Raw genomic sequence first — 144,179 nt, forward strand, 5'->3', positions numbered from 1 at the left:
AGAAGCATATAATTGGGTGTCATCAGCATAGAGATGGTACTGGAAACCAAACCTACTGATTGTTTAACCAATAGGGGCAGTGTACAAAGAGGAGAGGGCCTAGAACCGATTCTTGAGGAACCCCAACAGTAAGTGGAAGATGTGGGGAGGAGGAGCCAGCAAAAGATGCAGTAAAGGAGCTGTCAGAGAGATAGGAGGAAAACTAGGAGAGAAGGGTGTCCTTGATGCCGATGGAGCGGAGCATAGTGAGGAGGAGTTGGTGATCCACAGTGTCGAATGCTGCAGAGAGATCCAAGAGAATTAGCATGGAGTAATGACCATTAGATTTAGCTGTTAGTAGATCGTTAGAGACTTTAGTGAGGGCAGTTTCAGTAGAGTGTAAAGAGCGGAAACCGGATTGGAGAGGGTCGAGAAGAGATATATCAGAGAGATAGCGGATAAGACAAGAGTGGACCAGGCTTTCCAGGAGTTTAGAGATGAAGGGAAGATTAGAGACAGGTCTATAGTTAGCGGCACAGTTTTGGTCGAGGGATGGTTTTTTAAGTAGTGTATGCATGATGGCATGCTTAAATGAGGAGGGAAATATACCAGAAGAGAGAGAGAGGTTAAATATTTTTGTCAGGTGGGCGGTGACAGCAGGGGAAAGGGGATAGAGGAGATGTGACGGAATTGGGTCACTGGTGCAAGTGGTTGGGCGAGAAGATGCAAGAAGCCTGCTTACTTCTTCTGTGACAGGTTCAAAATCAGAGAGTAAGCTAGATGCAGTGGAGGAGGAAGGATAATGCATGGTATGAGGTGATTGGGAGATAATTTCCTGTCGGATATGGTCAATTTTTTCTTTGAAGTAATTGGCCAGATCGTCAGCTCGAAGCTCCATGGTTGGGGCCTGCACTCTTGGGTTGAGTAGAGAATGAAAAGTATCAAAGAGACGTTTCGGGTTATTGGACAGTGAGGAGATGAGGGTATTGAAATAGTGTGAGGCTCTGAGCCATGTTCCTGTTCTGTTTGACTTTGCCCTTATCAAAGTTGGAGTAAGTAGCTTCACAAGGGGCCATCTTGTTCCTGTTTGACTTTTCCTGTTTCCTGCCTGCTGTGTACTAAAGGGACTCAGCACATTATACCTGTGCTTGTGTATCTGGATCTTCACCTGCTGCCAAGCTTGGAGAACTCGCATTGTGCCTGCTTCTTCTATACCTCGGGATTCCCCGTTTGTTACCTACCTGCCGTCCTGCCTGACCGCCTCTCCTGTCCGGATCTGCTCTGCTTCATTCATCTCTGCGGCCTGCTCTCCGCTTGAAGCCCGGTCCAGGCTCAGGACTTTAGGACGGTGTGCTCCCGGACCTCAGACTCTTGCCAGTTGGTTCGTACAGACTCTACCTGTTGCCAGAACTTATATCTGCTTACTGTGTAATACTGAAGCCTGCTTCCTGCAATACCCCTGAACTATCTTTGCATAGTACTGTGACCTGTTGCTACAATACAATACTGAACCTTTGAACATATACTGTGTCTGTCTTTGACCCATGCTACCGAGTTCCATAGAACCTATAGTACCAATTTGACAGGATACACAAGCCAGTATGAGGTTTATGGAGTGGAGCCAGGTATGTACAAGGTGTACAGAGCGTGGCCACGTGTGTATAAAGTGTAAGGAGCAGACCTGCATGTGTACGAGGTTTACGGAGTGGAGCCATGTGGGTACTGAGTGGAGCCGTGTGTTCGCGAGGTGTACGGAGTGGAGCCGTGTGTGTACGAGGCATACAAAGCGGAACCGTGTGTGTGTGAGGTGTGTGGAGCCATATGTGTACAAGGTGTATGGTGGGGAGCATTCATACCTCCCAACCATCCTGGATCCAGCGGGATAGTCCCGATTTTGAGAGTCTGCCTCACTGTCCCGGCCAGGAGCTTACTTTTCCCGTGGACACAGGAGTACATGGCGGAGCCCTGAGGAGCACTTTAAAATTCACATGTGACGTTCCACCGGAAGTGATGTGCTAGAAGCCGACCAGAAATGAGGTAATTTCGGGAGGAGATTGTGACGGAACCATGGAGTCACTTCAGGGAATGCTTCAGATCCATCACCATGACCTCCTCCGACAGCGCGGACAGCGGAATCACCTTGGACTCGGGGATGTCGGCCATGTGAGTGGATCATGATATGTCCTGCATCGGGAGGCTCAGGTGGGTACTACAATGGGAGCCGGGCTGCTATAGTATCTTTATAGAATCTTTCTTTCTTTCTCTCTCATCTTTCTTCTTTCTCTCTCTGTTCTTTCTTTCCTCTCTATCTGTCTCTCTCTTTGTTTTTTCTTTCTTTCTCTCTCTAGTCTTTCTTTCTTTCCCCTCTTCCTTTCTCTCTCTGTTCTTTCGCTCTGTTCTTTCTTTCCCTCTCTAATCTTTCTCTCTCTAATCTTTCTTTCTTTCTTTGTTCTTTCTTTCTCTCTCTGTTTTTTCTCTCTCTGTTCTCTTTCTTTCCCCTCCTTCTTTCTTTTTTTCTCTCTGTTCTTTCTTTCTTTCTCTCTGTGTTCTTTCTTTCCCCTCTTTCTTTCTCCCTCTCTGTTCTTTCTTTCTCTCTCTGTTCTTTCTTTCCCTTCTTTCTTTCTCTCTCCCTCTCTGTTCTTTCCCCTTTCTTTTTTTCTCTCTCTGTTCTTTTTTCTGTCCCCTCTTTCTTTCTCTCTCTGTTCTTTCTCTCTTTGTTTATTTCTTTCTCTCTCTGTTCTTTCCCATCTTTCTCTCTCTTCCTCTGCTCTCTTTCTTTCCCTTTTTGCTTTTTTCTCTCTCTCTCTGTTCTTTTTTTCTGTCCCCTCTTTCTTTCCCTCTCTGTTCTTTCTTTCTCTCTCTCTCTGTTCTTTCTTTCTCTCTCTGTTTCTTACTTTCTCCTCTTTCTTTCTTTCTTTTTCTTTCTTTCTTTCTCCTCTTTCTTTCTTTTTCTTTCTTTCTTTCTTTCTCCTCTTTCTTTCTTTCTCTTTCTTTCTTTCTTTCTCTCCTTTATTTCTTTCCCCTCTTTGTCTCTCTGTTCTTTCTTTCTTTCTCTCTCCTTTCTTTCTTTCTCTCTCTTTGTTTGCTTTTATCTCTCTCTGTTCTTTCTTTCTGTTCCTCAGTAGCAGTCAGTGTGCCCATAGTACCAGCCACTGTGCACATAATGCCAGCCATTGTGCCTTCAATATCAGTCAGTGTGATCAGCAGTGCAAAATGGGTGTGGTTGGGGAATGGAAATGGGTGTGGCTAGTTGTGAAATGGGTGTGACAGGGGGTATGGCCTAAAATTTGCTGCGTATTTATGTCCTTCCACAGCCCCTCAGTTCTTTCTATATCCACCCACAGTGCCCCTATTCTTTCTATGTCCTCTCACATAGCCCCCGTTCTTTCTATGCCTCCTCACAATTCACTCATTCTTTCTTTGTCCTCCCACAGTGATCCCATTCTTTGTATGTCCTTTCACATTTCCCCCATTCTTTCTACGGCCTCCCAAAACACCTCCGTACTTTCTATGTCCTCCAAATTGCCCCCATTCTGTGTGCGTATCTGCTCTCACAGTGCCCCATTCTTTCTATTTCCTCATATATATATATATATATAGATATATGTCATATTCAAGCATGTGATGACTAAGAGTTAGACAGGGAAGTGTTTTTCGGACCTGAAATAATGATTGCCCACACCATTTTTAGAAAAAAAATGGATTAATGGGAAGCTGGAATATAGTAAGGGACTATTTGAAAACTACAGTGGTATAAAGACAGTGATGTGTCAACTGAGCCAACGAAGGAGAGGGAGCTGTGGTCATATGGGTCTTCTTTGAATCCCTCCCACAATCTCTTCTGTTTACTATGACATGAAAAGTCCACAAGCGAATCAGAGAACATACAGTATAGTATTTTTTTAATCAAGTTATCTACTTTATACATTTTTTCTGTGAATATTTATGCCTGATTAGGAGCACCTCCTAACAAATATGACCTAATTCAGACTGCAGTATTATTAGTCTGGCACATTGACCCTATAATGATCAAGTATCTTGTCTAATAAATTAAAGATTACATCTACATTAATAAATCATCAGAACCACTGTCAGTACATAAATACTTCACCAGAACCACTATCAGTACATGAGTGCATCACCAAAACCATTGTCAGTACATGAGTACATTACAAAAACCATTGTCAGCACATGAATACATAATCAGAACCATCATTTGTACATAATAATTAATAATAATAATTTTATTTCTATAGCACCGACATATTTTGCAGCACTTTACATTTCAGAGGGGACTTGTACAAATGATAGACATTACAGCATAACAATAATCACATAGATCATAACAGATACCAAGAGGAATGAGGGCCCTGCTCGTCAGCTTTTTTCTACGAAGAAAAAAGGTAGACACGAAAGGTGGGTATTAACAGTTGCCTTCATTGTTCGGACCAGCCATAATGTTAAGTGTGTAACTACAGACACAGAGGGCTAATAGATGCATAAAGCATGTGGGAACATGATGCGGGGAACCTGGTTATGGTAAAACTTTTGACTGTGCCACACAGGGATAGTTAGGTTAATGCGTTGAGGCGGTAGGTCAGTCTGAATAAATGCATTTTTAGGGCACGCTTAAAATTGTAGGGATTGGGGACTAATCGCATTGACCTGGAAAGTGCATTCCAAAGAATTGGCGCAGCACATGTATAGTCATGGTGACGGGAGTGGGAGGTTCTGATTATTGAGGATGCTAACCTCAGGTCATCAGCAAAACGGAGGGCACGGGTAGGGTGGTAGACTGAAACGGGGGAGGAGATATAGGGTGGTGCTGAGCCGTGGAGTTCTTTGTGGGTGAGGGTAATAAGTTTGTACTGGATTCTGGAGTGGATGGGTAGCCAGTGTAATGACTGGCACAAGGTAGAGGCATCGGTGTAACGACTGGCGAGGAATATGATCCTGGATGCAGCATTCAAGACAGATTGGGGGGGGGAGTTTGGTAAGAGGGAGACCGATTAGAAGAGAGTTACAATAGTCCAGACGAGAATGACTAAGAGAAACAGTAAGAGTTTTTGCGGAGTCAAAAGTAAGAAAAGGTCAAATTCTAGAAATGTTTTTGAGGTGCAGATAACAAGAGAGAGCCAGTGATTGGATGTGGGGGGCGAATGAAAGCTCGGAGTCAAGTATGACCCCAAGACAGCGGGCATGTTGTTGGGGAGTAATAATGGAACCACACACGGAAATGGCAATGTCGGCCATAGGTGCATTAGAAGAGGGAGGAAACATAAGGAGTTCAGTCTTTGACAGGTTCAGTTTCAGATATAGTGAGGAAATGATGTTAGACACAGCGTTTAGACAATCGCTGGTGTTTTCTACGAAGGCAGGCGTGATGTCAGGAGAAGAAGCATATAATTGGGTGTCATCAGCATAGAGATGGTACTGGAAACCAAACCTACTGATTGTTTAACCAATAGGGGCAGTGTACAAAGAGGAGAGGGCCTAGAACCGATTCTTGAGGAACCCCAACAGTAAGTGGAAGATGTGGGGAGGAGGAGCCAGCAAAAGATGCAGTAAAGGAGCTGTCAGAGAGATAGGAGGAAAACTAGGAGAGAAGGGTGTCCTTGATGCCGATGGAGCGGAGCATAGTGAGGAGGAGTTGGTGATCCACAGTGTCGAATGCTGCAGAGAGATCCAAGAGAATTAGCATGGACTAATGACCATTAGATTTAGCTGTTAGTAGATCGTTAGAGACTTTAGTGAGGGCAGTTTCAGTAGAGTGTAAAGAGCGGAAACCGGATTGGAGAGGGTCGAGAAGAGATATATCAGAGAGATAGCGGATAAGACAAGAGTGGACCAGGCTTTCCAGGAGTTTAGAGATGAAGGGAAGATTAGAGACAGGTCTATAGTTAGCGGCACAGTTTTGGTCGAGGGATGGTTTTTTAAGTAGTGTATGCATGATGGCATGCTTAAATGAGGAGGGAAATATACCAGAAGAGAGAGAGAGGTTAAATATTTTTGTCAGGTGGGCGGTGACAGCAGGGGAAAGGGGCTAGAGGAGATGTGACGGAATTGGGTCACTGGTGCAAGTGGTTGGGCGAGAAGATGCAAGGAGCCTGCTTACTTCTTCTGTGACAGGTTCAAAATCAGAGAGTAAGCTAGATGCAGTGGAGGAGGAAGGATAATGCATGGTATGAGGTGATTGGGAGATAATTTCCTGTCGGATATGGTCAATTTTTTCTTTGAAGTAATTGGCCAGATCATCAGCTCGAAGCTCCATGGTTGGGGCCTGCACTCTTGGGTTGAGTAGAGAATGAAAAGTATCAAAGAGACGTTTCGGGTTATTGGACAGTGAGGAGATGAGGGTATTGAAATAGTGTGAGGCTCTGAGCCATGTTCCTGTTCTGTTTGACTTTGCCCTTATCAAAGATGGAGTAAGTAGCTTCACAAGGGGCCATCTTGTTCCTGTTTGACTTTTCCTGTTTCCTGCCTGCTGTGTACTAAAGGGACTCAGCACATTATACCTGTGCTTGTGTATCTGGATCTTCACCTGCTGCCAAGCTTGGAGAACTCGCATTGTGCCTGCTTCTTCTATACCTCGGGATTCCCCGTTTGTTACCTACCTGCCGTCCTGCCTGACCGCCTCTCCTGTCCGGATCTGCTCTGCTTCATTCATCTCTGCGGCCTGCTCTCCGCTTGAAGCCCGGTCCAGGCTCAGGACTTTAGGACGGTGTGCTCCCGGACCTCAGACTCTCGCCAGTTGGTTCGTACAGACTCTACCTGTTGCCAGAACTTATATCTGCTTACTGTGTAATACTGAAGCCTGCTTCCTGCAATACCCCTGAACTATCTTTGCATAGTACTGTGACCTGTTGCTACAATACAATACTGAACCTTTGAACATATACTGTGTCTGTCTTTGACCCATGCTACCGAGTTCCATAGAACCTATAGTACCAATTTGACAGGATACACATGCCAATAATATGGAGCTCGCTGGGTCAGATTCTGTGGAAGTACGCCTTAAAAAGATATGCACATATATCTCAGGACTTCAAGGGGAGCTTCAGGCTACCAAAACAAAATTGTCAGCACTAGAGACTCAAGCTAACCATAATGCTACCATAGCCGATACGTCCATTCAGGCGTTAGCTACTCGTCTCTCAAAACTAGAGACTACAGTTTCAGCCCCAGCCGCAACCCCACCTTCGATTCCAGCTTTCCCTAAACTCCCGCCATTCAGGTTCGGTGGTGAAAGAGAAAAGTTCCGAGGGTTCCTAAATCAGTGTCAGCTGTATTTTGCTGCGCATGCGGCTCAGTTTCCAACAGGACGAGACAAGGTGTTAGCTATGATAATGCTGTTAACCAACAAGTCTCTTGCTTGGGCAAATCCCCTGATTGAAACTAATGATGTCTGTTTGAATTCTTTAAATGACTTTATTTCCGCAATGTGTCAGATGTTCGATGACCCCAACCGAAGTGCCACAGCAGAAACCGCATTGCTGGCCCTCCATCAGGGAAAGCGTCCTGTCGTAGAATACGCGATGGAATTTCGGAGGTGGGTGTTGGATACCACATGGTGAGACTCAGCAAAATACGCAGTGTTTAGGAGGGCGTTATCTGCCGCAATTAAAGACGAATTGGCTAGAGGCGAGTCACCCACTGCCCTGGGAGACTTCATAAACCATTGCATTGGTATTGATATTCGTCTTGCAGAACGCCGGCAAGAGGGATGGGCAGATGCTAACCGCAGTAATTTTTTAACCTTACCGTCTCCCTCCAGGGAAGCTCAGAACAAGTCTTTCCTCCCGGTTGAGTCAGAACCTATGCAGGTCGATGCAGTCCGGAGAAGTCCTCCTGACCCACGCAAGGAGCACCGTTTTAGAGAAAATTTATGCTTCTATTGTGGAAAATCAGGTCACTATATTTCAAATTGTCCCGGTAAGAATCGCAAGACCATGGCTGCGGTAATCGAATGTGACTTTTCGGATGTATCTTCAGTAGTTTCCCACTCAAACCCTCCTAGGAAGGAAATAGTCGACTGGAATCACGACTTCTCCGACTGTACTTCAGAAATATTCTCACCGGTGAATGCAGCCATCTCATCAGTAAGTTCCACTACTTCGACCTTGGACGGCTCAAGGAAGGACTCGCACTGTTATATCCCCATCAAGATATGGACCCAGTCCCAGTGGATTACTAGTTTCGCTATGGTTGACTCAGGGGCCAGCAGCAATTTTATGGACATTACATTCGCTAAAGAACACAGTATATGTTCACAAAGGAGGATTTCTCCGGTATTGATGGAAACTGTGGATGGTTCCCCACTGGTATCCGGGCCCGTAGACCTTGAAACAATGTCACTGAAAGTCCGTATGGGGGCGGATCACTCAGAAAGACTGTCCTTCTTGTTAAATTCTTCCCCTCATTTTCCCATAATCCTAGGATTACCATGGCTACGACTGCAAAACCCTACTATCAATTGGGAGATGAAAGAAATACAGTTTCCAAGAAGACAGATATCATCTAAAGAACCAGCTTTAGTTGGGTCAGCATGCTCAGTTGACCTAAATCTACCAATAGAGTATCAGGATTTCATCGATGTACGTGACAAAAAAAATGCAGACAAATTACCTCCACATCGGCCGTACGATTGCCCCGTGGAACTGCTACCTGGTGCCGCGATTCCGTTCGGTAACATTTACCCTTTGGCTGGGCCAGAACTAAAAGCCCTCAAGGAGTATATCGATGAGAACCTAGCCAAGGGATTTATACGACCATCTTCCTCCCCAGCGGGTGCCCCGATCTTCTTAGTTAAAAAAAAGGATGGTTCACTCCGCCCATGTATTGATTACCGAGAATTCAACAAAATTACGATCAGGAACTCCTATCCACTTCCATTAATTCCCGAACTACTTGAAAGGGTGCGACACTCTAAAATCTTCACGAAATTAGATCTCCGTGGAGCATACAATCTAGTACGGATCCGCCCCGGTGACGAGTGGAAAACAGCCTTCCGGTCACGCTATGGGCATTTTGAGTACCTCGTCATGTCTTTTGGTCTCCGTAATGCGCCGGCTACATTTCAACACTTGGTGAATGACATTTTCAGAGACATACTCAATATTTTTGTTGTTGTTTATTTGGATGACATTTTGATCTTTTCCAGCAACATCGAGGAGCATCAGCAGCACGTGAGAGTAGTCTTGGATCGTCTACGGCAGAATCACTTGTATATCAAGTTGGAGAAATGCGAATTTCACAAGATGGAAATCCAATTCTTGGGGTATGTTATCTCTCCTCAGGGTCTCAGCATGGATGCCAGTAAAACTCAAGCCATTCAGGAGTGGCCAATTCCCAAGTCTGTGAAAGAAGTACAATGATTTATTGGATTCGCCAATTTTTACAGACGATTCATTAAAAATTTTTCGGAGATCGTCATACCCATCACCCAATTGACCCGGAAGAAGATACCATTTGTCTGGTCACCGCAAGCGCAGACAGCATTTTCCAAGTTAAAAGCTAAATTCACATCAGCACCGATCCTTGTACACCCTGATCCGATCGAGCTTTCATAATGGAAGTAGACGCTTCTGACTGTGCGATAGGGGCCATACTCTCGCAAAGAACAGGTGAGAAAGATCTTTTACACCCTTGTGCCTTTCTTTCGCAGAAATTGTCGCCCGCAGAGAGAAATTACGATGTCGGGAATAAAGAGCTATTGGCCATTATAACCGCATTCAAGGAATGGAGGCATCTACTACAGGGAGCATCTCACCAGATTGTTGTATTTACGGATCATCGGAACCTCGAATTCATGAGATCGGCAAGGTGTCTAAAACCTAGACAGGCCCGATGGACTTTATTTCTTAATCAGTTTGACTTCATTGTTTCCTACAGGCCAGGCTCTCGTAATGGGAAGGCCGATGCACTATCTAGGATTCACTCAGAAACGTAACTCCAGCATTACCTCCGAGGACTATACTCTCAGAAAGAAACTTCATAGGAGTGTTACACAATCAAGATCTATTAACAGGTATTAAGGAAGCCTACGCTGGAGACCCACTACTGATCCGACCCCCCAATCAGGTAAACCTAACCTTGAAAAACAGACTTTGGTTTCAGGGGCAACGCCTGTATATTCCGGAAACGGTCAGACTAAGTGTACTAAAATTAATGCATGACTCAAAGATCGCCGGTCATAGAGGAGTCCAGAAGACTCAGGAATTCTTGTCTCGCTTCTTTTGGTGGCCGACCTACCGGAGAGACGTTCAGCATTACGTCTCGTCATGTGAGGTATGTGCAAGATCAAAGGTTCCCCGCTCCTCACCTACGGGACTGTTACAACCCCTCCCTATTCCATCTCGCCCTTGGGGGTCTGTTTCAATGGATTTCATTGTAGAATTGCCTACTTCTAAGGGGAAAAACACTATCCTAGTAGTGATCGACCGTTTGACCAAGGCTGCCCATTTCATTCCCTGTATCGGTCTTCCGACAGCCAAACAGACAGCGGACCTCATCGTACAAAATGTTTTTCGGCTACATGGAGTTCCTGACGAAGTGATATCAGATCGAGGGGTCCAATTTACCTCAAAATTTTGGCAAGCTTCTGTGCCGCCTTGGACATCAAGGTAAATCTATCATCTGCTTTTCATCCGCAGTCTAACGGACAAACGGAACGGACTAAACAAACCTTGGAACAGTATTTACGTTGCTACGTATGCCACTTGCAAGATGATTGGGTAAACTTACTCCCGATGGCCGAATTCACATATAACAACTCGCAGAGTGCCTCCACCAAGCAGTCTCCTTTCTTCGCCAATAAGGGGTATCATCCCAGCATCCTCCCTCGACTCCCGATAGACACGTCTGTACCCGCAGCAGCTGACCGAATTACGTGTTTACAACAGAATTTAGAGTCTTTGAAACAAACGCTGGCTACAGCTCAAGCGAGATACAAGAGAGCTGCAGACAGGTTCCGTAAACCAGCACCAACATACAAAGTAGGAGACATGGTCTGGCTTTCGACAAGAAATTTGAAATTAAGGATTCCGACATCTAAGTTGGGACAGAAATATGTTGGCCCATACAAAATCGACAACATAGTGAGTCCTGTAGCCTGCCGTCTTAAGTTGCCTACATCTTTGAAAATACACCCTGTTTTTCATTTCTCCTTGCTTAAACTGGTAGTACCGAATCCTTTTCCTGGACGTACACCTGTTCCACCTGGTCCGGTTCTCATTGACGGGCAAGAAGAATTTATTGTGGAAGGGATCATCGACTCTCGGATCCATAGGGGGAAACTTCAGTACTTGGTGAAATGGCAGGGTTACCCATCGGAGGAGAATTCCTGGGAACCTCAGGAGAACATTCGAGCTCCCCGTCTGATCCAACGGTTCCACAGCCGATACCCCAATAAACCTGATCTAAGGTCGTCCGGAGGACATCCTTGAAGGAGGGAATGGTGTGAGGCTCTGAGCCATGTTCCTGTTCTGTTTGACTTTGCCCTTACTTTTGCCCTTATCAAAGATGGAGTAAGTAGCTTCACAAGGGGCCATCTTGTTCCTGTTTGACTTTTCCTGTTTCCTGCCTGCTGTGTACTAAAGGGACTCAGCACATTATACCTGTGCTTGTGTATCTGGATCTTCACCTGCTGCCAAGCTTGGAGAACTCGCATTGTGCCTGCTTCTTCTATACCTTGGGATTCCCCATTTGTTACTTACCTGCCGTCCTGCCTGACCGCCTCTCCTGTCCGTATCTGCTCTGCTTCATTCATCTCTGCGGCCTGCTCTCCGCTTGAAGCCCGGTCCAGGCTCAGGACTTTAGGACGGTGTGCTCCCGGACCTCAGACTCTCGCCAGTTGGTTCGTACAGACTCTACCTGTTGCCAGAACTTATATCTGCTTACTGTGTAATACTGAAGCCTGCTTCCTGCAATACCCCTGAACTATCTTTGCATAGTACTGTGACCTGTTGCTACAATACAATACTGAACCTTTGAACATATACTGTGTCTGTCTTCTCTGACCCATGCTACCGAGTTCCATAGAACCTATAGTACCAATTTGACAAATAGTTTTGTTTGGAGAGGTGAAGGGCAGTGTTGTATGTTCTAAGCATAAACTTATAATGGATGAAATCTTTGTGTAGCTTGGATTTTCTCCACAGACGTTCAGCGCACCTGGAGCACCGCTGCAGGAAACGTGTTTGCAGGGTGTGCCAGGGTTGTCACCATCTGTGTCGTGTTGTTCTATGTATAGTTGGTGAAATTTCATCCAGGGCACTTTGAAGTGTTTCATTGTAATGCTTCAGTGCAGAATCAGGACCTGAGAGGGAGGAGATAGGGGCCAATGATGACTGCAAGTTCTTCATAAGTTTCTGGGTGTTAATGGCCTGTATGTTTCTAAAAGTGTGGACAGTTGGGGTGACCTGGGTGAGATGGCAGTTCTTGATAGAGAATGAAAGAAGGTTGTGGTCAGAGAGTGGGAGAGGGGAGTTACATGAATACATTCACCAGAACCACCGACAGTATATGAATACATTTACCAGAACCACCGTCAGTACATGAACACATCACCAAAACCTTCATTAGTTTATGAATACATCACTGAAACAATCAACAATACAGAAATACATCACCACGACCACCATCAGTGCATGAACACATCACCAAGGTTACTACAGCGATCACTTGCAATGGCAGGTTAGCCTCAAGTATATACACTTGTATTACGTGAAACTGCAACTACCAATATGTCCTTAACAATGGTAAGGAGATGATGGGAGTGGTTGTTGCCAGCCATCATCAGACTGAGTACCATACAGGAACCACAGTACTAATTATTCGCAGGAAGTAGCACAAGTTACATTTAAAGAGTAACTTAACTTTTGGGAGATATCTTATATCTTTCATGTCCATTAAAGGGATTGTCCGGGCTCACTGTATAATTTGTATGTACGTAGGATGCAGAATGCTGACAGCTTGTAATATACTCCCTGTCCTTGTTTAGATTTTAGACAGATAAATAAGATTACTGTATACCTTTTATTCCTGATTTGTTTAACCCCTTTGTGATCTTGAAAGTACCCAGTATCTATCTATCTATCTATCTATCTATCTATCTATCTATCTATCTATCTATCTATCTATCTATCTATCTATCTATCTATCTATTATTTTTTTCACTTCATTTTTCAGGGTGCAGCTAAGCTCAGCGCTTCAGGCCTTTTAATCTATGGTGTCTGTTCTCATGGGATGCACTTAGATAGTGCTGGGCAGCCCGCCTCATCTAATAGTATGGTCGTCACTAATAGGCTGTAAGCCAGACATTGTGCATTACCTGTGTGTGACCAGCGCCCTATACAAGCTGCTTTTGTGCAATTTATTACTAAGCAAACATGACAACAAACCAAAACACAAGGCCAAGTCGACCTGTCATTGGCTACAGCAGAACAAAGTGAAGGTCCTGGAGTGGCCATCTCAGTCTCCTGAATATCATTGAGCCACACTGGGAAGATCTCAAGCGTGCAGTTCTTGCTAGATAGCCCAGGAATTTACAGGAACTGGAGGTTTTTTGCCAGGAAGAGTGGGCAGCAGGGTTTTTCTACCCTGCCTCTTTCTCTTCTTCTCATTTTATTGTGTAAAAGTGCCAAAACTTAAAAAAAATATATAATTGTGGAATCGCTGTAAATTTACTTACCCAAAGAATAAAGCTGCCCTATCAATTTTACTACAAGCAGAACGGCTTTAAAAAAAACTGTTCACTATGCCTCTCAAAAATTGGAATAGAAAGTGCCCAAAAATGGTACTAATAAAAACGTCAACTCGTCCCACAAAAAAACAAGCCCTCACCTGACTCTATCAGCCTATATATATGGAAAAATAAGAGCTCTCAAAATATGACAATGCAAAATGTAGTTTTTGTAATAAAAAGCATTTTTTTAGTGTGTGATAGCAGCCAAACATAAAAAATGCTATAAATGTGGTATTGCTGTAATATCACTGAGCCAAAGAATAAAATCACCTAATCACTTATACCGCACGAGAAATAGCATAAAAATAAAGAAAACCAATTGTTCACCTGTTATTGATTTGTTGGCTCTGCCTCCCAAAGATCTCAGTAAAGCTCGGCTCACATTTATACTGCGCTCTGCGTTGAGCACTTACACCAGGGTTTCCGTGTAAATCTCTGAAATACGTGATTCAGACAGAATCCCCTGTTGTAAGATTCCCTATAATAAGGCAGATGGAGACACTTTGGACTCTGTCTGGCTTATGATGCTTTGGTGTCCTTTTTTTAGACATGCATAAATGTGAGGTCCGCCACAGTTTTGTGCACTTCTGAAAAGAAGGACAATGGTGAACAGAGGCCAGATGGAGTCCAGATTAACTCTGCTGCCTCATTTTAGTAAATGGATGCCTCAGGGGTTTCATCTAAATCACGTTACTCAGAGATTTAGATGGAAACCCGAAAGTAAGTACTCAGCGTAGAGGGCTGTATAAATGTGATCAAAAATGTTATGTAAAATGTTCCTTATAACAGCTTCAAATCAATCCACAAAAAAGTAAGTCAACTCAAGTCCCCACTCAGATCTGTCATTTGTTAATGGAACTATAGGAGGCTTCCACGCTACTAATAGTACAAAGGCTCTGGAAAAGCTAAATGGCTCCTCACCCCCCCCAAAAGAATTTTGGCAAATTCTGCACTCCCAAATTCAAATGCATTTAGCATCCACATGTTTGGCATTTCTGTAGCAATGAAAGCCCACCTAATTTAGGGTGCATGTCTACAGAAGCATGAGCTAGGCTCTACAACATACTGGGAACTACAACGTACTAGGAAATACAATGTACGGGCACTACAATAGCAGTTTGCAATTTTCTCTCAGCAACATCCACTGCTGCTTGTTTCTGGAAAACTCCCATGGAGTCAAAATTATCACTACACCTGTAGATAAATTCTAAAAGTGGTATAATTTTCAAAATGGGATCACTTGAGAGGAAATTCTGCTTTTCTAGCACTTAAGTGCTTTGTAAATGCAATCCGCAAATTATTCTAAGAAACAACCAAAAAAGTACCAAAGAGGACCCGTGGACGAAAGAGAACCAGACAAGACATAATCATAAATGGATATCTTTATTAATAATACATAGATGGTGGTATAAATACCATAAAATTAATATATAAAACACACTAAGCACAATTGGGACACTTTTACATAATCTAAGAAAATTTATATAGCTTGGACCAATTATATGGTATTCACATATGCATATACATATATATGTTTCATTATTCCTAAGACAATTTTTTTGTGTTATTATGATAAAAAATAAATAAAAAATAATATATATAAAATATAGAAAATAGTGGTAAATTCCTTTTAATAAAAAATTATATAATACTGTGAAAAAAATGTGTATGAAACTCAATTAATGCTAAAAATTTTTTTAAAAAAAATAATAATAATAATAATATTCACATTGACAATGAGCAGTGTAAAGTGAGTCAATATCAAAAACCGCTATTAACTAAAGTGCAATGTGCCATTGTCAATGTGAATATTATTATTATTATTTTTTTAAAAATTTTTTTTAGCATTAATTGAGTTTCATACACATTTTTTTCACAGTATTATATAATTTCAAAGAGCTCACCACACATCTAGATACATTTCTTGAGGGGTCTAATTTCCAAAATGGTGTCACTTATGTGAATTTCCACTCTAAGCACATCAGGGTCTCTACAAACGTAACATTGCATGTGCTAATGATTCCAGCCAATTTTCAGTTCAAAAAGTCAAATGGTGGTCCTTCCCTTCCGAGCCCTGCCATGTGCCCTAACAGTAGTTTTCCCCAAGTTATGGGGTATGGGCATATTCAGGAGAATTTGCACAATAATTCTTGGGGTCCAATTTCCCTTGTTACTCTTGTGAAAATAAAAAAAATTGGGGCTAAGGAACATTTTGGTGGCAAAAATTAGATTTTTTATTTTTACAGCTCAACGTTATAAATTCTGTGAAGCACCTGGGGCTTCCAGGTGTTCACCACGCATCTAGATTTTGGGGTCCATTTTCTCCTATTACCCCTGTGAAAAAAAAAATTGGGTCTAAAGTAAAATTTTGGTAAAAAGTTTTTCTTTCCACTTTCAATTAATTCCTGTGAAGCTCCAGAAGGGTTAATAAACTTCTTGAATATGATTTTGAGTGGTACAGTTTTTAGAATGTTGTCAATTTTGGGTATTTTCTGTTATATAATTCACTCCTTAATTCACTCCACCAGCTTCTTCATGGACAAAACATGAGTAAAGATGAGCAAATTTGTTCAACAAACTCAAATTCGACATGAATATTGCACAGCTGGATGTGTGTTCGGATTCCCGAGTATTTTCCTCTGAATTGGCAAAATTCAGCCAAATTTCCACTAATGCTTTTGTTAGGACTTTGGCTAGGATAGGGGTGCTGTATGCTGAGCAGGGTGGACGTGTTGATGAGGGGACGGGGTGGGAAAGGGTTACAGTAGCGGTGAACTGTATTTTGTTTAATTAACTTAATGTGAGGAGATTCCGGCAGCCAATCAGGGTCACACAAATCATCCACAACATAGGCTGCTGAAGTCACTTGTCCCTCTCCATATATATAGCAGGCATGTTTTTTTTGTGCCATTTTGTCAGTGTAACAGTGCAGAGCTACTCCTGCTGCATGTAGTCAGACAATTCACATAGATAGTGTTAGGGACGGCGGAACGCACCAAATATAAATAATAGGAGGTGCGTTCGCCGCCCGGGGTCCACTGTGCGGTAGGTGACAAGACCGCTGCTGGACAATGGCAGACTCGCCAACTGGCGAAGTGCTGCATTCGGGTAAACGTCACCCGAGGCAAGTAAGGCAGACTCTGTTTAGGACACAGAGACGCCCTAAGGTACAAAGGAAAAGGAGCGCTGAACCTGTTAAGTCCACAGGCCAGCAAGAGTGTGGCGTCGCAGCCGCGAACGCCAACAGATGCTGCTACTGCAGCATGACAAAAACTGAAGTCGCTAAGCGGTGGTGCCAGGGCGCCGTACAGCGATGGGCGCTAGTGGGAGGTGCGGTAAGCACAGTGGCGTCTAGCTTGCCACTACCTGGAACTGACTATAATAACCAACACTCTGTCACCATTCGTAATATCAGAGGGAAGGGGGTTTCAAATAAGTCAGTCAGCAGACACATGCATCCATCACCTTTCACACACAGCATAATAGTCTACACTAGCGGATCGCCGAGCCGCCATGCGGGCTTTTTATAGCCATGTGCTTCCGGGACCTTCCAGTACTCTGGGAAGGACCAATCAGATCCGAGACAGGACCTGAGCATGTGACCCCTGCTCTCCACTGAGAGGTCATCTTGCGGGCATGCCCAGTAGCACGGCGAGAAGACTTATCCTCTGGAGCGATTCCCTGCAAAGCAGGTTGCGCTACCATTGGTGCACCAGAGGTGGCAGCAACATCCAGACTGACATAGCGAGTCTGAGCAGCACGCCTGGATCGCCGGGATTCCTGAGCAGGTCCCTGAGCGGTCGGAGGGGAATGGGAGACCGCTGGATGTATGGCTCTGGATTCCGCTGTGCAGTGTCAGGAATCCGACGCCAAACAGATAGGATTCTGTGTGACTTCGACCTTCCAGCATCTATATGGATTGTGCTAATAGTGTGGGCCACAGACCAGGCCATATTTCAGAATCTAAATTCTTTCTGCTAATAGTATGGGCCATACAACAGGCCACATTTCAGAATCTAAATCGTTTTTGGCAATAGTGTGGGCCAGACACCAGGTCACAATTCCGAATCTAAATCCTTTCTACTAATAGTGTGGTGCAGACACAGTATCTCAGGAAGTAAATACTGACTGTTAATTTGTGACAGGTGACTGACAAGTCTGACGATGCCATCATCAGCATCACTATTCAAGTGAATAGAGTATGATGTGGAAGGGATAACAATATCTCTAAGTTCCGACTGTCGTACAGGTGGGTGCCATGGGAGGGTGGACTACAGCGATAGAGGGGGATCATGGTACTAGACAAACTGTGAGTTAAGGTGCTGGAGACGAGGAGGATGAGGTAATGGGCAATCAACAGTCAGTTCATGAAGAGAACAATGATCTGCTCTCTGTTGTCTGTGGTTGGCGGGAGGAGACGGCGGAAGCAAGCGTGTTATCTCGCCACCAACACACCATGGACTTGGACCTCATGGAAGTGCCCAACACATGAGCACCTTATTGCTGCACTATCTGCATCATGATGCCTGTATTCTAGGGTTAGAAATAGTGGTCAATGCAAAAATATCAGCAGCAGTGTAGGTGGCACAAGCAATTTCTGTGAGTTGTTTCACACATTTGTTAGACCAACCCATCCAACCAGCAGAACAGAGTACAAGTCTGACACTTTGTGAACAACTGGAGAGGATGGTGCAGGAGTAGCTCAAGCTCAGTATCAATGCCATCAGGGGGATTTTGGATCCGTTTGCATTTTGGTCTTCAAAAATGGAAGCGAGGACTGAGCTTGCCTGTCACGTCTTGGAGGTTTTGTCATGCCTGGTAGCTAGCATTCTCTCAGAACGTGTATTCAGCGTTTTGGTGGAGTCCTGACTGATAAGCGCATCCAGCTGTCCCCTGAAAGTGTAGTCCTACCAACTTTCATCAGGCTGAACAAGTCAAGGATCTCCAGTGACTTTTGCACCCCAGTGGCAGACTGGGAAGACTAGGAGATGGCGTAGTTTTTAGTGTGCTGCATTGATCTTGCGTTATAGCAGTCTGACACCTTGGTTGTGGCTTCTGTGTCTGCTGCTGCTACTGCTGGTGATGTTACAAATAATTTTTTGAAATGTGGAGACTCCAAGTTGGGTGTCCACCCAGCAAAAAACACAAATATCTGTCCACCCAGCAAAAAACACAAATATCTGTCCCACAAGGGTTGCCGTGACGTGGCGGGATGGCTTGTACATTATTTTGATCAAAATTATGTTTACTAAATACCCTTATTATTATTATTACCTTTATGCATTATTTGCAGTATATTTTTTACTTTTAGTTCAGGATATTTGTGTTTTTTGCTTTTTGTTTTCTCTGGTTAATGGTCATGTGTTAATATGCACTTACATTGTGCATACACATTAACTTACTTTTCTCAGTTCAGATTTGTTTTTTATTAATTTCATTGTGCATTCAGTGCATATATGGGTGTGACCGCCCTCTTTCTGAGCTGGGAAAGCCATCCAGTCTGGCCTAAGCTGTTACAAGTGGTTCAGCCGCTCGACCCTTATTCACATTCACGCCACTTGGCAAGTGATAAGGTTTTAAATACTAGAGTAGGGACTGTCCCACAAGGGTTGCCGTGACGTGGCGGGATGGCTTGTACATTATTTTGATCAAAATTATGTTTACTAAATACCCTTATTATTATTATTACCTTTATGCATTATTTGCAGTATATTTTTTACTTTTAGTTCAGGATATTTGTGTATTTTGCTTTTTGTTTTCTCTGGTTAATGGTCATGTGTTAATATGCACTTACATTGTGCATACACATTAACTTACTTTTCTCAGTTCAGATTTGTTTTTTTTTTTTGTTTTTTTTATTTATTTCTACTATGGGAAAATTGATGTCATTTTAGTGGTTTGTGGCAATCATTTTTTTAAATGTTTGGACTCCAAGTTTGGTCTCCTTCATGTGTGTTGCCTGTAGCAGTAGGGTTTCTAGACCAGTAGGCCTGCACATACTTTCAGTCAACTACTGTTACTATCCTTAAGAGCTCTTTCACACGTCAGTATTTCCGGTAACTGTGGTGACAGTTTGCTCACGCACCGGAGACACTTAAAGATTTAGATCCATTCAAGTGAATGTCAGTCATGTCATTGTATTTCCACGGACAGTGTGTCCATGGGCAAAACATGCTGACATGTCCATTTTTCAACAGGAGCACTGGCCGTGTGTCATCAGAGTTACACGTATTGGCGAATAGTAATTAGCGGTAATGTCCACGCTGTTCCACTGCATTCAGCGCTAGCAGTGCACAATGTTGAGGGTTGTATTCAACAGATAACAGCGAGAGCAGGCGGCGGTTGATGGAAGTATTCATCACCTGCGCTATAAATAAATAAAAAAACACAGCCTCAGTGACCCGCAGTAATCTCGATGATGTCACCACTAGTCACTGATGCTGAGCTCGCAGTAACTCATTACTCAGTGGTTCTCAGCCTTGGTGGTCGCGTTTTGACATCATCCAGGTTGAAAACCTTTTATCCCAGACATGGATTGCTTCATGGATTACTTCATGGTAAAAAGCAATGGACAGGTGAGATATGTAGTTGTTTTTTTATTTTTGTTTTATTGCAGGAGATGAGGGCTTCAATGTAATCAGTGTTAGGTGAGTATAATTGTGTTTGTTATTTTTAAATAAAAAAGGAAAAGTGTGTTTTATTTCAAATAAAGGACTTTATACTTGCTATGTGTTTATTTATACAACTTGTAGGATTAGTAATGGATAGACATCTTATAGATGCTTCTTCATTACTAAGCTGAAGGCTTGGTGTCACTGGACATCAATCTAGTGTCACAGGTGACATCAATCTAAGACATATGAACCCCACTTGCCACCACCACAGGGCAAGTGGGAAGAGCCAGGCAAAGCGCCTGAATTGGCGAATCTAATAGATGTATCTTTTCTGGGGCTGCTATTTTAGGGTGTGGGGAGCAATATCAATGACCCCTTACCAGCCTGAGAATAACAGCCTCCAGCTGTCTGCATTAGCTTGGCTGGTTGTCAAAAGTGGGGGGGAGCCCATGCCATTTTTTTTAAAATTATTTAGTTAAATAATTTAAAAAAAAACAGCTTGTGCACCCCTCTGTTCTTGATAGCCAACCTTTCTGAAGCTGACAGCTGAGGGGTGCATTTTTTTTATTTATTTTTTATAGCGCAGGTGGCGACTGATGAATTCTCTCATCAGCCGCCACCTGATTTAGCTGTTAGCAGTTAAATACAACTCTCAATATTGTCCCCTGCTAGCACTGATACAGCAAGGGACAATGATGTGAGCTGTTTTCAGCACCCTAAGCTGGGTAACAGCGTGAACAGTACTGTTGATTTCCACGTGCCGGTACGTTTGTTACGGATGCGGCCTACTGGCGGCACACGGCTGCCATACATACATACACATACACGGACATGGATATCTCCAGTACTGGTTGTTCTAGTGCTGGAAATATCAGGATGTGTGAAAGAGCACTAAATGTTTCTAGCAATAGTAGTCTATGAAGCTGATGTTTGTTTCACCTGAGTGAGGCTGAGCAGAAAAGCAGTTTGAACTGTTGCATTAGGTATCAGGGCTCCCAGCACAGCAGGCTTACACTGGACCCTCACCCATCTCATCTTAATTTCAGCTTAAATTCAAAGCTCTAAGTGTTGGCCCAGATTCTGATACCTCATGCGTGGCCAATGGTTGACTGATGCTGTGCCATTATAAAATTTTTACTGTGGGTCTATTGATTTCACTTTTCCTGGTGTCTGCCCTAACTTTTGGAAATATTTGGACTCCAAGTTTGGTCTCCTTCATGTATGTGTTCAGAATTTGGCAGGGCTCTGAGTACCAGCCCTACACCTCACTCATCCACTGGTTACTGATCAATGTTTAAGCTAGAAATGCTGGTCCAAGCCCTGGCCCTGTCCTTGTCCCATGCATCCATGCTGCACAGTTATACTCTTTGCACTAATTTATACCACTTTTCCTGGTGTCTGCCCCTAATTTGAGTTGTTGTGGCAGCGTTTTGGCCCACCAGAAAGTGTTATCTATGAGTTCGGTTTTGCCTCCCATTGAATTCAATAGGATTTGGATACGCTTGGCGAACTGTGAGGCGCCAATCTGAACCTTGAAAAGTTCGCTCATCTCTGAACATGAGTACCTCACCAAAAAAGAGCCAGATCTCTAAATCCCTGTACAAGGGTGAAAGGTAATAGGGAAATATCAAAGTGCCTATGGAACCTGCTGAGTGGATTGATTGTGCCAAGTCTGTCCATGGTGCCGATTTGAGTTGACGGATTTGATTTACTGGAGTACCTCATATACTGTATGCTCATGACACATATTGATAAAATAAATTAACCATAATGCATGCTTCAACCCATTAGGAAGCCATAATCTTCACAATGATAAATTAGAATATTTAGTTTTTTTTTAGCTGTGGCCTAAATTTTCAAAAGTGGTTACTATTGCCTTTTATAATCTTTGCTATACGGAGTCTTTGTTAATCTCACAACCGTGCACATTCACTTGCAAAACCTTTGAAAAATAATGAACATTCTGGCATATATTGTGGTTTCAGTTGCATAATATTTTGTGGCATTACATGCTGCCATAGTCAAAATGCCAATAGATGGAATTCTCAGAAATTAATGCTATAGTTTGATAAGGTCTTTCTGATTTAATGAAGCTATAAATAACTGATCATCAATCCATTGTCAGAAGATAAGTGCTCCTTAGAGTTGCTTGTTCATCAATAACAGCACCATATGCCTCATATTATTGAAGAAATCACATCTTACAAGTAAATCAGCTGCGTGCACTTTATTTTCTCTGTAATAACAGAGCCGAGGTAACTTCTCATTGGTCATCAATAATTTAGGAGTTGCAGACACCAGAACAGCAATAAAGGAAAAAATATCCTCCATGCAGAAAGTCCAGGCTAAGTCAGTGTTTGCATTATATATGATGGCTTGGTGGCAGCTCATAAGTACAGAAATGTAAAATTATACATTGATTTATATAACTATTTGATTTCTGTAGCAATAGAGGTTTGTGTCCTGAAGAACAGCTACATTTAGATTTTTTGTCAGAAGTACATTGTAGTTTGGTAAGTAACATATGGTGACTGTTAGGCGTCGGATTCCTGCAGCTACAGAACAGGAATCCAGAGCCTCACATGCTGCTTTACAGCAAGACATTCCTGAGGCTAAGTTCCTCTGCCGCTCCACTGAGCGTGCTCATGAGACGATCTCCCATTGGAAGTCGGGAGTCACGTGCTCAGGTCCTTCACCAGATCTGATTGGTCCATCTCAGAGATCTGGAAGGTCCCGGCAGCGCACGGCTATAAAAGGCCCGCATGGCCGTTCGTCCATGCGCTAGTATAGACTCTTCTTGCTAGATGTGTGAATGGTGATGGATGTATGATTCTGGTGACTGACTTATTAAGATTCCCCTCCCTCTGATATTACCCATGTGGATAGGGACCTATAGCAAGAGTCAGCGCCAGTCCGTGGCAAGCCTTAGGCCACTGTGCACACCGTACTGCTACACTAGTGTCCGGTGGTGTCACATCTCTCACGGCACTATTGCATTGCGGCTGTATCTGCCGCCGCGCTGCATTCAACATCGCTTACCGGCGTCTGCAGTAGCGACGCCGCACGCATGGTAGGTCTAGACGGACACCGCTCCCTGTCTTGGACTCGTGTCCTGTGACCAGATACGAGGCGTGCAATTTCGCTGAGACCTGTGAGTCTAACAGGCTCGGTGTTTATGTTTATGTTACAGTGCCTCTGTGAGTTAACAGAGCCTGCTCTGTGCACCTTGGGTGAGTTTGAACCCGTGCGCATTATACCGCCATAGAGCGTGTCTGCCATTAATTAGCAGCAGTGTTAACACCTTCTGCATGGTGGACCCCGAGTGTCAAATGCACTTTATTATTTATTTATTTAGTGCGTTCCGCCATTCCTAACATTATACTAGCGCCAGGGTCTGGCTAATAATGGCGGACCAGCAGCAGCTACAGCGGTATATTCGGCAGCTGGAGGGCAGGTTGGCGGCCCTCGAGAGTTCCACTTCGGCTGCGGATGCTGCTGCGGTCGCTGCCCAGACACTTGCAGAAGTTGTCTCCCCGGCCTCCATGTCCACGCCCATGCCGACAATTTCCCGCATCCCGTTGCCAGATAAATTTTCTGGTGACAGCGCCACCTTAAGGGGTTTCGTTAGCCAGTGTACTAACCAGCTCGAGTTACTGGCCACGCGATTCCCTACAGAGCGGGCTAAGGTGGGGTTTATCGTCTCCCTCCTGTCGGGAAGGGAGTTGGAGTGGGCTACGCCACTATGTGAGCGTGATGACCCTGTGGTACTGAGCGCAACTCAGTTTCTAAAATCACTAAAGCAAGTGTTTTTGGGGCCCCGGGTCACTCACGATACCTCTCTCCAGTTACTTGCGTTAACGCAGGGATCCCTGTCGGTCAGTCAGTATGCCGTCCGTTTCCGGACACTGGCTTCCGAGCTCGAGTGGCCTGATAAAGCACTCATCCCTATGTTCTGGAGAGGGTTGGCTGAGCATGTCAAAGATGCTTTATCTACCAGGGAGGTCCCCACAAGCCTGGAAGAGTTGATAGCGATCTCCGCCCGTACTGACCTCCGTTTTACGGAGCACGGGCTGGAGCATACTCAATCCAGACAGAAGCCTAGGTCGACTCCTGACCTCTGAATTTCTGGAACCCCCTGATCTGGAGGTTTTACCTCCTGAGCCCATGGACGTGTCTTGTACCTGTCCGAAACCATGCCTGACACAGGACTCCACTTGCTGCTACCTGTGTTGACAGTCGGGCCACCTGGCTAACAGGTGTCCGCAGCGGTCGAAAAAATGTTCACCTCCAGTGGCAGTGGGTGGAGATCTATCTAATATGAAAACTTTCTCCTCCAAACCGGTATTCCGAGGGACGTTAGATAGCGTTGCTTTCACCTGGGAGGTAGAGGTCACAATGGACTTGGGGCAGAAGGAAACTTTATGTCCTCAGCCTTCACCCAAAAGCACGCCATTCCACTGGTGCCACTTCCTCATCCCGTGACCGTGAGAGTGGTCAACGGATTTACCTTATCGTCTCAGATTACCCACCAGACAGCACCCCTGGGGTTCTCAATCTCCCCGTCTCATCGCGAGACGTTGTCCCTGCTCATTATGCCTAAAGGCATCGACCAGGTGTTTCTCGGACTCCCCTGGCTACGTTGTCATTCCCCTCATATTGAGTGGTCCTCGGGGAGTATACTGGGCTGGAGCAAGGACTGTGTGGGAAGGTGCATGGGGGCAGTGTTCAAGTAGCCTCTGCGGAGGTGCCCGCGGATCATTCCGCGCCCCTCACTGGCAATCTGAAGTCCATGGTTCCAGCTGTCCCTGAGCCAGTGCCGCCGAGCAAGACCTTTGTCCCGACTCACCTGCTGTCCAAGGTTCTCGCGTGGGCAAACGCGTCCAGGATGGGTGGTCACTTTGGTTACAAGCGGACCACAAAACTCCTGGCTAGCCCTTATTGGTGGCCGCACAGGGCTCGGGATACTAAAAAGTATATTCAGGCATGCGCCTCTTGTGCTCGGAGTAGCTCCTCTAAACAGAGGCCGGCTGGGTTACTGTATCCCTTGCCGGTGGCAGACCGGGCAATGGAGGTCCGCGACAGTCTGGGTCGCACCCCGCATGTCACTCAAATCTCTAAAATGAGAATGAAGATGCCCGCCGACACTCTTTGGCGCCCCACTCCAACTTCGGCTCCTGGCAACTTAGGCACCCCTGACGCCTTCCACGTGTCCCTTCTCGGACCGATTCACATGTCCCGGTTTTTCAAGTCATCTACCGGGGCATCAGGCTGGTCTTCGGACGAGCCTGAGGCCTACGCCTCTGTGGGACATAAGCTGGTACGTGGCAAAAAACTTTGCTTGGTGGGTTGGAAGGCTCAGGAGGGAGGGGGCCCTAGGAGGGGGGTAATGTTAGACGTCGGATTCCTGCAGCTACACAACAGCAATCCAGAGCCTCACATGCTGCTTTACAGCAAGTCATTCCTGAGGCTAAGTTCCTCTGTCGCTTCACTGAGCATGCTCACGAGACGATCTCCCATTGGAGGTCAGGAATCACATGCTCAGGTCCTTCTCCAGATCTGATTGGTCCATCTCAGAGATCTGGAAGGTCCCGGCAGCGCACGGCTATAAAAGGCCCGCATGGCCGTTCGGCCATGCGCTAGTATAGACTCTTCTTGCTAGATGTGTGAATGGTGATGGTTGTATGATTCTGGTGACTGACTTATTAAGATTCCCCTCCCTCTGATATTACGCATGTGGATAGGGAACTATAGCAAGAGACAGCTCCAGTCCGTGGCAAGCCATAGGCCACTGTGCACACCGCACCGCTACACTAGCGTCTGGTGGTGTCACGTCTCTCACTGCACTATCGCATTGCGGCTGTGTCTGCCGCCGCGCTGCATTCAACAGTGCTTACCGGCGTCTGCAGTAGCGATGCCGCACGCACGGTAGGTCTAGACGGACACCGCTCCCTGTCTTGGACTCGTGTCCTGTGACCAGATATCAGGCGTGCAATTTCGCTGAGACCTGTGAGTCTAACAGGCTTGGTGTTTATGTTTATGTTACAGCACCTCTGTGAGTTAACAGAGCCCGCTCTGCGCACCTTGGGTGAATTTGAACCCGTGCGCATTATTCCACCATAGAGCGCGTCTGCCATTAATTAGCAGCAGTGTTAACATCTTCTGCACGGTGGACCCCTAGCGGCGAACGCACTTTATTATTTATTTATTTAGTGCATTCCGCCTTTCCTAACAGTGACAATCTGAACTCCTCCTTGGAACATTCATTTTGTACTTCCTCATCTGGTCCATTGATAGGTCCGAAGCTCATCTCTTTTGTGCTCTGAAACTATTTGTGTAAGCTACCATTTGTTTTAGACCTGTGTATGACCTTGTATTTATTATGCATATTTGTATTACAATGCTATTATTCTTATATTTCTATATTTGTAAACTGTCTTAAAGGAAATATGTCACCCCACAGGATGTACAGTGAGGCAAAAAAGTATTTAGTCAGTCAGCAATAGTGCAAGTTCCACCACTTAAAAAGATGAGAGGCGTCTGTAATTTACATCATAGGTAGACCTCAACTATGGGAGACAAACTGAGAAAAAAAAATCCAGAAAATCACATTGTTTTTTTTTCATTTTGTTTGCATATTATGGTGGAAAATAAGTATTTGGTCAGAAACAGAATTTCATCTCAATACTTTGTGATATATCCTTTGTTGACAATGACAGAGGTCAAACGTTTTCTGTAAGTCTTCACAAGGTTGCCACACACTGTTGTTGGTATGTTGGCCCATTCCTCCATGCAGATCTCCTCTAGAGCAGTGATGTTTTTGGCTTTTCGCTTGGCAACACGGACTTTCAACTCCCTCCAAAGGTTTTCTATAGGGTTGAGATCTGGAAACTGGCTAGGCCACTCCAGGACCTTGAAATGCTTCTTACGAAGCCACTCCTTCGTTGCCCTGGCGGTGTGCTTTGGATCATTGTCATGTTGAAAGACCCAGCCACGTTTCATCTTCAATGCCCTTGCTGATGGAAGGAGGTTTGCACTCAAAATCTCACAATACATGGCCCCATTCATTCTTTCATGTACCCGGATCAGTCGTCCTGGCCCCTTTGCAGAGAAACAGCCCCAAAGCATGATGTTTCCACCACCATGCTTTACAGTAGGTATGGTGTTTGATGGATGCAACTCAGCATTCTTTTTCCTCCAAACACAACAAGTTGTGTTTCTACCAAACAGTTCCAGTTTGGTTTCATCAGACCATAGGACATTCTCCCAAAACTCCTCTGGATCATCCAAATGCTCTCTAGCAAACTTCAGACGGGCCCGGACATGTACAGGCTTAAGCAGTGGGACACGTCTGGCACTGCAGGATCTGAGTCCATGGTGGCGTAGTGTGTTACTTATGGTAGGCCTTGTTACATTGGTCCCAGCTCCCTGCAGTTCATTCACTAGGTCCCCCCGCGTGGTTCTGGGATTTTTGCTCACCGTTCTTGTGATCATTCTGACCCCACGGGGTGGGATTTTGCGTGGAGCACCAGATCGAGGGAGATTATCAGTGGTCTTGTATGTCTTCCATTTTCTAATTATTGCTCCCACAGTTGATTTCTTCACTCCAAGCTGGTTGGCTATTGCAGATTCAGTCTTCCCAGCCTGGTGCAGGGCTACAATTTTGTTTCTGATGTCCTTTGACAGCTCTTTGGTCTTCACCATAGTGGAGTTTGGAGTCAGACTGTTTGAGGGTGTGCACAGGTGTCTTTTTATACTTATAACAAGTTTAAACAGGTGCCATTACTACAGGTAATGAGTGGAGGAAAGAGGAGACTCTTAAAGAAGAAGTTACAGGTCTGTGAGAGCCAGAAATCTTGATTGCTTGTTTCTGACCAAATACTTATTTTCCACCATAATATGCAAATAAAATGAAAAAAAAACAGACAATGTGATTTTCTGGATTTTTTTTCCTCAGTTTGTCTCCCATAGTTGAGGTCTACCTATGATGTAAATTACAGACGCCTCTCATCTTTTTAAGTGGTGGAACTTGCAGTATTGCTGACTGACTAAATACTTTTTTGCCCCACTGTATATGACCTATTAATATGGGCATACAGGTAATAGAAATGTTACACTAGTCCTACCTGTATGCCTCCTATTAATGGTCTTGTTGCTGAGAAATCTTATATTCTTTCTTTATGTTAATGATTTCTTCCAGGCTCCAGGGTGTGCAGTGCCTGGAAGATATCCCTGCTTCTATTCTTCATTGTTCTTCCTACCCCCTCTCATACCTGTTAGTTATGGCCCTGGAATCCTGCGCCTGCATATTATTCTGTACTGTTACACACTTAACATTATGGCTGGTCCATACAATCAGGGCAACTGTTACCACCCACCTTTCGTGTCTACCTCTTTCCTCATAGACTGTAAGCTTGCGAGCAGGGCCCTCACTCCTCTTGGTATTTGTTATAATCTACTGTATGTGATTATTGTTATGCTGTAATGTCTATTGTCTGTACAAATCCCCTCTGAAATGTAAAGTGCTGCGGAATATGTCGGCGCTATAAAAATAAAATTTATTATTATTATTATCCTGCACTCTCTCAGAAACAGATACCTCATCCTCCCTTCTTTGGGCACTGCATGCAGGGATCTTCTACGCAGGTGCCGGCGACTCACTGTTACCTCCGGTGTGCTCGCTGATAATATGCTCTCCCAACTTCCTCCCTGCACAGTCATTGCTAGGAGCCATGTGTACATGGCGATGACTATGTAGGGAGGAAGTGGGGAGAGCACCTTATCGCAGAGCACAGAAGATCCCTGAATACAGTGCACTCAGAAGGGATGATGAGCTACATATTTGTGAGGGAGTGCAGGGCACAAGCGCCGGATTTTGTGGCCGTAACTGATGCTGATAGGAGCAAGTAAGTATTACAATGAAAACAGGAGGCAGGGATTTCTTCCAGACATCGCGTGCCCCAGAGCCTGGAAGAAATCATTAAGATAAAGAAAGAATATAACATTTCTCAGCAACAATACCATTAATATGAGGCATACAGGTGACCTAGTCTCCTGGTACTTACCTACATGCAACCTCCGATCCTCACAAGATCTACTTCTCTACTCCCCTCTTATCTCCTCTTCCAACAGTCACATAAAAGATTTCGCCCGTGGATCCCAAATACTCTGGCACTCTCTACCACAACATATCAGACTCTTGCCTACCGTGGAAACCTTCAAAAGGAACCTGAAGACCCTCCTCTTGTGACAAGCCTACAGCCTGCAGTAACACTTGCTCCACTATACCGCTGCATGACCAACTCTGCCCTCACCTACTGTATTATCATTGTTCTGTCCTCACTAAATGAAGCAGACTTCAGGTAGCTATACAGGCAGCTAAACTGCTATACCGGGGTCCAATAAGGAGATTGTAGGTTGAATCTGTGCTTTATTGAACGTGGTGGTATATTGGCACGGTGAAGTTACAAACAAAAACATATATATTTACACTGAGTCAATACAGGGTACATCAGGGATACATATCATACATAATACATTATGAATCAACATTTGCAATACCAGCTGAGCAGGGGAAAACTAACTAGACAGGTTAATATGGTACAGAAATTAGATACAGGAAGCGTGATTATATACCAGCGATGCTGTCACAAGGGGAGAAGAGAAATGAGATGCTTCCAGGATGCTGACTGAGGGAAAATGGAGAACTTGAGGGAAAATGGGGGCTGGACTAACCATAATCCTTTGCAAAGCTTACCAGGGTGCCTTGCAACTTTACCAGAATGCATTGTGAATGGAGGGAAATGGGGAAAATGAAAGTAAAACACACAATAACACTGCGGTTCTGAATCTGGTCACTAGATGGAGCCAGAAAACACTGAAAAAATTCAACAAGCAGATAATCAGGGATTCTGAATTAAATGTCAGAGACAGAACAATCATTCATCCCTTGTAGACTGTGGGGCCTCAAGAGCAGGGTGCTCTCTCCTCCTGCACCAGTTGGTAACTTGCATTGATCATAATTATTGTACTTGTTTTTATTATGAATACCTCTTTTCACATGTAAAGTGCCATGGAATAAATGGTGCCATAATAATAAATATTAATAACAATACTTCACCATTTCCCCCACTGCTTCCATTTCAACTTTGCCACATTTCTCACCTGTTGCTATTTCCTTCTCCAGGAATGACATCCCAACACTGTGATTTGTGACTGTCATTGTCTGCCTGAGGTAAGTCACTACTGTGGCTGTTAACTGCATGAGCTATAATTTCCTGTGTTGCAAAACCAAGAAAAATGGAGTAAGCCATAAAAGACCGAAAATTGTATACTAGACAAGTTTTATTAATACAAAAATTACAGACATATTAAAACAGAAGACACATAACAAAATATATGAAGACATGTGGAGGAGACATGGAAGTAGGCAAGGAGAGGGAGGAGGTAGAAGTCAAAGTAAGACCAAGGGAAGCAGGACTGCAGAATCACTGTGGTGCATACCAGTGCAGAATCAGAGGTAGATAAGCTCAACAGTAAAGTGCATAGTGTGCATCAACAATATTGCCTGTCATAGAAGGTCATGTCTGCTTTCCCATAATAGGTGTGGACTACTGTTACCCTCCTTACAGCCCCTGACGTGTGTTTCGCGTACCTGCTTTATCGATAAAGCAGATACGCGAAATGAGCTACATTCATAGAGCAGGTGGGAGAGAGTCCCGCCATATCTCCCCCTACAGAGCTAGCACCACTGTATGCTGACAGGACCTGGGTGAGGTCACAGTCGTGATCAGTCACGTGGTTGAGGAGTCACAAGGTCTGGGCTTAAATGGCTGAAGGAAAGAACTTTCAGTGTGAATAGCCTGAGGAAGGAGCACTGCAGGAGAGTGCTGCATGGACTAAGTGAACCTGAACCGTATGCCATGAGCGGGAGGGACTCTGCTCACAGAAGGAATGTGTTTGTTCTGCCACCATTTTGTTTTGCTTTCCTGTTTTGCCTAGAGGGCTGTGCTTCCTTTACCACACCTGGGTTTATGCTACCTATAATAAACCCAAGGAAGTTCTTAACACTTGAAGTCCCAGAAATTTTGAGCTCCCCCTGAAGTCCCGAAATTTGCATGCAGCCTTTTGTGCTGTGGGGGATAAATAGGTGACTGCTTTACCTATTTTCTTCACCAGAAACAAAATGCAGAGAAGACTCACCACTCAACTGGCATTGGAACTGATCCTGAGCAACACCAACCCTTGTGACTCAGATGGAGATGACATAGTCCTTCAACCGGATTCGGACTCTGAGCTGTCTTCAGGTTAGATTTTTCAAATTACCTATTTTTATTTCCTGACTATCTTTTTTATTTATTATTATTATTATTATTATTATTTATTTATATAGCACCATTGGTTCCATGGTGCTGTACATGAGAAGGGGTTACATACAGATTACAGATATCACAGCAAACAAACTAACAATCACAGACTGATACAGAGGGGAGAGAGGACCCTTCCCTTCCGGGCTTACATGCTACAGGATGGTGGGGAAGGAGACAGTAGGTTGGGGGGTTACAGCAGTTCCAGTGATGGTGAGGCGGTAGCTCCAGTAGTGGTGAGGAGGCAGCGGGGATCACTGCAGGCTGTATGTTTTCCTGAAGAGGTGGGTTTTCAGGTTCCGTCTGTAGGATCCGAGTGTGGTTGATAGCCGGACGTGTGGGGGCAGGGAATTCCAGAGGATGGGGGCTATTCGGGAGAAGTCTTGGAGGCTGTTGGGTGAGGAACAGAGCCTTGGGGGACTCCAACAGAGAGAGGGTGGGATGAGGAGGTAGTGTGGGAGACGCTGAATGTGCGGTTTGAAAGGTATGAGGAGATCCAGGATAGGTCTTTGATGCCAAAGGAGGAGAGGATCTGTAGTAGGAGGCAGTGGTCAACTGTGTCGAAAGCAGAGGACAGGTCTAGAAGCTGGAGTATAGAATATTGTCCGTTTGCTTTGGCTGTAAGTAGATCATTAGTGATTTTGGTCAGGGCTGTCTCAGTAGAACCAAAACAAAATGTTAATTTGAAATTATTTATCTTGCAGATAATGAGACTCCTCCTCTACCAAAAAAGAGAGCTTGGTTGGCGAGTGAGCCGACAGAGACCGCAAAAGATGGCACAGTGTCGCGTGAAGTACAAGTGGGGAAACGTCTCCATTTCACCCCAATAGAACCATACCCTACAGATGGAGAGTCAAGTGCTAAGGCCAGACAAAGTGTCCGGAGTCGCCTTCAGAGCTTCCTCTGGTTTATCACTCTTGACATGCTTCGTCAAGAATGGGCTACTCAACATGCACGTCACACGGAGCAGGTGGATTGGTTCATGGGTCTCCCGAAACTAATGGCATTTATTTCAGTCATTATCTTGCGGGGGGTGACCAAGGTTCCATCACTACGTGACAGCTGGTCAGCAAACCTCGCAAACCCAAGGATCATTGCAACTATGGCCCGAAACCGCTTCCAAGACATCATGCAACACCTACGCTTTGATGACATGTTCACAGCGAGCGGAGACCGATAAGTTTGCTGCAATCTCCGATGTGTGGAGATAGTTTGTCACCAACTGCATCGCATCCTACAACCCTGGTCAACACATCACTATTGATGAACAACTTTTCCCGTCAAAGACTCGCTGCTGTTTTCTGCAATAAATTGCAACAAAACCAGACAAGTTTGGCCTCAAGTTTTGGGTGGCTTGCGACTTGAAATCAAAGTACATCTGTAATGTCCTCCCATATCTTGGCAAGGACCCCAGTCGTCCCAGCGGGGAGAGACTGTCCGAAACTGTAGTGATGTGGCTGATGGAACCTTTCATGGGCAAGGGCAGAACTGTAACCATGGACAATTTCTTTACATCATTGTCACTTGCACAACGACTGCTTAGCCGGAAAACCACTATCCTCGGCACAGTCAACAAGAGTCGCCAGGAAATTCCTCAATCTGCTAGACAGATGGAACGCACTGAATTCACCACTCAGGTGTTTTCAACCACTGGTGCCACACTGACAGTGTATGCACCCAAACGAAAGAAGGCCGTCTACATTCTCAGCAGCATGCACAGCGTGGTTGAGACTGAGGATACCAACAAAAGGAAGCCAAACACGGTCACACAATACAACCACACAAAGTGCGGTGTGGATGTAATGGACCAAATGGTGCGGGAGTACAGCGTGCGTGCAGGAACACGGAGATGGCCTGTCGCCGTGTTCTACAACATGATTGACATGGCAGCACTGAATGCGCATGTCCTTTATCAGGCATGCACTGGGGTGCAGGAGAGATGGGTGGACTTCCTGGTTGAGCTTGCAAAAGAGTTAGGTGGCTCTCATGTGAGTGAAAAGAAGGCACGCAAGGAGAAACTCCTTCGGCAACAACCTTCCACACCCAGCCCTGGCAAAAGGGCGATGTGTCAGGTCAACCATCGATGCACGAACAATTGTGCAACTGAGAGATGTGTTGACTGCTACAAATACATGTGTGGCAAATGTACGAGGGACATACCCAGGCAGTGCCAGGTATGTTCCGACAGTGCAGACAGACTACTCGGTGAGTGCTGAAATGCTAGTCACACAAGAAGGACATGCCACTCACACACACACATGCAGCCCCGCCACTGTAGGCTATTGTAAATATGTGTTGAATTGTTTTATTCCTTGTATATCAGGTTCCTGACAGCGCCGGCATGCAGCCTCCGCTGAGCAGGGACTCACCAGTGCTGTAGGGGTCCCGGGAACAGTAACAGCTGGAGAGTACAGACGCACAGGACCTGCACCCTGAAGTATTAGCAAGCAGGCACGGGACCTACGGTCATGTGACCACAAGGGGGCGGGGCTTAGCGTTCTGCTTACTGAAATGCAAGAACACTCAGAGTCGGGCAAACCAGAGATCATACACAATACAGGCGAACAAGGTACAGGAGGGACAAGCAGATGGGAGGTCAGATGAAGCCAAAGGTCATACACAAGAGGGCGGTGCGGTACAAAAGGGATGAGCAGAGAGCAGTCGAGTCACAAGCAGAGAGTCATACACGAGAGGACAGTGCGGTACAAGGGGGTCAGGCAGAACTTGTAACAGGGACAGAACCAGATCAACACCAAACAAGAAACAAGTTATCAGGCACAAGGCACATGTATACAAGAGGTCACTTAACTCAGCCGAGGGCAGGAGTATAACTGACACCGGATCTAGGTTCAGTGAGCATTAAATAGCCTCCTTCTGCCAGAGAGAGGCAGCACAATTAACCCATAGTCTAACCAGGACGGGCCAAAGCGAAATCCCGTCCTGGATCATTACATTGTATTTTTTTTATTATTTTTATATCAAAAATAAAAAGCATGGAGACAAATAACAGTTGTTCTTTTGTATATTTTTCACACTGAAATTTCAGTCCTCTTGACTTAGACACAAATGCTTCTGGTCATTACTCACAGCTGTACCTTGCTCTAAAATTTGTCATTCTCTATTTAAAATATATAAAAATTGATTCATTGTTTCAGTGCTTTTTTGCTAAAAAAACTAAACAAAATACAATTGTGTGACTGTGCACTATATGGTGCTACAGGCCCCTCATAGCAGTGTGACTGTGCACTATATGGTGGTACAGGCCACCCATAGCAGTGTGACTGTGCACTATATGGCGGTACAGACACCTTACAGCTGTGTGACTGTTCACTCTATGGTGCTACAGGCCCCTCATAGCAGTGTGACTGTGCACTATATGGCGGTACAGGCCACCCATAGCAGTGTGACTGTGCACTATATGGCGGTACAGGCACCCACCAGTGTGACTGTGCACTATATGGTGGTACGGCCCCTCATAGCTGTGTGACTGCACTATTTGGCGGTACAGGCCCCTCATAGCTGTGTGACTGTGCACTATATGGCGGTACAGGCCTCTCATAGCTCTGTGACTGTGCACTATATGGCAGTACAGACACCTTACAGCTGTGTGACTGTGCACTATATGGCGGTACAGTCCACCCATAGCAGTGTGACTGTGCACTATATGGCGGTACAGGCCACCCACCAGTGTGACTGTGCACTATATGGTGGTATGGCCCCTCATAGCTGTGTGACTGTGCACTATTTGGCAGTACAGGCCCCTTATAGCTCTGTGAAAATAAAAAGCACGGAGACAAATAACAGTTGTTCTTTTGTATATTTTTCACACTGAAATTTCAGTCCTCTTGACTTAGACACAAATGCTTCTGGTCATTACTCACAGCTGTACCTTGCTCTAAAATTTGTCATTCTCTATTTAAAATATATAAAAATTGATTCATTGTTTCAGTGCTTTTTTGCTAAAAAAACTAAACAAAATACAATTGTGTGACTGTGCACTATATGGTGCTACAGGCCCCTCATAGCAGTGTGACTGTGCACTATATGGTGGTACAGGCCACCCATAGCAGTGTGACTGTGCACTATATGGCGGTGCAGACATCTTACAGCTGTGTGACTGTGCACTCTATGGTGCTACAGGCCCCTCATAGCAGTGTGACTGTGCACTATATGGCGGTACAGGCCACCCATAGCAGTGTGACTGTGCACTATATGGCGGTACAGGCACCCACCAGTGTGACTGTGCACTATATGGTGGTACGGCCCCTCATAGCTGTGTGACTGCACTATTTGGCGGTACAGGCCCCTCATAGCTGTGTGACTGTGCACTATATGGCGGTACAGGCCTCTCATAGCTCTGTGACTGTGCACTATATGGCAGTACAGACACCTTACAGCTGTGTGACTGTGCACTATATGGCGGTACAGTCCACCCATAGCAGTGTGACTGTGCACTATATGGCGGTACAGGCCACCCACCAGTGTGACTGTGCACTATATGGTGGTATGGCCCCTCATAGCTGTGTGACTGTGCACTATTTGGCAGTACAGGCCCCTTATAGCTCTGTGAAAATAAAAAGCACGGAGACAAATAACAGTTGTTCTTTTGTATATTTTTCACACTGAAATTTCAGTCCTCTTGACTTAGACACAAATGCTTCTGGTCATTACTCACAGCTGTACCTTGCTCTAAAATTTCCAATTCTCTATTTAAAATATATAAAAATGATTCATTGTTTCAGTGCTTTTTTGCTCAAATAAAACTAAACTAAAAACAATATGTATAGTCTTTATATTATCAAATACAATAAACTGAATAGAACTAACTAGAAACTAAATGGTTAAACTCAATGGAAAACAACCTCCTGTGGTGCTACAGTAGTGGCCTTAATTACAGAACAAAAGTCAGTGATTATAGGATGTTAGATAAAATCCTTCAGGTCATTCGACTTGTCTCTGGGTTCCAAAGGTAGAAATGTTAAATGACCCCTCTCTGGGACTTCTAGTGTTAAAGCTGCAGTATACGCCTGTCTACCTCTGTGTGCAGCCGAGTGAGCCGATCTACCACAGGTGGGGTTAGAAATGCGGCCATTGTTTCCAATGAACACGTGGGACGGCCACAAAATCAGGAATCAGTGGCTCATAATTTTCTGGGGGCGAGGTTCATATGGGGTCTGTAATGGGGGGCACTGGCTCATCTTCTGGAATGGGGGGCACTGCTTCACCTTCTGTCCTTGGACTTCTGTGTGGCGGTTCAGCAGGACCTGAGGAGGAAGAGAACGAGGCGGACAAATTTGAAAAATAAAGAAATGTGGGATCCTCTCCCTCCCTATCAGTGTCGGAGGCAAGGAAAGCATATGCCTCCTCCACTATAGTGATTTTTGGATAAGCGGGACATTTTTTATGTAGTGATTGTGTCAGTACTTTATTTAACAGTTTGCGTGTATATGTGAGATAGTGCTTGGTGTAAACTTTTTTGTTTGAAAAGAAAAAGCTAAAAGAAAAAAAGCAGCAACCAGGGAGAAAAGCCAGTGAAAAGAGAAGTGTAATACAGCAGGTACGAGCTCTGATGAGTGAACTGCGTTACTAAGGCTGGTTTCACAATTGCATCTCTGTGCACAGCGTTTCATCCGCATAGATCCGCATGCGTCATCTGTACCTATCTTTAACATGGTGTACGCTGGTGCATGCGTCGTTTTTCGGTGTGCGGCGAGGTCCGGCGAACGCAACATGTTGCATTTTTGGAAGAGGCAAATATCCGTCAAATATGCACAATCATGCGCATGCGGATGAGTGCGTCAAAAAACACATTACTGTCTATGGGAACGCATGCGTATGCAAGGACATGCGTACGCATGCATTTGATATGCATGCGTTCTTCAAAATGTAAATAGAAATGCCATGAGTCACGACCATTTTTGTCTGATGTCATATCGAACATATGCGCATAAAAAGCGCAAACGCATGCATGCGCAGCTTTTTTGGCCTCATGCGTAAGATGATGCGGATAAAAAACGCTGCGTAAACAGGCGTTTGCATGCGCTTTTGCGGATGATACGCTGCGGACTCAAATGCTAATGTGAACCTAGCCTAATCAAAGCTTGGGGGCTGTTAGATGTGCACACGAGGGTGATGCAAAGGGGGGTGGAAAAAAAAAAGTGGGAAACAGCAGGCATACCCCTGAGCTGGATGAGGGAAATGAAGGGGAGGAATGTTGGAATGATTAGATGGTTTTTAGCACTGCAGGATTTATATTTTCATGTCGAGCTTAGGCCAGGGAAGCTGCATGGGAATTCAGATGCCCTGTCCAGACTCCGCTGCTTAGCCAGTGAAGGTGCCAAAACCCCCAGCTTTGGGCAGAGGGGGGAATATGTGAGTCCCTGGTAATGTAATAGAGGGGACATATGTTTCACTACAACTAATGGCATCAGTGTTATAAAATCCAGAGTGTTATTTCCTCCAGCACAGTAAGGCTGAGTTCACATGTGGCGTTTTTTTCGCGTTTCCGTGGCGGTTTTAACCGCGCGATTTTGCCGCGAAAAATAAGCATCCCATGCATTCCTATGGGATTCCGCAATGCTGTGCTAATGCTGCGGTTTTTACCGCGGCGGAATCGCTTCGCGGTAAAAACCGCAGCATGCTCATTAATTTGCGGAATCGCGGCGATCCCGCACCCATAGGAATGCATTGTTCCACTTACTTCCCGCATGTGGCTGTGTACACCATGCGGAAAGTAAGCAGAACAATTGCGGATGGTACCCACGGTCCGGAGGAGAGGAGACTGTCCTCCGGGCTTTGGGTACCATATCCCTGTAAAAAATAGAATTTAAAATAAAAAATATTGTTATTCTCACCTTCCGGCGTCCCACGCAGTCTTCCCGCCTCTCTCCACGCTCCCGGTCCCAGTAAGCCTTTGCGAAAATGCCCGCGATGGCGTCTGTTCTCGCGGGATCGCGAAGTCTCGCGGTCATTCGCGCGACGTCATCGCAAATTACCGCGAGACATCGCGATCCCGCGAGAATGGACGTCATCGCGGGCATTTTCGCAAAGGATTACTGGGAACGGCTGCGCGGGACGTCGGAAGGTAAGAATTAACACCATTTTTTATTTTTTTTTACATTCTATCTTTTACTACTGATGCTGCATAGGCGGCCTCAGTAGTAAAAAGTTGGTCACACTCGTCAAACACTATGTTTGACGAGTGTGAACAACCTGTCAATCAGTTCTCCAAGCGATGCTACAGATCGCTTGGAAAACGCTAGCATTTTGCAAGCTAAATACGCTTGCAAAATGCTAGTTTTTCCGCGGGAAAATCGCGGGAATTTAAAATGCGATTTTCCCGCGGAATGGAATTCCGGAATTCTCGCGGTAATTTCCGCGAGAGTTCCGGTACGTGTGCACTTAGCCGAAGTGTTGCGAGGGTTAAGTTATGTTATTGGCTGGTTTTTATGGTGGCATTCATAGAGTGGGTGGGAGAGTGTTCCTCCATATCTCCCCCTACAGAGCTTGCAGCACTGTGTGCTGACAGGACCTGTGATCAGCCTGAGGAATGACCACTGCAGGAGAATGCTGCATGGACTAAGTGAACCTGAACCGTGTGTGTTCTGCCAGCCGTGAGCAGGAGGGACTCTGCTCATAGAAGGACTGTGTTTGTTCTGCCATCATGTTTTGCTTTCCTATTTTGCCCACTGGGCTGTATTTCCTTTACCACACCTGGGTTTATGCTGCCTGCAATAAACCCAAGGAAGTTCTTAAAGCCGCAGTGTACCCGTGTCTATCTCCATGTGCGGCCGAATGAGCCGCTCTGCCACAGGTGGGGTTAGAAGTGCGGCCAGCATTTCCAGTGAACACGTGGGACGGTCACAAGCCTGCGTGCGATGTCAGGTAAGATGGAAGATCTGCTAAAACATATACTGTAAGCACAGCAGCAACAGCAATTGCAGCACCAACAACAATTACAGCATCAACAGATGCCTAAGCAAAAGACAAGCAAGCTGCTTTTACAGCAGATGCCATAGCAACATGAGCAGCACCAGAAGCAGATTGATTTGCTTGCAGAGGTGATTTGTGGAAGGCCGGTAGCCCCTACCCCAAGTCCAGGTGGCGACATGTACATCCGGAAAACGATAAGACGAGCTATGCAGAAAATGACCCCGAGTGATGATGTGAAGGCTTTTTTGAATGTGTTTGAGTGGATAGAGGAGCATGAGAAGCTCCCCAGCATGGGAGTGACTATGTCAGAGAGAGTGCAAAGGGTTCACCACTAGGCATATTGTGGGGATAAACCGCCTTGGTCCCAGATGTTTGACCTCCTGCATCTGGTGCAAAAATGGCTGCAGCCAGAATCCTCTACTGCAGCCCAGATGGTTGAGTGGGCGGCCATGGACAGATTTGTGCACTCCCTTCCTGGGTTGCCCAGGGGGATCCTCGAAATGCAGACAAACTATTGGGCCTAATGGAACAGTTCCAGGTGGTCGAGCGGTCACTAAGGAAACCAGGAGGTGGTGCATCCCCATACTGGGGTACACAGTGGGAACATGATCCCAAAAGAGGGGTAGTAGAGCCACCACTGGGGGGAGTCCTAGATCCAAAGGAGTTACTGAGGGGTTGTCAATGGCCACGGGGAGATACTTGCTTTTTTGGAGATGTGGCGTTCCAGGACATATTGACCCATTGTCCCATGTCCCCCGAAGAGATGGACTGCAGCCTAGGGAAGCGCTGCTCCTACTATACATATCTTGCCTGCAGTGAGGACTATCAGCCCAGAGAGGGGCCGCAGTCATGTCCTGATACCATAAATGGGGTGCTGGTATCAGGACTGTTAGACTCAGGGAGCTTGGTGACCCTGATAAGGGCCAAGCTCCCCCACCAGTTCGTCCCAGAGAAAAACATGGGTGTTCGCTGTATCCACAGGGATGCCATGGACTATCCCATTGCCAGAGTGACTATAAAAACTAACTGTGGGGTTGAGTCGCATGAGGTTGGGGTGGTTAAGGACTTGGTACACCGGTGATAATAGGGAAAGACTTTAGCCTAATTTGGGACTTGTGGGGGAAGTCAGGTATACCAAATGTCCCAGACAGGAGCCGGTCCAACCCCGAAGGAACTCCATCACAGTTTAAAGTTGATAAATTCCCGTTGTGTGTTCTGGCTGGTGATGAGGACGAGATGGTGACCAGTAAGGCCGAGATTCTGGAACTGGGGGTTTCTGGGGGAAATTTTGGGACTGCTCAAATGTGGGATGTTATCCTAAAAGGGGCATTGGAACATGTGACCATGATAAATGGGATTGCCCAAGAGACGGGGGCTGACACCAGGTAGCCACATTTTGCATTAAATGGAGATCTGCTATATCGGGTCACTAAGCTGAGAGACAAAGTGGTAGAACAGTTGTTAGTACCGGGCCCCTGTAGACATAGGGTCTCAGACTTAGCCCATTCCCATATCTTGGGCAGACATCTGGAACTAGACAAAACACAAGAATGATTCCTTGGGAGGTTCTACTGGATGCACTGAGGAAGGCAGGGTTTACCATAAACCCAAAGAAGTGCGCCCTCAAGGAAAGAAGAGGCAAAATACTTGGACTACATTGTCGGAAGGAGTGGAATAAAGCCACAAGTAGACAAAATGGAGGCAATCCATAAGTGGCTACAGCCGGTCTCCAAAAAGCAGGTCAGGGCATTCCTGGGCATTGTGCGATATTTCTGCCGGTTTATCCCAAACTTCGCCACGGTAGCCGCCTCTCTGATGGATCTCCTTTAAAAGAACAAAATCGACGATGGCCAAATAGTCCTCTGAAGCTGAGATGGCGTTCCAGGAGTTGAAGCTTGTCCTGTGCCGACAGCCAGTTTTGGTGGTACCGTAATTCACTAATGAGTTTGTGCTCCAAACGGATGCTTCCGCAGTCGGGCTAGGAGCTGTGCTGTCCCAGGTAATAGATGGAGATGAACACCCAGTTCCTGAGTAGGAAACGCTCCTCCTGTGAGAAGAACTACAGTGTGTCATCGTGGAGAAAGAGTGCTTGGTCATCCAATGGGCGATTGACACCCTGAGGTTCTACCTGCTAGGCCTTAAGTTCAGGCTAATATCAGATCATGCACCCCTGAGCTGGATGAGGGAAAGGAAGGGGAGGAATACTCGCATGACTAGATGGTTTTTAGCACTGCAGGATTTTAATTTTCATGTCGCGCATAGGCCAGGGAAGCTTCATGGGAACGCAGATGCCCTGTCCAGACTAAGCTGCTTAGCCAGTGAAGGTGCCAAAACCCCCATCTTTGGGCAGAGGGGGGAATATGTGAGTCCTAGTAATGTAAAGAGGGGAGATATATTTCACTACAACTAATGGCATCAGTGTTATAAAATCCAGAGTGTTATTTCCTCCAGCACAGTAAGTGTTGTAAGGGTTAAGTTATATTACTGGCTGGCTTTTATGGTGACATTCATAGAGCAGGTGGGAGAGTTTCCCTCCATATCTCCCCCTCCCCCTGCTGACAGGACCTGGGTGAGGTCACAGTCTTGTGATGAGTCCCGCGGATGAGGAGTTCCATGGTCTTGACTTAAATGGCTGAAGGAAAGAACTTTCTGTGTAATCAGCCTGAGGAAGGAACACTGCAGGAGAGTGCTGTAAGACTAAGTGAACCTGAACTGTATGTGTTCTGCCAGCCGTGAGCAGGAGGGAAGTTCTTAAAGCCACAGTGTACCCGTGTCTACCTTCGAGTGCAGTCGAGTGAGCGGCTCTACCACAGGGGTAAACCAGTGTTTGGGCGCACGGCAGAGCTCGGAAGAGAAGGCACGCCGTTTGACTTTTTCAAACCAAAATTGGCTGGAATTTGAGATTGGACGCCATGTCGCATTTGGAGAGCCCCTGATGTGCCTAAACAGTTTAAATGCCCCACATGTGACCCCATTTTGGAAACTTAACCCATTAATGAACTTATCTAGAGGTACCTAAACAGGGGCAATGCCCAGCAAGTGTCCCCTTTTTAGAACTAATTTACTGTTTCCTGGTATGTGAATTTTATAATGTAGCGCCATACGTGAGTTATATATTGTTTGTCAGGTTGTCATACAGTGCTGTGCAAATTAATTGGGACAAAGCATTTTTTTAAGTAAAATCGTAAGTTGGTTACCAGTCAGTGATTCAAACCAGTTTTAACTGTTTTGAACAGGTGTGAGTGTTGTTCATCAGGTTGTCATTCGTCAGTTGTTTAAGTCAGAAATGAATTTAGTAGTGCATAGAGGTCTGATACAGTCTGAAGCAAATTTTCAAACACAGGCCAGGTTTGTCGGGGCATGTGTCGCATTGATAAATGGAGTCCTTGCGTATTCCCCTTTTGTAACACACTCAGCACCTCTTTTACAACCTTCCCTTTTTTTCCAATTTGAGAGAACTACCCCTGGAAATGTTGACTTGGTATGATACGAGTACCTTCAGTTATGGAAGTACTGGGGCCTTTTCCTTCCTGATTTACAAACACTAAGGCCTTGATCACTACATCATGGAACTGAAGGTACGACATAGCGGTCTGGCCTGCACATCATGACAGCAGGAAAGCGTTCAGCATTGCCATCTGTACGATGTGCACGGCCAGCTTCTTGTACCACACCTTGGCCTTTCTCAAAGCACTGTACGGTTGGAGGACTTGATCAGAGAGATCAACGCCCCCCATGTTTTTGTTGTACCCCAGTACACAGTTCGGTTTTCAGACCTGTGCAGAGGTACCTTGTACAGTGCTGAGAGTTCTGCCGTCACCATGTATGGTGGTCAAGAATAAGACATCCCTCTTGTCCTTGTACTTGACCATCAGCAGGTGTTCACTACATTAGGCTCTGCTGTCACCCCTTCTGAGCATCTGCCCAATTAACATTTTTGGGAGGCCTCTCTGATTTTTGCGGACAGTACTGCAGGCTGCAGTACTTAGCGCAGAGAAGGTCTTAAAGAGTGGGATACTGGTATAAAAGTTGTCCAAATAAAGGTGATAACCTTTATCAAGCAGTGATAACCTTTATCCAGCAGTGGATGCACCAAATCCCACACAATTTTCCCACTCACTCCCAGGACAGGGGGGCATTCAGGGGGTTCAATCCGGATGTCCTTCCCTTCATAAACTCTAAACCTGTGGGTGTACCCTGAGGTACTCTCACACAGCTTATTGAGTTTAATTCTGCACCTGGCCTTCTTACTGGGCAGGTACTGATGGAATTTGAGCCTCCCCTTGAAATGAATTAGGGACTTATCCACGCAGATGTCCCTTTGGGGCACTTACACTTCAGCAAACTTTTTGTTGAAGCATTCTGTAATGTATAATAATTAGATATGTCTCTTTAAGCAAGCCAGACTTATGGGACTTGGGGGGTGGAGACAAGAGGGATGAGAAGGGAAGTTTCAGTTTCACTTGTGTGTAGCATGGGAATGCAACTGTTATGCTGTGTGCTGGAGGACGAAGAATAAAACATATCTAAAGTTTAATACCTTGAATTCTTCATAACGTGTGGATATTACAACTGGCGACGAGGATGGGATATAATCACCTACTGCTGTGAGTACAGACTATATTTTACCGCTTCACACGCCAGCACCACTGAGAGACTCTATCATGGCTGACTACTTGCACACATTCCCACAATTTGATATGACTGATGTCATTAATCTCTCCCATAACTGGAGAAAATGGCTAAACAGATTTGAGAATTTCCTAGAAGCCATGGACATAAAGGAGGAGAAAAGAAAGAGAGCTTTGCTCCTGCATTGTGCAGGCACAGGAGTCTATGACATATACAGTACGTTACCTGCAGCAGAAACAGACACATACAGCAACTGCACTAAAGCTCTCACTGGCTACTTCAACCCCAAACAGAACATCAGATATGAAAGATATAAATTCAGGATTGCCAAGCAGCTTCCAGAAGAGTCCATAGACACTTATGTCACACGGCTGAAAGAGTTAGCACATGGATGTGCCTTTACAGATGTAGATGATGAAATCCTAACTCAAATAATTGTCACCTGCTCGTCTAATAACCTAAGGCGTAAGGCTCTGCAGCAGGATATCTCTCTACATGATTTGCTCAAAATGGCCCGTGCTATAGAAATAGCAGATCATCAGGCTACCGTAATGGAGAATGGGGATAAATTACATGTGCATAATCTCAAACAGAAAAATTTACCAGACAAACAAGCCCAGAAACAGAAGAAATGTTATAGATGTGGACAGGATTTCCCTCACCACCAGAACAAATGTCCAGCTATGGGACAAACCTGCAGTAAATGTGGAAAAGGGAATCATTTTGCAGCTGTTTGCAAATCAGCGCACTACAAGCCTCCGCTGCCTATGACAAAATCTGCAAATGTAAAAGTGATAAATCAGGACACAGAAGAAATGTCTGCGACTGAGAACTATGTGTTCACTACCTCTGTCACTGGTTCAGTACAGTCTCCCTGTGTTACACTCTCAATCTGCAACACTGACATTACCTTTACAATAGATACAGGAGCTTCAGTGGATATCATAGATGGCACTACATATGAACAATTGAAAACAAGGCCAGTCTTACAACAAGTGCAGACTAAAATCTTTCCTTATGGATCTAAAACACCTCTAGCTATAATGGGACAATTTGATGCTGAAATTAGATATAAAGAAAACAGGCAGAAAACCACTTTCCACACATTACAAGGATCGGGAGGCTGTCTTCTCAGCTATCACACTGCCTTGGAGCTAGGGCTCATCCAGATTATTCATACCATAACTGACCCTGCGGATATGGATGTACAAACTATGGTGAACAGCTTTCCCTCCCTATTTAGTGGTTTGGGAAAACTAAAGGACTCTCAAGTACACCTTCATGTGGATGACAATGTTCGTCCAGTAGCCCAGCCTCACAGGCGTATTCCATTTCACCTGAGACAGAAGGTAGAAAAGGAACTCCAATTGCTCATGGATGAGGACGTTATTGAAACTGTTACTGGTCCCACTCCGTGGGTCTCTCCACTTGTGGTAGTTCCAAAACCAAAGACTCCTGATCAAGTGAGACTGTGTGTTGACATGCGCCTGCCCAACACCGCTATCCAGAGGGAAAGACATATCTCACCTACGATTGATGACATTATTTATTTATTAAATGGAGCCACTGTCTTCTCAAAGCTCGACCTCAATAAGGGATATCATCAATTAGAACTGAGTCCAGAGTCCCGATATTTGACCACATTTTCCACCCATGTGGGCCTCAGAAGATACAAAAGATTGACTTTTGGAGTCTGCTCAGCAGCAGAAATTTTTCAGGATGCAATAAGGAGTGTCATTCAACACATCCCAAATGCCTTTAATTACAGTGATGACATATTGGTTTTTGGTAAAACTCAAGCTGAGCATAATCGTGCTCTATATGCTATCTTCGAATGTCTGCTTTCTGCTGGACTCACTTTAAACAAAGAGAAGTGCGAGTTTGACAAGGGTTCATTAGAATTCTATGGTCACATCTTCTCGGCAAAAGGAGTACAACCAGACCCCAAGAAAGTGGAAGCTATCAGAACAGCCTCAATTCCACAGGATGCCAGTGAAGTGCGTTCTTTCCTTGGAATGGCAAGTTACTGTGCTAGATATATTCCGAATTTTTCAACAATCAGCAATCCACTACGGGAACTTACAAAACAAAGTTGTATTTTTCAATGGTCTCAAGACTGTCAGGCCTCTTTTGAAACAATTAAAAATGAACTCTGCTCGACAACCACTATGGCTTATTTTGATCCAGCTCTTCGAACTGAACTGATTGTGGACGCCAGTCCCGTGGGACTGGGTGCTATTCTAGCGCAGTACAAGGATAACAATCAAAATCCTCACATCATTTCTTATGCAAGTAAGAGTTTAACAAACACTGAAAGAAAATATTCTCAACCTGAAAAAGAAAGCTTGGCAGTTGTCTGGGGATGTGAACACTTTCACTTATTTCTCTATGGAGCTCCCTTCACCATTGTCACAGATCATCAAGCACTTCTTACAATTTTTGGAAATCCCAGAGCTAAAATGCCTGCAAGAATTGAACGATGGGGCCTACGTCTACAGGACTACAACTATAAAATTGTTCACAAACCTGGAAAATACAGCAATCCGGCTGATTATCTTTCAAGACATCCTACTAATGATGATATACCTGTGCATTCCTCCATTGAAGAATACCTACGTTTTGTTACAGATCATGCCGTGCCAAAAGCACTTTCTCTTGATCAATTTATAAATGAAACAACAAAAGACAAAACACTCTGTGCCCTAATACAAATCATCCAAAATCGAAGGTGGCATGAAATTCAAAAGGAAAAATTTCCTGATTCTGAGATTGATCTGAAGGAGTTAAAACTATTCTCAAACGTACGTGAGGAATTATCAGTCACTGAAGAACACCTCATTCTTCGAGGTACCAAACTAGTTGTACCTAAGACTTTGCGTAACTTAGTCATACAGATAGCACATGAAGGTCATTTAGGAATTGTTGGCACAAAGAAGTTACTCAGATAAAAAGTGTGGTTCCCAAATATGGATCACTTGGTGGAAGAAAAGATTAGACGCTGTTCTACTTGTCAATTAATCACTCCATCATCAACCTTAGAGCCATTACAAATGTCTCCGTTACCCACTGCTGTCTGGGAGGAAGTGGCAGTCGATATATATGGACCATTGCCAAATGGCCAATACATTCTCGTGACAATTGATGAATATTCTCGATACCCTGTCATTTCATTTATCTCTTCAACATCTGCTAATAATGTCATACCAGAGCTGGACGACATTTTCTCGGCATATGGTATTCCAAGAGTGGTCAAAACAGACAATGGACCTCCATTCAATGGACATGTGTTTACACAATTTTCTGAATACTTGGGATTCAATCACAGGAAAATCACACCTTGCTGGCCGCAAGCCAATGGAATTGTGGAATGTTTTATGCGCACTCTGGGGAAGCGTATCAAGGCAGCGAGTCTGGAGCACATCCCACTGAAACAGTCATTATACAAATTCATGCGTAATTACCGCAATACGCCACACTCCACTACTAATGCTGCTCCAGCTCATTTAATGTTCAGCAGAACCCTGCGTATACGTCTCCCTGATGTGACCAGCCATCCCCGACCGAGTGACTCCTCAGTGAGATCCACAGATTTCTCCAACAAACAAGCCATGAAACGTTATGCAGACAGAAGGCGAAGGACACAGTCTAGTGCCATTGAAAGAGGGGATGTCGTGGTGGTACGTCAAAGACCAACCAACAAGACCTCACCTGTATATGGTCCTGCAAAATATTATGTTACTAAAAGGAAAGGCAGCATGATCACAGCTGAACGAGATGGACACTCCATAACGCGAAATTCTTCATATTTTAAAGTCATACCGCAGAATGATGACAATGAACTCTCTTTGGTGGAAGATTTGGTATCCGATGGTGGAGAGGACCAACAAGAGGTAGCTGGTCCATCAATAATGAACCCTCTCAATGAGCCCAGACGTTATCCTACACGAGAGAGAAGAGCTCCATCGAGGCTTATTGAAGAAGTGTAATTACAGTTTTGTTTTGTTTTTTTTTTTTGTTTGTTTCTCTGGTTTTGGAATTGAACAAATAAGACAAAACGGACATATGATTTCTTTGGACGTTTTCATGTTGTTGCATTTATCAGTAATATGGGTTATTTATAAAAAAAAAAAAAAAAAAAAAAGGGGATGATGTAATGTATAATAATTAGATCTGTCTCTTTAAGCAAGCCAGACTTATGGGACTTGGGGGGTGGAGACAAGAGGGATGAGAAGGGAAGTTTCAGTTTCACTTCTGTGTAGCATGGGAATGCAACTGTTATGCTGTGTGCTGGAGGACGAAGAATAAAACATATCTAAAGTTTAATACCTTGAATTCTTCATAACGTGTGGATATTACACATTCGATGGTCGGCCGAACTTTTAACAGACAGTCAAAGTTGGGGTCATCTCGGGGAGTACACTGTGCATTATCGGTATAATGCAGGAATTTGTGGATGGCTTCAAAATATAGTAACATAGTAACATACTTATTAAGGTTGAAGGAAGACTTTAAGTCCATCTAGTTCAACCCATATCCTATCCTAACCTTCCCTAACATGTTGATCCAGAGGAAGGCAAAAAATACCCATGTGGCAAACAGTAAGCTTCACATTGGGGAAAAAAATTCCTTCCCGACTCCACATACGGCAATCAGACTAGCTCCCTGGATCAACGCAATATTGAGGAAACTGGAGTATATAACCTGTAATATTATACTTTTCAAGAAAGGCATCCAGTCCCTTCTTAAATTTTAGTAGAGAATCACTCATTACAACATCATATGGCAGAGAGTTCCACAGTCTCACTGCTCTTACAGTAAAGAATCTGCGTCTGTGATTATGCTTAAACCTTCTTTCCTTCAGACGTAGAGGATGCCTCCTTGTCCCCGTCACAGGTCTAAGAGTAAAAAGATCTTTAGAAAGGTCTTTGTATTGTCCCCGCATATATTTATACATTGTAATAAGATCACCCCGAAGTCTTCGATTTTCCAAACTAAATTACCCCAAGTGTAATAACCTATCTTGGTATTGCAGACCCCCCCAGTTCTCTAATAACCTTGGTCGCTCTTCTCTGCACCCGCTCCAGTTCAGCTATGTCTTTGTTATACACCGGAGACCAGAACTGTACACAGTATTCTAAGTGTGGTCGCACTAGTGACTTATATAGAGGTAAAATTATGTTCTCCTCATGAGCATCTATGCCTCTTTTAATGCATCCCATTATTTTATTTGCCTTTGCAGCAGCTGCCTGACACAGTGAGTTTGTCGTCCACCCATACACCCAGGTCTTTTTCAGTGACAGTTTTGCCCAGTGCTTTATAATTAAGCACATAATTATACATCTTGTTTGTTCTACTCAAGTGCATGACCTTACATTTATCCCCATTAAAGCTCATTTGCCATTTATCAGCCCAAGCTTCTAGTATACATAAATCCTCCTTACAAGGGACCGTTCCTGTCAGACTAATCTGATAAGCTTTTATGAAGAGGTAAGTTCCGGACTGGACCAAGGGAATGCAGTGGATGTGGTGTACATGGACTTTTCAAAAGCTTTTGATACGGTGCCACACAAAAGGTTGATACATAAAATGAGAACAATGGGGATAGGGGAAAATATGTGTAGGTGGGTTAAGAGCTGGCTCAGGGATAGGAAACAAAGGGTGGTTATTAATGGAGCACACTCAGACTGGGTCACGGTTAGCAGTGGGGTACCACAGGGGTCAGTTTTGGGCCCGCTTCTTTTTAACATATTTATTAATGACCTTGTAGGGGGCATAGAGAGTAGAATTTCAATATTTGCAGATGACACTAAACTCTGCAGGGTAATCAATACAGAGGAGGACAATTTTATATTACAGGAGGATTCATGTAAACTAGAAGCTTGGGCTGATAAATGGCAAATGAGCTTTAATGGGGATAAATGTAAGGTCATGCACTTGGGTAGAACGAACAAGATGTATAATTATGTGCTTAATTGTAAAACACTGGGCAAAACAGTCACTGAAAAAGACCTGGGTGTATGGGTGGACGACAAACTCACATTTAGCGGCCAGTGTCAGGCAGCTGCTGCAAAGGCAAATAAAATAATGGGATGCATTAAAAGAGGCATAGATGCTCATGAGGAGAACATAATTTTACCTCTATATAAGTCACTAGTGCGACCACACTTAGAATACTGTGTACAGTTCTGGTCTCCGGTGTATAAGAAAGACATAGCTGAACTGGAGCGGGTGCAGAGAAGAGCGACCAAGGTTATTAGGGAACTAGGGGGTCTGCAATACCAAGACAGGTTATTACACTTGGGGTTATTTAGTTTGGAGAATCGAAGGCTTAGGGGTGATCTTATTACAATGTATAAATATATGCAGGGACAATACCAAGACCTTTCTAATGATCTTTTTACTCTTAGACCTGTGACGGGGACAAGGGGGCATCCTCTACGTCTGGAGGAAAGAAGGTTTAAGCATACTCACAGACGCGGATTCTTTACTGTAAGAGCAGTGAGACTATGGAACTCTCTGCCATATGATGTTGTAATGAGTGATTCTCTACTAAAATTTAAGAAGGGACTGGATGCCTTTCTTGAAAAGTATAATATTACAGGGTATATACACTAGTTTCCTTAATATTGCGTTGATCCAGGGTGCAAGTCTGATTGCCGTATGTGGAGTCAGGAAGGAATTTTTTTCCCCAATGTGAAGCTTACTTGTTGCCACATGGGTTTTTTTTGCCTTCCTCTGGATCAACATGTTAGGGCAAGTTAGGATAGGATATGGGTTGAACTAGATGGACTTAAAGTCTCCCTTCAACCTTAATAACTATGTTAGGATAGTATCTCTTAGAAAACCCGCCAGAATTTTACCAACAGTTGAGGTTAAACTTACTGGCCTATAATTTCCAAGTTCAATTTTAGTCCCCTTTTTGAATATTGGCACCACATTTGCCATACGCCAGTCCTGTGGTACAGACCCTGTTAATATGGAATCTTTAAAGATTAAAGATAATGGTCTATCTATGACTGTACTTAATTCCTGCAGTACTCGGGGGTGTATCCCATCCGGGCCCGGGGATTTGTCAATTTTAGTGATTTTTAGATGCCGCCATACTTCCTGCTGGGTTAAGCAGGTGACATTTAATGGAGAATTTTTATCACTGATCATGTTATCCGTCATGGGATTTTCTTGTGTAAATACTGTTGAAAAAAAGTCATTTAGCATATTGGCTTTTTCCTCATCCTCAGCCACCATTTCACCCAGACTAGTTTTAAGGGGGCCAACACTATCATTTTTTAGTTTCTTACTATTTATGTAGTTAAAGAATATTTTGGGATTATTTTTACTTTCTCTGGCAATGAGCCTCTCTATCTCAATCTTTGCTGTCTTGATTTGCTTTTGACAGAAGTTATTTAATTTTATTTATTTATTTAATGCCTCATCACTACCTACTTGCTTTAATTCTCTAAATGCTTTCTTTTTGTCACTAATTGCACCCCTTACAGCTCTATTTAGCCATAGTGGTTTCCTCCTATTTCTAGCACGTTTATTCCCATACGGTATATATTGTGCACAGGTCCTATTCAGGATGCTAATAAACGTCTCCCATTTTCTTTGCGTAGTTTTGTGTCTCAGGATATCGTCCCAGTTAATTGCACCAAGATCATCACTCATCCGTTGGAAATTTGCTTTCCTTGTAACCCCTCTACTACACATCTTATTAAAGGATACATGAAAACTTATTATTTTGTGATCACTATTACACAAGTGACCCTCAACCCTTATATTTGATATGCGGTCTGGCCTGTTGGTTAATATTAGGTCTAGCAGTGCCCCCCCTCTTGTTGGGTCCTGAACCAGTTGTGAAAGGTAATTGTGTCTCATAGTTGTCAAAAACCTATTACCTTTGCTGGAACTGCAGGTTTCGGTTCTCCAAAGTATTTCAGGGAAGTTGAAGTCCCCCATAATAATGACTTCTCCTTGAGTCGCAGCTTCATCTATTTGCTTTATGAGGAAGGATATTCTCTGTTGCTTCCATTATTTTTGGAGACTTATAACAAACCCCTATCAGTAATTTTTTATTTTTTCCCCCTCCCCTTATTTCCACCCACAGTGACTCTACATTTTCATTAGATTCATATATATTATCACGCAGGATGGGTTTTAAGGATGATTTTACATATAAACACACACCTCCCCCTCTCTTTTTTGTACAGGCCTTTCTGAACAGACTATATCCCTGTAAATTAACCACCCAGTCGTGGCTCTCATCCAGCCATGTCTCAGATATCCCCACCATGTCATAATTATGTTCCAACAAAATTAATTCTAATTCCTCCATTTTGTTGGCGAGGCTTCTGGCATTAGTATACATGCACTTTATGTATCTCTCTGTACCTCTATTCCTTCTGAAATTATTAACTGTTCTAACCCCACCCCCCATGCCACCTCCACCCCCAATTTTATTATTTGTGCCCAGGTCTCTATCTGCACTGTCTTCCCCTCCTATAAAAGGAATACCCTCCCCCACTCCTCCAACCTTCTAGCCATTTTCTCCCCCAGCGCAGCTGCACCCTCCCCATTGAGGTGCAGCCCGCCCCTAGCGTAGAACCTGTAGCCAACTGAGAAGTCGGCCCAGTTCTCCAGGAACCCAAACCCCTCTTTCCTACACCAATTCCTGAGCCACTTATTAACCTCCCTAATCTCCCGTTGCCTCTCTGGTGTGGCACGTGGTACAGGAAGTATTTCCGAAAATACCACCTTGGAAGTCCTTGCTTTAAGCTTGCAGCCTAATTCCCTGAAATCATCTTTAAGGACCTTCCACCTACCTCTAATTTTGTCATTTGTGCCAATGTGCACCATGACCGCTGGATCCTCACCAGCTCCTTCCAGTAATCTGTCAACCCGATCAGCGATGTGTCGGACTCGAGTGCCAGGTAGGCAGCACACCATTCGATGATCCCTGTCTTTGTAACAGATAGCCCTATCTGTTCCCCTAATAATTGAGTCCCCCACTACCAGCACCTGTCTGGCCTGCCCTCCTCTCCTATTTCCCCCCTTACTGGAGCAGACACTGCTCCGGCATTCAGAGGACATGCCTTGCTGCAGCAGAGCTACTCCTGCACTAGCACTCCCCTCATCTGCCAACTTAGCAAACTTATTGGGGTGTGCCAGATCAGGAATAGCCTCCCTGGTGCTCTTCCCTTTACCCCACCTTCTGTCACCCAGCTAGCTGCTTCTTTGTCCTGCAGCTCCAACCTAGCATCCCCCCCCTCATCTATCCCATTGAGCATCTGCTCAGTGACCACAAGACTCCTTTTTCCATATTGTCTATGGATCTCAGTGTTGCCAGCTGCACATTTAGATCCAGTATCTGGGCTTCCAAATGCACGACGTGCTCACATCTCGCACAGCAGTATGCACCCTCGACCGGCTGTTCAAGGATTTCATACATGCAGCAAGACGTTCACTGGATGGCATTAGCAATAGTGGAGCACATCCTAATGGGGATTTCACCAGACAGGAAAGATAAGTAAAAATAAAGAGTATTAATAAAATATAACAGTAATTCAGTAATACCTCCCTTGGAAACTCCCTGAATCCAAAGTCACTGAATCACAAGTCACACACTTACCACCGTTCGTACTTACGCTTCGGTCACCTCAGCTTGTTCACACTCGCTCAGGCAGAAGAATTAAAAGAGATTTTTTTTTTTCCCTTTTACCAGTAACCGCCCTGCTGCTCAATGCACTTCCAAAAGGACCATGTTTGGACCATGACCATTTGGAACACTTGAGTGTTATATAAACATCAACATTCCAATATTGCTGAAGTTCTGGCTTCTTCAGGATCCCCATGTGAGGGACCAGACCCCAAAACTGCATCATTTCAACTGCCTCTACAGGAGATCAATTAGAAAATGATGAATCGGGGTTTTGTGCAAAAAATTGATGAGCGTACAAATTAGTTTGGCCCACCAAGAGGTTTACAAAATCCTCAGAGAAAAAGACTTTGAAAAAGTCTAGTTCTGTGAGGCTGGTGGTGTCAAACTTGATTCTTGATTTTGTCATAAAATCATGAATCAGTAGCTCATAATTTTTTGGGGGGCGAGGTCCATATGGGGTCCGTAATGGGGGCGCTGGCTCATCTTCTGGAATGGGGGGGCGCTGCTTCACCCTCTGTCCTTGGACGTCAGCATGGTGATTCAGCAGCACCTGAGGAGGAAGATGAGGAAGAAGACAAGGCAGATGAATTTGAAAATTAAAGAAATGTGGGATCCTCTCCCTCGCTATCAGTGTCGGAGGCAAGGAAAGCGTATGCCTCCTCCACTATAGTGCTCTTGGAATAAACCGGACATTTTTTTTAAAATTTATGTAGTTATTGTGTCAGTACTTTATCTAACTGTTTGTGTGTGTGAGATAGCACTTGGTGTTAATTTTTTTGTTTGAAAAGAAAAAGCTAAAAGAAAAAAAGCAGCAACCAGGGAGAAAAGTCAGTCAAAACAAAAGTGTAATACAGCAGGCATGAGCTCTGATGAGTGAACTGCGTCACTAATCAAAGCTTGGCGGCTGCTAAATGTGCGCACGAGGGTGACGCAAAGGGGGGGTGAAAAAGAAAAGTGGGAAACAGCAGGCACGAGCTCTGATAAGTGAACTGCATCACTAAACAAGGCTCAGCGGCTCCTGGATGCGTGCACGGAAGTGGCGCAAAGTGGGATGCAAGGGGATAAAAAGAGGGGGAAGGAAGGGAAGAGGGGATTGGGGTGGATGAGGAGAGATCGGGCAGGGATCAGGGATCAAAACACTTACAGTTGTCTCTCTACTTTCTTCTGTCTTGTCTTCTTTCTTCTCTATTCTTTGTTCTTTATTCTTTCTTCAGCAGGGATTGTGGTGTCACAGGCTTCATCCCCCAAGATGATGGCATCATCCACCCAGAGGTAAGATGGCGCTGGAATTTTAGTGCGATCACCCCGACTTCGGTCGCAGTGTCACATTAAATATATGATGTAATGATCCGTCCATGGTTAAATAGGCCCAAGTCACATGGAAGGATCATTAAATACGTCCGATGTCAGAAAGGGGTTAATAATTGTATTAATAAAACTTGTCTAGTATACAGTTTCCGATGGTTTATGGCTTACTCCATTTTTCTCAGTTTTGCAGCATTTTTGGGAGTACTCCACTTGTATTATTATATTTCCTTTGTATGTTGGGAGAGATATACTTTAACATGTTCTCAGCCCCACTACAGAAATTGTGCTTTTTGATTACTGTTTTAGTCTATAATTTCCTGTGTGTAGATGTATCGGTGCCTGAGCAACACCACTGGGCAGAACGCAAATACGGTACAGTAGCTGAGGAGGCAGAATCAAAACACCAACTTTATTGAAAGACAGAGGATTTTATGCCGGAAAATAAGGCTAAGGCTGTGGGCCCACCTTGCGTTTTTTAAGCGTTTTTGCCGTTTTTTTCCCACAGCAGAAATGCTTAGAAATGCTAACAAAATGCACCCTATGCAATCCTATGGGATTCCGCAGTTGCTTTGTAAATGCTGCGGATTTTACCGCTGCGGAATTGCATAGCGGTAAAATCCGCAGCATGTTCATTATTTCTGCGCAATCGCTGCGATTCTGCAGCCATGGGATTGCATTGAAACGCTCACTTTATGCATGTGGCTATGCCCACCATGCGTAAAGTGAGTGCTTCATGTTTGTATGGTACCCAGGGTCTGGAGGAGAGGAGAGGATACCTGTCTGTATCCTATTCATATTAGACACTGTTCACATGTTCAGGTTTTAAATACATTAGATAGGGACTGCTTCAATCTGGGTTACCGTGACATGGTGAAGCGGCTTGGTATACATTTTTTTGCAAAAAAACATATCGACTAAATACCCTGTATTTGTCATCCAGAACTTGCTGATTACTGCCATATTTTTTATTGCAGAGTATTTTTGCAAATCTGTCATTCTGTGTCTTCTTGTGTTTCAGTTAGTGGATGTGTGAACATTGTCTGACCGACTTGTTCACATTTGTGCATGTTACATGTGTTTTAATCTGTTTTTTCCTTGCTTGGCATGGTTTGGGAGACCCCACCCCACTCCTGTGTGACGTGCACAAAAGAGCTGTCTCACACCACAATCCCATACTAGACAGTATCTGTCTGTATCCTGTTCATATTAGACACTGTTCACATGTTCAGGTTTTAAATACATTAGATAGGGACTGCTTCAATCTGGGTTACCGTGATGTGGTGAAGCGGCTTGGTATACATTTTTTTGCAAAAAAACGTATCGACTAAATACCCTGTATTTGTCATCCAGCACTTGCTGATTATTGCCATATTTTTTATTGCAGAGTATTTTTGCAAATCTGTCATTCTGTGTCTTCTTGTGTTTCAGTTAGTGGGTGTGTAAACATTGTCTGACCGACTTGTTCACATTTGTGCATGTTACATGTGTTTTTAATCTGTAAATTAGCTGCAGCCTAGTGTATAATTTTTTTCCCTTTTCTCTGATGGAATTCTCTTCTTAATAACCCAACATATACTTTAGATAGCGTTCGTTTGGCTGTCCATTCGGGTAGCAGTTATCTCTCCTAACCCTTCCAATTTTTTAGGAGTACTCACTTTACCCAGCACTTCTGTGTTCTCCACTAGAGAGCTGGTGCCAGACATCTGTGGCAACAGCTTATCTTTTAGAGAGCAAAAGGATTGGCAGTCCAAAATTGGACATCCTGGGTCCTTATGTCCCACAACATAATTTGTAATATTAGACTGTGGACCCAAACCGTTGAAATTTGCAGGTTCGACAAATGGTAGTCTAATGTTTATGGGAGTCTTCAGTTTTCAGTTGCTACTATCACCTGTCTTTCCTGAGACCTCTAGCTCCAAAGATGACTCAGCTGTCTAACCATCTGTGACTCAGAAGGAAGTCTCAAAGATTATGACTACGTGTTCAGAGCAGGTTAATCAAATCCCTTTGTAGAAGTTACTGGGGAACACTCCTTAGTCTTCTTCCCTCTATAGCTTCAAAATAGCTTTTGAATACGCAGACCAATTTGCATTATGTACCTTTTTATACTTTATAGGGAGGAAGCTGAACAGAACAAGGGATGCTTCTGAAGAACTTGCCCAATAATCAGATATTTAAAGTGATAACAGCCATTTTTTTGTGATATTTAACACTTAAAAATAAAATTGAAGCTGATAGGTACTATTTAACTCCTGAACGACCGCCTATACTCCTATTAATGGCAGCAGTTAAGGGTACTTGTTCCTCAGTGCTACTTTTTAACAGCACTGAGAAATAAGGGTATCACGCCCCCCACTGTCGGAAACATAATCAGGGCTGGTTTTTACCGTGCCCTTTCACGTGATTGCCGTTATTCGCCAAATAATGGCGATAAAAAAAAGTCAAATTTAAAATTCATTTCTCTCTTCTCTGATATGGTCTAGCTAGCATATCAGAGAAGAGAGAAATGGGGTCCCCCGACACCCCCCCCCCATCATCTCCACCATCTCTGGGCCCTCCTGGTCTGTCCCTCCGCTTCATTTTCCTGGAAATAAATGGCAGGCGCATTTGCAGTGTGCCTGCCGAGATCTGCTGGCTGGTACCCGGCAACAATAGGGAATTTTTCCTATTGGTACCTTTCAATCACTGTCAGAGACCCTATCACAGTGATCAAATTAAAAAAAATATTAAATCAAATCCCCATTTGTCATCCTCTTAGTTAGAAAAAAATTCTACAATATTTTTTTTATTTTTTCCATTCTTTGCAGTTAGGGTTGGTTTGGGGTTAGGGCTAGAGTTGGGGTTAGGGTTAATGTTAGGATTGTCTTATGGTTAGGGTTAAGGTTGTGTTATGGTATGAGTTAGAATTTTTTTTTTCACAAGTGCGCGCTACTCAAGTTTGCATTGGGTGGTCAGATATGCACGGAGTATTGAGGATCCCCGTATGTTTTTTTGGGGGTGTCTAACAGCCATAAAATATGTGGGGCAGGGACTCAAGCATGTTACTCGAGAACCTGAGATATTTGGTGTATACTCGGGCACCCGATGCAAACTGTAGCGAGCACTTGTGCTCAACCATAATGTCGACATAGTCAATATGACAACCTAATGTTATCAAATTCTGTGTCGTACATGTGGTTTCAAAATACTCACTATATCCCTGGATAATATCCTTAAGGGGTGTGGTTTCCAAAATGGGTCACTTGTGTTTTTTTTTCACTGTTTAGGCACATCAAGGGCTCTCCAAACACAACATGGCATCAACTCTGTATTCCAGCAAATTTTGCATTTAAAAAGCCAAGCTGTGCTCCTTCCCTTCCAAGCCCTGCCATGCACCCAAACAGTGGTTTTCCCCCACATGTGTGGTATCGGACTCAGGAGAAATTGCACAACAAATTTTATGGTCCATTTTCTTGTTACCCTGGTGAAAATAAAAAAGTTTTGTTCTAAATCACTTTGTGACCACAATCATAAAGTACAGTATGTCACGAAAAAACAGTCTCAGAATCAGTGGGATCCATTGAAGAGTTCCAGAGTTATTACCACATAAAGTGACAATGGTCAGAATTGTAAAAATTGGCTGGTCATTTAGGTCAAAATTGGTTCAGTCACTAAGGGGTTAAGATACTGTACTGTGCTTACAAACTGACAATGCCTTCTTTGTCAATACGACTATATAATACCAGTCAAATGTTTTGACATGAAAGCAAATGCCCAGGTCAATAGTAGGATATAAAACCCAGTGCAAAAAAAGTGGACACTAGGAATTCTTCGCTGTCCATTTAATTTTTTTGTGAAAAAGTTAAATGTTATTTTTTTCTTTCATATTACTTCAGTTCTTGTAACGCAAATGAAGGGTTAATAAACTTCTTGAATGTGGTTTTGAGCACCTTGAGGGGTGCAGATTTTAAAATAGGGTAATTTTTGAGTACTTTCTGTCATATAGACCCCTCAAAGTCACTTCAAATGTGAGGTTGGCACCTACAAAAAAAATGCTTTTTGCAAATTTTTCTGGAAAAATTAGAAATTGCTGGTCAACTTTTAACCTTTATATTGTCCTAACAAAAAAAAAAGATTATTGTGCTGATGTAAAGTATACATGTGGGAAATGTTATTTATGAACTATTTTGTGTGACACAACTCTCTGATTTTAGGGTCCAAAAATTAAAATTTAGAAAATTACAAAATTTTCAAATTTTTTGCCAAATTTCCATTTTTTTCCATAAAAAATGAGTGCTCGAAGTCTACCGATTGGGGTTGAGCTCACAGCCCAACACCATGCAGGATGCTTGGCATCTGCCACAGAACACCAGGATTGGCAAATTTGCCACTGGCACCCTGTGCTCTTCACAGATGAAAGCAGTTTCACACTGAGCAAATGTGACAGACGTGACAGAGTCTGGAGACGCCATGGAGAACGATCTGCTGCCTGCAACATCCTTCAGCATGACCAGTTAGGCAGTGGGTCAGTAATGGTGTGGGGTGGCATTTCTTTGGAGGGCTGCACAGTGTTGGGCTGTGAGCACAACTCCCATCTGTGGATGTCGGGCACTCAGACCATCTTCATGGAGTCGGTTTCTAACCATTTGTGCAGACACATGCACATTTGTGGCCTGCTGGAGGTCATTTTGCAGGGCTCTGGCAGTGCTCCTCCTGTTCCTTCTTGCACAAAGGCTGAGGTAGCGGTCCTGCTGCTGGGTTGTTGCCCTCCTACGGCCCCCTCCACATCTCCTGGTGTACTGGCCTGTCTCCTGGTATATTGGCCTGTCTCCTGGTAGTGCCTCCAGCCTCTGGACACTACTCTGACAGACACAGCAGACCTTCTTGCCACAGCTCGCATTGATGTGCCATCCTGGATGAGCTGCACTAACTGAGCCACTTGTGTGGGTTGTAGAGTTCGTCTCATGCTACCATGAGTGTGAAAGCACAACCAACATTCAAAAGTGACCAAAACATCAGCCAGACAGCATTGATACTGAGTTGTGGTCCCCACCTGCAGAACCACTCCTTTATTGAGTGTGTCTTGATAATTCCAATAATTTCCATCTGTTGTCTATTCTATCTGCACAACAGCATGTGAAATTGATTGTCAATCAGTGTTGCTTCCTAAATGGACAGTTTGATTTCACAGAAGTTTGATTTACTTGGAGTTATATTCTGTTGTTTAAGTGTTCCCTTTATTTCTTTTGAGCAGTGTATAAGAAACCTATTTTACTTAATGGGTACATAAATTTTGCAGAAAATCTGCAACATCAAAATCTCATCAAAAGCTCATTGTTGGAGAGTAGCATTACAGACAGTAGGTATGAATGTTGTAAGCCACTTATTGAATTACATTCATAAATCCTTAGACTTATTACCATACTTCTGTGCAATATACCATATTTTCCGCTTTGTAAGACGCACTTTTTTACCCCCAAATTTGGGGGGAAAACGGGGGTGCGCCTTACAAAGCGGACATGCCTTACCTAGGCTGTGATCGGGGTCGTCCAGTGGTTGCTGGCAAATGCTGCGGGTGTCTCCGGTGCCGCGTTGTGTGCCCATCGATGCCCGGGGCTCTGACGACATTGTGCGACAGGCCAGAGCCCCGGCATTTCCTCGGTTCCTTGTATGCCGGTAAAAAAAATGGCCGCCAGCGTGTGCGCAGATGGGATCTCGGGACCCTGCTCTCGAGAGATGAGATTTCAGATCTCATCTCTCGAGAACTGGGTCCCGAGATCCCATCTGCGCATGCGCCGGCGGCCATTTTTTTTTACCGGCACACAGGGAACCGAGGAAATGCCAGGGCTCTGGCCTGTCGCACAATGTCGTCAGAGCCCCGGGCATCGACGGGCACACAACGCGGCACCGGAGACACCCGCAGCACCGCATGCGCCTGCAGCCATTTATTTTACCGGCACCACAGCGTGCGCACACAGGGAATCGAGGAAATGCTGGGGCTCTGGCCTGTCACACAATGTCGGCAGAGCCCCGGGCATCGACTGGCACACAACACCGCACCGCTGTGCACCGGAGACACCCGCAGCACCGGCCAGCAACCGCCGGACAAGCGGAGAAGCCCGGCAGCAGCACAAGACCCTGCAGCAGCATCAATGACACACATCAGAGCCCCCCTCATTCCTGAATGCGGCCTGCAGCATCACTCCACGCCTGCCTCCTCCAGCAGCGAGCCTGGGACTCCGCTATACCGCAGCCACCAACCCCGGTAAGCAATAAGATGCAAGGATTAGAAGAGGCACCACCATTTTATTAAAAAATATTTTTTTCTTATTTTTCTCCTCAAAATTTGTGGTGCGTCTTATAATCCGGAGCGTCTTATAAAGCAAAAAATACAGTATACTTTTTATGCACACTTTACATACACATTTATTACAAATTACCTGGAAAATGTTGTATAATTTCTTCCATAGCCAAATGCAGATAAAAATGTCTTCATTGTTTTATTTCAGCAATGTTTAAAAAAAATAAAAAAAATAAAAAAATTTTTTTCCACCATGCTGATGCTGTTTTTATCTGTTTGCTAACTTAGGAATAAAAAGCAAAAATACCTCTGCTCTGACATCCGTGTCTGATCATGCTGCTGCAACCCCTACCCTGGTCGCTAGGCACACTGCACTAATAACACGGTTACTCCTAGACACTGGCAGCGTGTTGGAGTTTATCTTTTAGTTTGCAGGGACTAGTTGTCTCTTTCCTGTCCACCTGTGTTTTTCTGCATTGAGCTGGTACATGATTAGCTTTCCACTGGCAGCTTGAGTGGTGCTCCCTCATATATTAACCCTAGAAGTCTCTTGCTGCCAGTTATTTAGCTAATTTTAGCTAGACCTTGTCTCTCGGATACTTTGCTCCTGTATGCTATTTTATGTATCCTGTTTTCTGACCTCGTTCTATATTTTGACCACTAGCTTGCCACCTGATTTTGTTCCTGATGCGACTTCTTGGCATTGACTTCACATGATACCCTCTCTTGCCTTTTGTTCCCTCTTCTGGCTGGCATCCCTTCCATGGAAGCAATCCAGTGGACCTCATTTTAAGACCAAATTCCTGCACAGGGGTTAAAGGACCAACAAATAAAGTAGCATACTTACATTTGAATTTCATTACTGCACTAGAAAATATGAAAAATTGAGAATACTTAGCACATAAATTGGCCAATTCATGTGTACCTGGCAGCTACAATAAGTCGATTCTTGTTGCTGGGAGCCTGCCTAATGTGAATCCTCTCTTAGGCTAAATCCTTCATTTATATGGGAAGGTAGGATTCTGCTGTAATTCACATTAGGCAGGTTCCCAGCAATGAGAATCGCCTTATTGTGGCTGTTGGGTACACATGAATAGGCCAATTTATGCTCTAAGTATTCTCAATTTTTCATGTTTTCTACAGCAATAATGCATTTCACATGTCATATATTTTATGTTTGCATGCTATAGCGTTACAGAGTGCTACTTTATGTGTTGGATATATATGGAGATGGCTGCTCTTAGTAAGCACCTGGACATACCTGATTTCTGTTTGGACGTGACGGTCAGTCTTTCGATATTTGTATATAGGGGTTAAAGGGTGAAGGGACTGAGTGGCTTGTACCAAGTTTGTCTGGGGTAGCCTTTTTTAGCCTGCGACCTCTGATTTACATATCATCTGTATGCTGTGCTGTATATATCCTAGCAACTAGTCTCCTCCTAACAGCTCAGAGTCAATTCCAAATTGAACAAACACTCCAATCAAACTATTTATCCTCTTAATATATTGCAATCATCATATTAAATAGCATTGTGTAAAACTGGTGAAAATGCAAGAGTCATATAATGACCAGAAATAACGTATAATTTATTAATAGAAAAGAATCAACAACAATATTTATAGTTTAGGTATAAAAATAAATTTTCTTTTAATCTGCAGATCAAAACATCTTTGAATCAAGAGAAACTAACAGTAGTGTTTCTAAACTTTTGATTGATACTGTATCTAGTATTGCAAAGGGTAAAATTTATTACTGAGAAAATATCAATTCTTTAAAAAGTTGCTGATTTAAGTAGCACTGAGCGGATAAAATGGTAACAATCAGTGACCTTACTGCAATGAAAGCATAACCCATACATACAAATAACCTCAGGCATCCACATATATGTACCAAGCAATTTATTTTTCATGATTACATCTAAGTGGAGATAAAGTGATTTAAGTGTGTAAATAACACAAGAGAAATTCATAATGTATAAATAATGATGAAAACACACAGTTTCCATAAAAAATTCCAGTCATAATATACAGAAATTTGTATACAGTACAAGGGTAGGATAACATATTTCCTAATTGGAGATAATTGCTGCCATTTAGAGATCAGCCGACCTGACGAGATTCAAATGCGCCAAATGCACGGATTTTATAGTAAAATTGAGTTTTCACAACATTTAGGCTGAGTTCACACGTGGCGTTTTTTTCGCGTTTCCGCGGCGGTTTTAACCGCGCGATTTTGCCGCGAAAACGCAAAAAATAAGCATGCCATGCATTCCTATGGGATTCCGCAATGCTGTGCTAATGCTGCCTTTTTTACCGCGGCGGAATCGCTTCGCGGTAAAAAAGGCAGCATGCTCATTAATTTTGCGGAATCGCGGCGATCCCGCACCCATAGGAATGTATTGTTCCGCTTACTTCCCGCATGTGGCTGTGCACACCATGCGGAAAGTAAGCAGAACAATTGCGGATGGTACCCACGGTCCGGAGGAGAGGAGACTGTCCTCTGGGCTCTGGGTACCATATCCCTGTAAAATAGAATTTAAAATAAAAAATATTGTTATTCTCACCCTCCGACGTCCCGCGCAGCCTTCCCGCCTCTCTCCATGCTCTCGTTCCCAGTAATCCTTTGCAAAAATGCCCGCGATGGTGTCCGTTCTCGCGGGATCGCGAAGTCTCGCGGTCATTCGCTCGATGTCATCGCGAATCACCGCGAGACGTCGCGATCCCGCGAGAACAGACGCCATCGCGGGCATTTTCGCAAAGGATTACTGGGAACGGCTGCGCGGGACGTCGGAAGGTAAGAATAACACCGTTTTTTATTTTTTTTTTACATTTTATCTTTTACTACTGATGCTGCATAGGCGGCCTCAGTAGTAAAAAGTTGGTCACACTTGTCAAACACTGTGTTTGACAAGTGTGACCAACCTGTCAATCAGTTCTCCAACTGATGCTACAGATCGCTTGGAAAACGCTAGCAATCTGCAAGCTAATTACGCTTGCAAAATGCTAGTTTTTCCACGGGAAAATCGGGGGAATTTAAAATGCGATTTTCCCGCGGAATGGAATTCCGGAATTCTCGCGGTAATTTCCGCGAGAGTTCCGTTACGTGTGCACATAGCCTTATTCTCAGCGAATTGAATGCCTCTAATTCCAGTCCTCAGAGTGTAATAAACATGAGATGTAGTAAAAAAAACCCCTCAAACAAACAAACAAAAAAATCTTCATTTCACCGCTCATCCCTACTGCTCTCTGTCTCCCGTAAAGTCATAGGTGGTCTCTTTTTACTGCCTCCACATGCTGAAACTGGCCAGGCCTAATCCAGGGTGGAAGTCCCGGCCTAGTGTGCATGTGTTAAGATGCTGCAACCTTAACCCGTTAGCCACAATCTTTATCACGATGCTGAGAATTAAGTGAATAGTGAATTCCAGTGGGCAAAAATTCCACAATTGACAGCTGTATTTGACAGGTGACATCCTGCAGGACTACGAATTGCGATAGCGGCATCAAAGTGGTTAAAAGGGGTTAAAAGACCCTTTGGCATCATTTTCCCCACAATCGTAATCGCCGGTGCTTATGGTTTCCATTATACCCCAAGGGTATGGTGGCCTGTTAGATCCTACTATAAGTCAGTGAGATAGGTCTCCTGCAATACTCATGTGTAAAAACAGCAATGTGCAATGTAAAGTGAAAAATATTCATGTCTCACAGTTTGAATAAGTGAACAAATAAAAAAAATAAATGAGCATGTATCGAAGCTGAGAAAGCTAACCCCGCCCACACCCCCTCATTAGTAGCTTTCTGTGTACATTGTATATTGGCGGTAAGTTGCTAATCAGTGCTAGGGCATGGTTGTTCTAGGATGCACGTGGGCAGCTAGACCTGTAGTAATCTCTTTTTGATAAAAATCTAATTGTATTGGACCAACAGCACACAGTCTAATAAGTGGCACATAGCTGAAATTAGTGCATCAGACCCAACTAATTGCTGTTCTCAGATTACATAGCAAAAACCTACTGACAAATTCAATTTAAAAATAAAAAAATAAGTTCACTGTTAACTCCTTTTGAATTCTGCTACAGTGGCTTACAAAAGGATTCAATCCATATACACAAGTATATGTGGTTAGCCTCAGCAGCATGTAAAAAAAGAGACATAGGGTCCCCCTATTTTAATAACAAGCACAGGTAAAGCAGCCAGCTTTAGGTTATGAATTATGAAGTCTCGTTCTAAGAACTTTTACACAATGAGACTCCATAGGATTTGAAGGGCGTTTTGGGACATTTCAGTATTGGATTACCGTTGGAACTTCCTTGATTTATTTTTAATTAATAAATAGGTAAATGGGGCATGTGGAAGTGTTTTTATTGAAATAAAGTATTCTTTTCTGTGTGTCTGTGTTATTTTAACTTTTGTAATGGGGGTGTCTGACTGACACCTCTCCATTGTGTTAGCCAGCTGCTGATATCAATCCCAAAAACAAGAGCCTAGGCTAAGCAACAGAATTAATTTAATTATTACTGTTAAATGGAAATTACTAATAAATAAATACATGGGGAAAAAATGATGTGGGGTCCCCTCTATTTTTAATAACCAGCCAAAAGAAAATCTGACAGCTCTGAGTTGGTCATTGTACTGGGCAGGGATCAATATTCAAGGACCTTCAGGGCCTATTAATATCAGCCCCTAGCTGTCTGCTTTTCCCTTGTTGCTTAATATAAATTGGGGATCCTTAAAAAAGTGACGTGTGGGCCTTCCTATTTTTAATAACCAGCTAAGGCAAAGCAGTGTAAGGGCTCATTCAGACGCCAATGTAAATCAGTTTGAGCAGGGCGGCATTGCAGAGACTGGCAGCGGCTCTTCTGTCCTGAGTGTCACATCCTCATACAAAATGAATGAAACTGTCATGCTCCAGTCAATTTTGAAGCAAATTTGACTTGATTTGAATTGATGCCATCAACTCTACTCAGTGTTCATAAAGTGGTCTGAGAACTTAGTAGTCACTTTTGCAGAAAAATTTAGGGGGACCGGAAATCAAAGAAACTGCAACAGAAATCTTAAAAAGGAGACCACTGTGTAATTTACCTATACATTATTCCCTAATTGTGAATTTTAATTTCCGATCTGGGGTGCTTTTTTTTTAAAGGTAATTCAGTGTATGTGCCTTCATTACAACAATGAAAAACAAATTTGTGCCTGTGTTTGTCACATTTTTGGTGTTTTGAGCCCTTTTTTGTTTTGACTTACAAATACTGAGGTAAAAAAACTCACAAAATACTCAATATGGCCTTAGGGAGATATATTAGGTCCCCAAAGAGTGCTGTGATTCATATTATGGCTACAAACTATACAAGAAGTTGTCTGAACACAAAAAATACCCATTTCCATGATCTCTTAGAAACAGTTCTCCTAAATGCCATAAAGGTCTAAAGATTCAGATCCTACGTCCAAGACCTACCCTTTGGTCAAGAAAGGGTGTTAAGCCACCCCTGTTCTGCCTGAGAAGGTGAAACATTTCCTCTCTATCTATTCTTTGACTCAATGCACCACCATGCGGAACAAAAGAACACATATGACATAAGTGTAATGAGAAATAACTCTATAACAAAAATAAATCAAAATACACAAATGCAACATAATGAACAACTGGCAAAAAGAAAACACAAGAACATAGATGATAGGAAAAAAGAAAAAAAAGAAAAAGGAAATATGAGGAGAAAATCCCAACGAAGACAGCAAATAAACAATGATTATTATAATCTTGTGAGATAACTTTGTAGCCAAATATGGCGCATGATAAATAATTTTATAACGTTTTAGTTATGGAGCGCAAACAAGGCCTGGAAACACACCTAAAATGTCACAGTAATTATTATAATCTGAAAAAAATCAATTACTATACAAAACTTCAGTTTGGATTTAACAAGGAAGAAGGAAGTAACATAAGAGCATAATAAAATATAATGAGCATTACTTAAGGAAACTTGAGATATGAATGCAAGTAATATAGTAATAAAGTTGATAAAAAAGAGTCTTGCGTTCTTCCATGGAGGAGAGAGGACATAGATGAAAAGATCCTGAAGACGGCTAACAAAACATTAGGTATGAGCCAATCTGTCCTGAAAACTAGTATTCTTCCCTCCAAAAGGAGATAAGACTAGACTGACTATCAAAGTCTTGCACATTTACATAAGCAATAATGTTATTTTTACATACGTTAGGTTTATAAAGATCAGAACACACTGAAGCAGAGCAATGCATATAAATCAACTAGTAATCTTGTGTAAATCTATCATTAGTGGTAGTGACATATCTGCATACAGAGGAACGGCAGACCATTCAGATTTGTGCAGTAGAATCAAAGGACAAGAAGCCGAAAGTGTTTGAAAAAAAGAATGATAAAACACCTTTATTAGGACAGAATGGTGAAATGGTGGCACTACTAATGGGAGAGTGCCTCCACTTACATACAATGAAATGCAGCACAATGGATTAGCAACCATACTGCATACAATGAAAGGAATTGCACACTGAATATACACCACGGTCGAAGCAGATAATCTATAGCAAACTGTGGTGTATATAGTGATTCCATGTGAACATTGTATAGGAGGTGTGTGGATGTTCTCTGCGCTGCCATAACAATACAATTCCAAACTTAGAGAAGTAGTAATGGTGGTTTATTCCATGCGTTTCAGGGTCTTTCTGGCCCCTTCTTCAGGAAATGCCACACAAAACATGCAATGTTATGTGTATTGACGAAATCATCCAGCCTTTTTTAAAAGCTGTTATAGTGTCTGCCATTACTACATCTTGTGGTCGGGCATTCCAAGTTCTCACTGCTTGAAAAATTATTTTCAATGTTAACCCTTTGACTTTTAAAAACGCACACGGACAGCATCCGTGTGCGGTACGTGTTTGCACGGACCCATTGACTTGTATGGGTCCGTGTGATCCGTGCTGTTGCACAAAAACGGACATGTCAGCATGTTTTGCACACGGACACATGGTCCATGAAAACATGCTGACAGCTGCATAGACACATTCATTCGAATGCGTCTACGTGTGTCAGTGTCTCCGGTAAGTGAGAAAACTGTCACTACACGTACCAGAAACACTGACGTATGAAACTGCCCTAAACTGGAGAAAAAATCCTTGAAAAATTCTTGTAACACACTCCACCAATGGGACAGCAGTGGGCGTGTCTTATGGAATTTATTTATATAGCCCCTGTTTACAGCTGAATTCTTCACATTTGCTTGCATTTGACTTGAGAAACATGGATCTGCGCTGGAAGAGCTTTGACTTTGACTTGGATCTGGACATGAGGATGGCTCAGGTTTATGCCGTTGCTTGCCATGAACAGAGGGAGAGAGAGAGGCAGCGAAGACGGCAGCAGCGGCGTTTGTGAATGCATCCCATTAATGAACTCCGGGAGAGCCGTGGAGCGTACCACACCCTCTACAGCGAGCTCCACGCAAACCCACAGAAATTTACGGATTATACTTGGATGACCAAAGAAACCTTTCACTATTTGCTTGGTCGGGTAAAAGAAGTCATCCGGAGATAGGACATGCAGCTCTGGGATGCGATTACTCTTGAGGAACGGCTCCTTGTCACATTAAGGTGCGTAGTTTTGCTAAACCAATGCCTGCTGATTTTTCTTGGTTGTGACATGTACTCTTCCAAATCTGGCAGAATTACAGTTCTGCCACGTCGTTAACTAAAGGCTACCGTAATTTTTTGATGCCATGTATTGAACCAAAGGCTGCAGATTTTTTTTTTTTTTAAATTTAATGTGTGTAAAAGAATTCCGTATGCACAAATATTAATTTTTTTTGTTTTCTTTGTGTCACAGATTCCTGGCTACTGGAGAGACCCTCTCGTCACTGCACTTCCAGTACCGGATTGGAATCTCCACGTTGTCTGGAATTGTAGCAGACACCTGCCGGGCTTTGTGGAGCGTTCTTTGTCCCGAATTCATGCCCATGCCAACCGCAGAAAAGTGGTTGGAAATCGCTGACAGATTCTGGACTGTATGCAATTTCCCTAACTGTTTGGGAGTGGTGGATGGGAAACACATCCGGATTATCAAGCCCAAAAGAACAGGCTCTGAGTTCTATAACTACAAAAAGTACTTTTCTACTGTACTGATGGCCATTGCGGATGCAGACTGTATGTTTATTGCAGTGGACATTGGGGCATTTGGCCATGGGAATGACTCCCAGGCTTTTAAGACCTCGGACATGGGCAGGAGGTTGCATGGCAACAACTTCAATTTCCCCATGCCACGGCTTCTTCCAAACACCGAAGGTCCGCCACAGCCATTTGTAATGGTTGGTGATGAAGCGTTCCAGATGTGCCAAAACCTGCTCAAACTCTACTCCAGCCGGGACTTGGACCTCCACAAAAGAATTTATAATTACAGGCTCACCAGGGCCAGGAGAACAGTAGAGTGTGGATTTGGTATACTTGTATCTAGATGGCGCATTCTTGGCACAGCTATTAATCTGAAACTGGAAACAGTGGATGAGGTGGTCAAGGCCTGTGTTGTTCTACATAATTTTGTAATTTCTCGAGAGCACCCGAACTTAGATCTTGATGATGTTGCTCCTAATCCATTGCCTGAATTTACACAGCACCCTCTCAGGTCATCCGTCGAAGTTGGCCAAATGAGGAACCAATTTGCGGCCTACTGCAACTCAGATGTAGGACGGGTGGAATGGCAAGAGCAAATGGTGTAAAAAAATGTTATTGCATGTTGTTGGTATGTTAATAAAAAAAAATGTTTTGATACCTGTACTGAGTGCATTCTCTGTTTTTACACTCCCAATACCATTAGCAAGTAGCCAGGTGTATCAGTGAATTTATGATGCTGTGTTTTGTGCATCATGAATTCACTAATACTCCTGAGTAGGCGACATACACACACAAGTTGTATTACCTTTATAATCTCTACAGTGTGTTCAATTAACAGCGATGGTGGAGATACAGTAATACAACTGTGTCAGGTAAAATACCCAGGCCTTGTGTCATGCTGAATACTTATCACAAATGGCCATTACAATACAGATTAAACTGCAGCATCACTACACTCTTCTGCAAAATATATGGAGACTTATAGCAACGCTGCAGGTTCAAAATCAATTCACCTGCCCAGGTGTGATAGTGATGCAAGGTCAGGGTATTTGGGAAGTATATATAACATTTATTTTCACCATCAGTAATGTGTTTCTTCCACAAACACATAATAGAGTATGTGGTTATTTACAAGGTATATCTATAGTTCCTTGCCTTTTCTCTAATAGTTAATAGTCTCTAATAGTGCGAACGGAAAAAAAAAGGCAAGGTAACAATAGATATGCCTTGCACTCAACACCAACCTCTATGCCAGAGTTTCCAAAATGTAGTCCTAAATGTCAACCAACAGATCATGTTTCTTTTTTTTTTTTTGTAACTCAAATGGAATTACTAAAAACATGATTTGTTTGTTGGCTTTGAACACTAGTTGGGGAACCCTTCCATAATTTAGTGTGTGCAATACACCAGATATCTCCATTACTGATGCTTCTTATGTCAGTCAAGGAGATATGTGTTGTTAACGAAACCAATCTACATGACTTGTCTTTTTTATAGCAGTCTCTACATTCTAGTAATATTGCACAGACTGGATCCAGCAGGGTTCCCCAACTCCACTCCTCAAGGTCCACCAACAGATCATGTTGTAATGAAATCCATAGCTCCGTTGCTAACTGCTTCAAAAGAGCACAAAAAAAGAGGATTCCATACAACATGATCTGATGGTGTATCTTGAGGGCTAGAGTTGTGGAACTCTGCTGGATCCAGTCTGTGCAATATTACAAGAATGTAGAGACTGTTGTTGAAAAGACAAGTCATGTAGATTTGTTTCGTTGATAACACATATCTCCAAGACTGACACAAGAAACATGTCTCAGTAATGGAAATATCTGGAGGCAAAAACGCTAAGTGTACAGCGCAGTGTGTGTACGGTGCAGTGTGTGTAGTCGGCGATTGACACAGTAGCCAATCCAAATATTTTGAAAGCACAATTGCACATTCATTTTGTAACAAAAAATAAAAAAAACTTTTTTATTAGAAATGATGTTTGGGAGAAGATTGGGATACTTTGGGTGTGTGGAGAGACGAGGAATGACAGGAGGTTGAGGAAGGGGTTCTAGGAGAAGGGGTGACGAAAGTACTGGGGAAGGGAGCTCTGGAATGGACATGGGGCAGGTTGAGACACAGTAGGAGGAGAGGGTGGATGGATGAACAAAGTTTTTTTTTTTCTTTGGTGCAAGAATATCCTGCCCTGACCGACTTGCAGCCTGTGACCGCCTTACTTTGTTCGACCGCCTGGTGATGGTGGACTGTGTCGTTGCCCCATAAAATAGGGAATGCGGATCACCCCTTTGCTGCTCTGTGGTGGCAGTGGCGGTGCTGCTAGAAGTGGCGGTGCTCCTAGAAGGGGAGAAAGTTGGGTCTGTGCTCCGAGCAGGAGGCTGCCTGTCTGGGATCTCAGCCAAAGTTCTTGGGGGACTCCGAGGAGGAGTATTGGTGGTGGTGATCTTAAGATGAGGAGTGGTGGTGGTGCTCCTTTGATGAGGAGTGCTGGCGGTGCTCTGTTGCTGAAGAGTGCTGGTGGTGCTCTGTTGCTGAAGAGTGCTGGTGGTGCTCTGTTTATGAGGAGTGCTGGCAGTGCTCTGTTGCTGAGGAGTGCTGGCGGTGCTCCTTTGGTGTTGATTGGTGGTGTCTGTGGCCCAAGCAGGTTCTGTGGTGGTTTGGCTCCAAGCTGGTGGTGCTGTGGCGGTGGTGGTGCTCCATACAGGAGCAGCACTTGCCATAGTGGTGGTGGCGGAGGAGTGTCCAGCAGCACTCAGACTTGGGGTGGTGTAGTGTTGTCCGGCTTCGCTGGGAATGCAGGTGGCCGTGCAGTGGTATGCAGCAGAAGTCGGTAGTGTGGTGAAGCGAGTCAGCGGTGGAACTGTAGGAAATGACACCACTGACTGCTGAACATACCAATTCTGCTGCATAGCCTGCAAATAAGCAGTGTTGCAGGCCTGTAACACACTCAGCTGTTGCTCAGGACTAAGGTGTTCCACCATGCCCTGTTCAATTTTACTGAAAAAATGGTGCGCTGGTCTGTTGAGGTCGGCCTCCAGACGGTCAAGACGCTGGTCAACAGAGTGGAAGCAGTGTTCCATGTGGCTAAAACCACATTCCATCAGGGAAAAACCGTTTTCCATTCTGATGGAGAGCGCCTTGAGGCTGCCCTTAAAGGCCTCACTCAAGAGCATGAACTTGGGCATGACAGGCCTGTCCGAGGCCCCCTGCCGCTGGCGGGTAGTGCCCGCATAACCAGTGACAGAGACCTGGGACAGGGGAACACCTGATGGACCAGCTTCCTGGTCACCAGCTGTCTGTGTTGCTGACCTGCAAGATGCTTCCTGGCTGTCGGATGGCTGGGACGGGTCCGAGGTCGATCGATGAAGAACGGCTCCCGGGACAGGTTGCAGGGTGCTGCTCCAAGTGCTGTGGAAAGAAAGGGAAAACATTAGTATCATGTATTTACAAGAAGCATCACCTGTGGAATTGAAAAGCACATAGTAATAACAAACCAAAAAAAAAACAAAAACACGCTCTGCTGGCAAGGACCGGTCTCAGGAAAGCCAACTCTCGATAATAGCGGTACTTTCTTCTGCGCCATGGCGCTGAACCACTCCGAACCTGTCCCTCAGCACGAACATTAGTGTTGAAGCGGTCCTTCATCGAGCGCCAACGTGTGCGGATTTTGTTCACTGTTGGGAAAAAAAAAAAATTTGAAAATGCACTTAAGGCAACTTAATTATCAGCACACACACCGGATAGAACTTTGCGAACAGTCAATGCTGCAGCACAAATAAAATTCTAGGCACAATGCAGCCACTGTTGATACTGAGTACACTATTATGTTTCCTGCTAGAATATATGTAGCAGCGAAAACAACAGTATCATCCGGAGCAAGAGTGAAAACCGGATCAAGACAGCAGTTGAAAAAGCAATCACTGTTTTTCCGCAAGGCATTGGTGTTTTTAATGCAAGAATATATCTTGCCAAAAAAACATCAGTGCCATCAGGACCATAAATCAATGCAGCAGTTGAAGACAAAAATCAATCACTGTTTTCCGCAAGGCATTGGTGTTTTTAATGCAAGAATATATCTTGCCAGAAAAACACCAGCACCATCAGGACCATAAATCAATGCAGCAGTTGAAGACAAAAATCAATCACTGTTTTCCACATGGCATTGGTGTTTTTAATGCAAGAATATATCTTGCCAAAAAAACACCAGCACCATCAGGACCATAAATCAATGCAGCAGTGGAAGACAAAAATCAATCACTGTTTTCCATATGGCCAAGCGCTCGTCAGCGACCACATAGACTGTAATGCTATTTTTGGGCGCACACCGAGCGCACACGTGTGCGCGCGATTTTTTTAACGATGTAGGCGGAACAAAAAATGCAACATGTAGCATACGGTGCGTCTGGGCACACACCTGTAAAATGCGCAGCGCACGCTAAATGCTGATGAGCGCTTACATTCGCAAGACCCTGCGACCACCATGTTAAAGATAGGGGAACATTGCGCGTGCGTGCTGCGCGATCAAATGCTAGTGTGAAACCAGCCTTAGAAACTCAACATGTTGCTTAGGCGCAACTTATCTTTCCTGAATCCACGCTGGTTGTCAGTTATTATATTATTCTCTGGAATACATTTCTGCAGGTCATCTCTTATAATACCCTAAAAAACTTTGGAAACTACTGATGTCAGGTTTACGGGGAAACAAAGATTGAATCCCTAACGAATAATGCTTATAGTAATCTAAATAATTACAGTATATTGTCCAAAAGGACAAGGAAATTAAGCATAAAAGTTGGACTACGTAAAGGGCTGTTCTACGCTATAATGGAGATAACAAAAAGAGGCGTAAAATGAACAAAAGTACAATACTTTATTAGAAGTAGTTAAAAAGACACACAGTAAATTAGAAAATGCAAATATGATGCATGGTGATGAGTCAAAGAAGATGGGTGGCACCACCAGATGGCAGGCAAGAGCAAAATATAATCCCAATACTGATAGTCAAAATGAATGATGCAACTAAGCACCAAGACTAGTAAAAATTGTTCCCACAGTATCCGTGGATGAATGTAATCTTGCAGGGGAATTTGTCAATATTTAATTTGCTCAGATGGAGGCGTACTTCTTCTTATGTTAAACTAGTTATTTCAGGTGGTGAACTTTGATTTTTGTCTTGTTGAATGATCCCCTGACCAATCAGTTTATTGTTGAAAATGGATGAAAAGTGCCTATATAATATCTCAGGCATTTCCTTATTCTCTATAATTATCTTGTTTTTATGAACTTTTAAGGAGCCAATACCATCCATTTTTTTCTTTTTAGCATTGATGTATTTATAAAGGTTTTTGGGATTTATTTTAAAGTTGCTGACAATTTGTTTTTAGAGATCTTTATACTTCCAAAATGTTATTTCAGTATTCTCAGCCGTCAAGGTATTGAATGCTCTTTGTTATTGTCTTATTATACTTTGCATTGTCTTATTTATTTAATCACACAAAATGTCCTAAAAGGTAATTGTAATCCCTAATCAAATGGGACTCATCCCCAACAAGAACTAATTAATCACACAACAAATTCTTCTACACAAATAGAAAAACACAGGGATGTTAATAAAATTATTTCCTTTATTCAAATATCAATATCAATAATAAAAAGAAAGGATACTGATTTTACAAAAATGCAGGGACATTACACCATAGAGTACCAACTGTGCAGTCAACACCAAAAGACTATACATGACAACAATGCCACAAAATAAGATTTTAAAATCCGCTTAAAAAAGCACCATTCATATTACCTCTGTACAATTATGAGATGTGGGGGGTCATACTAATATATACCCTCATCCTGCAAATAACTCCTCATATATGAAATACATCACACCATACCAATAACTATGACGGCCATATATTTATTGAAAATGCACCATTATACAGGGGCATAATATTAATCAGTGCCTAAAGTGACCAAAACTATGTAGATATATATTATGAAGAAAAATACATAGCGCCCAACAATTGTACTTCCCACATGAAAACATGAAAAAATGTGCCTATACCTGGACAAAAAAATGGCCTCTATATGAGGTGCCTAGCGGTATTACTAATCATGCTACGAATAAGAGGTAAAGAACCATTACCTGTGAAGTGCACGTGGAAACTCCTGGCGTCCCTGCTGCCCCGACGCGCATTTTGAAGTCCTTCTTCAGGAGTGGTCTGAAGAAGTAATACTATTACTATAATAGTAATACTATTAATAATATTAGTAATACCGCTAGGCACCTCATATTGAGGCCATTTTTTTGTCCAGGTATAGGCACATTTTTTCATGTTTTCATGAGAAAAGTATAATTGTTGGGCGCTATGTATTTTTCTTCATAATATATCTCTACATAGTTTTGGTCACTTTAGGCACTGATTAATATTTTGCCCCTGTATAATGGTGCATTTTCAATAAATACATGGCCGTCATTGGTATGGTGTGATGTATTTCATATATGAGGAGTTATTTGTAGGATGAGGGTATATATTAGTATGACCCCCCACATCTCATAATTGTACAAATGTAATATGAATGGTGCTTTTTAAAGCGGATTTTATAATCTTATTTTGTGGCATTGTTGTCATGTATAGTCTTTTGGTGTTGTCTGCACAGTTGGTACTCTATGGTGTAATGTCCCTGCATTTTTGTAAAATCAGTATCCTTTCTTTTTATTATTGATATTGATATTTGAATAAAGGAAATAATTTTATTAACATCCCTGTGTTTTTCTATTTGTGTAGAAGAATTTGTTGTGTGATTAATTGTCTTATTTATCCATAATAATTTATTTTTATTCCTGGACATTTTAATGCCAGAGTACCTACATTTTTTACAGGATTCTAGTAATATATTCTTAATCATGCCCAATTTATATTTGGTATCCCCAGTTGCCATGACATGGTCCAGTGTATATGATTAAGCTCTTCCCTATATTTGTTGAAATCAGCATTCCTAAAGTTCCAGGGTTTTGCATTTCGTCTTTGAAATGTTTTATTGAATATTACATTGAAACTTACCATGTTGTGGTTACTGCACCCAAATGCTCTCGAACCTGTAGATATGATATTGCATCATTTCTATTTGACAGGACCAGATCCAGAAAATTACCCCCCCTGGTTGGTTCATCTACTGTAACAACTGAGAGAAGTAATTGTCTTGCACTTTGGATAAGAACTTGCAGCTTTTAGCACAACCATTAGATTCGATGTCCCATTGAATGTCTGGATAGCTAAAATTCCCCATAATAAGGACCCTATTATTATTTGCTACCTTTTTAATTTGTTGCAGAATTTAATTCTCTACCTGTTCAGTTATATTAGGAGGCTTGTAGCAAACTCCAATGACCAGCTTTCCATTATTGCCATCCCCATGTACGTTTACCCATGTTGCAACTCCCCCAATGTCATCATTGAGAACAGGACTAAAGTTGGATTTAACAAAAATGCACACCCCTCCACCTATTTTGTCTTTCCTGTCCGTTCTGAATGTAGTGTAACCCTCCACGGCTGTCACCCAGTCATAGCTTTCGTTCAGCCAGGTTTACGTAATGCCCACCACATTGTAAATTGAGGCTAAAAAAAGAGTCTCCAATTCATTCATTCTGATAGCAAGACTTTTTGCATTTGCCAGCAGACATTTAATATTATTTTCACATTTATTACTCCTTCTCACCTCCCTATTTCCCTTGCATATCCCATCTACCCTAAATCATCACTGACCTCTATTGTCTCACTCTCTCTGTTTACTCTATTTATCCCCTTATTTGTGCAACTACCCTCCCTCTCCCCAGATCCTTGTTTAAAAGCTCTTCCATCCATCTGAGCATTTTTTCCCCAAGCACAGCTCCACCCTTTCCATTGAAATGCAGCCTGTCCCTACATTAGAACCTGTAGCCGACAGATGTCTGCCCATTTATTTATGAACCCAAATTCTTCTTTCCTACAACAATTTCTAAGCCACTTATCTCCCTAAGCTTCCGCTGTGTTTCTAGTGATGCTCGTGGCAGTGGCAGTATTTCTGAAAACACGGACTTGGAGGTGTTGGACTTCAGCTTCTCTCCTAGTTCCCTGTAATCATTCTTAAGGACCTTACACCTCCATCTCACTTTGTCATTGGTATCAATGGGTACCATGACCACTGGATTTTCCTCTGCCCACCAAGCAATCTGTCTATCTGCAATATGCCGAACCCGAGCACACAGCAGACAACACACTTTGCATATAACTTCCTTCTATTATGTGATTCATTAGTTCTATTTTATTTACTCAAGCATAAAGCTAAGGTAGGCAGTATGACATGATGTGCATGCCCTTGGATAAATTATTAGAAGAAAATAACATTATTGTTTATGTAAATGTACAAGATTTTGATTGTCAATCTAGTATTCCCTTTTGGAGGGAAGAGGACTTGTTTTCAGGACAAATTGGCTCATGCTTAATGTTTTATTAGCCATCCTCAGGATCTTTTCATCTATGTCCTATCTCCTCCAATGAAGAATGCAAGACTCTTTTTCAACAATTTTATTACTTTATTACTAGCATTCATATCTCTAGATTCCTTGAGTAATGCTCAATATATTTTATGATGCTCTATTGTTACTTCCTTCTTCCTTGTTAAATCCAAAATCAAGTTTTGTATTGTAATTGATTTTTTTCAGATTACCATTCAGCAATTACTGTCACATTTCTAGGATGTGTTTCCTGGCCTTTTTTGCTTTAAAGAACTATAACTTTGTAAAAATTATTTATCATATGTCATATTAGGATACAAAGTTATCTCACAAGATTATAAAAGTCATTGTTTATTTGCTGTCCTCATTGGGATTTTCTCCACATATTACCTATTTGTCTTTTTTTCTTTATTTCCTATTATCCATTTTCTTGAGTTTTCTTTTTGCCAAATGTTCATTATGTTACATTTGTGTCTGGTATTTTGAATTATTTTTGTTTTAGAGTTATTCTCATTACACTTATGTCACATGTGTCCTTGTGTTCCGCATGGTGAAATGCATCCAGTCAAATAATAGATGGAGAGGAAAGTTCCACCTTATCAGGCTGAACAGGGGTGGCTTAACTCCCCTACTTGGCCAAGGGGTAAGTCTTGGATGTAGGATCTGCAACTTTAGACCTTTACAGCATTTGGGGGGAACTATTTTTAAGGGATCAAAAAAGGGGTATTTTTGAGTTCAGACAACTTCTTGTATAGTATGTAGCCATAATAAAAATCACAGCACTCTTTGAGAACCTTATATATTTCCCTAAGGCCACATGCACATATTGAGTATGCAATAATGAATGGGGCCCTGTGTTTTTCATTCACTTAATTGCTTCAAATTTGACTGGTACATGACAGTTTCGTTCATTTTGTATGAGGCTGTGACACTCAGGATGGAAGAGTTGTTGCCAGTTCATGCATTGCAGCCCATGCTCAAACTGATTTATGTTGGCGTCTGAATGAGCCCTTACACTGAGTTGCTTTAGAGGTACTTTCCTTTATCTGCCTTTAAAGGAACAATGATAAAAATTAAATATTCAGTAAAAAATCCTTTTGTGTCTTTAATGCTGACCAAACCCACTGTCAATCAATAGCTATTCTAATACGAACTAGAATCCACCAGTTAAATCCAAAGGCCCCTTGTGAGACATGGAAGGATTTATTAGACCATGCACCTCACTTTAGTCAGAACTGGGCTGATTGCACTAAACAAGTTCCACTTTTAGAGCACGTTCACATGTTCAGTATTTAGTCAGTATTTTACCTCAGTATTTGTAAGCCAAAATAAGAAGTGGAAGAATCAGAGGAAAAGTATAATAAAAACATGTCACCGCTTCTGGTTTTGGCTTACAAATACTGATGTAAAATACTAATAAAATACTGAACTTTTCCACCGGTATTCACGGTGGAAAATGAAAAGCTAGGTGAAATGCCGAGAGACAAGGAAAACTCTACAGTATATTAAGGGTCACCAATCTAACCCAAGAAGAGGTGTGAAACCGCCTAAATAAGATTAAAATAGATAAATCTCTGAATCTGGATGGCATACACACACGAGTATGAAGAGAACTAAGCAATGTAATACTGTAGACAAGTCATTATTTCTTATATTTAAGGACCCTATAGCGACGGGGTCTGTGCCACAGGACTGGCACATACTGTAGCTGATGTGGTACCAATATTCAAAAAGGCTCTAAAAGTGAACCTGGAAATTATAGGCCAGTAAGTCTAAAGGTACTGTCTCCACTTAGCGATGCACCAGCGATCCTGACAATGATATGGATCGCTGGGGCATCGCTAAGTGGTCGCTAGTGAGCTGCCACACAGGCAGATCTCACCAGTGACATAGCGGCGGTCAGGGGTCGCTACTTACCTGTCAGACGAGGCGATCCTAACGTCCTCCCACCCGCATCCACACGTCACTCGTCTCCACAGCAGGAAGCCCAGCAGGAAGCTGACAACGAGAAATGGCCCAGGACGTTCTCGCGCGATCAGTGATAACCAGCGGGGGAGCCGGTCGGAGGTAAGTATCACACATAGCGATATCGCTAGCAATATCGCTACAACGTCACAAAACCAGTGACATTATAGTGATATTGCTAATGATATCTGTCAGAAACACCGCACTGAACTTACTCACTGAGCCAGTGCGCGTGTCTTGAGTAAAACGAACTGTGCTCAAAGATACCTGTGGAGCGGGCAGCAGCCGAATAGATGCGTACTTCAGAGCCGCAGGACTTGAAGCACGTGACTGCTAGGGGCGTGGCCTAAACTCCAGAGTGCTAGGAGCTGCAAGAGAACTCCTAGCAGGGTAACTGCGAGACAAAGTTACCAAGGGGCATAGACAGGGAGGATAGTCAGGATGTAGCCAATTAGTCATACACAGAGAGGATAGCACAGTACAGAATCAACATGCAAACTCAACAATGGGAAACAGAACCGGGTCAGAACCATATAAACAAGCTATAACAGCGAACAGACCCAGGCACACAGAGGTCAGCACACTCGGCCAAAGGCAAAAGTATACTGTAACTGGCAGGGATTGGAGCTTCCCAGGGGTTTAAGAAGCTCTCCCTGAACCAGAAAGAGGCCACAATCATTAAGCCCAGGTGTGCAGGTCAAGACCTGCACTGAGCTCCAGACATTAACCCCTGACGTGCAGCTCAAAAACCTGCACTGGGATCATGACAGTACCCCCCTCTCAACGGGGGGCCTCTGGGCCCCAGGGTTCCCTGGGTACTTGGCATGGAAAGCCCGAATGAGGCGATCTGCATGTACAGAGCGAGCAGGGACCCATGAGCACTCCTCTGGTCCATATCCGTTGCAGTGGACCAGGTACTGCAAAGAGTGGCGCACCCGCCGAGAGTCCACAATATGTCCGACCTCATACTCCAATTGACCCTCCACCAGCACTGGAGGAAGAACAGGCTCGGAGTCCTCTTTGACAGACCCTACGGATTTCAACAGAGATTTATGGAACACATTGGATATTTTTAAGGAGGCGGGGAGACGCAACCTATATGCCACTGGGTTGACTATCTCCATAATCTCATACGGAACAATGAACTTTGGTCCCAACTTAGCTGATGGTACCTTTAAGTTGATGTTACGTGTGGAAAGCCAAACCTTCTCTCCCACCTGAAACATGTCTCCCGAGGCTCTCTTTTTGTCAGCAAAATATTTGTACCTCCCCTGGGCCCGAGAGATATTACGCTGGACTTCAGCCCAGAGATTTTTTAACCGTTGAACGGACCCTTCTACCCCTGGACAACCGGAATCCACAAGTGAAAACTCCCCAAAATGCGGATTAAACCCATAGTTAATCAGGAATGGGGACATGTTGGTGGACTGACTCACCCGGTTGTTAAAAGTGAATTCCGCCAATGGTACCGCATCACACCAATCCTCCTGTCTGGCGGAGGTCAGACACCTGAGAATTTGTTCCAGGGATTGATTGGTGCGTTCTGTCTGACCATTACTCTCCGGGTGATATGCCGACGAGAAGGAGAGTGAGATGCCCAATTTCATACAGAACGCCCTCCAAAATTTGGCCACAAACTGCACACCTCTGTCAGACACAACATTCAGGGGTACCCCATGCAATCGGACCACATGCTGCACAAACAACCTTGATAATGTTTCTGCTGAGGGTAATGCTGCCAAGGGAATGAAATGGGCCTGTTTAGAAAACCTATCCACCACCACCCAGATCACAGTATTGCCCCTGGAAGGTGGAAGGCCGGTAATAAAATCCATGGAAAGATGAGTTCATGGCCTATCAGGAACCGGTAAAGGTATGAGTTCCCCAGCCGGCCAGTTATGCGAGCTTTTGGAACGGGCACACACGCCACAAGCAGAAACAAATTCCTTGACATCGGACCTTAATGAAGGCCACCAAAAACCCCTGGGTACTGCCTCTCTAGTGGCCATGATACCTGGATGAGCACTCAGCGTAGACTCATGAAACTCCTGCAGGAGTTTAGGCCGCAAAAAATCTGGAACAAACAGTTTATCCCCTGGCCTGGTTGCCGGAGCTAGGGCCTGAGCCCTTAGAATTTCTTGTTCCAACTCAGTTGAGACCCCCGCCACTACCACCCCTGGGGGAAGAATGGAGGACGGCGGCTCAGGGGGAGACACTGGGTCAAAACTTTTGGACAGGGCATCCGTTTTAACATTTTTGGACCCCGGTTGAAAAGTAATGGAGAACTGAAATCGTGAAAAAAAAGTGACCAACGGGCTTATCTAGGAGTAAGCCTCTTAGCAGATTCAAGGTAGGCCAAATTTTTGTGATCCGTGACAACTGTGATAGGGTGAGCCGCCTCTTCCAAAAAGTGCCTCCATTCCTCAAACGCCAGCTTGACCGCAAGAAGTTCTCTATTGCCTACATCATAGTTTTTCTCAGCTGAGGAGAACTTCTTGGGGTAGAAGGCACAGGGTTTGAGATTGGTAAGGGTAGCCGGACCCTGGGACAGCACAGCCCCCACCCCCACTTCAGAAGCATCCACCTCCACAATGAATGGTTTGGACGGGTCTGGTTGTACCAACACCGGGGCAGACATGAAACACTTCTTAATCGCTGAGAAGGACTCCTTAGCGAGTACAGACCAATTTTTTACATCAGCGCCCTTCTGGGTAAGATCCGTGAGTGGTTTAACCACTTGTGAGAAACCATTAATGAATCTTCGATAATAGTTTGCAAAACGTAAGAAGCGCTGGAGCCCCTTGAGATCTCGAGGCTGAACCCAGTCAGCGATCGCCAGCATCTTCTTAGGATCCATACGAAACTCCTCACAGGACAGAATCAACCCCAAAAAAGACAGTTCCTGTACAAAAAACGAACATTTTTCTAATTTAGTGAACAATTGGTTCTCCCTGAGTCTCTGGAGAATTGTCTGTACATGTTGCAAGTGAGATTGGCTGTCCGAGGAATACACCAAAATGTCATCCAAATAAATAATAACAAAACGGCCTTTCAGGTCAGAAAACACAACATTGATGAAATTCTGGAAAATAGCGGGTGCATTAGTTAACCCAAACGGCATTACCAGGTTCTCAAAGAGTCCTTCTGATGTGAGGAACGCAGTTTTCCACTCGTCCCCTTCCCAAACCCTTATCAGATTGTAGCCCCCCTGCAGATCTAACTTGGAGAACCATTGGGCCCCAGCTAACTGGTTACATAAGTCTGGGATGAGGGGAAGTGGGTAAGTGTTCCTAACCATTATCTTGTTCAGTTCCCGAAAGTCGAGGCACGGCCGCAAACCACCATCTTTCTTCTTCACAAAGAAGAATCCTGCTGCCACAGGTGACACAGAAGGCCTGATATGCCCTTTGCGGAGACTCTCAGCTATGTACTCCTTCATGGCTTGGCGCTCAGGCCCAGACAAATTGAACAATCGAGCCTTAGGTAACATGGCTCCGGGTACTAAATCAATGGCACAATCGTAGGGTCTATGTGGTGGCAGCACTTCAGACTCACTTTCGGAAAAAACGTCTTCGACATCCTTCAGGTACTCCGGGAATACCTTCCAGACCGACAGACGACACAGATACGGATTTAACAGCGTTAAGAAAAATGTCCCAGGTTACCACATTTATCCTTACATCCCCATTGAGTGATCTCCCCTGTAACCCAATCAATGGTAGGATTATGGCATTGAAGCCAAGGCATCCCCAGTACCAGTCCTGCAGGCAAGTTATCTAGCACAAGACAACTTAGTTTTTCCACATGAGTGGAACCCACTTTTAGAGAAAAATGTTCAGACCTGCAACAGATACCGTCCTGGGTAAGAGGAGATGAGTCAATTGCCACAAAGTTAACAGGATCCTGAAGCCTGACTGTCCCTATCTTATTAAGAGTCATAACTTTGGTATCAATCAGGTTCACAGCAGAACCACAGTCAACAAATGCAGTAGTCTGAACCGGACCATTACCAAGTTCCAGTTCCACCAGCAGGACCATTTTTGCACGTGAGGAAAATTTTACCTGAAGGTCTGGGTAGCCTCCTCGACTACTACCCAGACCTAGTCGTTTCCTGCCATCTTGGAGGATGATGGACAGGAGGTGCAGTCTTTCTTCCAGTGTCCAGATTCCCCACAATAGAAGCACAACTGCTTCTCCCGGCGGCATCTTCTTTCCTTTTCCTCACAAGTGACAGCGCTCACCTCCATAGCCACAGGAAGAGTCTGGGTCTCATCTCCACTGAAGAATAATGGTGTTTCCCGTTGCATAACGCCTCTAGCCCGCAGTCTGTGACCCATGCGAACCACTTGGGTCATGGCATCCTCCAGGGAGTCAGGCGGAGTATGGAGTGCCAAAGCATCCTTCAGACGTTCACACAGGTTTCTATGGAACAGCCCCCGAAGGGCAGCATCACTCCAGGAAATCTCGGCTGCCCAACATCTGAATTCAGCATAGAACCATTCGGCCGAGTGCTCCCCCTGACAGACACTCATCACCTTGTTCTCAGCCAACCGCACTCTATCAGGCTCATCATAAATAAGCCCTAAGGCTTCAAAAAATGCATCCACAGACATTCTCTCAGGGGCAGAAGAGGAAAGCGAAAATTCCCAGGCTTGTGGGGACCCCCTAAGCAGGGACATAACCACCCCCACCCTCTGTTTCTCATCCCCAGAGAAGCGGGGTCTCAAAGAGAAAAAGAGCTTACAGCCCTCCTTAAATGCTCTGAAATCATCTTTGTTACCAGAAAACGTATCTGGCAAATTAACCGGGGATTCGGGTGGGACTAAAATGACATCTCTATTCCCCACCTGCTGGAAGCCTGCGGAAAGTACCCCGTGAACAGAGTCCTCAACCTGCCGTTGGGACTGGGCCAGAGCTTGGTGTTCCAAACTAAGCTTCTGCAGTGACTGAGTCAAGCATTTCACCTGCTCAGATAAAGCACACATTGGGTCCATGTTGCAGAAGTGAGGAGAGAAAAAAAAAATAGCAGGCCAGTTATAATGTCAGAAACACCACACTGAACTTGCTCACTGAGCCAGTGCGCGTGTCCTGAGTGAAGCGAACTGTGCTCAAAGATACCTGTGGAGCGGGCAGCAGCCAAGTAGATGTGTACTTCAGAGCCGCAGGACCTGAAGCTTGTGACTGCTAGGGGCGTGGCCTAAACTCCAGAGAGCCAGGAGCTGCAAGAGAACTTCTAGCAGGGTAACTGCGAGACAAAGTTACCAAAGGGCATAGACAAGGAGGATAGTTAGGACATAGCCAATTAGTCATACACAGAGAGGATAGCACAGTACAGAATCAACAGGCAAACTCAACAATGGGAAACAGAACCGGGTCAGAACCATATAAACAAGCAATAACAACAAACAGGCACAGGCACACAGAGGTCAGCACACTCGGCCAAAGGCAAAAGTATAACTGGCAGGGATTGGAGCTTCCCAGGGGTTTAAGAAGCTCTCTCAGAACCAGAAAGAGGCCACAATCATTAAGCCCAGGTGTGCAGGTCAAGACCTGCACTGAGCTCCAGACATTAACCCCTGACGTGCAGCTCAAAAACCTGCACTGGGATCATGACAATATCACTTGACGTGTGACGGGGCCTTTACCGCTATTGTTGTAAAATATTTGAAGGGTTTCTGAGGGATGTTATTCTCGATTATCTCAATGAGAATAACTGTTTAACTCCATATCAGCATGGATTTATGAGGAATTGCTCCTGTCAAACCAATGTAATCAGTTTTTATGAAGAGGTAAGCTATAGACTGGACCAAGGTGAGTTATTGGACGTGGTATATCTTGATTTTTCCTTGGACGTGGTATATCTTGATTTTTCACACAAGAGGATGGTACACAAAAATAGAATGCTGAGTCTGGGGGAAAATGTGTAAATGGGTAAGTAACTAGCTTAGTGATAGAAAGCAGAGGGTGGTTGTAAATGATATATTCTCTAACTTGGTTGCTTTGACCAGTGTGGTCTGCAGCGGTCAGTGTTGGGACCTATTCTCTTCAACATATTTATTAACAATCTGGTAGAAGGTTTACACAGAAAAATATCGATATTAACAGATGATACAAAACTATGTAAAGCAGTCAATACAAGAGAAGATAGTATTCTGCTACGGATGGATCTGGATAAGTTGGAAACTTGGGTCGAAAGGTGGAAGATGCATTTTAGCAATGATAAATGAAAGGTTATATACATGGGAAGAAGGAATCAATATCACCATTACAAACTGAACGGGAAACCACTGGGTAAATCTGACATGGAGAAGGACTTGGGGATCCTAGTTAATGATAAACTTACCTGGAGCAGCCAGTGCTAGGCAGCGGCTGCCAAGGCAAACAGGATCATGGGGTGCATTAAAAGAGGTCTGGATACACATGATGAGAGCATTATACTGCCTCTGTACAAATCCCTGGTTAGACCGCATGTGAGGAGACTGCAGGCACGTAGGATGCAGTAATGGACTGTACACAGACCAAGGGTGAAAGGGGTTTATTATACAATAGGAACTCTATGCAGGGAGAAAACGGAGGGATAATATTCCATAATACATCAAAAGGCTAATGGGGATAACTTAAGGAACAAGGACAAGTAAAGCCGGCAATACAATAAATTATAACTTATCACTCAGGCGCCAGTCACGGTTGAACTTCTGTCTATGACTGGTGCTGCCTAGATTGCGTCGCAGTGGGGGTCTGTTACAATCCTGAGGTAAATGATGTAGTATCTTTTGACGTTGGCAGTGTCCTTCCATGGTCCTGACGATGGCGGCGAATCCTCGGGATCCTGTTGTGGGTCTTGGGTCCAGCAGATGAGGAGGTGAAGAGGGATATGTTCTTATCCTCAGCGGTGTGTGTCCCAACACTATGGAGATTTGCAGCACTGCCCACACATAGTTTACAATGGGCAGCCCGGTTCACTGTGCCAAATCGACACACGCCTAAGTCCCATTCACAGACCTTGTCTCTCACTGTCTGTACTGTCAGCGGGGGTGGCTGTGGCAGTGCTGTCTGCTGTGTTAGCGGTCTCAGCGAGGGCAGTGATGTCAGCTGGGACAGTGGTGTCTGAGCGGTAATCAGTCGACAGTCTCCTGTAAAAGCGCTCTGCCGTCCCAGGCTGTTAGCACCGCCACAACGGGTCCCGCTGTCCCTGCCGTCCCCATACTCACCGCCGCTGCTTCAGCCTCCGGTCCGGGTTCCTCCTGCCTCTCGCTCCCTGCGCGCACCTCCAGTCGTCCTCCGTTCTGGCGGGCGGTCTCCCGGCGCGCTCTCCCTCTGCCCTCGGCCGCGCGCACTGTGCCTCTGCGCACGCGCCGGGGGGCCTGACCGCGCGTCCCTGCCGTATGGACGCTGGCTGCCTGACCTGATCCAGACCCTCCGCCTGGCCAATCGGGGGATACCATCAGGTATTTCAGGCCGCCCTCCCTTAGGGGAGGGGCCTGACTATCGAGTTCTCCTCGCTGCACTCAGGCCCTGCTTGCTCTTGCTGGACCCAAGCTCTCGCTCGCTCTCCCGGCTCCCATAGCTGCTTCAGCCTATGTCTCCCTGCTAACTCTCCTGTGTCTTCCTTTTACAGCTCCCTGTGCCCTGCTTCCATCTGGTTCCCGCTGCTCTCCTTCACCCTTCCGCAACAACCTCCATTCCCTGGACCCTGGTTACCCCGGATCTCTCATCCTCCTCTCCGCTGCTCACCCTCTTGAGCCGACCCCTGGTCCTGGCCGCCGTGACGTTTGAGCTTCCTGAGCCTGCTCCCAAACGGTCCCTGTATAGGGGTCGGTCCACCTGGTGTGCTCACCCAGGGAGAGTTCGGCATCACGGTCCAGTGGGTCCACTCTTGCCCTTGTATCCAGCTCCGTGACAGAATAGTCAGGCCATGGACCCCGCCGGGGCCGCCGCCCAAAAAGAGCTAGTGTTCCTAAGGGAGAACCAGACCCGTATAATGTCTTTTATGAAGACTATGGACTCCCGCCTCTCGGCCTTGCAGGCCGCAGACCCCAGCAACGCCTCCCAATTGGCCAGTCTCCAGCAGGAGCTGGGTCAACAGTGAGATACCCAGGCCCGTATTCTGTCCTATATGGCTTCGGTCAACGATCGGCTGCTCTCCCTTCAGTCTGCAGCCGCACGAGAGCCGTCTCGCAGCCCAGGTCCTGTCCCATCCCCTAGGTTTGGAAAACCGCCGCGGTATGGCAGCGACCCTAAGCTGTGCAGGGGTTTTTTGAATCAGTGCAGATTGCATTTTGAACTCCTGCCTCAGCAGTATCCCACTGACCGGGCTAAGGTGGCCTTCATTGTGTCCCATTTGGAGGGAGAGGCCCTCTCCTGGGTGAATCCCCTGTGGGAGCGGGACGACCCCATAGTCTCTAGTCTCCAGACCTTCACAGACACTTTTCGTAAAGTTTTTGATGAGCCCGGTCGGTTGGCTTCCGCTACAGAGTCCCTTTTCTGCCTCACTCAGGGTTCTCTTACGGTCGGATAATACACCATCCGGTTCCGCACCTTGGACTCTGAGTTGGGGTGGAATAATGAGGCATTGGTCGGGGGCCTTCGGGCGTGGTCTCGCGGGCAAGATTAAGGACGAACTGGCAGGACGAGATACCCCGGCTACCTTAGAGGATCTCATTTCCTTGGCTACACGGATTGACCTCCGGTTTCAGGAAAGCGCCCGCGAGGCCGCTAGGGAGAGGAGACCGCTTAGACCTTCTGCTTCTCTCCACAGGCCATCCAGTCCACGTTCCCTTGGGTCGTCCTCCAGTCCGGCGCCAGAGCCGATGCAAGTAGATCGGGTCAAGTTAGCGGAACAGCGCCGGAGGGAGAGATTGACAGATGGCTTATGTTTGTATTGCGGCAGCGCGACTCACTTCCTGCGTTCTTGTCCTGAGAGGCCGGGAAACTCCTCCACCTAGGCCAGGTAAGAGAGGCCATCCTAGGTGTGTCTCACTCCTCTCATCCTCTTACTCTTTCTGTGCAGCTGGTTTTTGGTCAGAGACGTGGTTCGGAGGTGGCCTATGTGGACTCGGGCGTGGCGGGGAACTTCATCCGGTTGAAGGAGGTGAAGAAGTACCAGATTCCTGTTATTACTCTGAGGACTCCACGGGTTATCGCTTCGGTTGATGGGAGACCTTTACAAGTGTCGGTGTCTCTGGTTACGGAAGAGGTGCGTCTGCGCATCGGGGCATTGCACCAGGAGCTGATCTCGTTCTATGTCCTACCCAACCTGTCCCACGCTCTGCTACTTGGCCTCCCCTGGCTTAGGACACATGAACCTGTATTGGATTGGCGTTCCGGTGAAGTTCTCTGCTGGGGGCACCCTTGCCAAGAGAGGTGCCTAGCTTCTGTTCTTCCTGTCACTCCTCATCCAGTTTCCTCGGGTCCTGCAGGCTTGCCTGCCGCATACTGGTCGTTTTCGGACGTCTTCGATAATAAAGAGGCAGAGACACTTCCCCCGCATCGCCCGTATGATTGTCCTATTGATCTACGGCCCGGGACTACTCCGCCCAGGGGTCGAATTTATCCTCTCTCTTCAGCTGAGACTACTGCCATGTCCGAGTACATTCGTGATAACCTTGCCAGAGGGTTCATATGGAAGTCTTCTTCTCCTGCCGGTGCCGGGTTCTTCTTTGTGAAAAAGAAGGACGGTTCGCTCCGGCCGTGCATCGATTTCCGGGGATTAAACGATATCACGATAAAGAATAAATACCCCTTGCCTCTCATTCCAGAACTCTTTGACCGCTTAAGTGGAGCCCGCATCTTCTCGAAGTTGGATCTACGCGGAGCCTACAACCTCGTCCGCATCCGCTCCGGCGACGAATGGAACACGGCCTTTAACACCCAGGACGGGCATTATGAATATCTTGTTATGCCCTTCGGTCTCTGCAATGCTCCCGCGGTGTTTCAGGAGTTCGTTAATGACATCTTCCGAGATCTGCTGTACTCCTGCGTGGTCGTGTACCTAGATGACATCCTTATTTTTTCCCCGGATCTGGCATCCCACAGGAGGAGTGTTCGTCTGGTACTGCAGCGCCTGCGGGAGAATCACCTCTACGCGAAGCTTGAGAAGTGCCTCTTTGAGCAGTCATCGTTGCCCTTCTTAGGCTACATTGTTTCGGATTCTGGGCTGGAGATGGATCCTGAGAAATTGTCGGCAATTCTTCAATGGCCTCGTCCGGTAGGGGTCAAGGCGATTCAACGGTTTCTCGGCTTCGCCAATTATTATCGTCAGTTTGTGCCACACTTTTCTTCTCTCATCAAACCCATTTCCAGTCTTACTCGCAAGGGCACCAACTCCTTGTCCTGGCCTTCCGAGGCTGAAGAGGCTTTTTCCAGGTTAAAACAAGCCTTCGCAACAGTCCCTGTGCTCCACCGACCCGAGGCCAACAAGCCATTCGTTTTGGAGGTCGATGCCTCATCCACAGGAGCGGGTGCAGTTCTCTCTCAGCGATCTTCCTCTGGACGACTGGTTTCCTGTGGGTTTTTCTCGAAGGCCTTCTCCCCTGCCGAGTGTAATTACTCCATCGGGGACCGCGAGTTGTTAGCCATAAAATTGGCCATGGAGGAGTGGCGCTATCTTCTTGAGGGACCGGTCCACCCGTTTACCATCTTTACCGATCACAAGAATTTGGCATACCTCCAGTCAGCCCACAGACTGAATCCCCGACAAGCCCGATAGTCTCTCTTTTTTGGCCAGTTCGATTTTGAGCTGCGTTTTCATCCCGGACCTAAAAACGTCAAGGCGGATGCATTGTCCCGTTCTCTGCAGTCTCCTGACTTGGTAGAGGAACCGACTCACATCATTGATCCGGCCAAGATCATCACGGTGGCTCCTGTGAGTCTAATCACTCCTCCTCCAGGCAAGACCTGCGTTTCTGAGGCAGACAGAAGAGAGGTGCTGCATTGGGGACATTCCGCTAAACTTTCCGGGCATGTCGGAGTCAAGAAGACACTGGACTTCATTGCTCGTTTTTATTGGTGGCCTTCACTTCGTCAGGATGTAATTGACTTCACGGCGTCTTGTTCCTCGTATGCCAAGGTCAAAGTTCCTAGACGGCCACCCTCCGGTCTTCTGCTTCCTTTGCCGATCCCCTCGGTTCCGTGGCAACATATAGCATTGGATTTCGTCACCGATTTGCCTAACTCTTCCAGATGTACGACTATCCTGGTGGCAGTCGATCGCTTCTCTAAGATGGCCCATTTTGTTCCTCTTCCAGCGCTGCCCTCTGCTCCAGAGTTGGCGAAGATTTTTATCCAGCATATCTTCCGCCTTCACGGCTTCCCGCAGCATATTGTCTCGGATCGTGGTGTACAATTCACTTCTCGATTTTGGAGAGCCTTATGCAAGCTTCTGGAGGTCAGATTGGACTTTTCTTCCGCCTACCACCCTCAGTCCAATGGGCAAGTGGAACGTGTCAATCAGGTGCTAGCCTTATATTCTCGAATGCGCACCAGGATAACTGGGTCCATCTCCTCCCCTGGGCAGAATTCTCCTACAATAATCATTCCAGCGAGTCCTCAGCTAAGTCTCCATTTTTTGTAGTGTTTGGGATGCATCCCGGTATTCCACTGCCGATATCCACTGCTTCCGGTGTGCCTGCAGCGGATTCCCTGGCCATTGAATTCTCCAAGGTCTGGTCCGAGACTAAATAAGCTCTCAAGAGGTCCGGGGAGTGCATGAAGAGACAGGCTGACAAGAGGCGCTTGGACTCCCCGACTTACCTCCCGGGACAACAAGTTTGGCTGTCGGCCAAGTATATTAGGCTAAAGCTCCCGTCTTACAAGCTTGGACCCCGCTACATTTGGCCTTTCAAGATTCTCAGACGCATCAACAACGTGTCCTACCGGTTGGAGTTGCCCGCCTCGCTCAGAGTTCCCAACACCTTCCACGTCTCTCTCCTTAAGCCAGTTGTCCTGAATCGTTTCCACCCAGCTCCAAATTCTTCTCCTCCACCAGTCAGCTCTGATGATGTTTTTGAGGTGAGAGATATTTTGGCCTCGAGAAGGGTAAGAGGTAAAACATTTTTTCTCATCGACTGGGAGGGTTTCGGTCCCGAGGAGAGGTCTTGGGAACCATCCGAGAACATCAATGCTCCACGTATTCTTAAGAGGTTCCTTTCCAGACACAGTAGAGGGGGGTGTAAGGGAGGAGGTACTGTTAGCACCGCCACAATGGGTCCCGCTGTCCCTGCCGTCCCCATACTCACCGCCGCTGCTTCGGCCTCCGGTCCGGGTTCCTCCTGCCTCTCGCTCCCTGCACGCACCTCCAGTTGTCCTCCGTTCCGGCGGGCGGTCTCCCGGCACGCTCTCCCTCTGCCCTCGGCCGCGCGCACTGTGCCTCTGCGCACGCGCCAGGGGGCCTGACCGCGCGTCCCTGCCGTATGGACGCCCGCTGCCTGACCTGATCCAGACCTTCCGCCTGGCCAATCGGGGGATACCATCAGGTATTTCAGGCCGCCCTCCCTTAGGGGAGGCGCCTGACTATCGAGTTCTCCTCGCTGCGCTCAGGCCCTGCTTGCTCTTGCTGGACCCCAGCTCTCGCTCGCTCTCCCGGCTCCCATAGCTGCTTCAGCCTATGTCTCCCTGCTAACTCTCCTGTGTCTTCCTTTTACAGCTCCCTGTGCCCTGCTTCCCTCTGGTTCCCGCTGCTCTCCTTCACCCTTCCGCAACAACCTCCATTCCCTGGACCCTGGTTACCCCGGATCTCTCATCCTCCTCTCCGCTGCTCACCCTCTTGAGCCGACCCCTGGTCCTGGCCGCCGTGACGTTTGAGCTTCCTGAGCCTGCTCCCAAACGGTCCCTGTATAGGGGTCGGTCCACCTGGTGTGCTCGCCCAGGGAGAGTTCAGCGTCACGGTCCAGTGGGTCCACTCTTGCCCTCGTATCCAGCTCCGTGACACAGGCTCTGTTCTGTCCAGACACCTCTCAGCTGATTTTACCTCACAGGCATCCTGCGTGCCGAAGTTCCCGCCCAAACTGTCTGCTCACTCGCACGCTGCAGCGTTGTCTGCTTAGCCATGCCCTCATTTTCTTTAAAACAGAGTACAGTCTGGAGTCTCAAGCTTTCTATCCCGCAATATAGGTGACAGCCCCAATGGTTCCGGACCCTTCACGGAGGAGACATGCCTAGTTAGTTCCTTCCCCTTTAATGCACATGGAGTACTGTGTACAGTTTTGGGCACCGGTGCTCAGGAAAGATATAATAGAACTAGAGCGAGTACAAAGGAGGGCAACAAAATTAATAAAGGGGATGGGGAAATGAGGGGCGATCTAATAACCATGTATAAGTATATAAGGGGACAATTCAAATATCTCTCCGACGATCTGTTTATACTATAATAGTCATTTTTATTTTTATGTAGCACTAACATATTCCGCAGCACTTTACAGTTTGCACACATTATCATCACTGTCCCCGATGGGGCTCACAATCTAAATTCCCTATTAGTATGTCTTTAGAATGTGGGAGGAAACCGGAGTAGCCAAAGGAAACCCACGCAAACACGGGAAGACCATACAAACTCCTTGCAGATGTTGTCCTTGGTGAGGCACCGTGCCGCCTTATGTATACTATACTATACTATACTAAGGAATATGACGGTCACATGGGGGCATTCTCTGTGTCTGTAGGAGACAAGGGTTTTCCACCAACATAGAAGAGGATTCTTTACTGTTAGGGCAGTGAGAATCTGGAATTCCTTGCCTGAGTGGGTGGTGATGGCGAACTCAGTCGAGGGGTTCAAGAGAGGCCTGGATGTCTTCCTGGGGCGTAACAATATTGTATCTTTTATTAGGTTCTTTAGAAGGACGTAGATCTAGGGATTTATTATGACGAAATATAGGCTGAACAGGATGGACAAATGTCTTTTTTTTTGTGATTGCCCACAATCAGTTTTTGAGGCTGTGTTTTTTTGCTGCATTAAAAAATGTAGCATCTTACATTTCCAACAAAGTGGATGGGATTCATAGAGATCTCATGCTCACTGCAATTTTTTTTAGTCATTGTAAACAGACTTGAAGTGCGTGTTTCAAATCTGCAATATGCCAATTTCTCTTGTGGGTACACTGAATTTTAAGTGCAGATTTTTCCAATAGATTTGCATTAGGGTTGGTTCACATTGCGTTAATGGCCCTACATTCAACATATCTGTTACATAGCGGCACTAATGCTATGTAGTGGATGCATTAACGCATCCATTGGCCGCCATTATAGTAGCGCATCCTAACGCATGCCTAATTCGGCATGCATTAGCGATGATGCGTTACTTTGTGACGCACCCTCGAATGCGGTCTGCAGCGTTCTAGGGTGCATCCATCGGGTCTAGCGCACAGCGAACGGACGCGTTCGCTGTGCATAGAGCTGTATGGCTAACGCATGGTAGTACATGGTAACAAAATGCTACCATGCGTTAGCGCATACGTTAGCGCTAGGTGCACAAAAGATGTAAAAAATGACATCTGCGTTAGCGCATCCGTTTAATGGATCCGTTAAACGGATGCCTCTAACGCAATGTGGTCCTAGCCTTAACAACGAAAAATACACAGGTAAAAAATGCACATGCATTTTTAATACTTTTTGGTCACATTCGGATGCAGAACCGAACTTTGAAGTTTAGTTCAGCCAAACCCGACGAACCCGAACATTCGCTCATCCATACAAGTAATCTAATTTACTTAATAGGGGGTCTAAGGAGTAACATTTTTCCTTGTGGAGAGTGACATACCAGCTCTGGCATGTCAATGTAAGGTGACTTATTCGCCGTGCAATGCTCCTCTGGGAAATTTAATATGCAAATTGCTTCTTTAGAGAGAAAAAGGACTTGAACTCTATAGCGTCACCTGTTGTAAGAAGCGCTCCTTCAAGTCACAATCAACCCTTTAAAAAGTCTTGCAATAGGACTTAGGATAAAAGATAAATCAGAATCTCAATTTGCAGACACAGTGTTTTGGGCTATTGGCTCTCCTCAGTGCAAAGTATGAGAACTGATTTGGCTAGGTGAGAGGCTCTGGATTGGGGGTCTAAGGGGTAACGTTTCTCTTGGTAGAGAGTGACATACCAGCTCTGACATGTCAAGGTAGGGAGTCTTATTCACTGTGCAATGCTCCTCTGGGAAATTTAATATGCACATTGACTCATCAGAGAGAAAGAGGACTTGAACTATATAGCACCGCCTGTTGGAAGCAGTGATTCCTACAAGTCACAATCAACCCTTTAACTACTCGTTAACATACCTTGACATGTCAGAGCTGATATGACATCAACAAAGTGGCATCAATTTCACCAGAGTAGAAATTGTATAATAGGAAACGACTTCTCTTTCACTGCAGTCAACTCAGCAGATGGAGACCCAATCAGTAGTCTCCACATTTCCAAATATTAGTGACAGACACCAACAAAGTGGCATTAGTTTCACCCGAGTAGAAATAGTATAATAGGGACCGGTCCGATACCTCTTCCACTACAGCCAATTGAGCAGATGGAGACCTAAACTAGAAGTGTTCACAATTCCAAAAATTAGTGGCAGACACCAACAAAGTGGCATCAATTTCACCAAAGTAGACATTTCTGGTAAAAGGGTAGGAAAGAAAGAAAGTGCACTGATCTAAATGTAAATGTATAATTAGATCTTAGGTGAATATAGGTGTCACTCACCTTTTATAAATCTTGATATCTTGCATATAGGTCACTTAGGACCATTAGGTGTTCCAAGGTGGATTTCTTCTGTGGTCAGTATGCTGCAAATCCCTGGTAGCTAGTAAGTCACTCAGACCAAGTAACCATAGGAATGTTATCCAATAAATTTTATACCAGGCTATTTGCACTCCCGTAGGTGTAGAATCCAAGGCTTCTTATTATCCAAATAAGGTTTTTAATATTTCTCAAGAAAAAGCTTTTTCTTGAGAAATATTAAAAACCTTTTTTGGATTATAAGAAGCCTTGGATCCTACACCTACAGGAGTGCAAATAGCCTGGTACAGAATTTATTGGACCAGAGTAGAAATAGTATAAGGGGGAGCAACACCTCTTCCACTGCGGCCAACCCAGCAGATGGAGACCCAACCAGGAGTGATCACATTTCCTCAAATTAGTGTTATCATCTGCAGCAGCAGCAGGCACAGAAGCCCCACTAATGATATCACAGACTGCAATTATGCAAGATCAATGCAGCATACTTGAAACGACAACATCGCTTAGTCTGTACAGTCTGTGGTTGGGGTGCAAAAGTCCTTGGAGAACCATGACTTGTTCATCTTAATGAAAGTTAGGCAGTCTAAACTTTCAGGGGACAGCCAACAGCATTTATCCGTCATGACACCACCAGCAATGCTGAAGACACGTTCTGAAAGAACACTGGCTGCCAGGTATGATGAAACCTCCAAGGTGTGAGCGGCAAGCTCAAGCCACTCATCCATTTTTGAAAAACAAAATGTAAAGCGGTCCAAACCCTCCCTTGTCGTATTGATATTGACTTCTAGATACTTCTGCACCATCCTCTCCAGTTGTTCACAACATGTCAGACATGGACTCTGTTGTGCTGGTGCATGAGCTGGTTAAAAAAACTTGTCAAAGAACTCACAGAAATTGGTTTTGCCACTTACATCTACTAATACTGCTGCTAATGTTTTGGCGTTAACGAATTGACATGCCCTAGGTTAGAAGTCTAGAGCTGTGTTGCCTCACTGTTGTCTTGGGGAAAACCTGTCTTAAGGTTGTGTAAAAGCATGCTTCCATACTCCAGCATTAGAGGGTCCCTTTCCAGGATGGGAAACATCTGGCAAAATTTACTCTTATAACCTGGATCTAACCTGGAGCAACCCAGTAGACAGCACTATACAGAAGCATAGCTATACGGGGATCATGTTGCAGATAGTAACAGAAGAAATAATTATTTCAGTGTGGATGAGGCCTGTATAACAAAGAATATATGCTCCAAACAATTTTAAAGTGAGATCTCTCCTACTGTATCACGTTACCAACAGAATCTGCTCCTGCCCCCATTTCCCTCCTCCTCTTTCTCTTTCCTCCCTTGGTAGAGTCTGATGAGCTGACCTGCCAGTGAACAGCGTGTGGGGAGCTCAGGAGGAAAGAGAAAGATGGGGGGCAGGAGCAGATATAGATGCTCACTGCGCAGGCGCCAGATTCCCAGCTCTGTAGAGTGAATACATCATAACACACTGCAGGGTGGGATCTGGGGCCTCCACAACATGCAGGTGCAATAGCCTGAAGTCAGTTCCCAGGCAGCGCACACTGCGCATGCCCAAGAACTGTTCGCACAGCGCAGGTGCCAGCCATGTAATAACAACACAGGAGGTGGCGCAAAGATGAAAGAGGGGGATGATGGACGGCTGGGAGGCGGCTGACAATGGGGGAGACCTCTGAGACTCAATACAGGTATGGCGCGCACTTTATAAAAGTCAATATTTCAGTGTTACTAGGGATCAGAAACATAAGAGCTACCATCACAGAATGCAGCCTTAGTGCTGCTGAAGACAGCTCTTTTACTTAAAAACGCCCTGGGGGGGTGACAGGTTCCCTTTAAGTTCTTCGGCACTAAATGACAAGGTGACATATTCCATTGCTGAATTATGTTTAGCAACTGAAAAAAATGATTTTGAAATGTCTACTCGTGCATGGAGCACAATAGAAGCAGTGAACAACACACATCTATGAAATGTGTCCTTGTTTGTGGACCTCACTAATGGCACAAGAAAAAAAATCTGCTGAAAGTTCGATTTCACAGCCACACAGGACACTAGCTACCTAAACTGTCTGACTTAGAAACAACTGCCTAGCTAACTAGGCAAAATTTATCAGCATTGGGAGCAGCCTCTCTGCGCTGTTATACTGATAAAATGGTGCTAAATCAAGATGTCCACTCTTTATTTAGAGATGGACATGTATTTTTAGAAGCCAATGGCACAAGCGGTTTTGTCTGGACATTGTGGATGCGCCCTGATTGGCTAGCCGCAATGTGAATACATAAAGTTAGAAAATATTTTTTTAAAAGCACCCCATTCCTCTGAGCTCTCCACACCCCCTTCCCTCATCTAAGACGTACCCCCTGCTCATCTTACACCACCGCTGTCGTAGCCAAAGTGCTAAAAATACTTTAGTGGCAACGCAAATCTTTTCCCGCACTTTTACAGAATGTTACTGATTTTTCCCTTTTTTTTGAAAATTTGCGAATACAAATTTGCCATATTCATGCCGAATTTATGTTTGACGATCAGTTTCCGAATATATTCGCTCATCTCTAATCATGGGACCATTGCATTAAAGGTGAGCCTATCCAACACTTATTATATTTTTAACTAGATGGTAGAGGTGTCAATCATAACATAATGTATCTGTTATCACATGAAAATCTCTTTTATTGCAATATGAAAGGATAAATTATTCTAGAAATCTTGTAAGCTCTAATATTATGGGAAATATGTAGACATTTCTTATAGATAAACTACATATTGCTACATAGTGTATCAAGCTCAGACTGTCAAGTGGTAAAATGTTGCCCTCTGTTGGTCTTAGTAAAGAATGTGCTTTATATGTTCTTGTTCTGCTTTCTAAAAACTGTTTACGTACTTTTGTGCTAAAAAAATAAGTAGAAATTCTCTTCAATGCTGGAATCTATTTTAGACCTATGATAAATGAGCTTAAAAGGTTATACAGGCTGAAAGGAAAAGTGTATTGTCACTGTGGGATTGCAGACAATGTGTGTGCAAGGTGCTTGCATTCCCCTGTAATCGCAGCATGAGTTGGCACCCACTTGACGTCATGTATGACAAATACATATTTGCAATCACATGCCTACTAGTGATGTGCAAGTAGCATCGTTGCTCGGGTCAGGCTGTCTAGCAGTCGCAAATCATGTACCTGAGGCGATGGAAACTAAATCTCCGAGCATTCCAAACTACTCGGAAATCACCCGAGCAACGAGTATAATCGCTCATCACTAATGCCTACTAGACTTGCCCCACAAAGAAAAAAATTGAGGGAAGCAAGATGAATTTAATTGGGCATAATGCGAATCTCACATGACCGCCCACTGGTGCTGAGGATATCCTGGATCAATAGTGTGCGCATTACACACGATTCGGCATTGGGCAGTCAAATAATGACTGCAGAGTTTTATTTTCAGCCTGAAAAACCCCTTTAACCCCTTACCTACATTAGACGTACTATTCCGTCCATGTGACCTGGGACCTAAGTCCCAAGGACGGAATAGTACGTCATAGGCGATCAGCAGCACTCACAGCGTGAGCGCAGCTGATCGCGGCTGGGTGTCAGCTGTTTATCACAGCGGACACCCGGCACTATGTGTCAGGGGCAGTCATCAAACATGATCGCGGTGTACCGGGGGCATAGGAGAGAAGCGTGCAGGGAGGGGGCTCCCTCCGTGCTTCTCTGAGACCCCCGCAGCAGCGCGATGTGCAGCGCTGCTGCGGGGACCTCCTTCCTCGCAGGTCCCCAGATCCAATATGGCACCGGGGACCTTCAAAGCGCAGGCACGAGGAAGCCTTCTGTACTGCCTGTGACAGATCGCTGATCTGTCACAGCGATCTGTGATGTGGCAGATCAGCGATCTGTAACATGACAGTGATGTCCCCCCTGGGACAATGTAATAAAGTTAAAAAAAAAGTGTAAAAATAATTTTTTAAAAATCGCTAAATAAAAAAAAAAAAACCCCAACAAAAGTACACATATTTGGTATTGCCGCGTCCATAACGACCCGCCCTATAAAACTGTCCTGCTAGTTAACCCCTTAATTGAACCCCGTAAAAAATAAAAATTAAAACGAAGCAAGAAACAATGCTTTATTATCATACCACCGAACAAAAAGTGTAATAACGCGCGATCAAAAAGACAGATGTAAATAATCATGGTACCGCTGAAAACATCATCTTGTCCCGCAAAAAACAAGCCACTACACAGCATCATCAGCTAAAAAATAAAAAAGTTATAGCTTGCAGAGTAAAGCGATGCAAAAATAATTATTTTTTATATAAAATTGTTTTCATTGCATAAAAGCGCCAAAACATAAAAAAAGACATAAATGAGGTATCGCTGTAACTGAACTGACCCGAAGAATAAAACCGCTTTATCAATTTTACCGCAAGCAGAACGGTGTAAACGCACCCCCCAAAAGAAATTCATGAAACGCTGGTTTTTGTTCATTCTGCGTCACAAAAATCGGGAGAAAAAGCGTTCAAAAAATGTCACATTCCCGAAAATAGTACCAATAAAAACATCAACTCGTCCCGCAAAAAATAAGACCTCACATGACTCGGTGGGTCAAAATATGGAAAAATTATAGCTCTCAAAATGTGGTGATGCATAACATTTTTACAATAAAAAGCATCTTTTAGCGTGCGACAGCTGCCAAACATAAAAACCACCATAAATAGTAAATCAAACCCCCCATTATCACCCCCTTAGTTAGGGAAAAATAATAAAATAAAAAAAATATTTATTTCCATTTTCCTGCTAGGGTTAGGGCTAGGGTTAGGGTTAGGGCTAGGGTTAGGGTTGGAGTTAGAATTGGGGGGTTTCCACTGTTTTGGCACATCAGGGACTTTCCAAACGCGACATGGTGTCCGATCTCAATTCCAGCCAAAAAAGTCAAATGGTGCTGCTTCCCTTCCGAGCTCTGCCATGCGCCCAAATAGTGGTTTACCCCCACATATTGGGTATCAGCATACTCAGGACAAATTGCAGAATAACTTTTGGGGTCCTGTTACTCTTGGGAAAATAAAAATTGGGGGTGAAAAGATCATTTTTGTGGAAAAAATATAATTTTTTAATTGTACGGCTGTACGTTATAAACGTCTGTGAAGCCCTTGGGGGTTCAAAGTGCTCACCACATATCTAGATAAGTTCCTTAGGGGGTCTAGTTTCCAAAATGGGGTCACTTGTGGGGGGTTTCCACTGTTTTGGCACATCAGGAGTTCTCCAAACTTGACATGGCATCCGATCTGAATTCCAGCCAATTTTGCAGTGAAAAAGTCAAACGGTGCTCCTTCCCTTCTGAGCTCTGCCATGCGCCCAAACAGTGTTTCTCTCCCACATATCAGGTAGCAGCGTACTCAGGACAAATTGCACAATAACTTTTCCAGTCCAATTTCTTCTGATACCCTTGGTAAAATAAAAAAAATTGAACCTGAAGTAATTTTTTGTGTGAAAAAAAGGTAAATGTTCATTTTTTTTAAGCATTCAAAAAATTCCTGTGAAGCACCTGAAGGGTTAATAAACTTCTTGAATCAGGATTTGAGCACCATGAGGGGTGCAGTTTTTAGAATGGTGTCACTTTTGGGTATTATCTATCATATAGACCCCTCAAAGTGACTTCAAATGTGATGTGGTCCCTAAAAGTAAAATGGTGTTGTAAAAATGAGAAATCGCTGGTCAACTTTTAACCCTTATAACTTCCTCACAAAAAAATTTGGTTCCCAAATTATGCTTATGTAAAGTAAACATGTGGGAAATGTTACTTATTAAGTTTTTTGAGTGCCATATCTCTGTGATTTAAGAGCATAAAAATTCAAAGTTGGAAAATTGCGAAATTTTCAAAATTTTTGCCAAATTTCCATTTTTTTCACAAATAAACGCAAGTTATATGAATTAAATTTTACCACGAACATGAAGTACAATATGTCACGAGAAAATATTGTCAGAATCACTGGGATCCATGGAAGCGTTCCAGAGTTATTACCTCATAAAGGGACAATGGTCAGAATTGTAAAAATTGGCCTGGTCATTAACATGCAAAACATCCTTGGGAGTAAAGGGATTAAATGAACCAGAAGCCTATCAGAAAAGTATTGTGTAATTCCCTTGACACGTACTGTCCTCCCACGCACAATTGATTCATACTTTTACCTTCAACCTCACAACCCATTAACTAGCCACGCATACCTGGTAACATTTATTTTTGTATATTTAGTGCATATATGGTGCAGATTCTTATAGAGATACTTAAACTTTAACTTCACTAGAGCAAATTTCTTGGTGCTTTCTTCAATAAACTGCTATATGCATCATTCGCATACCAGAACGTGTATGTCACAGTCCAGTGGCGGACACAGACAGAAGAGGGCTCTGTGCAAGAACACTATATGGGCCTCTCTTTGTGTCTGGGACAGTAGCTGCCTGCTGGTATTGAAGGTGGAAGTTGGGATCCTTAGGGTACATGCACACGCTGCGGATTCTGCTGCGGATTGATCCGCACGGATTTAGCAAAATCCGCAGGTAAATCCGCAGGTGAAATGACCTGTGGTTTATCTGCAGATTAGCCTGTGGTTTTGCCCTGCGGTTTATCATCTCTACAATGGAGGAGATGGTAAACCGCAGCGGAATCCGCAGAAAGAATTGACATGTCAATTCCTTCTGCGGATTAGAAACCGCAGCAAATCCGCGCGGAAAAATCCGCACCGTCTGCACTGCAGTTTCCATTTCCCATAGGATATTATGGTACTGTACACCGCATCAGAAACTGCTGCGGATCCACAGAAACCAAAACCGCTGCGGATCCGCAGCAGAATCCGCAACGTGTGCACACACCCTTAGTTCTTGGGCCACTCTGCATCTGCACAGATTGCACCAATAGTATGTCCTCCTCTGACACAGTCAGGTTGCTTATATACGGAGCGGCTCAGGAGCTGAGCCCACTCTATACCAGGCAGGTGCTGGCTTTGTTAGACAGTATTGTATAGCATGCTATATAGCAGTGTTGGCGAACCTTTTAGAGAGTGAGTGCCCTAACTGCACCCCAAAACTCACTTATTTATCACAATTTGGTCTGGCATGCACTGTGAGCTGTGAGGTCTTATATAGACAGGTGTGCGCCTTTACAAATCAAGTCCTATCAGTTTAATTAAACACAGCTGGACTCCAATGAAGGAGCAGAACCATCTCAAGGAGGATCACAAGGAAATGGACAGCATGTCACTTAAACATGAGTGTCTGAGCAAAGGGTCTGAATACTTATGACCATGTGATATTTCAGTTTTTCTTTTTTAAAAATTTGCAAAAATTTCTACATTTCCATTTTTTTCAGTCAAGATGGGGTGCAAAATGTATATTAATGAGAAAAGAATGTTTTGTTTTTTTTTAATTTACCAAATGGTTGCAATGAAACAAAGAGTGAAAAATTTAAAGAGGTCTGAATACTTTCCATACCCACTGTATATAAATATTCTCTATGAACTTTTATTTTTTGGAAACGTTATTGGACAAAATAAAGTTTACCATTCCTTGTAAATCTGTCCATAAACATATGTAAGTATATGTGCACGCAATGTCTTTTTCAGGCAGATTCTGCATGAACCTGTTTGAAAAAGAGTTAAAAACACCAAAAAGAATTAACATATGCACTGAAATGTAAAAATGTCTTCTGCACACATGTTCCATTCTTTTAGTTTCTTTTAACTGCTTCAGGCTTCTTAAGCCATGAAGCAGCTTAGAAAGGTGACCTAACCAATCTTCACAAGTCATTAAAAATGTAAGCTACATATAATGCTGTGAGACTTTTCAAAATACATTACAATATATTTTGCAATGATTCTGAATGAGCTACAAAAAGTAAAATTCTGAAGGAAATATAACTGAATCTTGCAGATATCTGTTTTCCATTCATATAAGACTGAAAGGGGTTAGCCCAAGAAGAAAGAATGTTTTAATTAATGGATCTTGGAATACAAATAAGTTCCATAACTGAATGTGCTAAAAAATGTTCCTGTGCTGACATAATCTTATAAATGATCCCTTACTATGTACTGTGTAATGGCTATGTCTGACCGGTCAAGAATCAGCTGTGATCCCATTCTGTCCTTTCTGTATACTTTTGTGTGCCCTCCCAGGACAGGAGATGTGGTATGATCCAGTGACATACCATCAATAGCGGCTGACCACTCAGTCGCTATGGGGTCTGAGAGTATTTTTTATGTATGGAAAACTATATGGGGCCCATTATACGGTATGGAGCAATATATGGGGTCCATTATACTTTATGGAGCAATATATGGGGCCTATTATACAATATGGAGCACTATGTGAGGCCCTTTATGCTATGTAGAGCAATATATGGGGTCCATTATACTGTATGGAGCAATATACGGGGCCCAATATATTGTGTAGAGCAATATATGGGGACCATTATACTGTATGGAGCAATATATGGGGCCTGTTATAGAGTATGGAGAAATATATAGGGCCCATTATACTGCAAGGTACAATATATGGGGCCCATTATACAATATGGAGAAATATATGGGGCCTATTATACTATATGCAACAATATATGTGGCCCATTATACTATATAGAGCAATATATAGGGCCCATTATACTGTATTGATCAATATATGGGTCGATTATACAGTATAGAGCAATATATGGGGCCCATTATACTGTAATGAGGACTATGTGGTGTCCATAATAATGTATGGAGCACCATATGGGGCTCATAAAACTGTATGGAGGACTATGTGGTGTCCATAATACTGTATGGAGGACTATGTGGCACCCATAACACTGTACAGAGGACTATGAGGTGCCCATAATACTGTATGGAGGACTATGTGGTGCCCATAATACTGTATGGAAGACTATGGGCCATAATACTGTATGGAGAACTATATGGTGCTCACAATACTGTATGGAGGACTATGTGTCATCCATAATACTGTATAGAGGATTATATGGGGTCATAATACTGTATGGAGGACTATGTGGTGCCAAAAATACTGTATAGAGGACTATGTGGTGCTCATAATACTGTATGGAGGACTATGAAGTTCCAATAATACGTTAGGAGGTCAATGTTTTGACCATAATATTGTATGGATAACTGTGTCGCCCATACTCTGTATGAAGGAATGTGTGGTGCCAATAATACTGTATGGAGTACTATGCTGGAGGAAAATCACTGTATGGGCTGAAAAGTTGATATGTTCTTCTGTGACATTGGCAAATATTTTTTTTAAGGGAGCTTGTGCGTCCAAAATAGAACTTCTACAATGGGGCCCCATGATTTCTATGTATGCCCTTGGTATGATCCTTCCATGTTCCTGCACAGTCAGACACAGCCATTACCCAGTACATAGCAGGGTCACATTTTTTTAAGGTTATGTAACATCAATGCCATCACCCCTGCATGGTTTCCCTTCCTCCTGTATGGAGGGATGCTGACATACTCACTGCTCTGGCCGCGCAATGATCTCCATGCTGCATGTTTCCTGCTTCCCTTCTTACTATGCAGGTTCTTTAGGCTTCCTGGTGACGTGCCTAGTGCACGCACATGCTCCCTTGTTCTTAAAGGGGCAGCTCTCATAGTCTTAAAAGGCCCCCTGCTAATAACTGAGAGGCATCTTGTCTAAAAGGCACCTTCCCCAGTTGGAAGGTGCCTGAGCAAACCCTGTAGTTCCCTTCTGTGAGATTTTGCACCAGTATGTTGCTAGGGTCCCAGTCCTAGTATCCCTAGTAGTTTGTACTTGAACCTGAATCCCTGGTGCTTGTGTGACCAAGGTCTGAACCCTGAAGCCGAATCGGCAGTACCTGAACCCTGAAGCTATTTCAGCGGTACCTGAACCTTCACCAGTGGTAACTGAACCCCTTAACTTGCACCGGCAGTACGTGAACCCCCCATTCCAGCGGTACCTAAACCTGAAACCATTCTGGAGCTACTTTAACCAGCACCAGTGTCTGTCCTGGTTAGCGTCCCAGAGTCCATACAGTTGGAGTCTGTTCCAGTATCCATATCTAGCCCTCTCTGTGTTAATATGAAATGAATTCTGCCCAATAATCCAGAACTTGTGTAGTCTGAACGGAGTATGAATCCTGTCCTGCCAGTTACGCCAAGCTGAGTCTGTGTCTGATTCCTAGGGTCAGCAGCAGCAGTACCAGGAACTGCCTAGGAATGGTACCTGGCAGCTGCTTGCAGCTCAAGACTCTAGCATCAGGAGCTGTAGTCAACATCAGGTAGCCACTTAGCTACACCCCTCGTAGGTAGGCACAGCCCTGCGGCATAGTGGGTCCACAAACCACATGTGCCACATGCGAGCATGACAGATTATTTCAGCACAGAAACACATTCAATTGTGGAACTTATTTTCATAACAATATTTATTGATTAAAATGCACTTTGTTTGTGGAAAAACCCCTTTAAGTCAGGTTGAACCTGCCAATATCGACGGGATCGGCCAACGGTCTAATGTGCATAAGGGCACCAGCCAACTGATGGTCAGGAGAGATGTCATTCGTGCATGTCCAATTTTGGACTGTGTCATGTCCGCCATGTCTGTCATGTCTGTTTTGCCTCAAGAATCCCTGGAGCGGTGTGCATGCACATCTCGTGTCTGCTGTCCTGCATGTTCCCTAGAACAGTGTGCACACTCACCTCGTGACTGTTGAGCTGCAGGATGCCTGCGTTTCTGCTCTGCCTTCTGTGATCGTCTCGTCATGTCTAGAACCCCTGATCATGTGTCCTTCCTATGTTCCAGCATAGGCTGGTTCTGCATTCATCTCTGCATGTCTGGAACTCTGATCATGTGACCTGTCTAGGTTTCAGCACTGGTTCTGCAATTGTCTCTGCATGTCTGAAACCCTGATCATGTGACCGCGCTGTGTGACCCTGGAGGCTATGAACTGGAAGTTCTTCCCTGGTCTGACCCGGAAGTGGAGGTGCTAATGCCCTATATCAGACCTCCCCTTCCTATGCTCATGGCCTGAGTATTGTGTTGCTTCCCTGCATGGCTGCTTGGTCTGCTTGGTCGCTCCCTCTATTCTGTGCCCTTGTACTTTGCTCTGTCGTGCGTCTCTGCACACACTCCGTGCTCGTATTCCGTCTCTTGTCTCGTGCTTTGTCTCGTGTTGTCCTTCGTGCTTTGTTTGTCCTCGCTATGCTTCCTTGTTATGCTATGTTCTGTACCCTGTCCCTGACATGTCTCTCTACACATGCAGGCCTCCGCTCTGTACCCTGTCCCTGATGTGTCTCTTTGCACGTGCAGGCCTCCGCTCTGTACCCTGTCCCTGACGTGTCTCTTTACATGTGCAGGCCACCGTTCTGTACTCTGTCCCTGGCGTGCCTCTCGGTATGCGCAGGTCTCATCTTGTACCTGCCCCTGGCATGTCCGTTGCATGCGCAGGGCCCTGTCTTGTACAGTCATGGCCAAAAGTTTAGAGAATGACAAAAATATTATATTTTCACATGATCTGCTGCCCTCTGGTTTTTATGTGTGTTTGTCAGATGTTTTTATCACATACAGAAATATAATTGCAATCATATTATGAGTAACAAAAGGTTATATTGACAGTTAGAATGAGTTAATGCAGCAAGTCAATATTTGCAGTGTTGACCCTTCTTCTTCAGGACCTCAGCAATTCTCCCTGGCATGCTCTCAATCAACTTCTGGATCAAATCCTGACTGATAGCAGTCCATTCTTGCAAAATCAATGCTTTTATTTTGTCTGAATTTGAAGGTTTTTGTTTGTCCTCCCGTCTCTTGATGATTGACCACAAGTTATCAATGGGATTAAGATCTGGGGAGTTTCCAGGCCATGGTCTCAAAATCTCTATGTTTTGTTCCCTGAGCCATTTAGTTATCACCTTTGCTTTATGGCAAGGTGCTCCATCATGTTGAAAAAGGCATTGTTGATCGCCAAACTGCTCTTGGACGGTTGGGAGAAGTTGCTCTTGGAGGACATTCTGGTACCATTCTTTATTCATGGCTGTGTTTTTAGGCAAGACTGAGAGAGAGATCATTCCCTTGGCTGAGGAGCCACCCCACACATGAATGGTTTCAGGATGCTTGACAGTTGGCATGAGACAAGACTGGTGGTAGCGCTCACCTGGTCTTCTCCGAATAAGCCATTTTCCAGATGTCCCAAACAATCGAAAAGGGTATTCATCAGAGAAAATGACTTTACCCCAGTCCTCAGCAGTCCACTCCCTGTACCTCTTGCAGAATATCATTCTGTCCATGATGTTTTTTCTGGAGAGAAGTGGCTTCTTTGCTTCCTCCTTGAGACCAGGCCTTGCTCCAAGAGTCTCCGTCTCACAGTGCGTGCAGATGCACTCACACCTGCCTGCTGCCATTCCTGAGCAAGCTTTGCACTGCTGGTAGCCCGATCCCACAGCTGAACACTTTTAAGAGATGGTCCTGGCGCTTGCTGGTCTTTCTTGGGCACCCTGGAGCCTTTTTGGCAACAAGGGAACCTCTCTCCTTGAAGTTCTTGATGATGCCATAAATTGTTGACTGAGGTGCAATCTTTCTAGCTGCGATACTCTTCCCTGTTAGGCCATTTTTGTGCAGTGCAATGATGACTGCACGTGTTTCTTTAGAGATAACCATGGTTAACAGAAGAGAAACAATGATGCCAAGCACCAGCCTCCTTTTAAAGTGTCCAGTGGTGTCATTCTTACTTAATCATGACAGATTGATCTCCAGCCCTGTCCTCATCAACACCCACACCTGTGTTAATGGAGCAATCACTGAAACGATGTTAGCTGGTCCTTTTAAGGCAGGGCTGCAATGATGTTGAAATGTGTTTTGGGGGATAAACTTAATTTTCTAGGCAAATATTGACTTTGCAAGTAATTGCTGTTAAGCTGATCACTCTTTATAACATTCTGGAGTATATGCAAATTGCCATTAGAAAAAATGAAGCAGTAGACTTTGTAAAAATTAATATTTGTGTCATTCTCTAAACTTTTGGCCATGACTGTACTCTATGCCTTGTCTCTGATACTTCGTGTGCTCTTCCCATGCACCTGGCCTTCCTAGCCTCCTGTCCGTGCCTCAGCCGTGCCCGCCATAGTTATGCCCGCCGGCCTGTGCCGCAGCCGTGCTCGTTGGTCAGTGACAGCTGTGTCGCCTGCTATGCCTCAGACGGGTTCGCTGGAATCGTGCCCGTCTGTCAGTACTGCAGCCCATCCAGCTAGCCAGTGCCCCAGCCATGCTCTCTGTGCTTCCTTGCACTTCACACTGTTTCTGCACTGTGCTTCCCGTGCTCTCTAAAGCATGCGCAGGCCCTCGCCTGCCCATGGCATACCTCCCCGTGCTTCTATAAATGTATGCGCAGGTTTTGCCATATTTCCTGTCATGCTCTCTGGCACGCACAGGCTCTAACCCTGTTCTTGTACCTGTCCCTGGCATGCCCTCGCACGCGCAGGCCACCGTCCTTGTGCCTCTCCCTGGCGTGCCCTCGCACGCGCAGGCCACCGTCCTTGTGCCTCTCCCTGGCGTGCCCTCGCATGCGCAGGTCTCCGTCCTTGTACCTGTCCCTGGCGTGCCCTCTGCACGCGTAGGCCTCCGTCCTTGTACCTGTCCCTGGCATGCCCCTCGGCATGCGCAGGCCTCCGTTCTGTGAATCTGATCCTGGCGTGTCCTAGCACGCACCCTGTTTTGTCTCCTAGTTTGTCTGCCGGATTCTTGAAGCCTGCTGACCGCTGCCGGAGGTCTGGAGCCAGATGTCTGCACCCTGTTGCCTGGATCCTGTCAGTCCTTGCCAGTCTTCCGGAGTCTGATGCCCTTTCACCCTGCCTTGGACTTTGGCATGCCTTGGCATGCACCTTGCTATATGGACTCAGTGTGTTCACGTTTTGCACCTGTTATACCCTGAAGAGTTCCTCATGCCTTGGACCTCGGCGTGCCCTTGCACGCACCTTGCTTTATGTACTTTGTGTGTTCACGTTTTGCACCTGTTGTACCCTGAAGTGTTCTTTAATGAAGTTTCCTAGAACTAACGTCTTGTCTCGCATTGTCTTGTTTCCCTGAGCCGGCCGTCTGGTCCAGCTGCCGTGGTGGCTCACCCACTTGGTCTTGTCCCTGACACTCCCTGTATAGGGGGTGGTTCCTCACTAGGTCAGCTCGCCCTAGGTGGGTGGGTGCCATGGCCCAGAGGGTCCACTCATTCAAGAAAAATGACTCAGCTTAAGCTGACACTCATCACAGACTGCAGATTGCATTGTTCTTTCTGAGATAAGCTGTTGGCCTTCATGTCATTTGGTGGTTTTTCATAGAGAACACATGAGCGCCCAGCCACATGAGCACTCATGTGTATATGACAGTTGGTCAGATGAACGATCGGTCGAATCAACATTCGGCCAACAGCCATCTAGTGTGTATTGCCAACTTTACAGAGGGATGTTCCTCATCTTGGTGTCCCTCTGCATCATCCTATAAAGGACTTAATATATACCTCCTGGCCTCTAAATGAACCTTTTATCTCAAGGGTGAAATGCATTATGGCAGTAACATGATTTGCTACATGATTTTTTATTGCATTGAGTGTTGGCTGCATTACGCATTTTTAGGGTACCTACATGTGCAGCCCTTATGTAAGGTCTTTTATTAATCATGGACTTACAGTCATACTTTTAGGTGCCTTCTCCCTCTCCTATCCTTTTGTGGGGTCCATCTTTATATGTGAAGTTTTGTGGTATTATTTGTAATTTTGTAATGAGTCTATCTAATGAAGTCTTATTTATTTTTAAAGGAGTTATTTTTAAAGGAGTTATTTTTCAGTTACTATAGGTACAGTTTTCAGCTCTTCCAAATCTGGCAGGGGATTCTCGCAGCTAACATAACATGTCATGGCTCGGTTTCAGGATTCAACCAGGGGACTTTTTGCTGCTTGGTTGATTTCCCTCTCTGCTGGGCCACAGTCCTTTTCATCTCTGTCCAAATGCTGATGGTTTCTTTTGTCTTGGTTTTCCATTTTTAGTTGGCTTCTCTCCAGGTGTTTTCCATTTTCCTTTTAACACTGTCCTATTATATTTTAAGATTTATATGTTCACCTTTCACTTGCAGTTGTGGCCAAAAGTATTGAAACCCCTGGAATTCTATCAGATAATACTCAGTTTCTTCCTGAAAATGATTGCAAACACAAATTCTTTAGCATTATTATCTTCATTTAATTTGTCTTAAATGAAAAAACACGAAAGAGAATGAATCAAAAAGCAAAACATTGATCATTTCACACAAAACTCCAAAAATGGGCCAGACAAAAGTATTGGCACCCTCAGCCTAATACTTGGTTGCACAACCTTTAGCCAAGATAACTGCGACCAACCGCTTCCGGTAACCATCAATGAGTTTCTTACAATGCTCTGCTGGAATTTTAGCCCATTCTTCTTTGGCAAACTGCTCCAGGTCCCTGATATTTGAAGGGTGCCTTCTCCAAACTGCCATTTTTAGATCTCTCCACAGGTGTTCTACGGGATTCAGGTCTGGACTCATTGCTGGCCACCTTAGAAGTCTCCAGGGCTTTCTCTCAAACCATTTTCTAGTGCTTTTTGAAGTGTGTTTTGGGTCATTGTCCTGCTTAAAGACCCATGACCTCTGAGGGAGACCCAGCTTTCTCACACTGGGCCCTACATTATGCTGCAAAATTTGTTGGTAGTTTTCAGACTTCATAACGCCATGCACACGGTCAAGCAGTCCAGTGCCAGAGGCAGCAAAGCAACCCCAAAACATCAGGGAACCTCCGCCATGTTTGACTGTAGGGACCGTGTTTTTTTCTTTGAATGCCTCTTTTTTCTCCTGTAAACTCTATGTTGATGCCTTTGCCCAAAAAGCTCTACTTTTGTCTCATCTGACCAGAGAACATTCTTCCAAAATGTTTTAGGCTTTCTCAGGTAAGTTTTGGCAAACTCTAGCCTGGCTTTTTTATGTCTCGGGGTAAGAAGTGGGGTCTTCCTGGGTCTCCTACCATACAGTCCCTTTTCATTCAGACGCCGACGAATAGTACGGGTTGACACTGTTGTACCCTCGGACTGCAGGGCAGCTTGAACTTGTTTGGATGTTAGTCGAGGTTCTTTATCCAACATCCGCACAATCTTGTGTTGAAATCTCTTGTCAATTTTTCATTTCCATCCACATCTAGGGAGGTTAGCCACAGTGCCATGGGCTTTAAGGCTTTAAACTTCTTGAAGACACTGCGCACGGTAGACACAGGAACAATCAGGTCTTTGGAGACGGACTTGTAGCCTTGAGATTTCTCATGCTTTCTCACAATTTGGTTTCTCAAGTCCTCAGACAGTTCTTTGGTCTTCTTTCTTTTCTCCATGCTCAATGTGGTACACACAAGGACACAGGACAGAGATTGAGTCAACTTTAATCCATGTCAACTGGCTGCAAGTGTGATTTAGTTATTGCCAACACCTGTTAGGTGCCACAGGTAAGTTACAGGTGCTGTTAATTACACAAATTAGAGAAGCATCACATGATTTTTCGAACAGTGCCAATACTTTGTCCACCCTCGTTTTTATGTTTGGTGTGGAATTATATCCAGTTTTGCTTTAGGACAATTCTTTTTGTGTTTTTTCATTTAAGACAAATTAAATGAAGATAATAATACCAAAGAATTTGTGTTTGCAATCATTTTCAGGAAGAAACTGAGTATTATCTGACAGAATTGCAGGGGTGTCAATACTTTTGGCCACAACTGTACCTCACTTGCTGGCTATATTTCCATATAGATTGTTTGGAGTTCCAGCTTCTTAACTAGAGGTTTACTGTCATCCTACTGCAGTGCAGTGTAGCACAAACTCCTCCAGGGGGTGCTGGTGAGGTAAGAGAGGTTGCACACACAGCATAGCAACACTAATCAGCAGCACAAGCACCACCAAGTGGCGAAAGAGTGGTCAGACAAGTTGAGTCAGAAACAGTCAGGAGCAGAAGTATCAGAGGTCACAGTAGTGCACGTGGTCAGAAACAATCCAGGGGATCAGCAACAGTCGGAAGCGGATAAGACAAAGACAAAAGACAGAAACAGGTCCGAATGCAAGCCAAGTCAAAACCAGGGAGTCAGCAAATTTACAGGGAAACACTGAGTCAAGTCAGCGACCACAGCAGGGCAAATCAAGCTATACCAGAGTCAGATACACACGCAGAAGGCAGAACTATAGCTGTCAGCGCCTGCAGGGTGCAGCAGAGCTAAATAGCAAACCTGAGACCAGACTGAGGCTGGGAAAAATTAACCCTTTAAATGACCAGACAGGGAGCATGGAAAGACAGGACTCAAAGCCCAGTCTGGATCTTAACATTTACCTTGCCTAGTAAGTCACAGTTGTTTTTTCTGTGGCAAATCTGTGAGTTTTCCTCCCCAGCACCACCTTACCCTTCTACTCTACTTTCGGGGGTCTGGGAGGTTTCACTTACTCTGTTTGTTTTTTGGTACTTCATATCTGTCAGTGTCTATCCTTTGTAAACATGCTTTAGTTTCTCACGCTGGGTTCTCGTGTCTCCCTGCATGCTTTCCTCTACCTGTTTTGCAGTCTCTCCTCTGGTTCCTCAGAGGGTACAAAAAAACCATCAATGGCTTTTAATGGAGCCAGATCCAATAAGGTGTATTTAGTTGTGTGGTTAAGGCATTTTCTAGTGTATATAAGGACTGGTTGGGGGTCACCTGCAGCTTGTCTATTTGCTAAATCTTTCCCTCCTCTGTTACCCATGTGAGTGTGTGAGCATGATCATAACAGCTAAACATGACATGCTTAGACTGTAAGGCAATAAAACCTTTCTGCCCCTGGCAAAATCTATGTTGATTTGCTGTATCGGTCAATTGCCACTTATGATGTCAGATCCAGTTTCTTTTGCTTGCTGATTAAGATATATAATTTTGTGCAGCTTGTTCCAGACCTCATACTGCTTGCTACTTGGTGTTTTACTTCTATTTTCGCCCACAATCTTGATCATTAGTTTGTTATCCTCCATGTTTACTTATTATTGCCATCCTCCTGATAGCGGTTTTTAGTTATGTATGTTTTATGCCATAGTTCCCTCAGCTGCTAATTGGCCACTATTCTGGTGACCCCACAATTGAAATCTGACTGGAAATGATCATACTTGCTTGCGGAGGTAAAGCGTGAAGAACAGAGAGATCTTTAAGAGCAGAGAGATCCTAGTCTAGCAAAAGCCAAATAAATTATAGCTTTGAAGATTCACTTCTTGATGGTAGCAGCAATGTAGACAGACACATTCAGTGCGTTGCGAAAGTATTTGGCTCCCTGAACTTTTCAACCTTTTCCCACATATCATGCTTCAAACATAAAGATACCAAATGTAAATTTTTGGTGAAGAATCAACAACAAGTGGGACACAATTGTGAAGTTGAATGAAATTTATTGGTTATTTTAAATTTTTGTGGAAATTCAAAAACTGAAAAGTGGGGCGTGCAATATTATTCGGCCCCTTTAACTTAATACTTTGTTGCACCACCTTTTGCTGTGATTACAGCTGCAAATCGCTTGGGGTATCTCTATCAGTTTTGTGTATCGAGAGACTGAAATTCTTGCCCATTCTTCCTTGGCAAACAGCTCGAGCTCGGTGAGGTTGATGGAGATCATTTGTGAATAGCAGTTTTCAGCTCTTTCCACAGATTCTCGATTGGATTCAGGTCTGGACTTTGACTTGGCCATTCTAACACCTGGATACGTTTATTTGTGAACCATTCCATTGTAGATTTTGCTTTATGTTTGGGATCATTGTCTTGTTAGAAGACAAATCTCTGTCCCAGTCTCAGGTCTTTTGCAGACTCCAACAGGTTTCAAGAATGGTCCTGTATTTGGCTCCATCCATCTTCCCATCAGTTTTAACCATCTTCCCTGTCCCTGCTGAAAAAAAGCATCCCCAAATCATGATGCTGCCACCACTATGTTTGGCAGTGGGGATGGTGTGTTCAGGGTGATGAGCTGTGTTGACTTTACACCAAACATATCATTTGGCATTGTTGCCAAAAAGTTCGATTTTGGTTTCATCTGACCAGAGCACCTTCTTCCACATGTTTGATGTGTCTCCCAAGTGGCTTGTTGCAAACTTTAAGCAATACTTTTTATGGATATCTTAGGTGGATTATATTTATCATCATTAGTAATTTAGGACAACATTGGATCATTCAGAGATCCACAATGAACTTCTGGAGTGAGTTTGCTGCACTTAGAGTAAAGGGGCTGTATAATATTGCACGCCCCACTTTTCAGTTTTTGAATTTCAACGAAAATTTAAAATAACCCATAAATTTCGTTCAACTTCACAATTGTGTTCCTTTTGTTGTTGATTCTTCACCTAAAATTTACATTTGGTATCTTTGTTTGAAGCATGATATGTGGGAAAAGGTTGAAAAGTTCCAAGGAGCCGAATACTTTCTCAAGGCACTGTATAAATAGAATAAAAGTACTCAGAGGTAGTCAAAATTATTGGAAATGTAATCTGAGTTTCTCAGTAGAAAGAAGATTATCTAGAGGTTTACTAATTAAAGAAGCACTCCTATCAAAATTTTTATCCTCTTAATATGTTGCGCTGTATGAGTCATAAGTCTCTGCAAGCATCTCGGGCAGGGGGGTGGAGGGAGGACTGGGTCAGGAGTTAGGCTGTGTTCACACACAAAAAACGCAGCATGCTCATTAATTTCATGGATTTTTCCGCGTTTCTGGCTAGTTCAATACGTTTTGAAAACGCGCCAAAAAAAACTCATCAAAACTGCGCAAAAACCGCGACGAAAACGCGCGGAAACGGCGAAGACAAAAAAGGCGCGGTTTCTGGGAAGGGATTCAGGTTTTTGAGCAGAAATTTTCTGCTACGTGTGCACTTAGCCTTAGAGGGGAATGATAAATTCAGGGAAAAGAGACTTCCTGTTTCTCCATAGAGCAGAGAAAAGAAAGAATTTACTTGGTAGGCAAAATAAGCAATTTCAAGTACATAGTACTATATAATATGATGATTGCAATATGTTAAGATAAAAACATTGAAAGAAGTGCTTCTTTATCCCATTAGTGACGTAGCCAATTTTGACCTTAATGATAAAGACAAATTTTTGAATTCTGACCAGTGTCATTTTATATTGTTAGAACTTTGGAAAACTTCAATGGATCCCACTGACTCTGAGTTTGTTTTTTCATGGCTTATTGACATTGTACTTCTTGACAGTGGTAAAATGTCTTCGATATGACTTTAATTTGGCAAAATTTTTTAAAATGATGCCATTTTCCATCTTTTAATTCTTATGCCCTTAAGTAAGAAAGTTATGTCACACAAAATAGTTAATGAATAACATTTTCCTCATGTCCAATTTTCATCAGCATAATTTTGAAACATTATTTTTTTGTCAGGAAGTTATAGGATAAAAGTCGACCAGCGATTTCTAATTTTTACAACAAAATTCACAAAACTATTATTTTTAGGCATCACCTCACATTCAAAGTGTGGGGGCCTATATGACAGAAAATACCTAAAAGTGACACCATTCTAAAAACTGCATCCCCCCAAGGTACTCAAAACCACGTTCAAGAAGGTTATTAACCCTTCCGATGCTTCATTGCTAAAGCAATGTGGAAAGAAAAAAATGAACATTTAACTTTTTTCACAAAAAATTTACTTTACCTCTAAATTTGTTATTTTCACAAGGGTAACAGGAGAAAATGTATCCTAAAATTTCTTGTGCAATTTCCCCTGAGTATGCCAATACCCCATATGTGGGGAAAATTCACTGTTTGGGTAGATGGACAGCCTCGGAAGGGATGGATCGCTGTTTGAGTTTTTGAATGCAAAATGGCTGGAATCAAGAGCGGACGCCATGTGGCGTTTGGAAAACCCCTGATGTGCCTAAACTGTGGAAATCCCCCACAATTGACCACATTTTGGAATCTTGGTCACCTTTGGGAACTCATCTACTTTTGTCATGATCACCTTGAACCCCCAGGTGCTGCACAGCAGTTTAAAATGTATAGCTGTGAAAATAAAAACAAAAAAATCACATTTTACCCACAAAAAATGTACTTATAACCCCAATTTTTTTATTTTCACAAGAGTAACAGGAGAAAATGGACCAAACCATTTGTTGTGCAATTTCTCCTGAGTACGCTGATACCCCATATGTGGAGGAAAACTACTGTTTGGGAGCACGGCAGGGGTCGGAATTAAGGAGTGATGTTTTGTAATGTAGACTTTGATGGAATGGTCTGCGGAGTCATGTCACATTTCAAGAGCCCCTGATGTGCCTAAACTGTGAAAAGTGACCCCATTTTGGAAACTGCACCCCTCAAGGAGTTTATCCAGGGGTATACTGAGCATTTTGAACCCACAGGTACTACACAGAATTTGATAACATTAGATAGTCATATTGAAAATTTTTATTTTTGTTCACAAAAATGTTTTATCCACAAATTTGTGATTTTCACAATGGATAATAGGAGAAAATGGACCCCATAATTTGTTGTGCAATTTGTCCCGAACACCTGGGATAGCTTGTGAATGCTCTTTCACATTTGAAGAGCTCGTGACTTGTGAAAACAGCAGAAATCCCCTGCAAGTGACCCCGTTTTGGAAACTAGACTGCTCAAGGAATTCATCTAGGAGTTTGGTGAGTATTTTGAACCAACTGGTGTCTCACAGAATTTTATGACATTGAGACGTGGAAATATAAGCTTTTAGTGGTAAAATTGTAATTTTTGTACTTGCTGCAAATTTTTCAGGTACACAACAGTTAATAGGTGAAACTAGATGCCAAAATTTCTTGTCTCTCAAACGCGGTGCTGCCCCATATGTTGTCAGAAATTACTGTTAGGCCACACATCATGGCTGAAAAAGAAGGAGCACTATTTGGCTTTTAGTGCACAGATTTTGCTAGAATAGTTTGTGGGCAACATTTGTGGATCCCTGAGGGTGCCATAACAGCAGAAAAACCCCAAGAGTGACCTCATTGTAGAGACTGCGCCTTTCAATTAATTCATCTGTGGCTGCAATGACCATTCTGTAACATCTATGCCAGACTTTATTCTGGAGAATTGCAAAATCTGCCAGTCTATTACTCATACATTGTATCCCCATACAGTGTAGCGCCACATTGCGACCAGCTTGTGCATCTGGTGATATGCACCCAAAAATTGTGTGCCTTCTCACCATTACAATAATGCCAAACATGTGGCCTCTTACAGTGGTTTAGGCACAGTGGGGCTCAGAATGGGGGCATTTGGATTTGGAAGTGCAGAATTCACTGGATTTTATTTGAGGGGGAGAGAGCCATGTCACTTTTCCAGAATCTTTGTTCTACCGGTAACATGGTAACCCCTATAGTTCCAGTGACAGATGACAGACCTGAGTGGGGGCTGATTTTGTGCGGGATAAATAAGTATTATATTGGTAACATTATGAAGTAAATAATATTGTTCGATCCCTTCCAGAATAAGGCTGGATCACATTTTTGTGTTCTATGCTGATCAGTTACGTGGGGGTTTCCGTGTAAATGCCACAAAGATGCTATTTAAATGAAGCCCACGACAGAACCACCCACCATGGGGCAGATGGAGACACTTTATACTCTGTTTGGCGTCTATCCTGGTGGTCTCCATCTTTTTAGGCATGCAGAGATCTGCGGTGGCCCACACTTGTGTGCTAAAAACATGCTTTAACACAGACCTGTCCAAAGTGACTCCATCTGCCTTATAAGTGAATGGTTCCATCTGTGTTTTGTCTGAATTGCGGTTTTGGGGAATTTACATGGAAATCACATGTAAGTGATCAGCGGAGAGTGCAGGATAACTGTGAGCTGAGCCTAATTCCGATTTTTGTGAAGTAGAATAAACAAATAGACAGCAGTATATGAATACAGTAGTTCTTATTTTTATTTTTGCACTGTTTGCTGTGTGGTATAAGTGATGAAGTGAATTTATTCTTTGGGTCGGTGCGATTACATCAATACCAGATTTACATAGTTCTTTTTAGGTTTTACTGCTATCACACAATAAAAATGCTTTTTTTATAAAAAGTGGGTTTTTTTTAACCATATTCTGAGAGCTGTAACTTTTTTATTTTTGGCGACCAGATCAGTATGAGGGCTTATTTTTTGTTGGATAAGTTGCAGATTTTTTTGTTTCCATTGGGGGCACGCAATATTTTTTGATTGCTTTTAATTCAAATTTTTCAGACACAGAATGAACCAAAACCAACCATTCAGTTACTGTTTTTATTTTATTTTTTACACCATTTACCATGCGGTAAAAGTGATAAGACCGACTTGTTTACTGGGTCAGTACAATTATAGTGATGCTGGATTCATATAGTTTTTTGCATGATTTGCTTTTTTTACACACTAAAAACAAAATTTTAGCAAAATGAATTTGTTTTTGCATCGTCCTATTCTGAGAGATGTAACTTTTATTTTTTAGCCAAATAAGCCATATTAGGCTGGTTTCACACTGGCGTTTTTTAGGGCAGCGCATCGTGCGTGTCCATGCGCATGTGCCATGCACCCCTATGTTTAACATGGGGGCGCATGGTCTAGCGTTTGCACGCATTTGTATGCGTTTTCATGCGCATGCTTTTTTTGTAGTGTGCGCCGGACGCAACCTGTTGCATTTTTGGTCCGTCCAAATGTGTAAAAAAAAACGCATGCGCACGGAATGCGCCAAAATAACACATTACAGTCTATGTGAACGCAGTCTGTCTGTATTTCAGTAAGAGCAAAAATAAGGAAAACAAAACCAGAATCTTTTATATCTTACAGAAGATTATAATAATAATAATCTTTTTTTCTATAAAAGTTATGAGATGAGAACATGTAAGTATTACCAGCTCATTACTGCTTGATCTAAAAATTAATTGTGAATTATATTTTTGAATTTACAGCCTTTCCTGTGCAGTAAAACATAAACCATTTCTATTATTTGCTGTGATTTAGATTACAGATAGGGCAAAACCTGCATATTTGAAAATCTTTAGAGCAGCTAAATCCTATAATTTTTCAAATGTCAACATATTTACTGCAGCTGAAATGGCTCAAAAGGTGAAGTTCCCCTTATAAATTTACAAGTCACAGTGTAAAATCACACCTAGTTACCTGTACATAAACATTCTCTATGAACTTTTCTTTTTAGAAACATGAATAGATATAATAGTTTACCACCGATTGTAAATCTGTCCATAAACATATGTCAGAAGAGGGTGAACACTCCTTCAACTGGCAGCTATTTATTTTGACTGCAAAATAATCATACATGTGTCTTTTTTCCAATTAAATTTTTATTTAAATGTAGTGTGAACCAGAGGCGTATCTAGGCTTCCTGGCACCCGGGGCAAGAATTTGGTTCGGCGCCCCCCCCCACACCAAATACATATGCGACTTGCACACTTAGCCATGTACCCACGAGCTGCTCTCCCTAATGCTCTCAATGTTCAGTAAAAAACTGAAAGCAGGAAGAGAAGCTCGTTGTCAAGTATGAAAATCGCATATGAGTGAAGTGTCTGTGTGATGACTACTGGAGCCTGCAGAGCTGAATCCTGACATTGCAGGCTTCTGAATTCTCACAACTAATGCACTGTACACTTTTAGGATTCTCCCTTGCCGATGTACAGTCATGTTAGCACAAGTATGTGATTTATATACTTATGGCCACATTCCAACTAGACGTGCCCGGCCTCGCTCCGTTCATTTTCATTGAGTGAGGCCACACATGTCTAGTCAGCATGTGACTGTATGGATGTAAATTACCGGCACGAGAGAATCCTGACAGCGTTCAGTGAGCACTGTGAGAATTCAGAAGTCTGCAGTCACATAGAATGACTGCAGACTCCGTACAAACCTGGACAACCCCTTTAATGTTCCTAACAAATAAAAACATGAGAATAAGTCAGTAGCACAAATAACATTTACATCCAAGTACCTTATAGATGACGTCATCTCTGGAGTCGTTCTCCTTTTCTTCTTCTTGTCCAAACCCCGTGTTGAGTTTTCTCATCCACATCTCGTCTCTGCAGACTTCCATCTTCTCTGGTCTTCTGCAGCAAATCTCCACACGATGCCCTTAAAGATAGAAGTGTCATTATAATGCTCCTGAATAAAAATATGTGCAGTATACTGTCGCCTCACACTATTCCCCTCCCTCCTCTATTATCCCTCTGTTCACCATACTGTCTCATCATATATTTACCCCCTCACTCTCTTTACTGTCTGCTCACACATACCCCTGACTCCCCATACTGTGTCCACATACATTAACCAGTTCGCTCCCCATACTGTCTGCACCCAACCCCCATACTGTTTCCTCATACATACTATGTGTCCTCAAATCTCCCCACACACATTAAATCCCCCCATCCCCAATCCCTCACACACATTAAATAACCCCCCATCCTCACTCCAAATCCCTCAGACACATTAATTACCCCCCATCCACACTCCAAATCCCTCACACACATTAAGCAACCCCCCATCAACACACGCCAAATCCCTCAGACACATTAAATAACCCCCCATTCCCACTCCAAATCCCCCACACATTAAATAACCCCCCATCCCCACTCCCAAATCCCCCCCACATTATGTACCCCCCACTCCAAATCCCCCACACATTAGCCCCATCCCCACTCATTAACCCCCCCAAACAATAACCCCCATCCCCACTCATTAATTCCATCCCCACTCATTAACCCCCTGTCCCTACTCCCAAATCCCCCAACAAATTATGTACCCCCATCTCCAAATCCCCCCACACATTAACCCCCATCCCCACTCATTAACCCCCACACATTAATTCCATCCCCTCTCATTAACCCCCCTCCCCACTCAATAACCCCCATCCCCACTCATTAACCCACCACACATTAACCCCCATCCCCACTCATTATCCTCCCACTCAATAACCCCCATCCCCACTCATTAACTCGCCACACATTAACCCCCATCCCCACTTATTAACCCCCCACACATTAACCCCCATCCCCACTCTTTAACCCCCCCACACAGTAACCCCCATCCCCACACACAGTGACCCCCATCCCCACTCATTAACCCCACTACACATTAACCCCATCCCCACTCATTAACCCCATCCCCACTCATTACCCCCCACTCATTAACCCCACTACCTGCCACACATTAACCCCCATCCCCACTCTTTAACCCCCCACACATTAACCCCCATTCCACTCATTAACCCCACTACACATTAACCCCATCCCCACTATTTAACCCCCCACACACACATTAACCCATCCCCACTCATTAACCCCCATCTCCCATCACCCCATCACCACCAGCGCTGAGCGTTCGCTCTGGGCGCCGGGGAGTGATGTCAGCAGCGTGATCACATGACATGTCATGCTGCTGACGTCGCTCTGGCCCGGCGGTCAGAGCTGCAATTGTACTGGCGTCTATACAGATGCCAGTACAATTGTTCCCTGGGAGCCGGCATGCACACCGTCTCTGCACCAGCTGTCAGCTGTGACAGCTGACAGAGAACCGCCGACTCTTAGGCCGGGGGGCAGCAGAACGCAGCCGCCAGGGAGGACACTGCGGACCGCTGCATTAGGCGGCCCGGACTGCACCCCCTGCCGGCTGTGCCCGGAGCAACTGCCCCGCTGCCCCCCCTAGATACGCCCCTGCAGATTACCCTTAACCAATACAGGGTCAGGGGGCACAGCCATGTGAACTACTGGCTCCACAAACCTTTTCAACAAAGATTTATGAAAAACGTTGTGAATCTTAAACGTTCCTGGAAGAGCCAAACGGAAAGGAACGGGATTAAGAATTTACAAAATCTTATAAGGTCCGATGAACCTTGGCTTGAATTTTGGAGATACAACTTTCATAGGAATATTTTTTGAGGACAATCAAACCATGTGACCCACTTTAAACCAGGAACCAATGGTCCTATACCGGTTGGCAAACCGTTGGGCCTTCTCCTGAGAGTGAGACAACTTATCCACTACTTGATCTCAAATCTGCTGCATTCTCTCTACCACAGAATCCACACTTGGGCAGGCTGAACCCTCCACCTGCCCTGAAGAAAATCGAGGATGAAACCCAAAGTTGCAGAAGAAAGGAGACATCGTCCAAAGGAGACATCTTCAAATGCCCACTTCATAGCCTACAATTCCCGATTCCCCACATCATAGTTATGTTCAGATGGGGAGAATTTTCAAGAAAAGAAGGCACAGGGATTCATCTTAGAGGTTACAGGATCTCTTTGAGACAAAATGGCTCCTGTACTAAACTCAGAAGCATCTGTCTCCACCTGAAATGGGCGTAAAACATCAGGTTGCCGTAAGACAGGAGCAGCAGTGAATCTCCACTTAAGCTCCTGAAACACAGAGACTGCCTCTGGAGACCTATTCACCACATCAGCGCCCTTTTTGGTCAAATCCGTCAGTGGTTTAACAATGCCAGGAAAATTACTTATGAATTTACGGTAGAAATTAGCAAAACTCAAAAACTTCTGGAGAGCTTTCAAAGAAATGGGCTGAACTCAATCATATGTGGCCTGGACCTTGGCAGATGGGGACAAAATGAATCCCAAAAACAAAATCTTTTGTACGTCAAAGAGACAGTTCGATCCCTTAACGTACAAAGCATTTTCTCTCAAAATCCGGAACACAGTCCGAACATGTTCCACATGAGAATCCCAATCAAAAACTTATCCACAAAGTCCCGGATAATATCGCTCATGAAAGATTGGAAGATGGAAGGGGCATTAGTGAGCCCAAAAGGCATCACTAGGTACTCAAAATGTCAGGGGTATTAAACGCCATCTTCCATTCATCACTGTGCTTGATGTGAATAAGATTATATGCCCCCCTAAGGTCAAGCTTGGTAAACCAACTAGCACCTTTAACTCTGGAAAATAAATCAGAAATCACAGTGATTTTATTAAGGAGACGATAGTCAATACATGGCCTTAATGAGCCATCTTTCTTGGTCACAAAAAAAACAGCACCTAAAGGTGAAGAGGATGGTCTGATATGACCCTTCTCCAATGACTCCTTGATATAAGATCGCATAGCAGCATGTTCAGGTACAGCTAAGTTGAAAAGCCGACCCTTAGGAAATTTACAACCGGGCACTAAGTCGATCGTGCAATCATAGCTCCTATGAGGAGGCAAAGACGTGGACTTAGGCCTGTTTCACACTTCCGTTTGTCTCCATCAGTCAAGATCCGCCGTTTTGCAAAAAAAACGGATCCGCCATTTTTCTTGGCGGATCCGTTTTTTTCCCCATAGACTTGCATTACCGGCGGATCTTGACGGATGGGCATCCGTTGGATCCGTTTTTTTGCGGATCCACCAAGATTTTGGCATCTGTTGACAAGACTGGACGGACAATGCAACGTTTTTCTGGCTGGCCGGATCCGCACTTTACACTGCGCATGCCCATCAGAATCGCCTTTGCAGTAAATTTAACCCTAAATCCCGGTCTGGCGGCTGAGAAAATCTCTCTCTCTCTCCAGACAGCTGTTCCTTTAAATTTCTTCCTTCACCGGATCCGTCAAAAAAAGGTCCGGTGGCACACGTTGATATCCGTACGCAGGCGAATCCGTTTTCCGCCATTTTGGCGGATTACAACTGACAGAAAAAACTGATGTGTGAAACAGGAATTACTCTCACTAAATATATCAGCAAAATCAGCCAAATAGTCAGGAACATCATGAGACTGGGGAGAGGTGGAGAAAACACGAGTGTCACTAAGAACACATTGACAACACCAACTAACCACAGACACAGATTTCCAATCCAAAACAGGATTATGGGTTTGTAAGCAAGGAAAACCCAGTACAATAATGTCATGTACAATTACAATTCTCTTGGTGGTTCGGGGCTACCCGCATTATCACCTGAGTCCAAAACTGGGGTTTATTCTCTGCCAAAGGGGTAGAATCAATACCCGCAGGGGTACCATGGGAAAACCACAACGTTTGGCAAAGTCAAAATCCATCAGTTTCAGGGCTGCTCCTGAATCAACAGAAGCCTTAGCAGAAAATGAAGATAAGGAGCAGATCAAAGAAACCGCCAAAAGGGATTTAGGCTGTACACTGCCCACAGCAAATGAGTGAGCAAAACGTTTTTCCCACTTACGGCAGACAGAAATAGTATGAGAGGAGTCCCCACAAAATAAGCACATCTTATTACGCCTTCTAAACTCTTGACGTTGCGCCATAGACAAAACCCTATCACATTGCATGGGCTCAGAAGTTTGTTCAAAAGGAAGAACCGCCTCTCGCATAGTTTTAAGTTCACGTAAACGTCGATGAATTTGAATGGCTAATGACATAGAGTCGTTAAGACCATAGGGGACAGGAAATCCCAACATAACATCTTTTACAGTTTCTGTCAGACCTTTCCGAAAAAGAGCTGCTAGGGCATCATCATTCCATTTAGTAAGGACCGCTCACTTTCGGAATTTTTGACAATATTACTCTGCCACTTCCTGACCCTAGTTCAATGCCAATAAAGTTTTCTCAGCTTGATCAACAACATTAGGTTCATCATACAACAACCCCAGAGCTTGAAAAAATGCATCCACATTAGCCAGAGTAGGATCCCCAGGTGTCAGAGAAAAAGCCCAGTCCTGGGGGTCGCCGCGCAACAGGGAGATGACAATTTTAACCTGCTGCACAGAGTTCCCCGAGGAGTTAGGTTTCAAGGCAAAAAACAGTTTACAATTATTCCTAAAGTTCAAAAATGTAAACCGATTGGCAGAAAATACATCAGGAATAGGCATTTTTGGTTCCACAGCAGACGATTGAGCGAGAAATTCCCCAAACTTCAGCAGCGAGCTGCTCAACACAATCGGACAATTGCTTAGTCTCCATTAAAGAAAAAATCCTCCTATGGCCCCCACAGAAAAAGAGGAAAAAATATATAAAAAATTCTGACACTTTTTTTAATTTTTTTTTACAATTTTTCCCTTCTTCAGAGTACCCTAGAATTTACAGTTTAGGCTGGTGATTCTGTTATGATTAGGTCACCGAGGAGGATAGCCGGGAAATAAGCTAGGCAGCCAGAACACCAGAAAGGTTGGCAACTTAGCGGATTGCAGACCCCTAAACCTATCAACACAGCTAGAATTAGCCATGGGATGTACCTACGATGCCCTAGACGCATCGTAGATAGCACAGGACAGAAAAGATACTGTCTGCAATCACGCAAAAGCCCTAAAAAATCTAACACATCAGATATGCAAAAATACTGAGGCCATACGACCTCTCCCCCACTAGATCAGCATTCTGGTGTGAACTGGAAGCAAAACCAAAGACACTGCTATTGCAGGGGATTAGCAAAACTGAACAGACTGACATAGGCTGTGGAATATGGAGGGGGGTCCAGCACCTGTCCGAGTAGGGAACAATGCTGAACCCACACAGCAAAGCAGAAAGCAGAGAAAGGCAAAACTGGATCAAATGCAAAAAGATTCCAGCAAACAAATAACTTATCTGAATGATGCAGGACCAAGCAGGGGACAAGCGGACTTCAAGATGCACAAGAAGAAAAACAAATCACCAGCAGCAACTGAGGGGCGCTTGCTCACTTAAATCTTCCCAGTCTGTAACACCTGACTTCCACTCATCGTCTTCAGGTGATGGACTTCTATCAACCCGACCAGCTCCACTACCCGCAGCCACCACCAGAGGGAGCCCAAACTCAGAAGTCAAATCAAGAGTGTTCACAACAGAAGACTAGTGAAGACTAAGACTTCAAGGTTGGAGTTCAGAAAGGCAGATTTTAAGGGACTCGTAAAGAGGATAGGAGGGGTCTAATGGCTGGATGTTCTAAAGGACAAAAATATCCAAGAAGGTTGGGAGATTTTGAAAAATGAGATTCTCAAAGCACAATCGGTAACAATCTTTAAAAACTGAATAGGAAGCATTTAAGGAAACCAGGATGGATGAACACAGAACTTCACATGCTAAACAGGAAGAAAGAAATGTTTATCAAATGGAAAGAGGGAGGCATATCTAAAGAAGAATATAATGCCGTCTGCACAACCTGCAGGGTACGAATCAGTTTATTTAAAGCTGACAATGAATTAAGGCTTGCAAGAGTCATCAATAGCAATAGCAAAGAATTTTGGGGGCATGTCAAAAGTAAAAGAAAAGTAAAAAATGCTATATGATTTTTACAGGATGAAAATGGTGAAGTGGTAAGGAAAAATTTAAATAAATACAATTTATAGTATTTGATCTTACTTTGTTTAGTTGGTTATGGAAAGCATTATGATGGAATTATCGAAAGTATGTGATGGCAACCTTATCAGGAAAGAATGAAGGATTTCCCTAACTAAATATGAGACACCTGCATATGCTTGCAAAGTTTCCCAAAGTTTTCAAATGTTAAAAAAATAAAACTAACTGTCCTTAAAAATGATTATATATCATATATTTTTCCAAGGTCTCCAAGAAATCTATATTGTATACATTCCTTCTACATGCGTAGTTAGGTAAGGCAGCGCTAGAAATGTATGTCATGAATCATTACTGCATTACTATTTTACAGGAAAGCTGTAATGGATATGATCCTCCATTCTCAGAAGCCAGGGTCAGACGTATCTTATCTGCAATCTGAGCTGCTGCACATGGGCTGAATAGGTAAAAAGGTCTATTGCCACCTGAAAATCAGCCTGCTGCTTCATACTATTAGATTTCATGTTTGTGCTAATAAATGAGTTCTATGATGAGCTATTGGTAAATAAGTTCTCATGATGAGTATTTGGTGAGTTTTTAACTCTGCACGAAAAAAATCATCTTACAGTTCCAGCAAAGTGAATAGGATTTATAGAAATCTCATGCCCACTGTGCTGTTTTATACGCAGCGTAAACTGACTTGCGGCACGTGTTTGAAATAAACTTGAATGAGAGGAGGAAAATCTGCAGGTAAAAAAATTATATGCGATTTTTTATGTGTTTCAACAGGGTAAGTTTTAGCAATGTTAAGTAACAGGACATATGCAGAACAAACTAGTTTTATTTACAATGCAACATACTAAAAAAGAGACAAAGGCTGCAGCAGAAAAAAACGCAATGAAGAAACAAAAGTAGCTTAACTTAATTTCTGTACCATCAAATAACGCTGCAAATACTCTTTGTGGGAACTTAGCCTTAAGAACCCATATGTATAATACTCTTTGTTGCCTTTATTTACATGTGGTGTGAACTTAATTAAGATCAGCATCTACAAAATCTGAATTTTAGAATTTGAAAAGCCTATTACTATTCTTTTTGATGTATGTATTCCATTATATTTTTATTTCAATGATTTTTTATTGTGATACATAAAGTTACCTTGCTGTCAAACAATCAAAATCAAAATATATTTTGATACAAGAACTTTTGAAATATCAAAATATTGATAATGAACCAACTGTCAACTCAAACTTGCCAAGAGTAGAAGCAAGAAAGCATTGCGAGGTGAGTTGGTGACATGAGCAGAATGGGAAATATTCAGGAGAAATACTGTAGGGCTTTTTCTTAATGAACAACTTTATAGAAAAAGTAGAATATGTTTTAAAGAATCATATGGGAATGTGTGTCCCTAATTGTTTATTCTATTATCACAGGGTCATCCTGTCCAGAAGAGTTATCTGGCTGATAAACGCTGATTGTAAGATATGGGTCCCAGTAGAGAAATACCTTACCCCATTTTGATTCAATTTGCTCACTCTTATTTTAGAGTTCAAATTCATTCTTTGAAAGAAATGTTTAAGATTTATATACAGTTTTAGTCCCTAAGGTAATGGTGGTCTTATAAAGCAGCCCTCGAGGGCAGGGCAAGTACTGTAGTGCGCGTGTGTCGGGAAAGGCCAAAGAACAAAGATGATCTGGAAGTAAAGCTGGCACATGCGCATTACAGTACTCTGTTCTGCCCTCGGCAGAGCAGATAGAAGGGCAGCTGCACAGGAGTTCGATGGAGGACACTGTGTGGATGACTTAGTATATGTCATCTACATGAAGCAAGAAAGGTGGATGGCGATTTTAAAAGGAGAGAAGGCATGGGATCAAGCCCTGCACTCCCATCGAACTGGACCACGTTGTCTTTAAGTATAATAAAATCTATCTTTGGATCTGAAGACTGGATTGGGGACTTATTTACAGCATTCCAGTATGATATAAAAAGGCCCTAATGGTGGAAGCTGTACCTTAAATGGGAAAAACCTGATGACGAATTCCCTTTGACCCTCGGCTACAGTATATCAGTATGTATGGATTTTTATTTTGCACTGCAGTTTTCTCATATTTTTTGATTGTTTTAAGTTTGAAAATGGTTTAGAAACTCAGTGATTAATAATGAGCCCTTTTGAGCAAAGTTTTTAAAAAATTGACTATTATCTACTTACTTATCTATTAAAGTTACTTGTGTGCTACATCTGACTAAGAGCTATAGTCCTCTTCTAGCCATTGCCCAGGGGACTGCCTGAATACCAAAATATGATTAAAGTATACATGGTAAGCTTTAGTTATTGTATATTTTAACTTACACTTTAGATGAGTTGTTTGCACCTCACAATGTTCCCAATGCAGTAGTGAACAATAGAAACTAGAAGATATTACTTGGCTGAACACTTAACAATTTGATAAAAGATGAGTTTGCACGGAAAAAATGACTTGTGAATCACAGGTGGTGATATTCTAGGTTTGTTTTTCAGTGATATGAGTGTCATAAACCCAACTTTTATTGCCCAACTGATAAGTGAAGTTTCATAACTGCATTTATAGGTAACCACACCTAGCAGAGTGGAGGCCATACAAGCACAGATTTTAGATCCTAGCTTGAAACAAAACAGATTGACCAGGAAGATAGATTTAGCTTTAAAAGTCTTCAAATTTTATCCACACATTACTTTCCTAGTGATCTGTAGGAAAGATTAAAGTTAGAAACTGGAGTCACTCTGTATGGCTAATCATGTTTGCAAACCAGCTCTCTTTGGGGTCTCTAGTACCCGTTGTTCCAAACTGAAAAGGTTCGCTCATAAATAAACCTCTTTAAATCAATACTTGTTATTGAGGGGCTCATGAACTTAATTTTTACAAATTATTTCATATGGGGAAAAAGTTTTCAAATCTAAGTATATATAAATTTCAAGACAGCATAGCTACAAATCAAATGAAATGAGTACATATCAATTCAGTCATTAGATGTCTCAAACTTAAAATAATGCAGTGTGGTCAGTAATGTTATGACCATGAGGTATTGAAAGATAGCATTTTTTTAAGAATGTGAATATTGATTTAAGGTAAATTGATTTTCATTTACATAAAAGTGTATGTTTAGCAAACATGCATGGACTATCATTACAAGAGCAAAAATCATCTTTGATGAATTTTTTCCCAAAGTGGTGAAAAAAGTGAAATAAACTGCAACATTGTATAGAATATAAAAAAACCTAAATAATAAATAAGACAATGTGTGAAAACCGAATGAAACAAATTAGAGTTTATTGGTCAGTTAGAATCTACAGTATAAATATAAATTATTATTTTTATGAGTGATGGTTTTGCATGAATATTTAGTCAATAAATCACAGGTATAGTTCATATTATGCCATTGCCGATGAAAAAACAAGGGTACTGCATGTCATTTGGATTTCCCACCGGCTTCACTGTATTCATTTTATATGACCAGGAAGATACAGTAACATTAGCAATTCCAGTAATAAATTAGGGGAGATTATTGGCACTTGCAGTTGTCTTGAGGGCACCAAATAGATTTACTGTATCTTTCCACTATATTAAAGAATATATGTTGTAATAATTCTAAAAAATATATATATTTTTTTACATACTACATTAAATTCTTGAAGTAACTTTATGTTACGATATGGAATTATGTGATTGTATGTCATTGAAAAAGAAATCAGTGTTTGGAACGTATGGAGAAATTCACCTCCTGCTTAAAAACAAGTTTTTTTTAATTTTTAATTTTTAAAATTTTTATTTCCTGTACAATTTTCCGTACATGAAGAAGTCCCACAACCACTAAAAGGCTTAAGGCTGCTGTGGACCCCACTACTTGGAGAAAAATTAAAATGGAATAAAAGGGTTCATTCTGCGCTGCCACGATAGAAGGATAAGGAAAGAGGAGAAAAATGTCCAGGAATGGCAGGAATGCGGTTTTAATACTTCCCGCACTTCCATATCGGCAGCGGAGACATTTTTATTCCATTATAATTTTTCTCCATGTTTAACTGGAATCAGGTTTTGAAATACTGCTGCTGTGTAAAAAAACATTACATTTTTCTGCGAACAAAACCAGTATTCACCTTTTAGTGTCACTTGGCCACAGTATAGTATGCTAATTTAAAAACAACTTAAGTGCCGCTATTGTGGAAAAGCAGAAGTCATATTCATTCATAAGCAACATATATCATTTAGTGCTATTTCATATGAGCACGGCACAATATTCTAATACTGGTGCCATTTTGCTTCTGGGCAAAAGCATTTAAGTTTCTCTTCAATTACAGGTACAGTATTCCTGTTTTCCTTTTATTACTCATAAGTCATAATTTTTTTACTATTCATTTGTACAGAATAATAAACAAAGTAAACTGAGTAATTTTTGTGTCTTTTAAGCAGCATTCCAATTTTTTTCTACATATATTTTGTATAGACATTAGGAGCAATATTTATAATATTCTTCATGACACATTTTATGTAATATTACACCTTTGAAATATGCCTGCACAAAAGATTTAGGTAGGTGTGGAAAAAATGCTGCAAAATAAGAATTCTTTAAAAAACACAACTGTTACTAGTTTATTTTCAATTAATAAGTTGCAAAGTGAGTGAACAAAAGAGCAATTTAAATCAAATCACCATTGGGTGCAGGGGCTGACATACTGCTGGTGCAGTTGCACAGGTGCCCAGAGCTAAAGGGATGCCCATGCCAGCTATGCCGAGGTAGATTATAATGAGGACAATCTGTCCTACTGCCTGGGGTCCGAGACTCCCAGGGACCCATGACCACATTGCCCTCATTATCATCCTTTTTTGTATCCACTAGATCTGTGACTCATAATAACAGTGTAGCTGCAGAATGCAGCTATCAGTTTCCTGTTTGGCATCTTCTCTCTATGACTCATTCATTTAGCATGTACCAGCTAGGAGAGTCAGGGCTCGTTCCCACTTGCGATGAAATCGGACGAATGATTAAAAATCGGATTGCATTCGGACCAATGTTATTCCATCATTGTGTGTTCATCTGCGTTTTTTTTTTCCAGCTTGGATTGGATCACGATCAGACTGGAAAAAAAATCGCAGCATGCTGCGATTGTAATCGGAAATCAGATCGCATCCCGCAATAGAAGTCACTGGATGCGAGAAAGAAAAGTCACACACACTCGGACCATGCGAGTGCTTCTGATTTTTACACACTGAATAGAACAGATAGAATAGATACAGTGAGGAAAAAAAGTATTTAGTCAGCCACCAATTGTACAAGTTCTCCCACTTAAACGGATGAGACAGGCCTGTAATTGACATCATAGGTAGACCACCACTTTGAGAGTCAAAATGAGAAAACAAATCCAGAAAATCACCTTGTCTGATTTGGCAACATTTATTTTTCAAATAATTGTGGAAAGTAAGCATTTGGTCACCTAAAAACATGCAAGATTTCTGGCTTTCACAGACCTGTAACTTCTTCTCTAAGAGGCTCCTCTGTCCTCCACTCATTACCTTTAGTAATGGCACCTGTTTGAACTTGTTATCAGTATAAAAGACACCTGTCCACAACCTCAAACAGTCACACTCCAAACTACACCATGGTGAAGACCAAAGAGCTGCCGAAGGACACCAGAATCAAAATTGTAGCCCGCACCAGGCTGGGAAGACTTAATCTGCAATAGGCAAGCAGCATGGTGTGATGAAATCATCTGTGGGAGCAATAATAAGAAAATGGAAAACATACAAGACCACTGATAATCTCCCTCGATCTGGGGCTCCACGCAAGATCTCACCCCGTGGGGTCAAAATGATCACAAGAATGGTGAGCAAAAATCCCAGAACCACACGGGGGACCTAGTGACTGACCTGCATAGAGCTGGGACCACTGTAACAAAGGCTACCATCAATAACACACTATGCCGCCAGGGACTCATAGGCTGCAGTGCCAGTTGTGTCCTCCTGCTAAAGCCAGTACATGACCAGGCCCGTCTGAAGTTTGCTAGAGAGCATTTGGATTATTCAGAAGAGTATTGGGAGAATGTCATATGGTCTGATGAAACCACAGAAGAACTGTTTGGTAGAAACAAAACTCATCATGTTTAGTGGAGACAGAATGCTTAGTTGCATCCAAAGAACACCATACCTACTGTGAGGCATGAGGGTGGCAACATCATGCTTTGGGGCTGCTTCTCTGCAAAGGGACCAGGACGACTGATCTGTGTACATGAAAGAATGAATGGGGCCATGTATCGTAAGATTTTGAGTGCAAACCTTTTTCCATTAGCAAGGGCATTGAAGATGAAACATGGATGTGTCTTTCAGCATGATAATGATCTCAAGCACACCACCAAGGCAATGAAGGAGTTGCTTAGTAAGAAGCATATGAAGGTCCTGGAGTGGGCTAGACAGTCTCCAGATCTCAACCCAATAGAAAACCTTTGGAGGGATTTGAAAGTCTGTGTTGCCCAGTGATAGACCCAAAATATCACTGCTCTAGAGGAGATGTTTATGGAGGAATGGGCCAACATACCACTAACAGTGTGTGCCAACCTTGTGAAGACTTACAGAAAATGTTTGACCTCTGTCATTGCCAACAAAGGATATATAACAAAATATTGAAATGAACTTTTGTTAATGACTAGAGTTGAGCGAAACAGGTCGGCCAGATTCATAAGTCGCCGACTTATGGCAAAGTCGGGTTTTGCCGACCGAAACCCGACCACAGTGTGAAGTCGGCCATGCAGTCGACAAAACGAGCACCAAAGTCGAATTTCCCAGAATGCTTGCACGTGACTTTTTTCAGCCACTGAGCAAGGACGTACACTGTGGTCAACGAGATGACATGTGCAGCATCCGGGGAGAGAGAGAGATTTTGCGCACTTTAAAAAAGCGGTCCGGCATGTAGGTGTGTTTACTGTCATCCACTCCCTGCCGACTTTGCTTCCCCTTTGACTTGTACTGAGTTTCGTGTTTCAGTCGGACCTTCGACTTTTCCCGATAGTCGTCCAATTTCGTTTGACTCAACTTTTGAGAAAGTCGGGTTTCATGAAACCCGACTCGACCCTAAAAAAGGTAGTCGCTCATCTCTATTAACCCCTTCATAACAGCCAATACATATATTTACTGACCTGAGTTAAAAGGTAATATCATCCCCATACAGGAGACAATCCAGCAGCTGTCGGCTGTCCACTATATCTGACAACTTGCTGTATCACAAATGATCGGTGTTGGCACCGTCCATATCTGTTTAACTCCTTAGTTGCTGCTGTCAAAAGTGACTACATCAAATAAATGGTTAATAGATTGTGGGGGCTTGCACTTTAATCTAATTGACACACCGAGATCATGATAGTGTGGTCCTGATGTTTGCCATAGCAGTTCATGGCCAAATAGCGGCCTTAAGCCCCCGTCACACATAGCGATCTCGCTAGCGAGATCGCTGCTGAGTCTCAAGTTTTGTGACGCAACAGCGATCTCACCAACGAGATCGCTGTGTGTGACAGCTATCAGCGACCGGCCCCCCTGCCAGTATCGCTGATCGTTGTTGGAAAGCCCTGGACATTTATTTGATCGCTGATCTCCCGCTGGCCAGCATGCATTGCTGCGTGTAACAGGCGGGAGACCAGCGATCAGCTGGTAACTAAGGTAAACGCAGGGTTTCTAAGCAGCGCGCTGTGCTTAGAAACCCTCTGTGTACAATAGTTACCAGCGCGCTGATGCAGGGAGTTGGTAACCAAGGTACACATCGGGTTTCTAAGTGATACGCGCTGCTTAGAAACCCGATGTGTACCTTAGTTACCAGCTCCCTGCATCAAGCGCTGGTATCTAACATACACAGCGATGCCGCGCGCTCTGCGTCGCTGGTGCTAATCGCTGATGAAGCTGTATGTTTGACAGATCACCAGCGATCATGTAACGACTCACCAGAGATCCTGACAAGTTGATATCATTGTCGGGATCGCTGGTGAGTCGCTATGTGTGACGGGGCCCTTAGAGTCTGTCGGCTACAGTGGCCTGTTCAGAAGTTAGTGACATTTAGGTGGTAAACAAACACTTTTTCATTCCGGCTATACCACTTTGCATTAATTCCTGAAAATCACCTGAGCGGTTAATAAACTACCTGACAGCAGTTTTCAATTGTCAGGGGGTGTAGTTTTTAAAATGGTATCATGTTTGGGGTTTTCCAATATATAGCACCCCTAAAGTCACTTCAAACCTGGATAGGTCCCTCAAAAAAAATTTTGTAAATTTCCTTGAAAAAATGAAAAATTGTTGCTACATTTTTAAACCTCCTAAAAGGCTAACAAAATAAATTAGCGTTTTAAAAATGGTGCTGATGTAAAGCCGACATGTGGGAAATGTTATTTATTAATGTTTTTCTGTGGTATGACTATCTGGATTAAAGGGATAATCATTCAAAGTCTGAAAATTGCAATTTTTTTACATTTTTGTAACTATCCATCATCCTCTTGATTACATTCCAGAGGTTTTCAATGGGGTTCAGGTCAGGAGATTGGGCTGGCCATGACAGGGTTTTGATGTGGTAGTCTCTTAATTTTTGCTAGAGCTGTATATATTACATAGAGAGAAAGACGAAAAGCCAGCAATTCAGCAGCTACATACTGTAAATTCACAGCAGGACCCAACAACATAGAATATATGGATTACATGCAGCAAATACACATAAAATAGCTTTATAGATGTCAGTGACACATACAGCAAAATTAGTACAGTGTGTGTGCAGCTTACTGTACATGCATTTAATTATTAAAAGATTATGTTTCTGAAAAAAATGGCGGCGCTCCCACGTAATTTTCTTAACCAACAGAGGGAAAGCCGACACCTGGGGCAGATATTTATAGCGTAGGAAGGGGGTAATACCCATGGAGCTTCCCAGTCTATAAATTTCAGCTCTCAGCTATATACTTATCCTTTACTGGCTATTAAAATGGGGGACCCCCCAAAAAATGATGTAGAGTCCCCTATATCTCCTATATTTAATAACCAGCAAAGGCTATGCAAACAGCTGTGGACTGATATTAATAGCCTAGGAAGGTGCCATAGATACTGTCCCCTAGGCTAAAAACATCAGCTCTCAGCTGCCTTAAAAAAATGCGCATCTCTAAGTTGTGCCAATTCTGGCACTTTTCCTCGCTCTTCCCACTTGCCCTGTAGCGGTCGCAAGTGGGGTGATAGTTGGGGGGTTGATGTCACTTTTGTATTGTCAGGTGACATCAAGCCCAGAGGTTAGTAAAGGAGAGGCGTCAATAAGACGCCCCAATTACTAACCCCATAGTCATATTGTATAAAAACACAGACACCCAGAATAAAATCCTTTCATTGAAAGAATGATACAGACACCGTAAATAAATCTTAATTAAACTTATGACATCACCCATTCCACAGACTCCTGTCATGAGCACTTCAGCCGCAGACGTGGCCCAGCCCAAAAACGCCACTACGCTGACCGACAACGACGGCGTGGGGCGGGCGTTCCCCGGGGACGCAATATGGACCCTCAATACCACAGAGGGGGACCCGGGCCTACCCGAACTATGGAAGGGCAGCGATGGGGATTCTGTGGCAGCCGAGCATGTGGACAAGGATAAGACACGTAGGACTTGATTACACCGCACAACTTCAGGTATAGAGAACATAAAGTTCACTAAAGTAAAGTCACACAGTACATAAACCAAACAGAAGTATGCCAGGCTCCCAATTCCACACCTCCCAGAAGGGTACCACCCAGTGGACCCCAAGGCACCAACGGATCACCGAGGCACGCATAGGCTGGACATCGGGACATCAGGACACAGGCAAGACATCAGAGTACATGAGGCCATCAGGACGCAGGCAGGACATCAGAGTACATGAGGACATCAAGACATCAGGACACAGGCAGGACATCAGGGTCACCCACAGGACATCAGAGTCACCGGCAGACATCAGACAGGAGTCGTTCAGTTCCGAAAATCTGACACGACCTACAGGCACCACTGCGGTCATCAGGCTCCAAGCATTGGACCGAGTAAGGAATTCAAGCGTGATGGTGCTAGAACCGCAGGATTGCGGGGCCTGCATGAAGCTAGCACTGCATGGTAGTCAGAGCACAGGGTAGTAGATGCTCAGCAGAAACACCAGTTACAAGAGACTCAAAGTCTCTGGGTGTGAAGGCTTCAGACAGAAAGGGATTCCAGGGACACCACACAGCAGACACAGTTCAGACAGGATCAGGTACAGAACAGGTACAGGATCAAGGATTGAGGCCTAGATATACCATATCCAGGACAGGCACAAGAACAGGAATCAAGGCAAGGACTTTGATACCAAAATATAGACAGGAGAGGTCCAGGAACACCAAACACGCATGGAAAAGTCCAGGAGCTTTGTGAGTAGCTCTGGCCCCACCCATAGGGAAAGGGAAATTTATATAGGAGCTGCCCCTCAGCAATTGGCTGGGGGACAGCATTTCAAGTACACACACTAACCCTGATAAAAGCAGGGAAGGTGTGGCCGCGCACGCCCTAAGCATAAACAGAAACCATTACAGCACAGTCAGTGCAGGAACTGAGGCTCAGGGCACTTGGCAGTGGCTGCACGCCCAGACACACGTGGAAAGTCATGCACCAGCTGCAAATGACCTCGCCACCCACGGACAGCTTCCACAGCGGCAACCAGGGGCCGCTCATGCGGATGCTCCTGCAGCAGAGAAAAGACCTAACAACACATGTACAGCTACACAGCAGAGCAGGGAACTGAGCAGGATCCATACAGTTAACAGCCAACAGTATCCTAGCTCAATTAGGGGGGAAAGGAGCAAAGGGTTAAAGAAAAGACATGCATTGTCAAGCCGACAACCAGTTACAGAGAGAACGGCGTGATAACGCCCTTGTCTCCTGCAAGAGAAATAAAATAAAAACAACAATATTCCTCACCTTTCCACAGAAAAGATGATAATCTATTTATCACATGATGGGTCTAGCTCTGCTACATCTAGATGACAGGCTGCATGGTTGCATGATGCCACCATACAGCCTGTCATCCAGCAGAGACACTGAGTAGCGTCTGCTACCACTGCCCAGTGTCTCCCTGTGAACTCCTATTAACTGTCTGATGGCACCGTAAGCGTGAGAAACTTCTCATGCTTGCAGTGCCTTCAGAAAGGTCCCAGGAGTTCACAGCCAATTAACTCACATCACCTATCTGACGCAGAGACATTATAACATGCTCATACAGACGTTGCAACACATACAGCATTAAAATTCCGGAGAGTTGCAACATCAAAAGCCATGTTTCAAACTGGCAGGCTATTTTGTTATGGAAAGTCAAGAGGGTGTATTTTGCAACTTAAGATCATTTGAAATGAGTTGATACTTTACTGACCATAGCCACCACCTTCCTTAAAGGGAACCTGTCACCTCCCAGGGTGTTTTTAAGTAAAAGAACCACCTTCAGCAACACTAAGGCTGCATTCTGTGAAGATGACTCTACTGTTTCTGACCCCCAGTAACGCCGAAATATTGACTTTTATAACTAGGTCCTCATACTTGTAATGCGTCCCATAGGTATAATGTGTCCCCCTGTATCAGCCGCCTCCCAGCCATCCATCATGCCCCTGTCTTGCATCTGGGCGCTGCCTCCAAGCCATCCATCATGCCCCTGTCTGGTGTCTGGGCACCGCCTCCAAGCCGTCAATCATGCACCTGTCTTGTATCTGGGTGCCGTCTCCCTTCTGTCCATCATGCCCCTGTTTTGTGTCTGGGTGCCGCCTCCCATCCGTCCATCATGTCTATGAGTGTTGAGTTGCTAGATTTGTATGCTGTTTATAAAGTTAAAAAACTCCCAGAGGCTCACAAAGGGAGAGCATGTGACTGTATTTCCTGGTTTTCCTGTGTCTGTGCATGAGAGAAGCAGCTTGCTGTAGATAATGCACAGATAGAGACACACAAATGGTTTATTCCTGATCTGTTAAGCTCATCATGTATTGTTAGTGATTGTTCCTGAATAAACAAGTTCTGTTGTCACATGCTTGGAAAGTATCCTGAGTAATCCGCTGCCAACAGATTATGGGCCCAGAATGACACAGAACCCCAGAGTAACATAGCAACAGAAGCCCAAATCAAAAGCACACTCGTGACCGCACTAGATGCACGGCCAGATGATGAGCTGACACTAGAGTATATTAAAGGCAAACTTGTGGATGAATTCAAGAGAAAAATGCAGCACGTAAGCAGCAGTAATGAATCCAGAGCAGAAACAGCATTAAATACCCAGGATTTTCCTAAATATAAGATCAATCTAAGAGAAACTTGTGATTGTTTTGTCTGTAAAAAACCTGGCCACCTTAAAACAGGCTGCAGAATTTGGAAAGCAAGAATGAGTCAGCTTAAAAAACAGAACAGTCATCAAAGGGTTAAAACAGCTGTAAAGGAAGATTATGCATGTGTTGAAACTGCATTTAGTGCCAGTACAGGCCCATCTGCAAAGCATATATGGTGTACAGATTCAGGCGCAAGCAGCCATATGACAAATAGCAAGGATTTCTTTACAGACCTTAGTGAAAGCAAGTCAGAAAAGATCATCTTAGCTAATGGTCACTATATGACTTCAGAAGGAGTAGGAGACTGCTACCTCCACTGTCCAGTTGCTGTTAGGGGTCAGACTCCTGGCACTGCACAGCGGGAGTCCAGAGCCAGACATCCTGCGGTCTCCCATCCTTCCTCGACCGCTCCGTGTGTTGCTTAGCAAACACGGTGAGTAAGGCTTGCTGCTCAGACTCGCTCTGACAGCCTGGATGTTGCTGCCACCCCTGGTGCAGCAATAGCAGCGCAACCTGCTCTGCAGGGAACTGCTCCTGAGGCTAAGTCCTCATGCCGTGCTACTGGGCATGCCTGCAAGTTGACTCTCACTGGAGAGCAGGAGTCACATGCTCAGGTCCTACGTCGGATCTGATTGGTCCTTCCCAAGCTAATGGAAGGTCCCAGAAGCGCATCGCTATAAAAAGCCCGCATGGCGGCTCGGCGTTGCGCTAGTGTAGCATATTATGCTGTGTGTGTATGGTGACGGATGTGTGGACTGGTGACTGACGCATTATGAAACCCCTTCCCTCGGATATTACGAATGGTGACAGAGAGTTGGATAGTCAGTCTCAGCTTGTGGCAAGCTACACGCCACGTGATCCTCGCCTACACTAGCGTCCGTCGGCGCCCGTGTCTCAGCGCCGACGTCTGCGGCTTTACCTGCCGCTGCGCTGCACTAACCGCAGCTACTCTTGGTCGCTGTTGCGATGCCACACGCAGGCCTCTGTGACATTAACAGAGCCGCGTCTCGGCATCACATTGCCTCTTGCGACTCTGTGCCAGAACAGAGCCGTCCTTAGCGTTCAGGTGATGTTAACCCGAGCGCAGTACCTCATTGATTAGGTGCATCTGCCATTGTTCAGCAGCGGTCTTGTCACCTACCGCACGGTGGACTCCGGGCGGCGAACGCACCTCCTGTTATTTTATATTTGGTGCGTTCCGCCGTCCCAACATTACACTAGCACCAGGGTCTGGCTGACAATGGCAGACGTGCCACAGCTGCAGCGCTACATTCAGCAGCTGGAGAGCAGGTTGGCGGCTATCGAGAGCACCAACTCAGCTGCGAATGCTGCGCTAGCTGCCGCCCAGACAGTCGCTGAGGCCGTCTCACGTGTGCCCACACTTTTGCCCTCGCCAACAATCTCTTCCCTCCTGCTCCCCGATAAGTTTTCGGGTGAGAGCGACACCTGTAGGGGATTCGTCAGTCAGTGCTCCATTCACCTGGAGTTGCTGGCTGCCCGGTTTCCTACAGAGCGGGCCAAGGTGGGCTTTATTGTCTCCTTGTTAGCTGGCCGAGCATTGCAGTGGGCCACACCGTTGTGGGAACGTGATGATCCTGTGGTTCAGGGGCCTGCTCAGTTCCTCGCGGCTCTGAAGCAGGTCTTCTTGGGACCACGGGTCACGCACGATACGGCTCTCCAACTGTTAGCGTTAACACAAGGGTCACTCTCGGTTAGCCATTATGCTGTCCGGTTTTGGACATTGGCTTCCGAACTGGAGTGGCCGGACAAAGTGTTAGTCCCAGTGTTCTGGAGAAGCCTAGCTGAGCACGTCAAGGATGCTCTAGCCACCCGAGATATTCCCACAACTCTGGAGGAATTGATCTCCGTCTCCACCCGTATTGATCTCCGGTTCACGGAGCGCGGGCTGGAGAGGACTAAATCCAGACGTAAGATTAACCTGGCTCCCACCTTTACCGAACCGCTGAGCCATTCCGCTCAGGAGTCTCCCCCCATCGAGCCCATGGAGGTATCTCGCACCGGTGCTAAGCCACATCAGGTGCGGGTCTCTGTGCGCTGTTATCACTGCCGACACTTTGGCCACTCGGTTGGCACATGTCCTGAGCGGCCAAAGGGACGACCCTGTTCCATGGTTGTAGGTGGTGGCCAGTCCCAGATGGAGCCCTTTTCGCCTAAGCCGGTATTCCGGGGTACTCTGGATAATTGTTCCTCCACCTGGGAGACAGAGGTTACTCTGGACTCCGGGGCCGAGGGGAACTTTATGTCCTCGAGTTTTGCCCAGAGTCACTCTATTCCCCTGGTATTACTCCCACAACCTCTGACCATCAGGGTGGTGGATGGGGCACCATTGCCGTCTCAAGTGACCCATCAGACGGTCCCACTCAGTCTCGCCATGTCCCCCTCACATCGGGAGACCCTGTCCTTGCTTATTATGCCTCATGGCATCGATCAGGTACTCCTCGGGGTTCCCTGGCTTCGTTGTCACTCCCCTCACATTGATTGGGCGTCGGGGAGAATACTGGGCTGGAGCAAGGACTGCGAGGGAAGGTGTCTAAGGGACAGTCTTCAGGTAGCGTCTACAGAGCTGCCTACAGATCTAGCCACGCTTCCTGAACCTTACCATCAGTATGCGGACGTCTTCTCTAAGAAGTCTGCGTAGACACTCCCGTCGCACCGTCCCTATGATTGCCCGATTGACCTCCTGCCGGGCACAGAACCTCCTCGAGGTTGTGTCTACCCATTGTCTCTTCCGGAGACAGAGGCAATGTCCCAATATATCCGGGAGAACCTGGCGCGGGGCTTTATCAGGAAGCCGGTGTCACCGGCTGGGGCAGGCTTCTTCTTCGTTCAGAAGAAGAGCGGAGAGTTACGCCCCTGTATCGACTACCGGGGTCTCAATGCCATCACGGTAAAGAATAAGTACCCTCTCCCGTTGATCTCCGAGTTGTTCGACAGGTTGCGTGGGGCGCGGCTATTCACAAAGCTAGACCTACGAGGGGCATACAACCTGATCCGTATTCGCGAAGGAGACGAATGGAAGACAGCTTTTAATACTCGGGATGGCCATTATGAATATCTGGTCATGCCCTTCGGCCTTTGTAATGCGCCTGCTGTCTTCCAGGACTTCGTCAACGACGTCTTCCGTGACATGCTTTCTACCTCGGTGGTGGTCTATCTGGACGACATCCTCATCTTTTCGCCAGATTTGCCCACCCACCGGAAAGATGTCTGCAGGGTATTCGACCACCTGTGGGCGAATTCCCTGTTTGCTAAGCTGGAGAAGTGTCAGTTTGAGCAGGAGTCCTTGCCATTTCTGGGCTACGTCATCTTGGCCCAGGGGTTGGCTATGGATCCGGCCAAACTGCAAGCGGTTATGGACTGGCAGGAAACCCATTCTCTTAAAGCGGTGCAGCACTTTTTGGGGTTCGTTAATTATTACCGTCAGTTTATACCCCACTTCTCCACTTTGGTAGCTCCCTTGGTTGCTCTCACGAAAAAAGGAGCTAATCCTAAGGCGTGGACCGAACAGGTTTCTAAAGCTTTTTCCTCCATAAAGTCCCACTTTGCAGGCGCTCCCATTTTACTCCGTCCCGATGTGGATAAGCCGTTTATCCTTGAGGTAGACGCTTCTTCCGTTGGTGCAGGAGCAGTCCTTTACCAAAAGGATGCTCAAGGTCAGAAGCATCCCTGCTTCTTCTATTCTAAGACCTTTTCACCAGCGGAGAAAAATTACTCCATCGGCGACAGGGAGCTGCTGGCCATGAAATTGGCTTTCTCCGAGTGGAGACATCTCCTGGAGGGAGCCCGGTTCCCCTTTCAGGTGTTCACGGACCACAAAAACCTGGTCTATCTTCAGACGGCCCAACGCCTGAATTCCCGTCAGGCCAGGTGGTCGCTCTTCTTCTCTCGCTTCTGCTTCACCCTGCACTACCTCTCCGGGGAGAAGAACATCTGAGCAGATGCCCTCTCACACTCGGTGGTCTCAGCGGAAGAAGGAGAAGCTGAGCCCCGGTTAATTCTCCCTCCGGAGAGTTTTACAACTGTGGCTCCTATCGCCCTCGAGTCGGTACCGCCAGGCAAGACCTTGGTGCCCCCTCGGCTACGGCCGGAGGTTCTTGCCTGGGCACATGCCTCCAGGCTAGGTGGCCATTTTGGTAATAACGGACCACCGAACTCCTGGCAAGGTCATATTGGTGGCCACATATGGCTCGAGACGTCAAGGCATACGTGAAAGCATGCGTCTCGTGTGCCCAGAACAGGCCCTCTAGACAGAGGCCGGCGGGGCTCTTGTTTCCCCTGCCAGTAGCGGATAGACCATGGGAAATGGTGGGCATGGACTTTATAGTTGGCCTGCCCAAGTCCAGTGGCAGTACGGTCATCTGGGTGGTTACCGACCATTTTTCCAAAATGGTACATCTGGTGCCACTCGCACGCCTACCTTCCGCCCGAGGTCTGGCTGTCCTGTTCATTAAGCATGTATTCCGTTTACATGGTATGCCGGACAAAATCGTAAGTGACCGAGGTCCCCAGTTTGCGTCTCGTTTTTGGAGGGAGCTCTGCAGCTTACTCAGCATCGAGCTAAATCTGTCCTCCCCCTACCATCCCGAGACGAATGGCTTGGTCGAAAGGGCCAATCAGACCTTGGTCACCTATCTACGACATTTTGTCTCTGCCAGGCAGGATGACTGGGCATCCTTGCTGCCTTGGGCTGAATTTGCCCTAAACAATGCGGTGGCCGATTCCACTGGTCAGACGCCTTTTCTCCTAAATTATGGTCAACACCCACGCGTCCCTGTCCCAATGCCGGTGTCC

This window comes from Dendrobates tinctorius, unplaced genomic scaffold (assembly GCF_039654945.1).
Source record: "Dendrobates tinctorius isolate UK_male_01 unplaced genomic scaffold, ASM3965494v1 ptg000060l, whole genome shotgun sequence".
In the NCBI taxonomy this organism is placed as follows: domain Eukaryota; kingdom Metazoa; phylum Chordata; class Amphibia; order Anura; family Dendrobatidae; genus Dendrobates; species Dendrobates tinctorius.